Raw genomic sequence first — 144,179 nt, 5'->3', positions numbered from 1 at the left:
CGAAGATGAGTCATGTGAGATAAGATTGCAAAGGCGGGCTGGGGACAAGTTATGGGGGGCCTGGAATGACAGAATATGGTGTTCAGAAGCTAACCTACGTGTAAGTAGCTAGCTTGATCCTCTACCAGAGATTAGTGGTTAAGACCCCAGTCTCAGTTTCTCAGCCTTTAAAATGGGATACCAACAATCCCTACCTCATAGTATTGGGCCAAGAAGATACATATACATATAGCTTAGCACAGGGGATCTGGCAAATCATAAGTTCTAGGTGTATGTAAGTTATTATTGTATTACTTTTAGTAATATTCCATCTTTCCTGCTGAAGTTTCATGCCTTTTGGACATGACTAGACAGACATATTTAATTCATTCTCTGGATTTTACAGACCAAAAGTAAGAATGACTTGCTTTGCCCAATACAGCTAGAAACCCATTTCCTAACTGTACCCCAGACAGAAAGAAGGCTCTGGGGAGAGTAAAAGGTCTGGAATCCGAGGCCCTGTGAGCACCTCTCCCAGAGCAGAGCCTTGCTTCTCCGTGGCCTTGCCCTGGCATCCGGGGACTGAGATTGCCCATTTGAGTGCCAGAAACAGTGATTCAGACAGACATCCTCTGAGACAAATCGGAAACTTTTTTTAAAGGGGGAAAAAGGCTGAAGTTCCACAGTATAAATATTACTAGATGGCCTCAGGCTCAGATGCCATTCACAAAGTCCTCAAGCTGCGCCTTAGCAGTTGATGACATTTAACAGAGCCCCTGGAGAGCGCTTCAGCCCTGCCTTCGCTCCAGAGCCAAATATTAGCCTCCTTGTGTTAATGAGGCCGAGTCAGGGAAGAGTAAGAGGAGAGATCATTTGAGTGATTTTGCTTGTTAACTTTCAGGCCTCTGCTCCCTCCCGTGCTCCAGAGAGAAAGCTGGAAGCTTCCAGGACAAGGACTCGGTGCCTTTTCCAGGCACCAAAGCTGAAGCTGTAATGTGGCTCCGCATCCCAAGTGTCCTGGGCTACTCAGCCCCACACCCCCCGGGGCGCAGCAGGGAAGGACGGACAGGGAGCTACCCGGGGACGTGACGGGTGTGGTGGACGCCAGCAGGGCCCCTGGCCTGCCCCCACTAGCCTCCCTCACTCCAGCCCCTAACGAGACGTGGCTCTGCTGAAAACATTTAGACCCCCCGCAAGGGAAGATCTCTACTTTCATACAATATAGTCCAGCCAAGGTCCACTTCTGGAACCAGCCGCACCCACATAGGCCTCATCAACCCTGACCTCTTGGGCAGGGCAAGTAGGCTCCCTAGGCCCAGGGTGGTCAGATTCAGTGAAAAAAAAAAATGTAATATTGAATCTATGCATGTCCCATGCAACATTTGAGACATACTCATACTAAAAAATTATTCTTTGTCCATTTAAAATGCAAATTTGATCGGGTATCCTATATGTCATCAGGACACCCTATCAAAGCCTCAGTTTCCTCATCTCTAAATAGAATATGAAACTAGATCAGTGATTTTCAAATGTTTTAAAGGACAAACATCTTCCGTCAGAAGAAACTGTACCCAGAAGCACAACACATGACCCAGGGGAGGTCAGAGCTGCTGTGATTGACGCAGAGGTGGGCAGCCAGAACCTTCCTCCGGCTGTTTCCCCAGCCCAGGTCTGTACTGGTTCTACGTCAAAACCAAGGAAGTATGCCATCGGCCTCACCTTCTCATCCCTTCTGACTCAATAGCTGGGGCTTTCAGAGGCTTTTGAAAATGCAGATCCTATCAAATTTCAGGCCACTGGGGTCCACGTACTCTGCCACTAGAATTCTTCATAGGTACATGTCATGGGAGGTCAGGGGCTAATTTCAGATTCTCCAAGTCTTGATTCCAACCTCCAACCCCTGAGATGTGTGCATGATGCCTCCTCTCAGACATGCTACGAGCTGAAGCACCTCAGAGACCATGTGCACGGTGAGGGTACCTCACCAGGCTGCAGGGGGCAGTGAGCAAAGCAGGGCTCCCAGACCATGCTTACCTGGGGGGACCTCAGGACTTCACCTCTCCCTGTGTCAGTTTCTTGATAATAGGGTTATTGCTGTAATAATTAGATAAAATAATGCACGTAAATATCACAAGGAAAAGAAGCCAGACCTCCCCCACCAAAAAAGAGTATATAATTGCATGATTCCACTTACATAAAACTCTAAAAAATGCAAGCTGACCTGTAGTAACAAAAAGTAGATCAGTGGTTGCCCCAGGGTGGGGTGGCAGGGAGGGGCTACCAGGGGCACGAAGAGACAGGTGGTGACGGACATGTTCACTGCCTTGACTGTGTGTGGTGGTGTCATGGTTATATACGTATGTCAAAACGTATCAAATTGTAATCTTTAAATACATGCAGTTCACTTAATGCTACTTATATCTTAATAAAGCCATTTAGAAATAAACTTTAAATACTGAAAAAGTAATACACAAAATACTATTATCATTGTTATGCTTATTTTTATCCTGGTTTGGAAGATGCCTCCTGTGTTTAAGGATTGTCATTTTTCTCCCTAGAGCCAACTACATTTCTTTACAAAAAAAAGTTCAAAGTTGTATGACCCTGTGTATGTCCAAGACTCATGGAGTGTTATCACATCAGAAGTGCAAAGGACTCTGAATGTTATCTAGACCAACTCTGTCAAATGCACCCTTCATTCTTCTTCCACCGCTGCATCCAAGTCCTACTGGTTGTCTCCCAGACCCCTTTCCCATCTCTCTCCTATTTCTCTACCTCCATCATCCTCACCTAGTTCAGGCACTATCCTGTCTTGCTGGACCACTGCAACAGCCTCCTGGTGAACTTTACACACTCTAGTCTTGCTCAGTTTCAATCCATTATCCACACTTCAGCTTGAGTGATTTTTTTAACATAAATATTATCATGTAACTTTGCTGCTTAAAACCTTAAGATGGTTCCCCATTGCCCTTAGAAAAAGATCCGAACTCTCCACCGTGGCCTACGAGACCCGCGTGATCCAGCCCTTGCCCACCTCTCCAGCCACAGCCTGTCACACTCTGGTTGTCTCTGCTCCAGCCCATGTGGACTCCTTTAAGTGGACAGCTCCTTTGCCACTTCAGCCTTTTCCATGTTTCCCACAAGCTATCTCCTCTGCCTGGAATCCTTTCTGCCCTTGCTCATAGGGCCAACTCATCCTTCTGGTTTCAGTAGAAATACCACTTTCTTAGAGAATCTTAAGTAATTCTCTAGACAAGGGCTGGTCTCCCTGTTTTAAATCCCCAATGCATCCTTTTTCCCTTTTTGCTATCAACTGCACAATACCATAATATGGGTAACTGTTGAGCTACTCTGTTGTATACTTGAGACTGATACAAGATTGTATATCAACGATACTTCCATTAAAAAATATATGAGTATTTTAAAAAAAGGAAAAGTAAAAAAAAATTGTGCAATACTCAATGTCCTTCCTTAAGGAAGAAGCCAGGAATAATATCTATCTGAATCACTTCTATATATTCCCTACCAATTTTAATAATTTACATATAGTAGATGCTCAGTAAATTGTTGCTGAATGAATTCATGATTGCAGAAATTTCTGTTGTGACCCATATGCAACCCTTCAAAATCCTTAAAATTCTACTGTATTGACCCAAATGTATATGAAATTGTACACATGATCATTGACTATATAAGGCAGGATCACTTTATGGCAAGCCTAGAAAATAGATTGAAGAACTTGCTCGATGGTAATTGTAATTAGAACATGAAAATATATTTTATCTGTTGGATTGGCAGAGATTAAGAAAGCAGATACTGCTTTATGTCGATGAAATTACAGTGAAGCAAGCCCTCTGAATCACTGTCAGTGGGACTATAAATTCATATAACATTTTGGTGAATTACTTGACGTCGTACATATATAGTGCTTTTAAATGCACACACTATTTGTCATGGAGTGAATGTTCGTGTCCTCCCAAAATTCATATGTTGAAATCCCAGCCCCCAGTGTGATGGTATCAATAGGTGAGGCCTTTGGGAGGTGACTATATTTGATCATGGTCATGAGTGTGGAGCCTTGAAGAAAGGGATTAATGCTTTTTATATAAAAGAGGCTCCAAAGAATTCCCTAAATCCTTTCTGCTCAGTGAGGATATGAGAAATCTGCAAACTGGAAGAATGTGACCAGGCTGACACCCTGGTCTCGGACTCCCAGACCCCAGAACTGTGAGCAATAGATTTCTGTTGCTTATAAGCCACCCATTCTGTGGTATTTTGTTATTGCAGCCCAATAGCAGATAAAATTCTTAAGATAAGTCTTCATAATGCATGTAGGAAAAAAAAACTAGAAAACATACTAAATTAGAGATTAGGAGGGGGTTTTCCTCTTCAACATTATAAATTTTTATATGGTTTTAATTTTTATATCAACATTATCTTAGTTGGAGAATCTGGTAAGTCAGTAAAGTTTTTTAAAAAGAACTTTAGAGATGATACCATCCCATTCCTTCATCTTACTATTGAAGAAACTGGAGACCAAAAAATTTACACAGAGAATGATTTCTGTCTTCCACATTTACTTTTTTGTCTGTCCAATGTTTTCTTCGGGTGCACTTCCCCTCTCTATCTGATGGGACTTTCAGGCACAGAAATGGGCACGTGGTTCTGGCTGATCAGAATAGACATCCCCGGGACACAGGGCTTGGTTCAGGATGGATACGTGATGCAGAGTCCATTAGAATCATTTCAGGAAGTGGTATGATGGTGGGTGAGGACCACTTCATGTCTTTTTCCCTGATTTGTAATTCAGAAGGAATATCTAAATTTAAAGATTTTACCACAAAGGGGAAAAATTCACCAGAATATGAGCCCAGAGACAAAAGAAGATCTGGGAAAAGGGACAATGTCCTACTGACATGCTTGACCCCCTGGGTCCAGCTGGGCGTGTGGCCTGGTCGCCTTCTTGGAATCCTGTCTTTTGCTAACTTGGGTGTTTTGGAGAAATCAGCAACCACACATGAGTACCCGTGTCATAAAGCTCAGAAGTGACAGAAATACGATGAAGTCCCTGTTGGGGCAGCTCTGATTTAGATGGCTCTTGCATGTCCCAGAAGTCCTGCAGGGGCAGTCAGGGTTCAAATGCCACTCCTTTGGCACAAATGCACACTGAATGAACTTTCTGGAAAGCAACTGTACAACATGCATCACGAACCTTTGAAATATCTGTACTTTTCCATGACAAGAAGAGAAGGTGTTGAGGAATGGTCTTTTTGATAATTATATTTTTCATTGTAAATGAATATATTACTTTCCTAGTTCTAATGTTCATACACTCTAGCTCACATACCTTAGGGGATACATCCTAAGGAAATTATCTTAATTATGAACAAAAATTATGAACTAAATTATAGAGAAAGATGTTTCGATAAAGTAGAAAAAAGTGAGATGGTCAAAGCAGATGATGGGGAAGTAAATGATGATACACCCATAGACCGGAATATTAAATAGTAATTTCTAAAAGCAATTGCATGTTTATGGTGTTTAATGACAGGGAAAATATTTACAATTAAGTGAAAAGGTAGGGTTTATTTTGCCTATACCATTTTATTATAATGCACGTATCTTAAAAATGTGCTGTTAAAACCATCTCTAATTTTGGAAGGTAATTGACACACTTGCCAAGAGTTGGATTTGTGGAAGAGAACTACAGTGGAAGACCAGTATTATTATTATTATTTAGTTGAAATACTGTCAACACACACAACATGTATCAGAGAGCACATTTTCAATCATATCAAATATCCCTCACATCCTAGCTGCTAGAGTCCACGTGAACTGTTTACACAAAATCTTGGAACAAGTAGCCCTAGAATGATGCCTTTGAGGCAAACGACGGAGCGAGATGACAGGAATGTATGTCACATTGCATGAAGCTACCCCACAGGCAATTTAGGCTCTTCTAGACCCGTTACCCAAAGTCAGGCACACTAGAGCCCCCACATCACTAACTGAGGATATGTCCTCTTCAAAACGAATATTCAGTGTGTCCTCGGGGACTCGTGCATAACCAAAGGGGGACATTTTTGTCCTGCCTCTTGCTTTCTACATCAGTGATTGACAAATGACTCTTCCCAATAATGTTTCTCTGCCAGAAACTACATGTTTCACCAGGCAGTCTTACCTTAAATTGTGTTCTTGATAAACAGATTAAAGAAGTTAATAATAGGGTAAAGATTTTGGAAGTATCGTGTACTTGGTTTACTGTAGAAAATGTCTAGGAGCTATGCCTAGAAGAAGCTTCGTGTTGAGGAAAGAGCTTTTGTGTTAGAGCAACAGAGACCAGGGTTCAAATCCTGGATGAGTCTTTTTTGAGATATTTAGCCTACCCATACCTCAATTTCTTCATGACATAATGCCCAAATACCTCTTTGCTGGGTAGTGGTGAATTTAACCCTGTGTACTGCCCAATACACGGTGGAAGCAAAATAAATGGTTTGTGAATCAGTGGCCTTAAAATGTTTAGCAGCATGCCCTTCCATGTCCTTCAGTGCCTCCCAATTTTTAAAGGGCACCTGGAAGCATCTTGGGATCCTGATAACGTGTGGATGGGGCTGGAGAGTTCCGACAAGCTCCCAGGTGGTCCTGACATGCTGACGCCCGGACAGAAGTTTGAAAAGCAAAGTTTTATGTCACTCATCTCAGTCCTGACTTTGAAACCTTGCCAAGAACTTTAAAAAATACTGATGAGTGGCTCCAACTCTCAGAGATTCTCAGTTAATTGTTCTGGAGGTGTGGCCTGAGCATTGGGATTTTGAAAAGCCCTCTTGGTGATTCTGAGGTGCGTGCAAGTTCACCCAAACACACTATTCCATATAGTGTGTGTTTCATAAGTAGGGCCTATCATGATTATAAATTTGAGGGTACAGATTATTGTGATCATGCTTAAGTATCATATAATGTACTATAACACTACCTATAACAAATAATATACCATGTTATAACGAAGAGCAGAAAGAACCACGTAACTTAGCTAAACAATTTGCAAAAAACAGAAGAGAATGAACCAGTCTCAGAGTCTAAGCAAACTTTGGAGTCTTCTAAACTTGTTTACTACTTCGAATGAATTATATGCCATGCTTGAAAGAAAGAAGAGGGTTTTTGTTTGTTTTTAAAGGCATCTCTTTAGATCATCTCCAGGGCATGGCATAAATAGGAAGGTTTCTGATCTATCTTGTTAACTGCAATGCTTGAGTTTCTGTGAACTGTGCTTTCTCATTTCCAGTAGAGAGTGGGGGCACAGGACACATGATACAATAGGGAAAATGTCGAGGCAGCATTTGGAAACGTAACCATCCAAATGTGAATGGACACGCAGTTCAGAAGAAGCAGAGCAAGACGACACAGCACAGAGAGAAGGAGCAGTAAGAAGTGACGCAATGTGATGGGACGCTGACAAGCCAGATCAAAGACTCTGACGCGGAGGACGTTTCGTCTGGGTATCAAGTGAATTGTTATAAAGTTAAGAGAGAGAAGGAGGACTGTGGAGATAATAGGACTGGCTTTCAGCCACCACATCTAAGAACTGTGCCCAGAGGAACTATTCAAGGGTCTGTTCCAAATGCACCACCTGGAAGCTAAAATGAAAGTGTCCAGGATTCCATCCGGGGCTGCTTGTCTGTAAACGTCTCCACCCTAAACCCAGGACCTCTGACCTTCCCGAGAATGTCCCCCATACTCCAACAATCTTTCTCAAAAAGTATCGATTTCCTCTCCCTGAGATGTTTATGTATTTTACCGGTTCGCTGAGTTTAGCACTTAATTTGCATTTTAGCACTTGCTCTTGATCTAATTTATTGCAAGTGCCACTAATTTTTTTATGTTAAATAAAATTGCCTTTGCCCTATTTTCAGATTATTATATGTCTTTTCATACTTCTGTAAACCAAATAATTTTATCAGGTCGTCTTAACATTTTAACTCTTTTCTACTATTTTACTGTTTTGCAGAATGAATCTACCACTCCAAAGCAAATAATTTCAAACAATACATTTGCAAAGCTGAACAGTGATTACCTACTTGAGTAATCTGAAGAGAAAGCACGAAATGGCTTTTTCTCAGCCTTGTTGCTCTCTGATGTTGCCTGAGTTGGGCAAGATATTTACTCTTTTTTACCTTATTTTTTCCATATTTTCCACAAATGTTCCCATAAGTGTCTTTAAAATATGAGCAGTTTTGACAAAATGGTACAAAGTTTCTCAGAAGGACACAACATTAGAATTTATCAAGACAAAACAAGGAGTGGAATTAATATGAGCCAATTGTACAACTTGGAAGGGGTTTGAACATGTCTGAAACAACAGATTCATATTTACATCGACCAGATCCTGAGTCTTCATAATCAAAGTTCAAGGAATACCATGGAGTTAACAATACTTGAATTTTAAATGTTAAATGAAATATTTTCATAATGATCATCAGAATCATAAAAGAAAGAATGAAAAAACTGAAGACTGTGTCATATGCGCAAATGAGAAATCTCATCAAGTACAACCAGAGAGAGCGACCCGAGGGTCTGACACTGGGGAAGAACAGAGCTGAAGGATAGACCTAGTTGTAGGTCCAGAAGGAAACAAAGCCTGACAGGTGCAACATGGTCTCTAAAGAGTATAGGCACAGAAGATGACGCCTGGCATACAGTAAGTACTCAGTAACTCCTGGATGGGTAGATGAATGGGTGGGTGGATAGGTGAATGATTGGTGGATGGAAGGATGAATGAGAGGGTGGATGGATGGGTGGATGGGTGGGTAGAAAGATGGCTGGATGGGTAGGTGGAAAAATGGTGGATGGGTGGGTGGACGGCTGGATGGATTGCTGGATGGGTAGGTAGATGAATGAAAGATGGACAGATGGATGGCTGGATGAGTGGATGGGTAGATGGATGAATAAATAGGTGAGTGGGTGAGTGTGTGGATGGATGAATGAATGGGTGAGTAGGTGAGTGGGTGGATGGATGGATGAATGAGTGAGCGGGTGGGTGGGTGGATAGAATGGCTGGATAAGTGAGTTGATGAATGAGCATTCAGAGTCAGAGTCCATAAAGAAATAGTGTGTTACCTGTAAAGGCAACAGTCAGGGGACACGAGGGACACAGGAGAAGCTCCATAGCCCTGACAGGCAGGCAGCATGAGAGAGAGTCCATCAGCAGGTGGAAGGTATTCGGGCAGAGGGAATGGGAGGAATCTAACAAGAGCAGAATGCCCATCCTGGAGAAACCAAAATAAATGGAAGATTGTTGAAACAATAATTTATAACAGGCAAGTAACAGAAAAACTAAATTCTCCAATAAGAAACAATGACAATTGGGTTTTGAGTAGTAGACAAAAGCTCAGTTCTCAGACCCAAAGCACAGAGCAGGATGTTGTCTCGGGCAGGCACACAACCTCGGTCATCAGACTCGGGGCATGAGATCAAGGCTGCACTCACCCCACCGGCAGCTCGATGCTGATGCCGGAAACTCCTTGAGCCTGTCCCACCTGGAAATGGAATTAGGCCTCCAGCCCAGGGCAGAGCTGAGACGACAGGTACTTCAAGAAGATCCATCCTTGTGGAGAGGGGACAACACAGGCTTGAAACCAGACAACCTGGGAAGCGAACAGGACCCTAGTGACTCTAGTAAAGAGAAAGGAAAGCTGAGATGGGGTTCCAGAAAAATGTAGACATCAGATCCCATGGACCATTCCAACAGCCATCTGAAAACATCTGCCCCTGTGACAAACACCGGAGGGACTCGAGTCCTTATGCAGTCCCATTTCTATGGTTAGAACTTAGTGTTACTAATTAGATTAGTGACCTAGTACTATTAGTAACCCAATAACACAAGTGCCACCAGCCCTCAACAAGCCCTGACTCCCCTTCCATGCAGAGCCCTGTCCCAGGCTCCCAGCAGGAAAGGGGCTTCCTGTGATTTACATAAAGTGCTGTTAGGAATGCTAAGACCGAGCAAGGATTATGTGAAAAATGTCTGGGGCTTTTCTTTTCCAAAATGGAAACAGACCAGTCACTCGAGTGGCAGGGACTTCTACCATCCACCGAAAGAGATGGGAGACAGTCCACCAGACACAAGGAGCGCTGCTTGCTGAAATCAAAGAGCCAGATCAGAAATGCAGAAGGCCTTTCCCTCTCCACTATTTTACCCTCATCCAGGTTGGTCTCGGTGACTGAGCCTCTTGCCAGACAGAAAGGCAGAGCTGAAGTCACTGACTCAGCACCCCAGGGTGCGAGCGGGCGGCTTACAGGGAATGGAGCCCCTTCTCCCACCCGATCAGCGGTCTGAAGGCACCTTCCCCACATCAGTATTCTGATGCGGTCCTCAGAAGCAGCCGCACTGAGGCTGAGTGGTTGTTTTGGTTGTAGTCCATCCGCCTTTTTAGCCCCCAGGATTGCCTCCAGCCACTTGCACTTGCTTAAGAGGATCATTTGCTACTGATGTTTGCTCCGAGCATCAGCAAGATGTGATGGAGCCGCCTTTGCTTAGCAAATAATCCCAGTTTCAAAGAAGGGAGACAAGCTGCCTTGCAAACCCAGAGCCTCTATGGAGGATTTTAGAAGAAAAAAAAAAAAGAAGCAGCAGCAATCAGCATTCCAGAACCACCGGTTCCGGGAACAGGTCTGGGAAGCACCTCCAGCAGCACCTTTCCTCAGAGCAGATGTCCTGAAAAAGGGTGAGAGAACGGTGCAAGCTCCGAGTGTGAGCAAGCTAGGAGCGGTGGGCCTGTCCCCAGGCAGCAGAACACCTGCCACACCAGCGGAGGGCGCTGTACCTTCCACCCCACGCCCAGGAGCGTCGCCCCGGGGAGCCCTCCTCCACCCTCCACGCTGCTCAGCCAGTCAAAGAAGAATCTGGCCAGACCACTCGGTCTCCTTCCCATGAAAAAATGCTCATGTGTGGTCAGGGCCCAGGGCATGGAGAGGCAGCAAGCTCGGTCCATTCACCTCCACGTTCAGGGTCTGCAAAGCCCTTTTGCTAGGTTGAACCCCCAGCATCATTCTCCCGTTCTGCTCCTCCTCCCTGCCCCCTCTCTCCCTTCCTGGACTCTCCAGGGAGAAAAGGTGAGTGGAGCCCGGAGAACCAAGAAGCCAGAGGGATGGGCGAGGCTGGAGGTGGAGACCAACCCCACTAACTTTTCTCCAGTTAAAGCTATAGCTGCACTGACAGGTGCTGACTGAAAAGTGAGACCTCGCCTCTCCCAGCTGTGGCGTCTCCCCCCTGGAAATGCAGAGGACAAGGCCTATCGGCAGTGCCACTGAGGGAATTCAGGGGTGAAATGGGTACACAGAGCCCAGCATGCAGGAGGGAGACAGTAAATGGTAGCCCAGGTCACTGTTTGCGCCCCTGACAAGTCCTGCCCGTTGGCAACCTGTACCACTTCCTACTCTCTCAGTAAGTGGCTGCCGCGGGCATCACACACAGCTCACCGCTACCACACAAGGCAGGCGCAGCATTGCCCCCATCCAGCTGCCTGCACCCGGGGCCCCTAAAGCCTCTCTTAGCAAAGCTACATGAGCCCCAGAGGACAAACTAGGCTTACCTATCACAGAGGACTGACCTTTGAACTGAAATGGAAGTGAAACAGAAGTTCTTTTGAGTTCAGAACATCTCCTTTCCATTTCATAATGCGGCCCAGTATTTGCAATTACAGGCTGGCTACGAGAAGGGATGCGGTGATTGCAGAGAGACGGCAGCAATATTCCTGATCACCTGAAACCACGTAAGTAAGGGCCCAGGAGAATCCTGGCCCTTAGAAGATTTACAGGCCCTTCTTCAAAACCAGAACAGTTTGCCTAGGCTCTGGATAAGAATCTGAAATCATGTTTCCTTATCTAAACCGGAGCACTTGAAAAGAAAAAGAAAATACAATATTAGCTTGCTAGGGAGTGGTTTGTGGGGATACAAGACCGAGGAAAACGATTATCTAGAAAGTGAGTATTACAAATCAACAGTTCCTGTACAGGAAACTGTGAGAGCGCACCTCACAGAACGTGGGCAGATACACCTGAAATAACTACTGAGGTGCAAAAGGCACCAATTGTACTCAAATGCTGTAATTTGTTTGAACCCCGACCGCCATCTCTCAAGTTATGACAGAAGGGCTGCGAGAAGAGGAGATACTGTGGATGTGAAGAGGTGCTGGAGGTGGTTGGGGGACATAAATCTGCAGGTGTCAGCCTCCCATTACAGCCTCTAACGGCTCTCACCATGGAAGTCCTGCTGGTCCCGGGCCCATCTGTCTCACTGAGGTGGAGTATCAGATGCCCCTAAGATGACCAGGACTCCACTGGGAGTCTAGAAGCATGTTCTTAGAGGTAGAAGTAACCCCACACCACTTAGAATGGTCCGCATCTTTAACTGGGAATATTAGTCAGGCTTTGCATTTCATCAGGACCTCCATGCGATTTCCTTAATATATAATTTAAGAAGCCTGCACTACATTACATCTCCCCCATTCCTAAGCCCACTTGGCCCTCCTGAGTCCTCCCTCTCTTTATTCACATCCTGGAAGTTTTTCTTAGCAAACCTGTCCTGTATCTCGGGTCTCAAGTCCCCTATGGCTGTTGGGCCCTATGCCGCAGGATACGAATCTGTGTGCAGACAGCTACTACTTTGATTTAGTCTCTTGCGCTTTTAGTGTTCCGGTTACAGAGGGAGTGGAGGCGCAGCCCTGTCCCCCAGGAGACACCGTCTCAGTGAGAAGCCCTGGGCTCTCTCCTGTCATTCCTCCCACTGCAGGCCCTGCTGTGAGCTCTCCAAGCCCGACAACAGGCGAGTGAAGAGCTTCCCCAGCCAAAACAACTCTACCAACCGGACAACAAACACATTCTAGCTATTATAGGTAAAATTCATTGTTAGTTAAGAAAAGTGCCTAACTCTCCTTTCTGTAGGAAGCCCAAAGCAAAAAGACACCAAACAGCCTCTACTGTCCACTACACGGCCCTGTTTCTCCCTCATAAAACCAATGCACGTAAGACCCATTTGGCGTCTTTATCGAGCAACAGTAGGGGAGCAGTTGCACACCCTCAAGTCCTCGGGGTCAATCTATCTCCTCGCCTGCCTTCCTCAATAAGATGATGGGAAGTGTGAACAAATGTGGTGGACTAAAGGTGGCACACATTATTTGTCACTCCTCCATTAAAATATCGCTTAGTAACCCTCGCCTTGCATCTAGACGGGCCCTGTGACTCCCTAATGAGTAGAAGTGAACCATGCCAGTCCTCAGCCTAAGCCTTGAGAAAGCCTGGGAACTCCTCTCTTTGCTCTTGAGGACCCCTGCCACTATGTAGGTGATCTGACCATCCTGGAGGAGAGACCCCATGGCTAGGTGAGGCCCGGAGACCATGTGTAGAGGAAAGTAGGCTCAGTCCTACCAGCATCCCAGCCCAGCTTTTCGATGACTCCGTTCCACTCGCCATCCGACCACAGTCTGCTGAGAGACGGCAAGGGACACAAGCAGAACTGCTCAGCTGAGCCCAGTCAGCCTGCAGGACCACGTGGAAGCTAATAAGGTGATTTGTTGCTTTAAGCCTCTAGGGAAGTTTATTACACAATAATAAACGACAAAAAGTCAGGAATGGTCTGTGGATATCAAGAAGCTGGCCCTCCCTATCAGAAAGCTGCATCAGTGTGAAGGAAAATAACCCACACTTCCACGTGACCGGCCAGCAGTCAACCGAAGTATCAGCCGCAGTCCTAGGGTGTGTGCGATCAACACGACAGCAACTGGCTGAAAGAGGAGGACAGAGAAAGGACAGGTGAGTCAGGGTGCAGCCACGCTTCCTCCAGAGGGAGACAGTGACTGCCTTCAGGAGTCTCTCAGCCCGCTGAGACAACCTCCACCTTCCCCAGAAACCGTCACTGTGTCGCTTTCATCAGTGTCTGAAACCCAGGGGCGTCATGCTGCTGAAAAGAAGGGAAGACTCCACAGCAACTAGTCAGGCTTCTGGGCAAAGTGCCCATAGCCAACCAGGGATCATGCGTGAGGAATGTCTGCAGGGGTGTGCAGTGAAGCGAGCTGGCTCGCCCACAGTTATGGAGAGCCCGCACCTTTCCCCTGATGAAGTGGGCTCGGCCCTCCGGTCACAGTTACCCACTCACTTTCCGATGCTGAAGGGAAAGCAACGCACCAAGACCCGGTTCACGATGCACTATACAACCACTGGTGATCGGGCCCCGCGGAGCAGCGGGCTGCGTGCCGAGGGAGGCCCGATCCCAGGCTGACGGGCCAGGGCTGCTGGGTCGTGAAGCCAGCCATGTGCAGCCAGTCAGCACCCCACCATCACAGAGCTCAACGTGCAGCATCGCAGAAGAGCACGCCCTGCAAGGGGACTCCCAGCATCCATCTCACACAAGGCCCGGGCAGAATCAGTGGGGACGATTTAACTGAGTTATTGGCTGTAAAATCATCAGCGCCTAATGTATGGTTGGCTATGCCCTGGGAGAAGACACATATAAAAACCTGCATCAAGATATAATCAACTAAAATTAGGGGAGTAATTAAAATAATTAGGGCATATTTATATGAAACTTAATGTTGCCATTAAAAATTACGTTTAGGAAGAATATTGATGGCATCGTACATGCTCATAACGCTTGCTAGCTGAGTGATCTTGGACGCATTACTTAAGCTTTCTTTGCCTCTGTTTCCTCACCTGTAAGTGGAAACACCACCCCCACATTTCATAAATTTTAAGATGCAAGTTTTCTCACATTTTAACATCCCCAAAAAATCCAAATTGTACTGTACAGTGACTTAAAATTCATTGATAGTGTTTTTGCTTTATTTCTTCATGTACACAAGATGGTGATGCACCTTCGAGTCCATGGGTCTTAGACTTGATGGAATGGCAGGGCCGACTGCCTTGGGTTGTCGTGAGGGTTAACAGCGTTCATGTTGGTGAAAGTTTTAAACTGCCTCACAGGGGCAAGCAGTCACAAAACTATTAGTTATTATAGCTGATGTCAAATGGGGGCCTCTTTTGCACATGGGTACCCACTGACGGGAGGCACAAACGGCTCTATAGAGGGGTAAGCAGCGCTGACCAGAAATCCCACCCACAACACTAGTCTCCTCTCTTCATATTGGTGCCTGGACTTCACATTGCGCAGCCCCTCCCCTCCACAAGGGCAGGGCTTCTCAGCTCTGGTGGCACAGAGCAATCACCTGGGGGACACTGCCCCTCCAAACACCCCCCCCCCCCCGCCCAACACACACACACACATGCAAACTGCTTTCACCAGCCTGGGATAAGACCCTGGCATTGGGATTTTTTAAAGCTCCCTAAGTGATTCCGATGTGCAAGCAAGTTATAAAACCAGTGCATTAAATTACAGGAGCCTCACAGCCGATCTAGGAAGAAAACCAGCATGACACCACAATTAGGATCCTGGAGTCAGCCAGGGGTTCAGATTTCTACTGCTCCCTTGCCTAGGTAAGTGAGAAATCGCTTAACTTCTCACAGCTTCAATTTCTTCATCTGTAAGTTGGGAATAGTGTCTACCTCATAGGGTTGTGCAGGGGATTGATGGAATGTCTTGAACTGAGCTGGGCACACACATTCAGTAAACAAGTTATCCTTACGTCATTTGGTGGCTGATGCCACATCTACCCAGAGACTAGCCAGTGGTGGTGTTTCCTAAATATGTGCCAATTTGAATGTGAAGGCTATAGAAAGAAGGCCTCTCCCACGGCAGAGACGGGCACAGGGAAGGTCATCAGAGAGGGCACGTTAGTCCGCCCTCACCACGCAGCCAGGCCCGTCCACGCCTCGCACAGCAGAGGCTCCAGAGCAGTCATGCTCCCCCAGCAGGGCAGTCTTCCTGGCGATGGCCCCCGAGGAAAGGCCTCTGCCCGGGAGATGGCCCTGCCCTCAACCTTCTGTGCAGGTAAACTGGCAATGGAGCGGCAGCTGATAATTTCATCAGAGGCAAAATCTGAGTTTCAGAACAAGGGAAGTTGAAACAAGAAAATATTTATTAAACACAGGCCTATGATGCTCCTTTTCCCAGCAATAACCCCGACCTTCAAAGCTGCATGGAAAGGCAGGCCCCGGGCCCCACAGGCCTCCCCGTCCTGCCTCGCTGGCCCCGGGCACCCCAGCCAGGACTTGCCACACTCCAGCAATAAGCTGTACTAACAAGGATGCACGGGAAAAGTGCGTGAGGAAATGACACCCAGGTCCCATTCCTCCCACCGGCTCTGCAGAAGAGAAACCGTGGAATGAAGTCAGTTGCTGCCCTCCAGTGGGTGACTTGGTACCTGCGCCTTCCGTCTCAGCCTGGAGCCTTTCAGAGGGGAAGAAGGCGTGTGTCCCCGAAGCCCTGCTCACCCTTGCAAAGAGCCTGGGAAAATGCCCCTCCACCCAACCATCCCTTGTGTGCCTGGAAATGAGGCCAGCTGTGGCCCAGGCTTGGGGTATTCAAAGGCAGTCTGGGCATATCCTCAGCCTTGGAGGAAAAGGTAAAGGAGGAGAAACGACTGCAGGTCTGGCCTGTCGGCATGCTTACAATTCAGCTACAGCACAAGTGTGGACTTGACCCCTGGGTCAGCCGAGGTTGGTAGAGGGTGAGGAACAGCTATAGGACGAGGCACTTCAGGGCTGGTTCTGAGGGTTACGGCTACCCTGGAGTAACTGAGGTCAGGGGCTTAGGCCACCGTGGAATCCTGGACCAGGTCAAGCGTGGGCCAGACCCACCTCTGGGGAGCAGGAGAGGAGGTGAAGCCCGCTGAGCAGCCCGGGCAGGGAGCGACGCTGTGCCCCAGCCGAGTCCCGACCCCGGTGGGCCAACCAAGACATTAGGCCTCCGGGAGCTCAAAGGATTTTTTTGTTTTGTTTTCAGAAATGTTGAAAGATAGCCTCCCTGCCTTGGGATATATCCAGAATGCGCATTGAAGTCACAATCTCTCTGGAGACTGCCGGGTGCTAATGAAAGATTGAAGATGGCCCTGCGAGCCACCACATAATTTGCAACTTAACTGGTGACAGACAAATGAGCCAGAATGGATTTTTTTAAATTATTACATTCTTAATATATACATGACATTTCAGAAATCTTACAGAAGTATAGCAGTATACTCTAAGAATCTACGGGAAAAGGAAGCTTTAATAAAACAGTATTTTACTTGCTATTTTTTATTGATACAACACAATACAAAGGCTACTAATACTATTCCTGAAACAGTGTCTTTAAAGCAGCATTCATTCTGATCCCACCAGTGTTCACACTGGAAAAGTGTGTTCAATGAGCGTCCGTCATCCCAAAATCACTGTTGTTTTCATTCTAAGGCTGATCCATGCAAAAATCGACCAATGAATTTATTTTTTCTTACTTGACTGTCCTAGCATTGCATAAATACAGCTTCACGTTAATGAACATATATCTAATGGCATCACTCACCTACTCAGAATCTCTGACGGCCTCACATATTCTGAAACTGCACTGTTCGATATAGCCACTAGCCCTGTGTGTCTATTTAAATTCACATTTTAATTCATTAAAATGAAAGTCCCTCCACAGCACTAGCCACATTTCAAGTGCTCAGTGCTTGAAATTATTAGTGCAAATATCAAACATGTCCAAAATCACAGGAAGTGCTCTCAAAAGGCCCTTTTCTATAAGGATATTGTTGCAAATCTTTGGCAAGTTACACAAGGCTCTTTACAGGCTGGTCCCAGCTACCTTCTTACCTCCCCTGTGGCCTCTGCCTCCAAGCATGCCCACTACATGGCACCCTGGCCCACCACTTCACTGCTTGGTCAATTACTACTCATCCCGTAAGACTCAGGTTAAATACTGCGTCTCCCTGCAGCTCCCCAGGATCACTTTCCCCCACCCCATAATTATAAGGTTCATTCGCCTCTTGTGAGTAACTCCATAGCTGTTTATAATTGTTTATAAAAGAATTTGGTCATTATTCTTCATAATACATTTTACTAATATTTTTATTATAAAATATTTTCTTAATGATTTTGTCTTTAGACATTTTGTGAAATAATTATTTTAAAAAATTAAAATTGACCCCACCCTAGTTTGAAATACAGTTACCAAAAAACACCTCCTCGATCTTCAGGGTCAGGGTGATCTGGGAGAAAGAGAACAGAACTGGGGAACAGGAAACCTGGGGTCAAATCCTGGCTCTGCCCTAACTAGTCGTGCGACCTTAGGCAAGACACTAAACCTCTCAGTTTTTCTCATTCATCAAGTGAAGATTTGCACCCGTCTTCTCCTTCATCCAAGCAGGGAGCCAATGGGAGAATGGCAGACAGCCCGGGGCAGTGAAATTGGGGGATCAGAACTTGCTGCCCTTCATTATGAAGCCTCAGGAAGTTAAATCTAAGTTTCTGCTATTCTTCCCCCATTCATTCCAAGCGGGAGAACTGCCAGAACTAGTGTCTCATTCAAGCCCCCAGAGAGAGCCACCAGATTCCTACAGCCACGTCAGGAGTCCCTCTGCCTGAGGGCGATCCAACGACAGCTGGGCTCTCAGACGCGCTGTTTGTGATGAACTTCCAGATACTAGAATTACTGGGGATATTTAAAGGTGCTAAAGGACTCAAAACAATACTAAGCAAGTAAGATGTCCTCAGTCTCCTGAGATGCCCAGGGCTCAGCTTGAAGACCTTCTCAGAAAGCCTTTCCCTGACTGCACCAGGCCCACTCATTCTCCTTCACTCTACTCCATTTTGTGTTCTTCATACCAGTTCATCATTATTTGAAGCTATCATTCGTGTTTGTTTCCTCATCTACTGTGCACCCACGCACACTAAAACCTCAGCCCCACTGGAGCAAGAGACTGCATCTGTCTCATTCGCTATGGCGTCCCTAGCCTCTCTGACAAGCACGTGGACAAGGTAAGCACGTCAGTATTTTGTGGCTATTTCATGAGCAAACCAGGTTGGCCACATGATGGTAGGATCATTCCCTTAGTAGGACTGCATTTTGCATGGTCTTTAAACCTCTCACATTCCCCCAGTTACCTTCAGCATCATATGGTTGTTTGAGAAAACATGTCTTGCTGCCTCGACCTAGTCCCTTACATACAAATGAAGCCACATTCTCCGATGTTGCAGCAAACACTCGCTTTCTTTGGCCCTCTCGTTATACTCTGTGCCCTCAACAGGCATCCTTGGGGCTCGATAGATTATAATAGTCCCCCTTTTCTAGGAAGTCCAAGGCGCAGGAGACAGATTCACGCAGCTCCATGTATGGGTAACGAAGCTCCGCACCTCACCTCTGCTGTACGACCGAGAGTAGGGTGACACAGAACAGTGGGAAGGCCAGGAACCAAGACAGTCCCAGCGACCTCAGTTTCACCCATCTTAGCACCCAGATTTTTTTCCACCAGGAATTTTGAAAGGTAAAATGGAAAGACCTAGAAAGTGGGAGTGACCCATCTCTAGAAAACATCATGAACACGTAACACAGAATTTCCCATTCTGAGGTTGGGTTGCCCTATTCTAGCTTCAGCTCTGTAAGATACAAAGAGTTCTTTCAACTGATTTCCATGGTTTTTAATCAAATGAAACATAACTGATAGGAGTCAAGGTGTATGAACCATTCCACTCCACTCACGGGACCATCACATAATATTCTGTCTGGTAAATATCAATGAAGCAGTGTGGATACTTAGCTACAGTTAACATAAATGTACACATTGATCAGAGTTGGCTGTTCCCTGGAGGAAGCTGCCCGTGCACCCCGTGCACTGAAAAATGCAGGAATGTGGCTGAAAGCAACCAACCTAGAAAGAGCCAGGGAAATGGTACAAAGCCAAAATGATCAAACTTTGTAAGAATAGTAATTAGACCTCAGTTAATGTTATAATCCTCTACAAAATCAGGTAAGAGATGCTAGAAACACCTAGTTTCTTGGCAGTGTTAAGCGGAAGAGACAGGGTTTCGGCTGAATCTAATCTCAGGATGAGCTGACCCTACGTAAGCACAACACGATGAACACTGACAAACTGACATTTCTAGATGGCGACAGGTAATAATGACCACAGTTGGTGTGGACTGACTATTACATGAAGTGTTGTGCCTAAATCTGTGGCCATCCTGTGAGGATGACAGTGACTAGAGATCACCAAGGTGAAGGGCCTTCAGTGATGTGCAAGCCGAGCGCCATGACCCGTTAACGGAATCAGGGATGTTTGGTTTGGGGAAGGAAAGACTTAAGAAAGTCCAGTCACTTCATCATGTATTTAAAGAGCAAGTACACGAAAGAAAGCCTTCACTGAAACCCAAGTAGATGGAAATAGAATAGTGGATCAAAATTGCAGAAAGGCAGAATTTAATCTATCAGATAATCTATTTGACAGAAATACAGCTTTCTATCAGAATTTTCCAACAATGTAACAGTGCACCTAACCAAGAAGCAGACCACCCTCCCTGGAAATATTGTCCAGCATGGTGAATATTTCCAGGTATTTTAGAAAGTGCTTCTTTGTTGGATGGATGGATGGCAGAGACACCGTCCCAGCCCTTCGATACCAAGATGTGGCGCTTCTCGTGCAGATCCTGTCACTCAGCGACTGACGTGAACAAGTAAGTCCCCGTCTCGTGGGCTTTTCAGCCTATTAGAAGAAGAGGCAAAATTAGGTGGTCTCGAGTTCCCTCACATGGCAAAACTCTAACCTTACTGTGGAGAGAGAATGGGCCATCTGAGGGAGACGGGAGTGGAGGCTGCAGCTAGAGCAAAGAGGGGAGGCTGATGAAAGACCTGGGAAGTATAAGTTTTCTGCAGGGAAGAAAAAGCGAAAACAGAGTCATGTAACAGGAGAGAAAAGAAGGAATCAAGTAAGAGGAAAGCAAGATAAAAAGAAAACGGAGAAGTTCTCTTTCTCTAGCCCATTGTGGGGTCTATTTAATAGCTCCATCTCCACCTTTTTTACTGTCTAGCTGTCTTGATAAATGTAATCGATGGTTAATACCGTAGTTTTAACTCCCAATTCAATTTTATTACAAAAGCTGTCTTTTTCTTCCAAACAAGGACTTTTTTGAGATTCACTGCATTTTCCCTTTATATTTATCACACATTAAAGGTTTCCAGGGGCCCCTAAACTTCCCATTTATGCTGATGCTCTCCCGTTTGGTATGCTGAAGGTACTCATCGCCGCTTGTTATGAATGAGCTGCAACAGTATCGCAACAGTGCTCAGCAAACAGCTCCTGACTTTTAGGTGTCATTACACGCAAGTTAAACTAAATGGATGAATTTTTAGTAGGAATAATGTAGTTCATGTTGACATTATTCACAGCTTTCCCAAGAAGACAGGTATTAATCAGACAACACTCGTGTAGGTCTCAGTATATAAATATTTGGGTGTCTGGCTAAACAGTGCCCTAACCTTTAAAAGTCATATAGACCTTATGCTTTAAATAGGATCATCAGTATAAAGGGCGATTTAGGACAAATAAAAGGAAGAATTTCTTTGCACAGGATTATGGATGTATATGGAACCCATTATCTCAAAAGTTTGAATAGCATACAAATAAAAATAAGTCCCCAAGGAGGGTTTAGATAAGTCAGGAATCACAAAGTTCTGTGAATTCTTCCTTCAAAATCATTCATGCACCTGTCTCCTTCCTCTCAATTTCCACTGTTCCCACCTTGGACAACATTTATTTGTTGAAGCCTCAAAGGAAGTTTTAAAGATATTGGAACTCAGGTGTCGTTTCTGGAAGGTTTTTTTTTTATTAAGATATCATTGATATACAATCTTATGAAGATTTCACGAGAAAAACAATGTGGTTACTATATTCACCCTTATTATCAAGTCCCCCCCATACCCCATTGCAGTCACTGTCCATCAGTGTAGTAAGATGCCACAGAGTCCCTATTTGTCTTCTCTGTGCTACACTGTCTTCCCCATGACCCCCCACACACCATGTGCACTAATCGTGATACCCCTCAATCCCCTTCTCCCTTCCTCCCCACCCGCCCTCCCCAACCCCTCCCCTTTGGTAACTGCTAGTCCCTTCTTGGAGTCTGTGAGTCTGCTGCTATTTTCTTCCTTCAGTTTTGCTTCACTGTTATACTCCACAAATGAGGGAAATCATTTGGTATTTGTCTTTATCTGCCTAACTTATTTCACTGAGCCTAATGTCCTCTAGCTCCATCCATGTTATTGCAAACGGTAGGATTTGTTTCTTTCTTATGGCTAAGTAATATTCTATTATTCATCTACAGATGAATCTTCTTTATTCATCTACAGATGGACACTTAGGTTGTTCCCATATCTTGGCTATTGTAAATAGTGCTGCAATAAACATAGGGGTGCATATGTCTTTTTGAATCTGAGAACTTGCTTTCTTTGGGTAAATTCCTAGGAGTGTGATTCCCGGGTCAAATGGTATTTCTATTTTTAGTTTTTTGAGGAATCTCTATATTGCTTTCCACAATGATTGAACTAGTTTACATTCCCACCAGCAGTATAGGAGGGTTCCCCTTTCTCATTTCTGGAAGTTTTAACCTAGAAAGTAGGAAATGAAATACAACAAGAGATGAATAGGAAAGTATGTAGGCACCTGTGCTAGATGCTCAATGAACAGAAGAAACATGATTACTTCAGAAATTAAGAAGGGACTGTCTTTCAGAGCAGGAAGACTTCCCAGAGGAAGATGAATCTGATGTGGCCATAATGCATGGGATAGGTGCAGATAATCTAGCAAGATAGAAATCCATAAACCAAGACATGAGGGTAGCCAAGGGTATGACACAATTTTGAGTGAATCAGCTATCTGGGTGAAGAACAAAGTTCACGTGAGGAAGCTTCACACAGGAGAACAGAAAATGAGACCCTTAGGAACCAAATAGTGGAAGTCCTTGACAAGCTGACTAAAGAGTTGAGACTATTCTGTAGAAGGTGAGGAGCCATCAAAGCTGTCTGAGCAACAAGTTCTGGACCTGCTTGCAATAAGAAGCAATAAGGACCCAAGTTCAGAGTGACAATGTGGACAGAAAGGACGGGACACAATTATAGGAGGCTCTGCTCTTCCCTTCTAATGCACATGGTTGTTGGGTGAACCTCCCTTTATCATCTTGCAAATCTCTCTCAAAAGTCCTCACTGTATCCCACACAAAGTCCAAACTCCTCTCGGCATCCACCACTCTACAGTCTTGCCCAGATCTAGTTACAGATTTGTTTGCCACTTGCTCAAAACAGGTCCCCTCTACTGCATTCAACCAGTTGGTTCTCTACTTCTGGCATACATACAGTTCATTATTAACAAATATTTATGGTTTACACATTCTGTGCTCAGCTGTGTGCTGGATGTGAAAATGAAGGAATGGTAAAATAGAGGACTACTCTTGAAGACCCACAATCTAATGGAATGCCCTTTCTACTCTTTTGTTTATTTGTGGGGTTTTTTGCCTAAATCCTACGAATTCATCCAGAAACTTGTGTCGACATCTTCCCAGGGGCCATCAATGATCACTCTAACCCACAGTGGCCTCACTGGAATTCATCTGCACCTACAATCTTCTCCACTCATTTTGTCATTGTAACATTTATCATTTTAATATGTCAAAAGTTGCCACATATTTTTTAAACAAATTCAGCCCTTAAGATTGGTTTTTGCTCATTACTGCCCCTGTAGTTTGTATACACTGTCACCAGGAGACAGTAGCATGCCATGAGGCACAACAGTTTGCAGCACCCAGACTTGAAAGTATGGGTTTCTACCATCTTTTGTTGTCTTGGATTAACCCTAATCTTATACACAGCCATAATTAAAACACAAACCATAAAAGCTTTCCTGAATCATAATTTGGAAATGAACCTCTGTGAACAAATTACTTTTCATTTTTGGTTTTAGATGAAAAATCTTAATAACAAATCTTTCCCATCAAATTCTGCTAGCTTTCCATAAGGCCAAGGGCTCCCCTCCTAGTCCAATCCAGGCCTCTTGACGGTCCCCTTGCCCACTTATCCAATATATTTTCCCATAGGCACAGTTTTATATTCCCTTATAAAAAAAAATAGTCTTATTTAGTCTACCACAGACCAGACCACAGAACAGAACATGAGGTGAGCAATAAATACCCACTGATTGATTGATTATGTGATTGGTTATTAATATAGGGGTGGTAGTTTCATTCGAGGTGACTAAAGGAAAAGGACATTTGGAAATAGCCAAGGGGACAACTTCAGAGAACCTCAGAATGTCACTGGAGAGATGAAATGGAGGGCACGATTAATCAGTTCACTGGACTAATGAGAACTTTCTGTTCTCTTGTTTTGCATTGATAAAGGAAGGAATAAGAGCCAATGAGGAGGGACAGAAGAGGCTTGGGACAGAAGAGGCTTGGGACAGAGCCCTTCTGAGGAGAAATTCCCACATCCACCCTGAAGGCACCGAGTCCTGCCTGTCTGGATGAGGACATCTTCACAGACTCACGACCATCAATCCCACCTAAAAAAGTACTTGGTTCTCTTTTACATGTATATGCTACAGGATATAAACTTGGGACTGTGCCCTCACCTTCTCCTGAGACCCTGAGAAACTAGGCACCAACTAGCCCCATTCTGCAGGGGGTCTCAGACCACATAAGCAGGTCTAGCAGAGATGGGGAAGGACAGGGGAAATTTCCAGTCACCTCAAGCTTAGTGAGTGAGGCTTGGTGGGGAGCTCAACATTTTGGTGGAGTGGTCAGCATTTTAGCCTAAAGAGAGACAGGGATAATGGCACCATCTTAAAGAGATGTCACCCCTGGGGACTTGTGGAAGAGTGCCAGAAGGCCAACCAAAGGCAATGGCAGAGTCATACAGGGTCGGCCAGAGGAGATGCAGAGAACTGTCGGGTAGAAGACCTCCAGCACTTGGAGGTTTCCAAAGGATCGGTGACAGTGCCCCTAGGAGACTCATGTTTAAACATCTGCAAATTGCAACCATTCTGGTGGCAGTCAGGCTAACCACGCCCTCTAAACTCCTTCCTCTGCTCTAACCCTAGAAGGGGCCAGAGTCAAGGATTGCCAAGGCATGTCGGAGAGGACACGAGATGGGAGATGGGAGATGGGAGATGAGTTGATGGAAAAAAGACAATGACAGTTACCACGCCTTCCTTCTGGTGGAGACCCAGGCAGAGCAGGGCAGCAGCTTCAGTGCTGAATACAACTCAAGAGTTTTGATTATTACCCTTGACTGCACACGTTAATACAAGAACCACCTGTTTTGAGGGACTAAAGAGATCCCCAGCCTGTCTAAGAGTAAGCAGATAAGCAATGAATGTTGCCAAAAATTTCATCCAACATCAGGGGGAAAACTAGCCCCAGTGAGTGACTTTATAAAGGGGGCAGTTATAAAAATACTAGTATTTTATAATTGTACCTGACATACCTGCTTTTAAGGTATTAGTTACATATATATAAAACAATATAGAAAAAATAACTAAAACTATGAATTCAAATTCCTAATATCAAGAAAGAGCTAAAGCAGGAGAAGAAAAAAGTAAAAGGAGAAGACCCATTTCCTACCTACCAAGAATGTTTCCCTCTATTTTTTGTGTGCAAGGATCGGGCTAGATCCATATGTGCCGCTGCTAACCTCATTCTGCTGCCTAGAAGATGCAGAAACTCACAGCTAAAATGAATCAGCTTCCAAGCCCCCAGATGAAAACTATACACAGAATTTTAATGTCTGTAGTCTCATGAGTTAAGTATCCTGTAATATATAGAAATGACATAATGCAAAGAGTGGGTGAATGTGCCTAACATTAGAGGCTCCAAGGAAAGAATTTATTGGACAGCGTAAGAGTGCAGGTGTTGAGAAAAATGCAGCACCAAACATGAGCAGAACTTGGGATTCAGATCCGTGGTATATGCGTGTCAAGGAAACAGGAGCTATTTGAATTATGGGGCTGTAATTCCATCGAGGGATCCTGAGGACTGCATAAACCACTGGAGCCTACAAAAATTACCACCCCATATTTCAGTCACCAGCAGTTGTTCTGTGAGTAATTTACTGGCTGCCTTCACACAGTATGTCACGTCAAACTTCAGACTCTGCTTAGTTCTTTGCAAATCGATTTGCCTCACCTGAGAATCTGTCCCTTCGGGTAACCCATCTTTATTGAGCATTTACTACATGTACCATGCTGTGGGAAGAAGTACGTTGTGTGGTGCCCTCTGAGCCCCCAGCCGCTGCAGACTTTGAACCCTTGGAGTTACCCAAGACCAGAAATCAGACATCCTATGGCCAGCCAGCTCGGCAGCCCCGCCTGGGGAGCAGACACCCACCATAACAACCAAAGGACACACATGTCCAGTGAGGATATGACCATGAGAGCGCTGGGGTGGGGCTCCCAGACTGCACCCTCCTCAGGTCTCAACGGTTCCCCAAGGCTCCCCTCATAGGAAAAGCTGCTGCTTGGTGACTCAGGGAAGCCTTAAGGGGAAGGAGTCAGCTGATGCCACACATCAAGCGCACGCACGCATCAGCCCCCAGCGCCTGCCTCGGAGCAGTTGCTGTGATACCCTGTCCTTCCCAATCATTTTCACTCCACGTCCATTTGCACCCCTTTAAGACACCTCTTTGCCGCCTTTCTCCCTTCAGTGCTACAGTTACTTACCTGTGTAAGATGCTGACAGGGGAGAGAGGGTCCTTGACAGCAGGAGACGTGTCAGGAAGATAAGGACAGCGCAGAACCTTACACTTGTTAGACTTCAGAGCACATGGTCTACGGACCACCATGCCTTTGACACTCAGGCTTCAGAAAGTCTTTTTAACCAGAGAAAGACATGTTTCCTCTTTTCTGTGCCAGAGAGAGGGCACATCTGGAGGTGTCATGACCTGGAAATGTAAGTGAATCCTTGGTACTGCAGGAGCCGGAGACCAGTGGAGAGACGCACAGGGCGCGGGAGGCCCCCCGCGTTGCTGGGCTGGAAGGACTCCCCCAGCTATGGGGTCCAAGCCACCTTATTTGTCTCTGTCTTGTATTTGTCAGCAGCTATCTTTTATCAGAATTCTGTGTGTTCATGTCTTACTTTCCACTGAGTATGGTTGGTGTCTGATTTATTGGCATATCACCCACCGTATCAAAGAAATGAAAGAGAACATCTTTCTCTTCAGCTCTCTCTCCTCGGGGAAACTGTGGTGAAATGAAGGCACTCAGCAGAGAATCCAGGAAAAACCAACTACCATCTACTATTTGTTATCTATGTAAATGCAAGAGGCAAAGAGGCCAATACAAGTTTTTTGAAAAACAGCATCATTCCTGCAGGGTGGACGGACTGGTGAAACAATGTAACAAAATCATAGTTTGGTAACTCCGGAGTTTGGTGGGTAGATGGAGATGGTGGTGGAGGAAACAGGGCGGGCGAGGGAGGCAGGTTCCAGGCCCTGGAACGCCTTTGGGGCCGCGCTTTACCCTGAAAGCTTTAGAAGCAGCACGGACGGGCTTTCCCTTTTTGAATGGCTTGGCAGCAAGGTGGAGATGGTGGTGGTGGTCGTGGTGGTCTTGGTGGTGGTAATGATGGTGGTCTTGGTGATGGTGTGGGGGTGATGGTGGGGGTGATGTTGGTGGTGGTAATCATGATGAAGGCAGTTGTGATGAAGATGATGGTGACAATGACAGGACCTACCTCAGGGTTGTTGTGAGGGTCACATAAGTTATATGCAGGTTGCTAAGAACACAGTGCCCAGCCCTGTGACTTACCTAGTTGATTTTGTTGATAAACTCTTTTCAAGACTATGAGAATCCATAAGGCAGGAGGTGGAGTCGGCTTATAGAGAAGTGGCATCTGTCACAGGGAGGGATGAAAGGAGGTTTCAGTTGGAAGGCGTCCTAAAGACCAGCCTGCAAGAGCCCTCAGTCTGTATATGAGGATATTAAGCGGCTCGGTCAGGGAGTCACTGGCTCCGACGACACCTTAGAGACCATGAAACGCACAAATGCCGGGCACCACTCATCTCCATTCTCTCCTCAGCCCACTTACATGCACAGCCCCTTTGGGAGTCGTGTCCTCGCTTATTCCCCTTTCACAACTTGCAGTCCTGCCTTCCCCCTGGGATCCCAGACTAGTGTGGCTAGAACCAGACACGGCTTTCCCCCCCAACCAGTTCCCCTTCTTGCACCGCCTGCCTCTGACAGCAGCTCCACCATGTCCCCAGTCTCCCAGGGTCACGTCCGCCATTTCCCCCACCAGGGCTCCCCCATCCAGGAGTCTCGGCATCTCCTTGTGCCCTGTGGCTGCCATCTCCCCGCCCCAGTTCCCACTACACCCCTGCCCTGCTGACTTCACGCTGCGCCACTGGGATCAGGGCCGCCCTGCCACAACTAGTCCTGCATCCAGGCTGCCATGACATAAATCTTACATAAACTCTTTCCTCACGTTAGTCCCCTGCTCAAAAACCCTGCTCGCTCCCGAAGGGCTGCCTTCCCTCAGTCTGGCCTTTCTCCCCACTTATCCCCCTCTTATGCCGTGCCACCAGGGAATCTGGACTATTTGACACCCCAGAGCAGTCCTTGAAATTCGCGTGCTTTGCCTTTGAACACACCAGGCTAGTGGGAGGGAGGTGCATGAGGGCAGAGGAGGAAGCAGCAGGGCTTCCACGCAACAGGCACGTGGACACAACAGGGCAGGGAGGCGCCCGGGGCTGCTCACAGCCACACACAGCCCTTCCTGCCCCTTCCAGTTGCCTATGATGTGGTTTTAATCCAGGGTTTACCCGGATGCAGGTTGAGCATGAGTTACCCGGTGTACTGGCCCAGGCCAAACACACCCCGGGTAGGTACACCTCCAGTCCTGCTGGCCCCTCGCCTGGAGATGACCCCTCAGCCTTCACAAGAAGAACACTGTCACTCGGAGAGACAGGACTCTGAGGCCCACAGGGCAGCCCAGTAATCACTGTGACCAAGGAGCTGGGCCTCTTTCCTCTGTGCTAAGTTCTCTTTCATCCAAAGGGAAAGCGTTTCTAACCTTGGCAGGCTTTGTTTTGTTTTTAAGTCTGTGGCTAATGGGAACCCACCCAGCTGGGAAGCGTTTCATGGTGACACTGGCACCATCTACAAACAAAATGGTCCCTGAAAGAGTGAGACCAACTGGTCTGTCTCTCCTCCAAAAGGAAAAGAAAAGAGGGACAAAAATAGGAAAAATCGGGTCATGGAATATGTGTTACAACTGACAGCAGAATATTTCTCTTAGCACCTCTGAGAGCATAATTCATGGAGAAGGTGAGCAAGCCCCTTCCTTCTGATGTCTCCTAAAAGGGGAGCAAAGCTTCCCTCAGGAACAGAAATTAAACTTGAGTCCAGGAGCCACACACACGTTCTAGAAGGGTCTGGAACCAGCTTAAGTTGAATTAGGTACAGATTTGCCCCAAAGTATTTCCAATTAGGGTCTATGTTAATAAGCATGGCTGAATAGTTAGGATTTAAAGTGGAGAGAAAAGGGGATCTAAAAAGGGTAAAAACTGAACTATTATCTCTAGAACGTGGGATTAGGAGGTTCTCTCATTTGCCACTTAACAGATGTTCCCATGTATTGGGGAGTTTGGGATTTTGTGTGTTACCTTATCATAATTTGCTCTAAATGGTTCAGAAGCTAATATATGAATAACAGTTGGTCAAATCTGTACATAGGATTTCAAACATCCTGATTACCTCTAGCAGACCTAATATGCTCTTAGGCCCAGCTATCCTTACAGGTTCATTGCCACATACATATGTGGGAAACACATTGTATTTCAAAACCTCCCTTTGAATCTCTGGCCCCAAGACATGACTTGAGCCTTACTTGGCCACCTTACCCTAAGTTACTTCCCCAAGCCTCTTTCCTCATCTGTAAAATGGGAATAGTGATAACTTCACTGAAGATGCACAAAAACCAACTGAAACAGTATGTACAGGAGGGGAAACTTGTCTGTCACCAGGCCTGGTAGGCAGAGTGAAGGTCTTAACTCGTGTTCTGCTCCCACCCTCTCCTTCTCTTCTTTGGTGCCTATTGCTCCTGGCAAGAAGCAGTCAGGACAGGGTTAGATGGCATATTCAAAGACTTGTTTTTCTACCTAAAAAACATTCATTTGAAATTCTATCAGAAAGTCATATGCCTACAAAATTCATTACTTCTGTTCTAATTATACAAGAGCTTTACAACTAAAATATCCTCCCAGTCAGCTAAGAGACCACCACTTATCAGTATATTAGATGCAAAAAATTCAGATTTTCCCCATGGGTGTAAAGTTTAAACATTCATATTTGCAAAAGAGAGCAAACTGGAATAAAGACATTCACAGCAAGCTATTTCATATCCATTAGTTATCATTTACACATCAAACACTTACACCATTAAGAATTACAGAATTTCCACATTTATATACAGTAATCAACATAATGCACAATTCAAGTCTATGTTACAATCAAGTGTACAAGTTTAAATATGGCTTTATAAACTACTAACAACTGTGCTAAAGTAACTCATAGGTCCAGAAATAAACACTGGAATGCCACCTCCACATTGAGGCCCTCGTTCAGCAAGATGCTATTCATTGTGTTTGCAAAACATATGGTGCAGGTAAATGGTTCCAAGCAGTGTCCATCCATCACTCACAAGCAGCTGAAATGTGGGTTCGAATTATACAAACATTGGTCCTTCCTATCTCAGATATCTGAAAATAAATCTGCATATCTTCCACACATTTAGAGACATAAGGTTATAAACAAATAGAAGAAAAGATATAATTGTGACGATGACACAGTCATTGTCAGGAATTAGCAAGACATGCTTTTCAGTTTGGGACTGAAATTCTCCAGTAATACATCCTGCCTTGGCATTTTTTTTTTCTCCTTTCATCATGTTTTGCTTCAATCAGTGTACTGTGAAATCTTTCAGGAATTTTCCAAACATTCAAGATCAAGTGGTCCCCAAAACAGAATTAAAATGAGTTCTTGTAAAGGTGGCATCTAATTATCCACCCTTCTCTTCCCCTAACCCAAGATGCTTGTTTTAAGTAAAGATGAATGAACACCTTGACCTGAAAGCATGCATGTGTGCCTACTGTACAACCACTTCACCACAAATGTCACATACGCATTGTCTCATCAGCTGCCACCTTTGAGGTGCCACCCCTAAATATCCCCGGCCCCATTCTCTAAACTCTATTGAGCACAGAAGAATATTCTTTGTAAATTCCTGTGTTTGCCACGTTTTTAACATACATACTATATCAGTAAGGCAGTTTGTGTGTGTGTGTGTGTGTTTAAAAATAAATACGCTGAAGGGTGTTTATGCTCAGGAAGTTTTACCAACGTGGTGAAGAGTACCTTCAAAGGTTTAGAGACCACAGCCTAAACAGGGGTGATCTGGGGTGTCTCCAAACATTCGAAGGACTTCTAGAAAACAAATACACAGTACTCTGTACATGCTTTGTTTATAAAATGGACACTAAATGCCACACATTTGAGAGACAAGAAGGAAGTTGAGTATCAAAGGCGGAACACGGTGGGGCTGACCACTCTCAGCGGCTCCCCAGGCCCAGCTTCATGTGAGACGATCCAGGACCCAGCACACCCATTATGACAAAGCTCAGTGTTACTTCAATGCCTTCTGCACTGACCACTTGTCTATCCACAGGCAACCCTCCTGCACAGACTACACTTGCTTGATTTATAAACCTGTACTATGCATTATTTTACCAAGATGCCACCACCTAGAAAATGTTCGGTGTGCTTAACACATCTCCAGCACAGCCACACCACACAGTGGCTTGAAGCCCCAGTATCTGTTATTCTTCCCTTTTCTCCTCCAACTCAGTGAAATTCTAATATCATCAAATGAAGGATGAGGGCCCTCATCTTCCCAACTGCCACCATCAAGAAACCATCACCCTCATCAGCGTTTGAACTGTCAGACACGCTGCATGATGCAGATCCCTGGGGAAAACACATGTTTGCAATCAGCATGATCCCATGTGGCTGGTGACTGGAGGTAATCATTTTGACAGGAGCAACACAGTCGCCTCTACGAAAGCAAAATCCCTCCAAAGTTTCAGCATTATCTCTTGTCTTATTGCTGCAAAGAAGTTCAGATATAATTTGTTTCAGGTAAAAATACAACCATTTGGCCAGATTTATGTTTTAGTAACTGAAATGTGATCCATTGCTGTGGCATAGAATCAAATGAGAAAACACTTCGAATTCTGAATTGTTAAAGGGAAGAAGTCCATAGGGTTTTTTTTAAAAGGAGAAAGATAATAAATATCTGAAGCATTTCTCTTTTCTAGCCCTCGAATGAACAATATATTCCCTCTGCTATCTGTTTAGCCATCACTAATTAACATGGCAATTCAGGAGCTGAATCTTACTGTTTTTAAAGCCATGGGGTTAACTTTCAAAAAAATACTGAAGAAGGAAAAAAATACTGAAAAAAACACCTTACTGATAAATGAAAGTTGCTCTATACAGATCACACAGTAAAAAAAAAAAAAAAAAGATGTTTGTCATGGAGGTGGGAGGTCAATCAGTCACATTTAGTAACATTACCTTTCATACAATTAACCATGATCATAAATACATATTGCCTTACAGTTAGTGGATTGTTTCAAAATATTTAAAGCTGTAATTAGGAACAACAGCAATTTTTAATAATTCAAGAAGACTGTCAAGTTCTTTGCTGAAATTAACTGTGTGCAGAATGCCAGAGTGCTGGGTCAGTCTTTGCTCTAGAACTTGTTTCTGCCACTAAAATGATCAGGGTGAAGTGGGTGGCTGAGGAGCTCCTATGCTCAGGCCCAAGACAGCTCAGGTGCTTTCCTTTAAGCCATTTTTCAATCTCCTCTGTAACTATTTCCAAGGGCAAAACCAAAATGTTTCTGGTTCCAGTTATCTTAAAGGTTAAGGAACCTTAAATATCTTTAAGACATTCTTTAAAGTCAAGGACTAAAACCCTAAATTTCTGGTAAGGAATTCAAATGGGGAAAACACGCCTTGTACATTTGCACTGACTCTGGACACGAGCCCAAGCACTGCAGGCAGGAGGTGCCGCCCGCTCCCACCAGCAGGATCATTTTGAACCTGGCATTTCACCCAGACCAAGGGAAGCAACTGAATGAAGGTCGAGCCCTCTACAATCACCCACAACTGATCCCTAAAGATAGTTGCTAGAGTTCAGCATTTAGACTCAGAAGTTCTTGTCAGGGAATGTCCTTTTACCCATTCCTGCTCAACCGAAACAGCACCACCTACAAAGGAGAACAAAGGATTCTGGGTCACCGCCAGGAATAATAAAAGTAACTTCACCCTGTAAAAAAGAAAAGCCAGAGAAGACCTGAGTAGTTTACCTATCAACAAAAGGCACCATCCTTTTATGGAAAATATACTCAACAATTGGTCTATAAATGAATAATGAATGAGTGAATGAACACAGGAAACCTGGTGCACACGTTTTTCCTGTGAGGAAATTCCAGCCTCTTCTCTCCCTCCTAAAGGCCCAGGCCAGCCAGCCCATCCGGGCAGAGGTGGTGGTGGGTTTCAGGGCTGCAGGGAAGTTCACCTGGCCCTGAACTAATTTTGATAGATCAACTTTTGGGATGGTTAAAAGATAACCAGTAACAACAGCAAAGACAAAAGCACCTTGTCAGTTTCAAAATGCCAAACCTGTCGAAACAAAGGCGTTTTCTCACTGTCAGACAGCTCGTCTTCCTTCCTTCCCTGCCCCTCGACTCATTCTCAGCACAGATAACATATTACGTCTGCGTGCACATTCCCACACCAATTTTGCTCCTGTCTGGGTCGGTAAAGGCAGCAAAGACTGAACACTAATGGGAACAGTGAGTTTCAGACTCCGGAAGGCTTCTTCAGCTGGGGTCCATGAGCCCCCTCAGGAATCCACGGGGAATTCCAGGTCTCCAAATCTCCTGAACTTATATGTAAAATGTTGTAGACTTGCATATATGTATTTTTCTGGGAATAGGATATAAGACTTTCATTAGATTGTCCATGGAGTCCCTGACACACAAAAAAAATCTCAGGCCACTACTTCCTAGCACTTTCTGAACATACCTTCCCATGCAGCCTTGAGGGAAGGAAATGAGTGTCGTGGTCTGGAGGAAGGGAGAGAGAAGCAAGCCGAGGTGTCTTCTTGCAGAATTGACAAAGTTGGCTCTTTAAAGGAGGGCAGGAGCTGCTGGGCCAGTGGAGATTCAGGAGAGGGGCTGGCACGGGCAGAGGCCGAGAGGGGGCACATGAGGCATGTTTCGGCAGTGGCGAATGGACCAACCAGGATGTACCGATGGCTCATGTGGAGGAGCCCCAGGAGGCAAGGAGAATAAAGAGGTGAGAAGGCCAGGCCATAAGGAGTGACCTGCACCCAGGGGCAACACGGCTCCCCATCAGGGCCAGAGCTCTTCAGAAAGATTAATCTAGTGGTGATGGGTGGACTGGGTCAGGGAGGTGGCCAAGCGTATAAAAGAAGCCACCAAAGAAGTCTAGGCAAAAGAGTATGCTCTGAAATTAGAGTGCCACGTCTGTTCTGTTCACCACTCTCTACCCAGTGTGGATCCCAAGGCCAGGCACAGGGTAGGTGCTTAGTTAGTATCCAGTGAGCACATGGGCATGGATTCCTGCAAAGATCCATAAGCAAGAATAGGGTGTGTTGGTGACTTGGATATCCACCTTGGTATCATTCGCAGAGGCTAGCAGTGTCTTGAAAAGAGTAAGTACTGACCAAAGATCTCTTGGATTGGGCTGGACTGGCCTGAACGGACACGGGGAGCAAGAGTGGGGGATCCCAAGCACTGCGAGAGGCTGGGGATGTGCTAGTCCTATGGCATGGAGTGATTTCTCAGGGAGAATAGGTTTTAAAAGGAAACCAAGCCAAAACGGTGTAAAGGCAAGACCCATCTAAGGCAAGGTGAGAGACTTGGGTTCGGGGTCCTGCCCTTCGAATGAATGTGTATGTGACACTGAGCCAGTAACCTCAAAGGCGCTCTTATAAGAGGCTTTCTAGAGCTAATCCATGGCCCAGCCATACATTCCTGTGGCTCTATACCTTCTTTTAAATAATTTAGGCAAGACCCATGAAGCCAGGATGCCTCACTCTTCCTTTCCTTGAACCCTAGCTGTTTCACAAAAACATACCCTAACACAGGGCGCACACAGACAGGGCACACGTGCGAAGAGGCTGCAGTTGTGATTCAAGTTCAAATTGTTCTAAGCCTGCGATCAGCCAGCTGGGTAGCTCATGGCCTTGGTTAGTGTCCATGTTCACAGTTCATTGTTACAACAAAGCGGTGAACCCTGACAACATAGTTTGCTTCTTGATAAGTTAATATTGTCCTTCTATCTACTGACTTATGCAAAGTAAAGCACACGGCTGTTGCTCACTAATCCTAATGAGTGGGGACGGGGGCAAAGGGCAGTGAAGAGAGGGGCAGCATTTATTTTGACAATTAGAAGTTTAAAGAAAGAATAGGTGGTCAGTGGGTCCTCTGTCCAATCAAAGCACCTGTTAGCATTAAAGATCACACTTCCTTATGTGACTTTCCAGTAAAAAAGAAATACGCTTGAACAAGTGAGCCAGATCGCCAAAATATCCTCTAATTTCTCATTTTTCTTGTAAGTAGCACCTGTTCATCAAATTGGAGAACAGTTCAAGTCTGGATAGCTTAAGAATGAACCGATAAAAAAAAAGCCTTCCCAATAAGACTGAATAAGTCATCCACACCACAGTGATTTTTGTCTCGGTCATTTTGTCTCTGTAACCCATGTTGGGTATGTCCTAGGGTTTTAGTCAAGTTACACCTACGAAATGTTGCTGTCAGGCCAGTACCCAAGATGCCTAGCGGCAACGTCCATTCAAACTCCAGCGGCAGGCACCTGGATAGAAAGAATCCCTTTCCAACTTCACTTTGATCACTGGTTCTCCATGTACTTGCCTTCCAAGTAATGCACAGTAAAAAATAGATGAGAATCTACATGCTCGTAACTTAACCATTCTTGAAGTAAAGATACAACACCCTTGGTGCTACACAGTAAGAATGAAACTGCAGGCAAAATTTCAAACACAACTCTTTCCAGGTGAGGGTGGGAGAAAAGGGCAACTCAGTCTTTGTGGGGCCATGTCCACAATCCACCGATTTATTACATTCTCATTATCAGGCCAGGAGTGTCCCTCAGTCACACAGAACGACCACCGGCTGGTCTTGGGACACCCTTGCTGGAGAGAAAAGAGGTGAGCCTTCCTCCCAGGTGACACTGGAAACCAAACAGGCTTCTCCACTCAGATCTTCTTCACATTCCCCTGAGGCACCAAACAGTCCTCACAAAGACAAATGGTTTTAGTAAGACACAACTGAGTTTTCTGTGGAATAAAAATGTCTTAATTTCAGCATTTCTTCCCAGGTACATGTGACCTACACAGTTGCTTAAACGGTAAACTGCCTCAAAAATTCTTCCCCATTGCCTCTTTGTGAACCCACAGCATTTTAGGATTGTTTTGCAAAAGCCATATTCAAAGAGTCCTTTTCAAGTGAAGTAAATGAACTTGGCAGAAGATGCTGCTGTCTTTTAAGAAGCGCCTCTTCCGTTGCATCAAGAATAACCCAGTCAGTGCAAAGCAGATGTGTTCGTAGTTGTAAATCTCAACACTGACACCCCCTAGCCCAACTGCACGGCCATCACCACAGGATCTTCACCGCATATTTCACTGGAAAATGTTCTATGTCAACAAAAACTGTCTACCGGGATAGAGTGCCTTAGTAAATACAGTAAGCCCCAGAGTCCATGAGCTCCCTGGGGAGGGCACACAGGGAAGGACGGTGGGGTCCTTAAGAAACGGGAAGATTGGTCCACAGGGTTGCCTTCCTCTCCCTGGTCAATGGCTGAGAACACCGGAAAAGTTGTATTCATCAAACTGCATGGAGTCTACACTGCACAACGTGCATTAATACTACTAGCATGACCCTCTTCCTACTTCTCCTTCACAATACATCTTGCAAGGTTTGTTTTCGAAAAGACATTACAAGCAGGCCAGCTTCTGCTTACAAAATCAATCCATCACTTTCCCCTTCACCTCTATTAAACCCATCGTATTCCTGAGCTTTGCTCCCTCCAAATAAATCAAATCTGGGCAACTTAACAACTGGGAGTCCACAAGGACAGCAATGCAGTGTTTGTTCAGGCCATGGAAGAAAGACTTCTCTGCAAATACACAGAATTGAACACCGTTTGTAGCTGTTGATGATTCGTAAAAATATTTTCCAGGTTCTTTCAACAACAGGTTTCAATGCAAGCAAGATGACAAAGAGGGACGGTGACAGAGCCCTGACTGTGCCTTTTGTAAGTCAGACTCCGTGTCATCCATCAGCTTGTCTTGAGAGTGGCTGCTGCTGCTGTCGGCTGGATATGGGATTCCGTGGCCCACACATCTCCACGTGTAGGAAGCACAATAGAGAATAAAATGTGTGGTTATGTCATACTTCTTCTAAGAGGTTTAATGCGCCGAATTTACCATATGAATCCTCACAACACCCCTGTGAGGTAGGTAGGTGGACAGTATTGTCACCCCACTCTACAGGTGGGGGAAATGAGGCACACAAGAATTAAGGGGCTTGCCCGGAATCGCACAGCTAGTTGCTGACTGGGCTTAGAATAAAACTTACACTGATTAGCACCCAGCACAGCGCTTTGCACATAGTAGGTGTTCACTGAATAACTATGGGTTTTATTTGACTTCTATTTCAACATACAATATACACACATAAAATACAAGCAGCCACCACAGAACATTTATCTCCTACATCTCCTCTGATGACGCCCTATCTCGTTACTTCAAACCTTGGCGGACGAAGATGTTCAAGAATCCATGTCGCAACTAAGCCCTTGGGTTGAAGAGGATCAATGTAAGAGTGGTCAGTGTACAATCTGTTCTTGCACCTGCTCTTCTGCATAATCTTAGTTTTCTAATGAAAACAAAAATGGATTTCAGAAACCATGCTGACATTACTTTTTTTTTTTTTTTTTGCCTGTTTGTTTTAAATGGAGCCCCCTAAATGGTTCTGTGTTTTGTTTGTACAAAAAGGAATAAGGCTGTTGTAGTCCAGTTAGCTCGCCAGGACTGCCAGGCATGAAGGTCTCCTCCCAGCTTGGATGGATCTCTATCTGGGAACAGGACTGACTCCAGGAAGCGGCAGGGCCGGCATCAGAGGGTCAGCGAGACCGAACATCACTTGCACTGTTCGTGATCTGTATAGTCATCCATGTCCACGTCAGAATCAAAGAGCGAGTGCCCAGTGAAATCCGTGTCCGGGGTTCTGGAAAAACTGTTCTCTGCTCCCTCATCTTCAAAGGTCTCTGTCCTTGAGTAAAAACTGAAGTCAAGCAGGGGCGTGTGCGTTTTACTGCCTTCGCTGCTCTCCTCGGACTCATAGATGGTGTTGTCATCGTCATGGTGCCACTCGGGCCAGAATTTCCTCCTTATCCTCTCACAGTACATGGCAAGGTTGATCAGCTCACCTGCAGGGTGGTAAGCAAAGAGAGGGTTGGTCCTCAAAGGCAGCAATCTACCACCTACTGGCTTTCTGGGAGATTTGGAAGAATGAGGGGAGGTGGACATTCACTGTGTTTTTCCACAGAGGTACCATCGAGTTATTTAGGTTCGTATACACATCATAAGACAAGTGAGGGGGAGAAGTCAGATTCTGTGGGTAGACTGAATGATATTTAGCAGTGAGTCCCAAGGTGCTGAGCAGGGGGATGGTCTGTCTGAAATGGCAGCTACGCCACCACCATTTGGCTTTGTGAAGCATTTTATTATTTTATGCTCGCACATCAAGGGAACTAGTGCTTCAACTGGTTCATATTTAAATTAATTTATAACCCATGAAACTACACCAACTGTTAGCTAGTTTAAGTCAGCCAGGAGTCATCATTTATTCCACAAATATTTGTAGGGTTATCATGGGCTGGGTACTATGCCAAGTAGTTGAAAAGTTATGTTAGAATGGAAATTTTGCCCTAAATAATCCATAAAATGGATAACTCAGAATTGTCTTCATGGAGGAGTATGCCTGCAAGCACATTTAATGAAACGGGTATTTTTAATTTTTTTTAATGAAATTCAACAGCTGCACCCTCGATGGGGCTCTACTTATTTTTCATGTGAATCAAAGGACCACTCTGGTTACGTCGCTAAAATTGTGCGGGCATTTGCTGGAGACACTGTCCAGTATTTGGCTTCCATTTCCTAACTCCAAATGGAAAATGGAGAGAGAAGGTGAAGCGTTGACTTTGATCCACCAGATGGCAACATTGCTTATAAATATTAATCTGTCACCATCTCTTACGGGTCTTTATCGCCTTAACAATACTCTTTGGACGTGTATTTTTTAAAGTCATACAAACATTCACTTATTATGTAGGCTGTCCATGTTTTATTGCAGAAAATTAGAAAATACAATAAGCAAAAAATAAAAGAATTACTGATAATCCCATTTACCATATTCTCACGTTCTTCCAGAAATTTCTGTTTATATATACATTTACATATATTTACATTTGCTATATAGCACTTACTATATATTCTGCTTCCAATACTATTTTTTCCACTTAACAACATAAAATGAAAGACTCCCAATTTCAACTATGACCACCTTGATAACTGCGTAGTATATATCCTTATGCAGATGTACCAGGTTTAATTCTGTTCTTACCAATCCCCTATCACAGCCATGTAGTTTGTTTCTATATTAATAGCTCTACTGATTATAGTCTGTAACTATTCCATTTTATTTTCTATTAGAGAAAATAGCATACTCCCATTTTGGAAAATTCAAAGTCATATAAATACATAAAGAAGAAACCAAAACCACCTACAATTTTACCAGTCCAAGGTAATCATAATTAACATTTTGGTATAATTTTTTTCAGTATTTTTTTCTCCTTATTTCTCATCATTACCTATGACTTCCTGTAACATTCTGGTAAACACTTTCCCATTAAATAAACACAACTCCTACAAAACATAAAATCACACCACACCCCCCACGTTTCGTGCCCTGTAAACCAGTGGGCATGAGTTGCCTCCAGGTCACCATTTTCAGTCTTCTCAGATCATAAAAGTTCACCTCACGTTATGGAAGAGTCCATTCTGATCGCCCCCTCCTCAGACATGGCACGCATACGTTCAGGAGCCATTGCTGAGAAGCCAACATCATAGTCCTTTTGAGAAGATGCGTGCCAAGCCTCTACTTATGTCATCCTTGGGAAAGCCGCCAGGAGACACCTCGCCAGATGCTGCCGGCCACAGGTCACCAAGCCATGGATGCAGATGTGGTGGAACCAACAGGGTGGGAGGAGGCGGGGCGTCAAGGATGCACTGTGGCCACTTCACAGCAGGGCCTGGGGACAGCCCTGGGTGCCTCAGTCACGTCCACGCCCTATGAGCCGCTCCCTAGGAACAGCCAGGGTCAGAACCTACTCACACACCCGCCGCTCCTACGTGATGTAGGACTCTATCCACTTCCTTGTAATTTTTTCTACAGCCTGTTTATTCACCTTTCTTCCAGGAAAGTCGCCCCCTTCATGACCGTGTGACATTAATACCGCCTCAGTGTGCAATAATAAAAATGAATAATAACAACAGCAAACACAGATATAGTCCTAACTGTGTGCCAGACACTGTTTTGAAGTGCTTTATGCATCTATTGGATTGATGTCAACTCCCATAGTCCCTACAACAAACCTAGGAAGCAGGAACACTATTAACCCCATTTATCATGGGAAAACTAAAGCAACAGAGAGGTTAATTACCCTGCCTGCGGTCACACAGCTAGAGAGTGGGAGAGCCACGATTGAAACTCAAGCAGTTGCCAGACCCTATGCCCTTCACCCTAACTACTGTGCTTGCCTACTGAGGAGGTGACAGCCTGGCCTGGGAATTCATAGCTGCACACTGCCTATCACAAAATATCTTTCTGTAATTCTTCTGGGGTCTCAAGAACTAGCAGGAGGTAAGTGCTGCCTCGCAAAGATAATGAGTTGTCATGAAGGAAGCCATCATTCTATCGTGCAGTCAAGACAGGGTTTGCTTTGATTAGCACGGCTGGGAGTTCACATACCCATCCTCATACCCTGCCCCTGATAAAGAGAGTGAAGCAAAGAATCAAAATTTATACCTGAGTTTTACCTTTCTCTGACCTCGCCGATCCCCTCCTGTTCCCAGACGCTCCATCAGCTGACACACTACATGCTACCAGCCCAAAGAACTGGAACAAGTTGGCAGTAGAAACAGGCTGTGCGTAACGTGTGTTTGTGTGCGTGTGGGTGATATGCCTGTGTTAACATTCATAAATGCTTATACTGAAGGTGCCAACTTTGGGAAACAATAGCAAAACTTCATTTTTTCTAAATGTACTCAAGAATTGGGTAACAATTTCACCTGTCAGACTGGTAAAAATTAAAGTTTGATAACGTCCAATGTGGAGGGTCAGGCATGGTACTTCCAGTGACTAGTGGAAGCATAAATTACCAAGACCTCTTTTGAAAAGTAATCTCATGTTAGCCATTAAAATTTTAAATGCATATATCTGTTGGCCCCCTACTTACAGTACTCTACGTTTACTACTCTATTCCACTAAAATAAGCACCTTGGTATGTAAAGATATATGTATCTGGATGTCAAATGCAGCATTATGTGTTAATAAAAAAAAAAAAGAAGATGGAAAAACAGTCTGAATTTCTATCAACAGGGACTGATGAGATAAGTTATGGTGTATCAGCTGTATGAAATATTGTGCGGCTGTTCAAAAGACATACTTTATTAAGTGATTTTATTAAGTTATAAAACAATGTGTATAATCCTATTGTTTAGTTTAAAAATAGTAAAAACAAACCAAAACAGTCATATACATGTGTGTAAATTTGTACATGACAAAGAAAGGCACAGAAGGATTTACTCCATATCCTTAATTCATTACTCCATGGGGGTGATATTAGACACGGATGAGGGGGAAGTCATAAATCTTTAAAAATGTACCTGTGTGGATGTGGTTGAGACTTAATAATAGGGGGGAATGTAGTAACCATAATGTTGCTCATGTGAAACCTGAGCATAAGATTGTATATCAATGATACCTTAATTCAAAAAAATGAAAAAAGTACCTGTATAATTCAACTTCTTGTGATAATCATGTATTACCTCTTTAACTTAAAAATCTAAGAAAATATATTAGTAAAATACTGAGTAATTAGTGATATTCTCAGACAACTTGAGAGGATATTTATCAGAAAGCTGAAGGGCCCTCTACTCAGAGAACACCCCCAGACAGAAAACAGAGCTTTTGTCTTGGAGTTTCTCAAACGCAAAAACCCCCACGGCACTTTGAAAAAAGAAGTTCATTTTCTTTTCCCATATCACTGCCATTTCTCTAATTCTCAAACACATTCTGGACAATTTGACACTGAAAACACTGTCAACCAGACCCAGAATCCGGAAGCCGGTTTCTCCCAGCTGCCAACGGTGTATGGTGGGAATGAGGGAGTGGGGGTGCTGCCAGCGTCCCCCAGCACAACCTGCCCGCAGCTCGGGCATTGCCAGGTATTCGGACCACATGGGGCTGGGACCCACACACCACATCCGGGCTACAGGAACTCACCCAGCACCATCTTGTCCCACTCTTGTGCCGGCCCTGGCCCCGTTCCTGGCCGTTTCCCTCAGGATTCTACCACAGGGGCAGGGAGGGATTGAGCATTTCCTCTTCAGCAAAGTTCTTAACAGACTGGAGAGCTGCTTCTTCCCCTCCTCTCCTCGACGCTGAAGGACACTCCTTCCTCGATTCCAGAATACCCAGACCCTCAAAGGGGATCTGGGCCAGCCCTTTCTTGAGACCCAAATGCTCCCCGCAGCAACCTCTCCCTGAACGCTCCTGGATACACACCAGTAAGAGTGTGGGGATGCAGACATACTTACATGTTTTCCAAAATATTCAGCACTTTTTCCACATTTTAATCTATCAAATAATTTTAAAAAATGCAAGTGCGATAAATAACTCTCAGTAATTAAAGAGCAGCTAGTAAGGTTTTTCTTAGAACACAAAATGCTCTGTTACAAATTCAGGAAAACAGTGTTAGGTTCTGTGGTTTTGAGAGGGCTCTAAAGGGGGTCAGATGGGCGGCAGCTCTCTTTCCCTTCTGTTGCGTCAATTCCACATTTCTAGGTTCTCCAAGTCTCCATGTCTGTTTCCAAGAGTGCTCAAATCCACATGCAATTCTTCAATAAGGATAATCTAATCAAAATATCAAATGTATTGCTGATAAGGATACAAAATCAATATACAGAAATCTGTTGCATTCCTATATACTAACAACAAACTAGCAGAAAGAGAAATCAAGAAAATAATTCCATTTACAACTGCATCAAAAATAATAAAATACCTAAGAATTCATCTAACCAAGGAGATGAAAGAAATTGAAGAAGATGAAAATAAATGGATATTTAGCCCATGCTCATGGATAGGAAGGATTAATATTGTCAAAATGGCCATCCTGCCCAAAGCAGTTTTCAGATTCAATGCAATTTCTATCAAAATACCAATTGCATTTTTGGATGAACTGAAGCAAATAATCCTAAAATTTATATGTAACCACAGAAGACCCCAAGTATCCAAAGCAATCCTGAGAAAGAAGAACATGGCTGGCCGTATCAAGCTCCCTGACTTCAAGCTTTACTACAAAGGTATAGTAATCAAAGAATATGGTACTGGCACAAGAACAGGCCCATAGATCAATGGAACAGAATAGAGAGTCCAGATATAAACCCACACATGTATGGCATCAGTTAATATATGGCAAAGGAGCCATGAATATACAATGGGGAAAAGATAGTCTCTTCAGTGAGTGGTTTTGGGAAAACTGGAAAACTACTTCAAGAGAATGAAACTGGATTACTCCCTAACCCCATACATAAAAGTAAACTTCAAATGGATTAAAGACCTAAATATAAAACATGAAACCATAAAACTCTTAGAAGAAAACATAGGCAAAAATCTCATGAATATAAGCATGAGTAATATTTCTCTGGACACATATCCCTGGGATAGGAAAACAAAGGCAAAAATAAAGAAATGGGACTACACAAACTAAAAGGCTTCTGTACAGCAACGGACACCATCAACAAAACAAAAAAGCAACCTACAGTATGGGAGAAGATATTCATAAATTATGTAGCCAATAAGGGGTTAACATCCAAAAATACATGAAGAACTCATATACCTCAACACCAAAAAGACAACCTAATAAAAACATGGGGCAAGGACCTGAACAGATAATTCTCCAAAGAAAAAATACAAAAGCCAACAGACAAATGAAAAGATGCTCCACATCGTAATCATCAGGGAAATGCAAATCAAAACCACAATGAGACATCACCTCACGCCAGTTAGAATGGCCACCATCCAAAAGACAAGAACTAACAAGTGTTGGTGGGGATGTGGAGAAAAGGGAACCCTCCCACACTGTTGGTGGGAATGTAAATTGGTGCAGCCACTGTGGAAAGCAGTATGGAGGTTGCTCAAAAAACTAAAAATGGAAATACCATTTGACCCAGTAATTCATTTCTAGTAATTTACCTGAAGAAAACAAAATTCCTAATTCAAAAAGACACAGGCACCCCTGTGTTTATTGCCACATTATTTACAATAGCCAAGATATGGAAGCAACCAAAGTGTTCATCAGCAGATGAATGGATAAAACAGATGTGGTACATATACACAATGGAATGTTATTCAGCCATAAAAAAGAAAGAAATCCTGCCATTTGCAACAACATGGATGGACCTAGAGAGTACTATGCCAAGTGAAATAAAAGCAGGTGGAGAAAGACAAACACCATATGATTTCATGTATTTGTGGAATCTAAAAACAAAGCAAAACAAAATGAACAAAACAGCAGTAGATTCACAGACACTGAGAAGTGACTGGTTTTACCATGGTTGGGGGGGGCAGGAGAGCGGGGGTTGGGGTGAGTGGGTAAAACAGACAAAGGGGATAAAGAGGCACAAAATTCCAATCCCAATATAAATTAGTCACATGAATGAAAGTACAGCATAGAGAATAGAGTCAGTGGCTCTATAACATCCTTCTATGTTGATTGATAGAAACTATAAAAGTTGGGGAGAGGATTTAATAATGTACACTATTGCTGGATCACTGTGTATACTTGAAACCAAAATAATATTATATATCAACTATACGTCAATTTTTAAAAATAAACAAAAGTGTTGCTGATAATAAAACTGAGATTCTCTTTCACTGTAAAAATGGCAAAGAAAAGATTCAAAAGAAATTATACTCAACCATAACTGAGGAACAAAATTCAAGGTGCTTTCTGAATTTTGCTCATTCCGAATCCAGCTCAGGAGAATATAAACTGCTTTGGTTTTTCTAGAAAGCAATTTGGCCATATAGACCAAGAGATTATACCCTTTGAGACAGTAGTTCCCCAACTAGAAATTTAGCTTAAGGAAATAAGCAGAGATAAGCAGGAATATATATATATATATTTATACAATATTCATTATAGAATATTAATACAAATTATTTGAAAGAACTCCCAAGTCCAACAAGCAGACTAGTCACATAAATTATCGGGCAGCCACAGGACAGGACATTCTGCAGCTACTAAATATATTGTTTTAAAAAATATTTAGTAACAAGGGAAATGGCAATAATACACAGTTAATTTTAAAAACTGCAGGTTATAGCTGTATCAACACCATGATCCCAGTTTGTGAAAATACACACATGCATGTACTTGATAAAAGATGAGGATACACACCACCATAGTACAGTAGTTCTCTGTGGGTGTACTTTTTTAGACTTTTCTATCTTTTTGGAATTTTCTCCAGAAAGGAAATAACACTTTATGTATCTTTACCTAGATATAGGTATATAGACAAATACACACACATATATATATTTTTTTTAAGTCTGTCTTCCTACTCATCTAAATTAAGGAAAACTTCTCACTGTTCTAGATGGTTCCAGAAGTAGCTTGGGTGGCTACATATTATAAATAATATCTAAAACCAAAAAGCTTGTATTTACACACACACACTCACGCCTGTGGCATGGCCAACAGGGCCCTGCTATTCCGAAGCTAATGCAGAAACCTGCCCAATCCAGGCCACTCAGCTCCTGGGTTTGAGCCAGTTCTAACTGATCCAGGCTCTTGGCTGTTTCTACTTCTCCTTCCTCCTGTGACTTCTTGCAGAAGTCTGCATGCATCACAGAAAGGCGGAAGAAACCGGTATCGAATTAGTAGTTTGCCCAAACACTAGCAGCTCCAATCTAAAGGTTTGGAAGGGCCACAGAACTAATGAATGAAAGGAGATGTAGAGACTCTCTCTAGATGCCGCGCCAGTCCCCTGGGAAAGCTGGAGGCTACTAGCTTGTTTAAAGAATCAAAGTGTAAGCGACCATGTGCCAGAAGTCCCCCACAGATGAGAGCGCTAGACTCCCCCACGTGCGTGTGTCTCAGCGTGGGACTCAAAACTAATCCTCCAGAAAGGGTGATCACCCTTTCAAAAGGCACGAAGCCCTTCCAGGAAGTAAAAGAGGAAGAGGCCAGTAAATCAACAAAAATGCTTCATTTCTGCAAGAAGGGATTTGGTAGAATCTGAGAGTTCTACTGATAATAGGTTGTCAAAATGCTTCTGACTAAAATAACAGATGGCCTCAGCAGTGTGTGTGTGTGTGTGTGTGTGTGTGTGTGTGTGTGAATGAGTGTGTGCATGTGCGTGTACACCAGCAGGTAGAAGTATATGTATACAAGTGAGTGTGTAGGGGGGTATGCACAGAAGTGTGTGAGTAGGTGTGGGCTTGTGTGTACTCATAGGTGTGTAAAGGTGGTTTGGTAGGGAAATGGAGGGAGGGAGTGAGGAGTAACAGAAAAGAGATAGTAAATATAAAACATACCCTTCAATGAACTAAAAGGAATCAGTATCTTTTAGACAACCATGGAAAATCTGATTAAAATAAAGGGAAACAATTTTAAATGCTATGAACATCACCAATACAATAACACATTCAATTTAGGTAAGTTCCAACACATGGCATAAGCCAAAAAACATCTCCATTCTGATCACTTACTAAATTAAATATCAGCACATACTGTCCCCAGGGCCACTCAGCTGAAGTTCCAGAAAACCTTCCATCACTACCAGATCCACTCCTGCTGAGTCTGATAATGTACCTGGGGTCCCACTACCACCAACAGGAGATCTGGAGAATTACACCGGCTGCCTTTTGCCTGGTCTGACCTTCTGGACATGCATATGAGTACACACACGCACACACACACGCACACACACACAGCCATGGCCTTTACCAGCCAACCTCCCACTCATCCACCCTTGACCACCACACATGACTGCTCACCTCCCTCAGTTTCTTGCATCATTCTTCCCGGCTTGGCCATCCATCCATCCATCCATCCATCCATCCATCCATCCATCCATCCATCCATCCATCCATCCATTCATCCAATATTAATTAAGAGCATTGTATATGTTATTCACTGGTGATCTGATCGACACCCCAGCCTGCTCAGCTGGTGCAGAAACACCTTGACTAACTCTTGTCAGTCCCCTTCCCCAAACCTAAATATTGAACCTTGTTCCCCACATCCCCAGCCCACAGGCACTTACTCAGGTACTGCCTCCAACTGGAATGACTCAAAACAATTACAATTCTGACAGGCCTTACAGCAAATATCACACAACAAAGCTCCAAGACTGTATTCCTTTGGTCAAAATGTACAAACAATAATATTAATACTTTGCATAGCCGTGGGCATTTGTGGACAATTTCCTCCTTTTCCCACAATCTTGGACTTCCCAGCCCTTCTCCTCTCAGTGTATGATCTATAGCCACCCAACTAGAATAGGAAAAAGAAGTACTTTGAACCCAGAAGGCACAGAACCATTTATGTCCCATACTTACCTATGGAATATCTAAGACCAGTTCAGGCTCAAACAAGGCATCTGAGATGAGCAGCGAGCCCCTCAGCCCCACCCAAGCCTGGCCGCTGCAGGGCCACTGGCCAAAGAAAATCAAGGAAGAGAAACAAAACACGGGCACTAGCTGGAGCAGAAGCCCTGTTTCAGCAACAAGTATTAAGTCCACTGTGTAAGGAGCTGGAAGAAAGGCCCTGGTGTAGAGCACATCAGGGTTTGTGTCAGCTTTGCTAAGGACATAATCTGGACCAGAGGGCAGGTGACACCCAGTCTCTCCTCCAGCCCTTCTGGCTCTGGCCGCAGGAACCCAGCCAAGCTTATAGGCATTGGGCTAGAATTCTCCACTGTGCTGCCCGTACCTCCACCCCCCCAGCAACTCCCAAAACCTCAAGAGGTACGTAGGGCTTGCCTTTGATCAGCCGCTCAGGTCTCGTCCCGGGTAAGGTCCACATGGCCTGTGCCAAGTGTCCAAAGACGGTGGCATCAAGAGTGGACAGCTTGGGTCCCATGATGTACTTCTTGTCACCTGCAGCAGACAGAGCAAAAAGGTCACTGGGCTGGCCCGGGCTGCGCCCCAAGGGCTCTCAGCACACTCGCGTTATATGCTCATCTGACTGTGCATCACAAGTATTGCAGTCAAAATGCACACACCCTCTTTTTCTTGAAAAAATAGAAACAAAACAAACTTCTGTGACATATCAACCTATACAACAGCAAGGCAGGGAAGCAACTGGGAACTTATCAAGATAAGCAGATGAGGGAAGAGGGTCCTGGAAAAAAGGAAGAACTGATCCCCCACAGACCTCTCTGGAGGCACCTCCATGTCCCAAACTCAAGTAGTTACGGTTGAGATGCCTGAGAACAGATGAAGTCAGCTTAGACCATCTCTAAAGCCAGTCTGACCGAGCACATGCACACTCAGCACTTACTTTATCAAATTAATACATTTCTCAGGAAAAAACAGAGACCTCAGGTCCTTAAGAAGTTTGGAGACAAGGTTTTCTGTGCTGTCAGCATAGTCTGGCAAGGTTCTGACCACCCAGTACCAGCTCCACGGGAAACAAGCATAAAGAGAAGCCAGAGAGTGACAGGCCCAGCCCTGGGGTCAGGCTTCCAGCCCAGGATGCTTCCCATTGCTGCTCCATCCCCCGACCTACCTCAGGCCTTGTCGCCTGGACCACCGCATCTGACCTAAAACCTCCCCAGGTTGCTTCCCGGGGTACTGTCAGGCACGGTCACACACACAGGCAGGGTGGGGGGTACTGGATATACCTAGTTCATATCCTGACACCACTGCCTGGTCACCACTTAAGCCCTCAAAGCCTCCACTTACCCAGCTGGAAAATGGGGACGATATGAACAGTGCCCATTTCTTAGAGCTATTGTAAAGACAAATGACATAACGCACGTGACGCACTTAGCCCTCTATCTGCGTCACTCAGCGAACGCTGAGTCATTAATAACCAACATGAGCTCTCCTGACAGCCCCCCTTGTCTCTGCAGTCCACTCCATATCCCACCTGAGCTTCCATCTCTAAGATACTTTTCTCATCACGTCCCACCCTTCCACAAATCCTCCAGTGGTTTACGAAATAAAGTCCAAACTCAACTCGGAATTCAAGGCTCATTATACTCTGCCTCCTCCCCACGTTCCAGCTTTACCCCTCATTCCTCCCTTACTCTAGCAAACCTGGGGAACACCCCCCATTCCCCCACACCCTCTCTGCTTCCCACTGGTACACATTGCTCGTACTGTGCCCACTTCTTTCCCTGCCCTGCAAAACCTGTACGTCCTCCCACTTCACTCCATCTGATAAATTCCATCTGTCCTTCGAGGGCCGGCACAAGCTTCATTTTAAAGCTTGCTGTGTGTACAGTATCCGACGGCAGGGGCAGTTTTCAGCTCAGACAGCCCTGTGTTCAAATCTCACTCTTACACAAACAACCTTACAGGACTTCAAGGCTTTTAAATTTCTTGGAGCACAAAATTGGAGAATCACTAGTTGTTGAGAAGAATAACTGACGCGACATGCGGAGGACACACGGCCAGGGGGTCTTGCCTCTTCTTGCCCCGCCTCTGCGGTGATGCTTTTTCCATATTGCTCTGTACATTGGTTGTTTTTCACTTGTACATTTCAGCTTTGCAACTAAAGGTAAGCCGTTTGAAAGGAAGGGTCATTTTTTATTTTTAATAAAAACTCTAATACAGTGTTTACTTCATGCCGGGCTCAGTCCTAAATGCTGGGCTCTGCAAATACCGCCATTTCTCTCTTCTTGAGCAGCAAGCTGAGAAAACTGGGTAAGTAACGACAAGGCCCAGGCAAGCTGTGGGTGGGATGGAGGAACGGCTGCCCTGGGAATGGGAGTTAACAGACCAACGCACAAATGACGCTGGAGGTGACGGAGATGTTAGGTGTTTGCCAATGCTAATCATACTGCAATATATAAATGGCTCAAATCAACATGCTGAACACCTTAAACTTATGAAATGTTATATGATTATATCTCGATTAAAAAATAAATTTAAAAAAATGACAACAAAAACACAACAAGTGGGGCTGGAGGTGATTCTTAAGAATCCTTTCTCCTCTATATCCCACAGACAACAAGAAAGCGCCTAGGCCGGGGGAAAGGGCTGACGCTCACCACGCTGTCCTCTCGAGGAGGCCAGCAGGCTGCCTGCTACAGCTTTCAGGTGGTTCCCAGGGTCAACCAACTCTATCCATCCTTTGAGTCTTACCCTGGGATCTAAGCCCACCACTCAAGCGCTGGGAATACAAGGGGCCAATACTGCTTGGGGAAAATAATGAAGGAAAACTGGGGTGTATCATTTGTTCCCAAGAGTGTCAGTTACGTCTTGCTGGCATTGGTGCTTTAGGTAGGTGGACGGACCCCGGCCCAGAGTCCTCAGGCCACTGGGCAAGGGCAGGGGGAACGACGGCCAGGGTTCCCTATGGGGCTGGGGGCGGGGGGCCAGGGCTCAGCCCACTCAAGGCCTGAACAGGGGCAGGACCACAAAGTGGGGGCCACCACAGGGATGTGGGGGCTTAGAAGAGCTACACACCATTTCAGAGAGAAGACGAGAAGATAGAAAAGGACTATAATGGCTTCCTGAGGAAAAGGAAAAGAAAGAACATGTTGATCTCCTTAAACTGCTACAAAGAAAGAGTCTGAGGGAAATGCCAGAATCAAGTCCATGCAGTGCTGAGTCTGTTGTATAATCCACAGACTTGGGGAGCAGGAGGAAAAACTGGGGGAAAGCTAAATATAAGGCACATAGGACTTTCATAAAAAGAAAAAAATACTGAAAAATATAACCATTTCAATCTATACATCAACTAGTGCAAAGAGTATTCAGTCCACATTTGCCATGTGGCTCCAAATGCCAAAACTGGAAGGACACTGAGTTAGTGACAGAGGTAGACTAAGAATGCTGGCACCCGGTCCCCTGACTCCCCACCTGACGCTCTTCACTCTGCACAACATCCCACATGGGCGTCACCTCAGAGATAAAGGGACAGCAGGAGGGTTGAGCTCTGAATGTTTATGAAAAGTTGCTTTAATCCCTGATTCAAAAAAGACAGATGCACCCCTATGTTTATCGCAGCACTATTTACAATAGGCAAGATATGGAAGCAACCTAAGTGTCCATCAGTAGATGAATGGATGAAGAAGGTGTGGTACATATACATGATGGAATATTATTCAGCCAAAAAAAGAAAAGAAGTCCTCCCATTTGCAACACCATGGATGGAGCTAGAGGGTATTACGCTCAGTGAAATAAGCCAGGTGGAGAAAGACAAGTACCAGATGGTTTCACTCATCTGTGGAGCATAAGAACAAAGAAAAAACTGAAGGAGCAAAACAGCAGCAGCCTCACAGACTCCAAGAAGGAACCAGTGGTTACCAAAGGGGAGGGGTTGAGGAAGGTGGGTGGGGAGGGAGGGAGAAGGGGATTAAAGGGGCACTATAATTAACACACACAATATAGGTTAGTCACAGGGAAGGCAGTACAGAACGGAGGAGACAACTAATGACTCTATCTGACTGCGCTGATAGACAGTGACTGCAATGGGGCAGGGTGGGGGGCTAGTGAGGACTTGATAATACAGGTGAATATTGAAGCTACAATGTTGTTCATCTGAAACCCTCTTTAATTTAAAAAAAAAGCTGCTTTAGTCAGGAGGGAATACAGAACATAGAAAGGAAAAAGGAAAAGAAACCCATGGGTTTTTTAAAGGTGCCTGCAAAAAAGAACTGGTAGAATTTAGCATTTATGGAAAATGCTGGATGGTAGTTACAAAATTATATATGCATAGACAGGTGACAGTTACAAATTTAAAGAATATAAAAATATCCTCTAGTAAAAATCCTCGAACTACCCAATAAAGTTTAAAAAACTTTATTGTAAAATAGTTTTTTACCTATAGAAAAGTAACAAAAATAGAGTTCCTCTATATACCCTTCAACCAGCTCCTAATTTAATATCTTATATAACCACATTACATTTACCAAAGCCAATAAATTAACATTAATACAATACTATTAACTGCCCCAAAGACATTATTCAAACTTTACTAATTTTTCAACTAACGTCCTTTTCTGTTCCAGGATCCTGTCCAGGAAACCCCACTGCATTTACCTGTCATGTCACCTCATTCTCCTCCAGTCTGTGAAGATTCCTCAGTCTTTCTTTGTCTTTCATAAACTTGACACTGTTAAAGAATACTGGCCAGCTATTCTGTAAAATGTTCACCAATTTGGGTTTGTCTAAGGTTTTTATAATTAGATTACGGCATGCATTTTTTGGCCAGAATACCCCAGAAGTAATAAAGTGTCCTTCTGTGATGGTTCATGTTACATGTCAACTTGACTAGGACATGGAGTGCTAAATTATTTGGTCCAACATTATTCTGGGTGTTCCGGTGACGGTGCTATTAGATGAGATTTACATTGAAGGGGTGGACTGGATAAGGGAAGTCACACGCTCTAGTGTAGGTAGGCTTCATCCAATTAATTGAAGGCCTTAATAGAAAACAAGGCTGGCTCTCCCCCAAGTAGGAGAGGATTTCTACTGCCTTGCTGCCTTTGACCTGGGGCAGGGGCTTTTTCCTGCCTTCAGACTAAAGCTGAGACATGGGCTCTCCCTGGGTGTCAGGCCTGCAGGCCTTTGGGCTGGAGCCACACCATCGGCTTTCCTGGGTCCCCAGTTGGCCAGCTCACCCTGAAGATCTTGGGACTTGTCAGCCTCCATAAGGGCCTGAGCCAATCCCTTACACTAAATCTTCATACTAAACAGACATATATTTCCTTTTCCATACACCCTACTGGTCTGTTTCTCTGGAGAACCTAATACATCTCAAGGTGTCACATTAAAGGGTCTATAACGTCCATGTCTTAACATTGGTCATGTTGACCTTGACCATCAAAGCAAAGGTAGTGTTAGTGAGGTTTCTTCACTGTAATGATACTATTTTTCCTTTTGCAATTTATAACCTTGGGAGAGATATTTTAAGACTGTATGAATATCCTATTTCTCTGAAAACTTGGGGCCGCTGATTTTAGCATCTGAAACAATCATTACTGTGCCGTTTGCCTAATAAGGATGTTCTACTTCTCCCATTCCTTCTACGTTTATTGATTAGAATTCTACCATTTGCTTCATCCCCATGTACTGAGTCAATTATTTATTTATGTAAGTATGCACTCAAGTATGCATTCCTTATTTTGTTTCATGGCTTACAATCCAGTACTCCCATTTTTTATCTTGTTGCTCAAACTGTCCCAGCTTTGGCCTTCTGGACATTGGCAAGAAGTAGTTTTAAGAGGGAAACTGAATTTAGATTTGACTCTGCTTAGAGACGAAGAGGCCAAGCTAGAGTTTCAAGTCTGCAGCATTCCCAGAATTCACCAAATGGTCCCAGATCTCCTGACCAGAGGGTTTTAGCAAAAACGAAACGCTGAGGGACTTTTGAAGGGCACTGAAGGACCAAACTTTGGTGAAAAGGCAACCCAAGCTTCATTTTCAGTTGGGGAACTACCCCCCAGGCTTTTGTAGGAATGGACAGAAGCAGCTTAGGGGTATTGGGGCACCTATAACTCCCTAGCAGCCTCCAGGTTGGGAGTGTGGACTGGAACCCTTGGTGAGGTCAAAGAAAGGCTGAAAATATCAAAAAACCTGGAAGGTGAGGGATCCAGGCCACATGAGAAGCCTTGAGGGATGCTCTGCCAAACACCAGCCTTCAAGCACCTGGAAATAAGAAACACTGAACACTAGGAAATAAAGAGTAATTTTGTGTTTCACCTACACTAAGTTCCATAAACTTGAGCACCAATAGGATTTATATGCAGATCATTCCAATGAAGGAAATGTGGACACCATTCATATTTCTAATAGCCCCTTTCTCCCCTTTAATACACTGAGCATGGGGGGGAAAGGGGATGCTACCTTATATGTGAGGTTATAAAAGGGACTTATAGGTAAATGTCAGAATTAAAATCACCGCCTTTGACAATTTTCTGACATTTACTACTTGCACCAATCGGCTCACAGTCTGGGAAAAGATAAAGATGGGGGGACACACCAGAAGAGCCCCTCAATTTAATCCCTCCTCAGATGTCATCCTGGTTTGCAACTACACACTCCTGCAATTGCCTTTCACATTCTTGGAAAGAACACACAAGAAAGAATATTTTTCATCTTGCATGAACTATCTGAACCCTTTCCCCATGGACCACCAATACAGTCACCTGCCCCTTCCTCCCAATCATCTCTATCCGAGGCAGTACATCCCCCCCACAAGGAACACGCTGCGCTCACCTTTCCCTACTTCAGTTCTCCTAGTAATGTCTGAGCACCTTTGACCTCCATAAACTCAAAGCTTCCATGGGCATATACTGTAATTTAAAAAAAAAAAAACTTGGATGGAAGGTTCGCGCCTGCTGCGAAAAACTTCGTATAATCTAATGCATACACGGAAAAACATTCCTCAGGAGGAGGTAAATGCCTGCTCAGTCTCACTTATTTTTATAATTTGGTATCATTAAACAGCTGCTCCTGGAAGTCTTAAAGAACCTCAGCTAACAACCCTAAGGATGACTCAGCGCTGACTCGCTGATGATGCGCCCGCTGGTTTCTCTCTCTCCTTGAAGTTGCTACAGTATTGCTGCTTCTGAGTCTGACTGCACATGGGACTGAAGTGCTGAGATTTGAGGGGCATAAATGACAGGGGCCTCGCCAGGGTCACTTTCCCAAGTCAAGAATACAAAGCACTTACTCAACTCACACGACCTCCCGGGAGTGGTTTTGCCCTTCCTTCCATTTCTGTCTTGGCCTCCCTGTCTCTGGCCAATCCCAAGAACCAGCCATTCCATCTCTTTTTATTCAATGAAGACCATCTGGTAGCCCCCAAATTCTGGTTTGGTTAATGAAACAACATATCAGAAAGAACTCATGTTGAAATTTAAATTCAAACCCTTGTATAACAGACTTACCCTTCCTTTAAGAAAGCCGACTAGTAACAGATTCTAATGGGAGGTTCTGTATTTGGCCATCAGGGCTGTGCAGGCAGATCCCATATTCCTAAAAGATTTTCTTCACTTTATGGACCCCAAGTTTCACCTTGACTGGAATCCAGGATCCTCAACCACTTTTCAGCATGTGGGCAAGCACAAAACCTGGTCATCGTTAATCACCAGAACTATTTAGGGACTGCCCGCAGTGGGGGGCCTTACTCAGCTTGACTCAGCAGGCACAGGTTCCTGGGATGAAATCAAATTGCTATTGATGTCATCTTAAACTAAGAACCCCATAGCTTCTCAGACGATAGGCCCGTGAGTAAGCTGGACAGCGCATCAAAATTCTGTGTGAGGCTTCTTTGCAAGTGCAGGACTGAGTCTTTACACGACGCTGTGGGAGGTATATTACTACTCCCACACTGAGTGCACTTGTCCATACATCCTGACCAGTAAATGGTTCAAAATGTCCCACACAACTCTCCCCACAGGCAGAGTCCTTTCTGAAAGAGCACTGAATCCAGAGACAGAAACCTCCTGTCAGTCAAATTGGAATCAAACCAGGTTTCTTTACAGACAAGATGGGAATACGCCTGCTGGAATCAGAAAGGGTAAAAATATGTCCCTGGAGAAACTGAATGGTAAGATTATACTTTGCAAAAATATAAAACCTTTTATCTAAATCACCTGAGGCAACTGAGATCCACGCCTGCCGCCCACCCCAGCAGGGTGAGTATTCTCTCCCCCGCTGACAGCCTGGCTTTCCTCCTCACAGATCACAGCAGCTGGTCCCCTCCTTGAAACAAGAGAATCAGAGCTACATAGGTGTATTCGTTATTGCTAGCCGAATGACAAACTACCCCAAAACCCAACAGCTTAAAACAACAAACACCCATCATCTCACAGTTTCTATGGGTCAAGACTTCCAGCAGCCTTACCTGGGCGCCTCTGGCTCAGGGCCCCTCACAGGCTACAACCAGATGCTGGCTAGGATCACAGTTATCTAAAGGCTTGACTGGGGGAGGCTCTGTTTCCAAAGCCACTCACATGGATGTTCACAGGCCTCAGATGCTCACTGGCTCTTGGCTAGAGATACTAGGCCCTTGCCACATGGACCTCCCCAGAGAGCAGCTCACAACAGCGCTGGCTTCCCTCGAAGCGAGGGCAGGAGACGGAGTTTGCCCCAGGAGGAAGAGACAGGACTCTTGTGACCTGATCGTGGAACGGAGGTCCCGCTGCTTCTGCCATGTTCTATTTGTTAGAAGCAAACCGATAAACCCAGTGACCCAAGGGGAGGGGATCACACGAGAGGATGAACACCAGATGGCAGGGGCCGAGCGGGGTCCTCCCGGAGGCGGCCTGCCACAGGAGGAAAACGTTGAGCTACATTCGAAAGTGTTTGGAGGTCGAATGCCATGATATACCTGCCTTACTTTAAAATACTGCCACACCGAAAAGATTTTTTAAATTCTTGAAGCAGTCTCAGCAGAATGGTTCCATCTGATTTTATCTAGATTGCGAAATAAGTGAAGAAAGAAATCACAATAAATGATGAGCAATACTTCTGAGCACTGAGACTATATACCCCAGTACCCAGCCCAGTGCCTGGCACACAGCAGGTACTCATGTGATTCTCACCAAAACCATGAAAGAATAGGTATTATTACATTTGAAACCAACATAAGATTGTACATCAACAATACTTCAATGAAAAGCAATGGGTATTATTATATTATCATGACACATACATACACAGATATGCATATATGTACATATTATATAAACACATTCTATATAGTGGGTATTTTATATTACATACTTACATATCATATATAATATACATTATATTATACAATCAATGTATAATATACACTGTGTATATTATTACGAAGGTAGGTATTACCACATGAGTTTAAGTATTATGTATCATATTATTATTTGCTCAAGCATACTGGAATGCTCCATAAATGTCAACTCTCATCAATATTCTTTTGATTATACGCAAGACCCCGCTCTGGGAGGCAGGGGGGAACAGAACAGACAAGGCCACCAGTCTCACAGGGTTTGTATCACATGGAAAGTGATCAATCAATCAGAAAGCATTAGCTAGTGACAAGCGCTAGGCAGAGAATGAGAGTAAGGCAGTGTGACAGAGGGCGACTACCAGCTACAGTGGCTGCCTTAGTCAGGGAGGCCCCCGCCCTGGAGGTGATATTTACACAGAGAGATGAATGTCAGGAGGGAATCTGGCACTACAAAGATCTTGAGGAAGAGAATTTTAGGTAAGACAAATGCCCTAAGGTGGGAATAAGCTTGGACGGTTTGTGAAACAGAGAGAGGACCGGTGTGGCTGGCATACAGTGGCAAAGGGGAGAGGAGGGTAAGAGGGTTGGTGACGGTGGGATTGGAAAGAAGGCAGGTCCAGGCAGTACAGGTTTGAAAGCCAGGTGAAAACCAATGGAGAGGGAGCAATACGGAGAGACGTTCTGGCACCCAGCTTGGGTGACTGACTGGATGATGACATCATTCACAGAGAGAGGTCACAGACGGGATGCTGGTTTGGTAGGGGGCTGAGAGGTTCTGCGTGGGGATGTGCTGAACTCGAGGAGGCTGTGAGCTGGATTCACATCTAAGTGAAGATACAGAAAACAGCGAGATTCAGACCAACAAAAGGTGGTGGATGGACTCCTAGGAACCATCAGTGTTTCAGGAAACCGTAAAGACGAAGCAGGGAGAGCCAGAAAGAGAAGGGCTAAGGGGTGTCAGCACAGACCTCTGGCCCCCTGCACTGCTTATGCTCGAACCCAAGCCCCACCACCTGCTAGCGGGGCGGCCCAGGGCAAGGAACCTCTTTGTGCCGAAATTGCCCATGAAAAGGATTACCGTGAGCACTTGGAGTTGACCCATGAACAGAAAGGGCCTGCAAGAGTTAAGAGGGTACCCCCAAACAGCGGGGTTTTACCCAAAACAGCAAGAGACTGAGGCCCCTCAGGGGGGGCCTGGGAATGTACGGAGCTGAAAAAATGGAGGGTGTAGCTTCCTGGGGAAGAGAAGGGCTGCATCCTTTGTACTTCAACCCACCCAAGAAACCTCTGATCCGTTAGCCCTGCCGCAGAAGTGAGGGGTGCCTCAAAGCCTCTCAGGGTCCACCTTCCAAAAGGTCAAAATAAACAAGTGAAATAAGGTAAACAAAAGGCTGAGATTTAAAACTAAAATAAAAATAACGCTTTTAAGTAGATCTGGCCGGAAGACCAGGGTGTCATTTACCCTTTCAAGAGCAACTTGGGGGCAAGGTGGGGGTGGGGGCCAGGAGTCCGGCTGCAGGGGCTCGCGGGGCAGCCAGCGGCCAAGCGGGGCATGACTGCTGGGACATTTTAAAGAAGCTTGTGGGCAAGAGGTAAGACAGAACTGGAATGGCATTTTTGAAGATGGGAGAGACTTATATGCTAAGTAGGAGGAGCCTGTAAAGAAATAAGGGTTGAAGACAGGAGAGAATCTGAACGCCAAGCCCTGAGGAGGGAAGGGCGGAGGAGTGGGGCTCAGCAGAGGGCGGAGAGGGCTGACCAGGCTCACAGAGCTGAGCTCTGCTGGGTGAGAAGAGCAACGGGCACGGGGGTCCGGAGGGGAAGACGCTTCCATGATGGACCCCGGGCTAGGCTCAGTGAGAGGGAGGTAAACAGGAAAGGGGCTCACAAGATGACGGGGTGCGGGGAGGTGAAGGAGAAAACGGCTGAGGTCCGGAGGTGGTCAGCCGTCCCATGTGGGGGCGAGGTGGGCTGAGCACGGGTTGCGCTGCCAGCTGTGAGGGCCTGGGCAGAGGTCGGCCGGCTGCGTGTCCTGTCTGCCACCTTGGGAATTTTTCTTCTATTTACTCTATTCATTCAGGAGTTGGAACCCTGAAAATTTAATGTCAAAGTCACGTTTCGCAAAGGAAGAAACAGCTGGAATGCCCCAAGATAGAGACTGGATCACTTCTGTCAGAATTATACCAACGAATTTGTGTTAAATAAGCCTCAAAGAGTTCTAAGAATCAATACTGATTAGCATGTAATTTTATTCTGCAAAAGTAATTTTTTTGTTTTCATGAATAATCAACATATTTTTACCAACTGAGAGAACTTCAGTGAAAATAGGAAAGAAACCAACTGAGAGAACTACAATGAAAATAGGAAAGAAACAAGCCACATCATCTCTGAGCGGAAACTGCCTAGTTCCCATAAGGACGCAAATACGTTAATGTGAGCAATCCCTGGCTGCTTAGGGACACGACATCTGGGTCCCCAGGCCATCCTTCCTCCCTCTTCCCACTGGAAGTCCGGAATGGAGAGGATGCATGCAAAGAAGGGTCAATGCTTTCTGAGTATAAGACCCATCGGTCCTCTCCATTAGTGAGCTGGGAGCCATCGAGAGTTACTGAATAATATGCAAAGACCTTTCATTTCACAGTTAACCAGTTCCACTTCAATCGCTGAGCACAGGACGCCAGTATGGACTTGTGAGAAGCTAAGGGTCTCACTGGCACCCAGTCAATACAGGTAAAAATAGAGTTTATGGGTCCTAAGTTGAATTATTACCATCCCTGCATGTGATTTTAACAAACCATCATTAAAACACGAATAGATTGTACCAGAGCAAAAGAAAAGTACTGTCATTAGGTGAGAGGCCTGACACCCATTCCCTAGTGTCTCTGACCCTCACTTGGTTTTCTCATCTGTAAAATAACTAGCTCTCAAGGGTACTGAAAGATGCAACATCTTTAAGATGGTGTTAAAGAGTCTAAAATGTGTCTTCACAAAATGCCTGCAGTTTACATAGTAGGTTCCTGACGTGGACAGAAGGGTTACACTAAGTACCGCGTAAGACAGACCCAGCCAGGGTCACCCTCGCCACAAAACTGAAGTAGGGCTGGTTTGTTCTGAATTTTACCACCTCCCTTATAAAAAACAACTTTCTCCCCTTCTGTACCTGCCCAAATCCTGCAGCCCTCCATGCCTCTTTACCCGCCCCATCCTGCCCCCGGTGTCCAGGCCAGCCAGCCCTCGTGTCCTCCCCAGCCTGCCCTTAGTTAGTTTGCAGACATACTCCCATAGCCTGCTGGGTTTAAAAAAATACCTCTTCCCAAGCCCCTGTGGTGATCCTAATGACTAATCAGGGCTGAGAACCACTGTGCTAGACAGGCCCAGGTAACTTGGAAAAGGCTTAGAACCTGCATTAGGAAACACCGCTCTAGGTTCCAGAACATTCATTTTAGTGTCCTTTATTTTCATCTTTCATCTGGGGATTTCATCTCTTATTTAGATCGACAGGCATAATTACTTCTATGTCTTTATTCTCCTCCTCTGCGCTCAGTTCAGTTACTCAGCATATGCAAAATGTGCTAATATGTGCATAGATATAACCAGAGTTTCTCATCCTTTCCTACTGCCTCGTCCTGAAGTCCTTCCCCTGTCACTTTCACTGGGAGGCACGGCAGGTGGCTGCTGTGTCCCAGGTGGCTTTCAGCCTAGGACTGAGCACCTCATGTGAATGCAGTGCTGTTTGTATGATATAATTGAACAGGGTAGGAAAAGCAGCTCTTCAAATAGCCTATTCCCAAGCTTGCTTAAAAACAATTTTGCTACTGTTCAAATGCCTTTGAGTAAAAATCACTTTAAAAGAAGTAGAAGATGAGAAGAGAGGTTCATTGAAAATCAACTACTGTTTTTACTTTAAAAATAAGAGCTAAGCTCAATAAGCGAGCTAAGTTAGGCAGTAAGATACTAAAGAAGCTAACCTTGAACCTTTGGTAACCACGAATCTAAAGCCTGCAATGGCAATAAGTACATATCTTTCAATAGTCACCCTAAATGTAAATGGACTTAATGCACCAATCAAAAGACATAGAGTAATAGAATGGATAAAAAAGCAAGACCCATCTATATGCTGCTTACAAGAAACTCACCTTAAACCCAAAGATAAGCATAGACTAAAAGTCAAGGGATGGAAAAACATATTTCAGGCAAACAACAGTGAGAAGAAAGCAGGGGTTGCAGTACTAATATCAGACAAAATAGACTTCAAAACAAAGAAAGTAACAAGAGATAAAGAAGGCCACTACATAATGATAAAGGGCTTAGTCCAACAAGAGGATATAACCATTCTAAATATATATGCACCCAATACAGGAGCACCAGCATATGTGAAGCAAATACTAACAGAACTAAAGAGGGAAATAGACTGCAATGCATTCATTGTAGGAGACTTCAACACACCACTCACCCCAAAGGATAGATCCACCGGGCAGAAAATAAGTAAAGACACACAGGCACTGAACAACACACTAGAACAGATGGACCTAATAGACATCTATAGAACTTTACATCCAAAAGCAACAGGATATACATTCTTCTCAAGTGCACATGGAACATTCTCCAGAATAGACCACATACTAGCTCACAAAAAGAGCCTCAGTAAATTCCACAATATTGAAATTCTACCAACCAATTTTTCAGACCACAAAGGTATGAAAGTAGAAATAAATTCTACAAAGAAAACAAAAAGGCTCACAAACACATGGAGGCTTAACAACATGCTACTAAATAATCAATGGATCAATGAACAAATCAAAATAGAGATCAAGGAATATATAGAAACAAATGACAACAACAACACTAAGCCCCAACTTCTGTGGGATGCAGCGAAAGCAGTCTTAAGAGGAAAGTATATAGCAATCCAGGCACACTTGAAGAAGGAAGAACAATCCCAAATGAATAGTCTAACATCACAATTATTAAAACTGGAAAAAGAAGAACAAATGAGGCCTAAAGTCAGCAGAAGGAGGGACATAATAAAGATCAGAGAAGAAATAAACAAAATTGAGAAGAATAAAACAATAGCAAAAATCAACGAAACCAAGAGCTGGTTCTTTGAGAAAATAAACAAAATAGATAAGCCTCTAGCCCAACTTATTAAGAGAAAAAGAGAGTCAACACAAATCAACATAATCAGAAATGAGAATGGAAAAATCACGACAGACTCCACAGAAATACAAAGAATTATTAAAGACTACTATGAAAACCTATATGCCAACAAGCTGGAAAACCTAGAAGAAATGGACAACTTCCTAGAAAAATACAACCTTCCAAGACTGACCAAGGAAGAAACACAAAAGTTAAACAAACCAATTACAAGCAAAGAAATTGAAACAGTAATCAAAAAACTACCCAAGAACAAAACCCCAGGGCCGGACGGATTTACCTCGGAATTTTATCAGACACACAGAGAAGACATAATACCCATTCTCCTTAAAGTGTTCCACAAAATAGAAGAAGAGGGAATACTCCCAAACTCATTCTATGAAGCCAACATCACCCTAATACCAAAACCAGGAAAAGACCCCACCAAAAAAGAAAATTACAGACCAATATCCCTGATGAATGTAGATGCAAAAATACTCAATAAAATATTAGCAAACAGAATTCAACAGTATATCAAAAGGATCATACACCATGACCAAGTGGGGTTCATCCCAGGGATGCAAGGATGGTACAACATTCGAAAATCCATCAACATCATCCACCACATCAACAAAAAGAAAGACAAAAACCACATGATCATCTCCATAGATGCTGAAAAAGCATTTGACAAAATTCAACATCCATTCATGATAAAAACTCTCAGCAAAATGGGAATAGAGGGCAAGTACCTCAACATAATAAAGGCCATATATGATAAACCCACAGCCAGCATTATACTGAACAGCGAGAAGCTGAAAGCATTTCCACTGAGATCGGGAACCAGACAGGGATGCCCACTCTCCCCACTGTTATTTAACATAGTACTGGAGGTCCTAGCCACGGCAATCAGACAAAACAAAGAAATACAAGGAATCCAGATTGGTAAAGAAGAAGTTAAACTGTCACTATTTGCAGATGATATGATACTGTACATAAAAAACCCTAAAGACTCCACTCCAAAACTACTAGAACTGATATCGGAATACAGCAAAGTTGCAGGATACAAAATCAACACACAGAAATCTGTAGCTTTCCTATACACTAACAACGAATCAATAGAAAGAGAAATCAGGAAAACAATTCCATTCACCATTGCATCAAAAAGAATAAAATACCTAGGAATAAACCTAACCAAGGAAGTGAAAGACTTATACTCTGAAAACTACAAGTCACTCTTAAGAGAAATTAAAGGGGACACTAATAAATGGAAACTCATCCCATGCTCATGGCTAGGAAGAATTAATATCATCAAAATGGCCATCCTGCCGAAAGCAATATACAAATTTGATGTAATCCCTCTCAAATTACCAGCAACATTCTTCAATGAATTGGAACAAATAATTCAAAAATTCATATGGAAACACCAAAGACCCCGAATAGCCAAAGCAATCCTGAAAAAGAAGAATAAAGTAGGGGGGATCTCACTCCCCAACTTCAAGCTCTACTACAAAGCCATAGTAATCAAGACAATTTGGTACTGGCACAAGAACAGAGCCACAGACCAGTGGAACAGATTAGAGACCCCAGAAATTAACCCAAACATATATGGTCAATTAATATTTGATAAAGGAGCCATGGACATACAATGGCAAAATGACAGTCTCTTCAACAGATGGTGCTGGCAAAACTGGACAGCTACATGTAGGAGAATGAAACTGGACCATTGTCTAACCCCATATACAAAGGTAAACTCAAAATGGATCAAAGACCTGAATGTAAGTCACGAAACCATTAAACTCTTGGAAAAAAACATAGGCAAAAACCTCTTAGACATAAACATGAGTGATCTCTTCTTGAACATATCTCCCCGGGCAAGGAAAACAACAGCAAAAATGAGCAAGTGGGACTACATTAAGCTGAAAAGCTTCTGTACAGCGAAAGACACCATCAATAGAACAAAAAGGAACCCTACAGTATGGGAGAATATATTTGAAAATGACAGATCTGATAAAGGCTTGACGTCCAGAATATATAAAGAGCTCACACGCCTCAACAAACAAAAAACAAATAACCCAATTAAAAAATGGGCAGAGGAACTGAACAGACAGTTCTCCAAAAAAGAAATACAGATGGCCAAGAGACACATGAAAAGATGCTCCACATCGCTAATTATCAGAGAAATGCAAATTAAAACTACAATGAGGTATCACCTCACACCAGTAAGGATAGCTGCCATCCAAAAGACAAACAACGACAAATGTTGGCGAGGCTGTGGAGAAAGGGGAACCCTCCTACACTGCTGGTGGGAATGTAAATTAGTTCAACCATTGTGGAAAGCAGTATGGAGGTGCATCAAAATGCTCAAAACAGACCTACCATTTGACCCAGGAATTCCACTCCTAGGAATTTACCCTAAGAACGCAGCAATCAAGTTTGAGAAAGACAGATGCACTCCTATGTTTATCGCAGCACTATTTACAATAGCCAAGAATTGGAAGCAACCTAAATGTCCATCTGTAGATGAATGGATAAAGAAGATGTGGTACATATACACAATGGAATACTACTCAGCCATAAGAAGTGGAAAAATCCAACCATTTGCAGCAACATGGATGGAGCTGGAGAGTATTATGCTCAGTGAAATAAGCCAAGCGGAGACAGAGAAATACCAAATGATTTCACTCATCTGAGGAGTATAGGAACAAAGGAAAAACTGAAGGAACAAAACAGCAGCAGAATTACAGAACCCAAAAATGGACTAACAGGTACCAAAGGGAAAGGAACTGGGGAGGATGGGTGGGCAGGGAGGGATAAGGGGGGGGAAGAAGAAGGGGGGTATTAAGATTAGCATGCATGGGGGGGAGGGAGAAAGGGGAGGGTGGGCTGCACAACACAGAGAGGACAAGTAGTGACTCTACCACATTTTGCTAAGCTGATGGACAGTAACCGTAATGTGGTTGTTAGGGGGGACCTGATATAGGGGAGAGCATAGTAAACATAGTATTCTTCAGGTAAGTGTAGATTAAAAATTTAAAAAAAAAAAAGAAAGAAAGAAAGAAAAGGGGGATTACTCCTCAACAGGATAAAACTATTGGTAAATCAAAGATCAACGCATGCTTTAAATATCCTTAATGTTGATCACTTAAAGGGTGTCAGATGATCAGCTATGGAGGTACTCTTTTCTGATAATATTCCTTTCTCTTAATTAAAAAAAAAAAAAAAAAAAAAGCAGTTACTGTGTGCTGACCTCCAATGAGTTCTGCACAGTGGTATAGAGGGCATGTCAAAGTGTGGGCAAAGGGTCTGTTTGTTTCTAGGCAGAAGATCAAGGCCTAGCTTGGATACCCAGAAAATGAACTAAGATACGATATGAGGAGGAGCTTCCGGCATCAGCACTCTCTGGAGGACTCGTGCCGGGGGATGATCATCAAAAAGCCTCCACAGGGATCCGGACGATGCTGTGGTTGTGGCTGCATCCAGCCCACCGTCTCCTGGACTTGCCATAAGAAGGAGGAGGGAGATGTCTAGGCTGGCATGTGCATACAGTGAGACAACGAATTTGACTGGATCTGTACTGTTGGAACTCAACCAGGAGTTGGGAGGGGTGCAAGTTGTAGCACCCAAAAATCTCATGACTATAGACTATCTATGGTTAAAAGAACATATGGGATGTGAACAGATCCCAGAAATGGGCTGCTTTAATTTGTCTGATGGTTCAAGTACAGTTCGAAAATATCCATCATATCATAGATAAATTTTCACAAATGCCTAGGGTGCCTAAATGGTTTTCTTGGCTTCACTGGAGATGGCTGGTAATTATAGATTTGCTTTGTTTATGTCACCGTATTCCTATTATGTTAATATGTGTGTGCAAATTAGTTAGTAGTTTAAAACCTGTACATACTTAAGGTACTATACAAGAAGATATGTCAAAGAAATAATCAATCCTCCCAAGTTTCCTTCATATGCTACATCTATAGCTTTTCTTCTTCCTTCCTAATTACAAACCTTAAATAGAATTCGTGCCTCATATCGAATTTACCGAGTATCATAATTCCTCCAGGTGGTAAAGATACCTCGAGACAAGTGCTGGGCATAGAAGCCACAGGGCATAAATCTGCAAAGAAGTTAAAAGCTAACCTTTGCAAACAATATGGCTTCTCTCTCACTTACCAACTTTACATTTCCCTGTATGGCCCCGGAAGATGACTGGTTAGCCAGAGACGGGTAAGATTCCTCAAGGGAGGAACAACCTAAGACAGGCACAGTCGCAGGGGGGCCATCAGGTGAGAATTTGGGGGTCAACAGAGGTGAGGCTCAGAACCTCACCCCCCCTGCTTTGAGAGAAATCTTCTACATCCGTGGATGTCTTGCTGCCCTTGTCTAGCCTGGATTAATACTTAGTTCATAGGCACACACCTGATCATCTGATCATCTACATTTGCCTTCTTACAGCACTAAACTATGTTTTCTACCTTTATCTTGCATCTACCTACCACTTCAGCATTTTATTAAAAATAAAAATAATAATAATAATAGGAGAAATGTGGGATCAACATATAAATCAAGTACAAAAATCAAATGAATATTCATATTTGACCTGATGGTTTATAGGTCATATTGCATGATCAAAACCGAAAGTTTCTGTGATGAATGCCCTTGTACTGTTCACCATGTAAGAATTTATTCACTCTGTAAGAATTCGTTCACCATGTAAGAACTTGTTCGTTATGCTTCAGAAGATTGGAGACTGACGAGAATTAGGCTTGAGATGGATTAATGATTGTACATTGAGCATTGACCCCCTGAATTTTATTGTTGTTAACAACCATTTGATCAATAAATATGAGAGATGCCCTCTCAAAAAAAAAAAAAAAAAAAAAAAAAAATAAGAGCTATAACCACAGATTAGTTAAAGAACTGTGACTTCAGAGGGCATGAGTGGCAGCCGAAACATAAATCATAATCCAAGTAATCAAACAGAACACAAGTGAATGAATCCTCACTTTGGTGTCTGCCTTGTTTTACAATGTGGAAAACCATCTCTGCTCTCCTCTCTGGAGAATGAATGTAAAATCATGAAACTATCAGAGCTGGAAGGGCCCCCCAGAGATTTCTCTAGTTAAACTTCTCACTGACTGTAAAAAGCGTCTTCCGCTACCCTGACAGTGGTCACCAACCTCACCTTGGGGTGCTTCCAAGCAAGCCCTTCTGGCTTGGGACAGGTCTCTTTTAAAGGGCTGCCTTACCCTGCTGTCATTTCCCCACCTTGCTTCCCATCTTCTCCTCTCCACAAATATATCAACATCTGCAGCAACAGCTAAGTCACCAATCTACTTCCAGTGTTTGAAAAAAGCTAGTCTGTGACCCCATCCATCTTCACTTCTCCAGACTCGTCATCCCAGGATCCCCCACGTCCCCACAGGAAATTACTTTGAGACTAACTACCTTCCTAGCCATCCTTCTCTGGACACACCCTAGTTTGGCCAAGTTCCACTTAAAAGATGAATCTCAGAACTGAACGTCACATGCCTTTATTCAACCAGCATTTGCTGAATGCTTGATGTGTGCCAGGCACTCACTCGGTCAGGCCCTGCAGACAGAAAAGGAAACACCAGGCTTGTGCAAAATCCAGCTGAGGAGACAGTCAAACCAAGTCACTGACAGATGTGGGGAAGAAATCTCTGAGGAAGAAGGTGCCCAGTGCCAGGGAGCATGGGACAGGTCTGCCTGACACACTCTGAGAGAAAGTGCCCAAAAGGTTTCCTTGAAACAAAGTTTAAGCAGAGACACTGTGCTGTTTAAACAGGATAGGTTTTTACTAGCTGCTTGGGCAGCCCATCCCACTAGTGACATACTGAGATTGACATCCGTGAAAATCCTTAAAGTTTTTTTCCACCTTTCTCCCCACCCTGTGTCTGTGCAATTCAATTTGGGTACCTAAGTACAGAACTTGATATTTATCCCTTTTAGGTTTCTTCTTGTTAAGGCTGAAAGCTTTGATTTCTGATTTTCCTAATTTTTCTAGCTGTCATTCCACCCAGTCACTCAAAAACCATTGCATGCCTTCGAAGCTGTCAACAGGTCATGGAGAAAAGTCAAAAGCAGGGTCTCCTAGAGAGCTCTCTTCAGGGGTATCAGTCCATTAATCAGTACAGTGAGGCTATAGTTACCCCAACAGCCGAATTCACCGCAGTTAATGCAGGGCCTTCAAACGTGTTTCTCTGGTTGGGGAAGTTCTCTATCAGACAAAATGCAACCGATTTCCAATATGTAAACAGATAAAAAGAGCAGCTGCTCTAGGTGACACAGGGTGCTGCTCCGGCCGCCCACTGGAGCACTCAGGAAGCCTTGCTGGCACCACAGGCATTCGGGAAGCCCCCTTTGAAAACCAGCCCCCTTGCCCACAGGGGTATCATGAGGGATGGTGCCCCCTGGGGAAGACAGCAAAAAATAGTCTATCCAATTAGTAAGTCCAGCCAAGTCAAGAAGACACAGTAGTCACTTTCTGCTATGATATATTCACAATAAACCAATGAGAGTCCTTCGTGAAAATGAACCACCTACTTAGTAATTCATCCTAGTATTTTATTTCACTATGAGAATCTCCTTCTCCCTCCACTTGAGGAAATAGGGACCATTTCCTATGTCCATGTTCTGAAATCTTTCTTCTTTCCCCCATTTCCAAAGATTACAATCGCAGTTCCAAGACATGGAAATCTTTCACATCCTAAGACTGTTTGAGCCTAGAAACTTGAGCAATTCTAGATTACAAGCTTCTTGAAAGTAGAGGCAATCTTACTCATCTTTGTTTCCCAAGAGCCTAGCATAGCACCTGGTGCATAACTAATACAAAAATAATGTTCAAATAATTAGTTTGCTCATTAGTCTGTTAGTCATTTAAAAATACTGAAGCGCTCTCTTGCGACCTCCCCTAGCATGGACTTCAACTCACCCACACTGAAGCACACTGTGAGTTGAGTTTTGACTTTCTCCTTGATATCACTTAACTTGGTACCTTCAGCTAAAACTGAAGGGGCAAAACAGGAGCAGATTCACAGAACCCAAGAGCGGACTAACAGTTACCAAAGGGAAAGGGACTGGGGAGGATGGGTGGGAAGGGAGGGATAAGGGTGTCGGGGAGAAAGGGGGCATTATGATTAGCATGTATAATGTGGGGGGAGGTATGGGGAGGGCTGTGCAACACAGAGAAGACAAGTAGTGATTCTACAGCATCTTACTATGCTGATGGACAGTGACTGTGCTGGGGTATATGGGGGGGACTGGGTGAAGGGGGGAGTCTAGTAAACATAATGTTCCTCATGTAATTGTAGATTAATGATACCAAAAAAAAAACCTTCGGCTGTCCTATAAACCACAAACCTCAGTCCCCTGGATTCCAGTCTCCCTTACACCACAGCTCACTGCTTAACCCTTTAGAACATACTTTGCAGTCATAGTAATTTCTTTAGGTCTGTCTGTGACCAGTGAGAGGTGACGAAGTGATATCATTCATTCTAGAGGGAAATGCAAGCAATTCACAAATGATCCACTACTGGGCACCTAAAGAAATACCAAATTATATGGTTCTGCCCTGGTTAAACCTTCAGCCCCCACCTCCACTAAAAGAAGCAAAAGTGGACAATATGGGGGGTGGGAGCCTGCGAGTGCCTAAAGTACCCTAAGTATCCTGTTAACACCTCCAACAATAACCGGGGACTTCGGACAAAAAAAATCCACACGGTTACTAACCATAAGATGTCAATGCTTCAGCATTATAATTCTCTTCATAGATAAATCTTTGTCATATTTTTCTTAGGAAAAAAGTGCTAGTGTTAAATCTTGAATAAATAAATATGTATGATTTTATGACTTTTGAAACTGTGGAAATCAACTTCAGAAAGTATGTACCAGCAGCGAAGGTCAGTGCCTCCCCCACACCCCTGCCAATGCTTCACACTCTTTCAAAAGAAAAACTTTGCCAACTTGATTGACAGATTGCCTCATTTTTTAATTTTCGAATTGTTCTGATTACTAAAGCGACTAAACATTTTCCATGTAGTTATTCATCATTGGTACTGTTTTTGCAAATTGTCTTTTTATGTCTTTTGCCCAATTTTCCCCATCAGTCATTCACTTTTATTACTGATTTGTAGATGCTCTTCACATATTTAGTAGTATCAATTCTTTTGGCACATGTTGCACATATTTTGCCATCTTACCATTTCAATGTTAACTTTATTTATGTTGATTTTTTATATGCAGAAGGTTTGTTTTATTTTTCTCATGTAATCTAGCAATTCAACTTTCCTTTTATACTTTCTCCATTTTGGTGCTGTGTATAGAAATACTTTCCCAAGTTCAAGATTATATAAAAGTTTCCCATAGTTTATCCAGACACCTTTATGGACTTATTTTTTACATTTAAATGCTTAATCCATTAGGAATTTATTCAAGTGTATGACATAAAGTCAGGATTGTACTTATTTTGGTCCAAATGGTTAGCCAGCTGTCCCAACACCATTTACTCAATCAGTTCATCTTTTCTGCACTGATTTGAAAGGCTGCCTTTATCACTTCTTTCATCTCCACTCAACTTCCGGTCTCAGAGGGACCTGGAGCTCAGCACATGCACAGCCGGAATGCATGGTCTCCCCTCCTCCCTGGGGTTCTCCAGCTCTGCGAACGTTCACTATGTTTGCATGTCGAGCCCCTGGTTATCCCTTGCCCTCTTCATCACCAGCTCCTTTCCCTCAACACACACAGACCACATCACTCTATTTTAGTTAATTCTGTCTCTAAAATACAGCTCTCACCCATCGTCTTTTGCCCAACTCTCTCACCATGGCTGTAGTTCCAAAAGCCACCCTATCTTTTCCTGGACTGCAACAGCCTCCTCCCTGGGCCCCTGAATCCACTCTTGGCCCCTCCAGCACATGAAATACAAATAAGGTCAGGCCACCTTCCTACTTGCAACCTCTGATGACCTCCATTGCTCTTAGAACAAAGCCCAAAATTATTGAGGTGACATATAAGGCTGGTGTGATCTAGCCCCTGCCCGCCTCTACGCCATGCTGTGCCACACTTCTGCTCTTACACAATTTTCAGACACACCCCAGTCATCTCTTCATTCCTCAAAGTCCCCAGCTGCTTCTCTTGCAGAGCCCACATGATGTTCCTTCTACGTTCAGTCTTCTCCCTGTCCCATCCCTGTTCTTCCCCACAGACACGCCTGCCTAACACCAGCTTATGCTTCAGAGTCCAGCTTAAATGTCACCTCCTCAAAGAGGCCTTACCTAACCGATCATGGCAATTTCCCCTGCAAAAATGCCCTCATTGCACCTAGTCCTTCACGTGGCACCTCTCAAAGTGTTGCTATTTTATAAATATTTACGACAATATCTCCCTCAGGCTCAGCTCTAGTAGCTCACAGCTGTACCCAGCTTGTAAATCACCATCTCTTCAACCCAACATGAAGCGCCCAGCACATTGTTGTATGTTGGGCGCTGCAATCAGACTCATACCATCCTAAGTGAAAGGCATTATTACCCTTCTGTCTGAACTCCCGTTATTACAAATAAACTCTTCCTCTTAAGGTCCCTACCCAGGGCTGAAAAGAACATTCTTTGATAGTACATTTCAGGTCCTACCTGGAGTACCCATTACTCTTTCTGATTTTCCCCCTTCAATGCATTCACAAACTTAAATTTCTTGCTCAAAAAGTACTCCCAGATGCCCAGATCCTGGAGTGCACGGTTGGCTGTCTATTAAATGTGTCCTGACATTCATTCAGTGTTTCCTTCATTCATCCAACAGATAGTTACTGCTCATCAATGGTGTATAGCCGAGCCTCATAACTGAAAGCATATTTTTATTATTCTCCCCCTGCGTGATTCTCTCTCCCAAGCCAGCTCTATTTACTAGTAATTAATTCATTTGCTTTTCCCCTGAGATAACTTGTCACCATGCAAGGTCTATAAAAGCTCACTTAAAAGCAAAGAAACATTACATTTTACTAATCTGTGCTGCCTCTCATGATCAGATAAATGCACAACTTCCTTAAGATTCCTTTCTAACAGGTTACACCCCCATCCTGTAGCCTGTTACCCAGCCTGAGCCCTAGGGGTCAATAGAGAAGAAAATCAGGCCCAGCATCAAGCCACGCCAAGCCCATACACAAAGGGATGCGGCCTCAACTGTCCTTTAAACTCAGCACCAGCCAACTTTATGATACCTTTCCAAAAGGCATCACCATGCAATCTTGTGACTGGGAGAGGTCTGAGAACCACGAGGTGAGTATCAAACCACCGAAAGGGACTGGCAACAACTTCAGGCACACCCCCAAGGAGGGTGCTGCAGCTCCAGCTCTCGCCTCACATCCCCTCCTACAGCCCAGCTTCCTTTCGGCGTCCCAGCTCACTGAGAGCACCTCTCTCAGCAGAGGTGTAAGGGGAACTGCAAAGTGGCTCCCTGCCTTTCAAAGATTTCTGCCCTGACTTCCAGGCATCTTGCGGCCATGTTCTTTTTACCTCTTCCCTGATACCAGCCCTCTCGCCTTGACCCTGACTCTGCCTTAGCCCGTCTGCTTCCTGAACCACATCACCTCTTCTGCGCCATAGCGAGACTTTCCAGTCTGGAGGGACGGCACCCCAAAAGCACTTCTGGTCAAGAGTGTGCTAGAGACTTTTCAGCACTAATCACAAAAGCTTATTTGAATCTTCTATATACTACTTAACAAAGAACTAAGTGGTCAGTCAAATATCTATGTAGTTGAGAAACAAAATTATTTTTTAATTCGACGGCAGAATACAATCATTCTGAAAACTATACCCCATTGTAACGACATGCTGAAAAGGATGACATGAACACCCAGAGCAAGGGACACACTTGTGCTGCCTTTGAAAGGAAGCACTACTTTGCTTCTCTTCACTCTTAATTTAAGTCAAGATCACACACTGAAGTTCATTAAAATAACCAATAGATTTGGCTCTTTGACATCTCCCAAGCCAGTGTCAACAAGGACTCTGAAAAATAAAGATTCCCCAAATCATTTTTATGACTTAATAGTAGGCTTCAGACAGGGAGAAAGAAAGTGCATTACATTTTTTATTAATCAAGTATAGTTGGCTGGAAATCAGCTTGTTTTTCTCACTTCCATTTACAAATTCCACTTTATTACTTGGCCCTTTTAGTAGCAGCTCCTAAAAGAGAGATCTGCAAGTATTTATGCACTTCAGCCTGGAGCTTTAACATACCTGTTTGTTGGGAAGCAAGCCTCTAAGGACAGGTATAACTTCAACTCACAAAGCCCAGGAAATCTAAATCACTCCATATTTAGTTCTATACTCAACCTCCGAGAGCAACATAAAAATACTTATTTTTAAATTACCTTTGAGACTACATTTTAACTTGCCAGTTAAACTGCTGGCAACTTTAGAAACATTCTTAAAGGAGTCATCCTGACATAACCCAACTCCACGTTAAGGCACAGTTTGAAAGGAACTTTGGGTAGTTGTTGGGCCAGAAAAGAGCAGCGCTTTGGAGTCAGACCGCCTGGATTTGATTCCTGGCTCCACTTTTTACTGCTTGTTCAGTGACAGTGGGCAAGTCACCCAACCTTTCCATGTCTCAGTTTCTGCGTCTGCCACGTAGGTGGTATTACTTTGACTTTGTGTGAGATTTCATCTTCTATTTTTAATTTCATATCTAATGACCAAGCTAGGGATCTCTCTGCTAACATAGGGTGCATCTGTATGTTTCTTATTTTCATCCGGTTTTATTTCCCTTCCACTTCAAGTTCATACCTATAGACTCAGGATTAATAATAGAAGAGAAACATAAAAGTGGCAGATGGCAAAGAGGTGTTTTGGCTGGCGAGTCTTATGTCAGTTTTTAGGGCACCAAGTGTGGTACCAGGCACATGGGACTGCACGGAATAGAATACTTAATAATAGAAAAAAACAGTTGCAATATAGTACGTGAGAAAAAGGATGAAAATTACATGTGTGTGTGTTTACACAAATATATATATATATATACACATCTATATATAATTCAAAATTATGCATAAAAATATTGGAAACATATGCATCAAAATGGTAACTGTGGTTAGCAATAGCTTATGAGATTATGGTGATTTATCTGCCTTCTCTGTGTCCTTCGGAGCTTTCCCAAATTTCTACAGTTAACTAATAAATTTAAAAATCAGAAAAAATGGTTTCTCATCAAGACACATTTTTTCCCATAAAACAAAGCCCCTGCTGGAGCTGGTGTTAGATACAAAATCTGTGTAAGTGACAATGGAAATACTAATACCTATTTAACATACATTAGGTGCCAGACACTGCAGTAAGTACACTACATAAACTCTCATTTAGTCCCCGCCCTCTGTGATGCAGCTATTGTTCTGAGCCCCATTCTGCAAATGAGGAAGCTCAAGCTATTCCCGGAAATGACACAGCTGGGAAGAGGTGCAGACCAAAGTATGAGTCCAGGGCCTCCGACTGCAGAATACCCTCTCTCCTGTGCCGGCCGCTAGGATTCCTGCCTCCATGCATGCTCCTTCCCCAAAACCTAACTTTTTGTTCCCGATTTTTATGTCTGCCATGCTTTTTTTAACTCTCTCCCTTTGGGAGGGGGATGGAAATAGACTATGTATGCACTTCTTGCATGTGGTGGAAATCAGACATCTGCTACCCATACAGTATCTCTGCTTTATACACATGCACCTTCTCAAGGTGGACTTGGGAACATGCAGAACTAAGGAGACACTAGCAACAACCCCTAGGCAAGCCAACCCCCATATCAGCGCTAACAGCAACACAAACCTCCCCTTCTGGACCCTGTCACAGGTGTAGTTTACCTCTGATTGTTAGCTGATTGCTTCCTATGTGCCTGACAGTCTTCTGAGCACTTTATATGGATTGCTATTCTTCTTACCATTATTGTCCCCATCTTATACATAAGGAAACTGAGGCCCAGAGAAGTTAAGAAACTTTCCCAAGGCCACACAGCTAAGCTAGTAAGTGACAGAGCTGGGTTTGACTCTGACTCTAGAGTCATCACTCTCAAATGAATGAATGAATGAAGGAAGGAAGGAAGGAAGGAAGGTATACTCTCCATTTCCTAAAAAATGCCTTCTATCTCTTATTAGGACTGTTTAGTTTTTATTTCTATAGGTCCTGAATATTTCTCCTAAGGCATATTTCTAATATTTTTTATTTTGTTGCCATTCTGAATGGAATTTTTTTAAGTGTATCTTCTAACTGGTTATTTGAGAAAGCAAGAAAATTGTAGATTGAGTTTCCAGGTCTGTAACCTTTGTAAACTTAACTGAACTCTCCCATTAACTGAAATAACTTGAGTTAGAGCTCCATTACATTAGCTATATAATCTCTTAATTTCTGTAAGAAATTTTTTCTCCTCCTTTCCAACAAGGAGTTACCCTTTTTTTCATGTTGTCCAACTACCCTGTCAGGCTCTCCCAAGACAACATGAAAGAACAGTGGGAGCAGGCATCCACGTCTGGTGTTTTATTTTATTGGAGATGCTTCTAGTGACTCAACCTTAAGAATGACATTGGCTGTTGGCTCAACACCCCTTCATCATAGTAAGTAACATGTATTCGAGTCTTTAAATCTCTTTGACTAAGAGTTTTTATCAGGGATGGATACTAAAGTGATCATCAAATGCATTTCAGTGCTGAGATAATTATGATTTTTTTCCTTCTAGCTATTCCTAATAAATACTGTTAATGTGTTTTATCTCTTTATATCATCAGCTCTTAATTTCTACTCTTTCTACTTGGTCTAGCTGTAGAGGTTTTTAGTATGACGAAATTTAAATTTTGTTTAATTTTGTTTAACAGATTTTTATGTGGATTAAAATGTTTGATTTTAATTTTTATTTGGTTTAAATTTAATTATTTTAATTTGAAATTAATTAGGATTTTTAAAACTACCTCCACTGAGATTCACTGCCCATCTTCAGTGTCTCTTTACTACCTACACTAAGGCCCAATCCACCCTCTCTGACACCAGCAGAGACATTTTCCTAAATCACAAGCATGGCTTTTTCTCCTCTTACACCCAGAAATCTGTACCACCTCTATGCTTTCTGTGTGATAAAGTACACATCTCTCAGCATAATTGTTACCCTGCATAAGATGGCCCCAAGCTACCTTTTAACCTTCATTTTAACCATGATTTCAAAGTGCCCCTCACTCATGACTCCTTTCCCAGGATTTGCCTGGAAGATCCTTCCAATTTTCTTCACTGGGACACTGTTTACTTCTTGGGTCAACACAACGGCCTCTTCCAGGCGCTCCCGAGTTCTCCCCACCATCTCGCCCCTGCTTCAGCTTTGTCTCAGGAGCACCAAGCGTACACCTCTGCCCTGGGACCTGCCACAGCCTGACTTGTACAAGGTTACTCATTTCAGGTAGGGGTCGGCAAGCTTCTTCTGTGGAGGGTCAGATGGTAAATATTTTAGGCTTGCTGGGCCATATTTGATCTCTGTTGCATTTCTTGTCCTTACACTTTGATAATGTAAAAACCATTCTTAGCTCACTGCCCACAAAAAAAACTGTTTGATTTTAATTTTTATTTAGTTTAAATTTAATTCTTTATTTTAATTTGAAATTAACTGGGATTTTTAAAACTATCTCCACTGAGATTACTGCCCATCTTCAGTGTCTCTTTACTACTTACACTAAGGCCCAATCCACCCTCTCTGACACCAGCAGAGTCCCCAGCTATGGGCTGTAATTTGCCTACTCCGGGTTTAGAGGTTCATCTCTCCCACTGGGCTGCAAGCTACCTGAGAGGGCACAATCTCCAATTAACCTTTTTTTCCCCAGCTCCTGCCACATAAAAGATGGTCAACCATTGAAGTCAACTGAACTGAAACATCAATAATGAATTATTCTAATGAGTCAAATACATCCCTAGATAATTTCCCCAAATCTTGAACCATTTCAACAAAAACCCATTTTGTATTTTGAGACTCTTAGGCATCTGGGCATTAAAAGTAAGCCATATCCCCAAGTGACAGAAGAGATAGATGCTTTCTGCCTCATTTAGTAAGAACGACGCTGTTCAGCCAAAGAGCCTCTCCCTCCCCAAATGCAGAAAGAGTGCTTCTCCTAGGAGAGACCCCGCTGCTCCCTGGGACTCCCGACAGGAGGTAATGCCAGTGAGCTCCAGCTCTTCAAGTAACCCACTCGGAGGCTCATCGCAGAAATCCATCAGACTTCTGATGCTATTCTGAATACTTGCCAGGTATCCAGACTTGCTCTCAATCATCTGTTTATCTCCCCTCTCACTGTAACTGGGAGAAAGCACTGTTCTGTCGTTAAACATTAGCTGCTATTGGTTATTGGGAGTTGTTATTGCTGTTGCCCCCGCGCCCTGGCTTTCCCAGCCCAGGCGATCCGCCCCTCCCTGCTTAGGGAACCAGCACTGTCAAGGTGTTGGAGGCGGGCCGCGCTCTACTGGGCTCATCGCTGTCTTCTCGGAGGGCTCGACACCTGGCTTGCTGGGCCTCCCACGGTGTGAGCTGGACAGGAAGGAGAGAGCCAGGAGCAGACAGAGCTGTTGCAAGGAGAAATGGCCTCCTGCACGCCTGTGCAGACAGGCCGAGTCCAGCACTAAGTTTCCAAGGGAATCAAGGCTAATTCCACTCATGCCTCCAACAGGCAGGCTTTCCTGGGCGCAGGGAGACAAAGCATCAGTGGTCCAGATGGCATCAGGCTTCGACCAGGCCTAACACCCCAAAAACAAAGCTGGCAGAGGGAAAGCTGGACGTGCTATTGGGCGCCCGGGGCTCGGGGAGGGGAGGGAAGTGGGGGGGACACTCCAGGCCCAGGGATTGTCTGGAGAATGAAGCAGGAAGGAGCCACTGGGCACGACACCCTGCAGAGGGCAGGTTAGACCCAGCACAGCCCCCAGTGCCTGGAGCACCTGGTGGGTTTCAGCAAAACAAATTCCAAGCCCCGCTTTCTAGAGGAGTGAGGGCCTCGTGTGCTCCAGAATGGAGATGAGGGCTCCGGCAGACGGCCGTGAAAACCCACCTGCCCCAGACGATGCCCACAGGTCTGCATGGGACTAGCCACGTGGAGGGCTTGGCCGCCTGCGTGCCAGTCATCCCCGGGAAAGCCACCCTCTCACACATAAAAGCTCCAACTCCAAATGATCTGTTCACACAGTCACAGCTAAGCTGCAGGCTCTGCCCAGGACAGGATCAGTGGCCCCGCCAGCTCCAGGCACCCAAGGGAGCAAGGCCAGGCCCTCCCCCGGGCATCCGCACCCACCTGTGCTGTGCTGCCCGTGCCAGGGCTGCCCAGGCACAGGTACACCCACTGTGTGCAGTAAGGGCAAAATCAAAGGTGGTAAAACATGCTACCAAGAAGAGGACCAACACTGCAAATGGAAAGAGAAGGAGTGAGAAAATGACACGCTGCCCGTGCACACCCAGTGGGTCACAGCCAGCCCTGCCCGCATGGCGCTTAACCTGAGGCCGCCGGGTACTCGGTGGGCTCCTCCTAAGGGGGCTTTCCATCTGGCCTGCTTGGAAATACAAGTGTTCCTTGCTCAGAATCACCCTCGGCTCACAACCCGCTCAGACTGCCAGCGACACTGGCAGCTGGGTAGTAATGCCACGGTGCACACTCTTCACACGGGGCCTGGCACACTAAGCACAGTCACATGCCAGTAATCCAGAGGAGAAACACTTGCTCTTGAAAGTCAGGCAATTCGATTAAATGGTGGGACTACTATCTGCACGTGGGGGTGAAGAAATCAACCAAAATAAAACTTGTCCATTAGTAAACTCACAGTGCTTTAGTAATCATGCAAAAGGTTCAGAATATAAAACAGACAACAGAAGGTATGGTGCCTTACCCAAGAGCCCCGCCAGAGACCGCATGTCCTTCTCCATCAGCGTGTAAATCTCTTCCTCCGAGAAGCGGCCAATGCCGTGGCCGTGCATCTCGCGCTTCACGATTCCTTTCGTTATGTGGCACACGACCCACCGCAGCAGGTTACCAAAGGGACCACCGCCATTAAGGGACAGCATCTTCCGGGTCTCATGGAGATTGTCCACCCACTGGCAGTAAGCCAACGTCCTGGAATGGTGTGGAAACAAGTCACAACTACGCATTAGACACGCATTGGCTCCCCAGAGTCCATTTCCAATAAGTGGTTCAGAATTTAGCACACCCTGGAGGGCCCGAATCATTGCAGCTTTTACTAAAAACAGCCTGCATGGCAGATATTACCACAGGCTCTAGTCAATGCTCCGATGGAGGGGCCGTGAGAGAAACTTTAACAGTCCAATAAGGATGCTAATGCTACATTTCCGCCAAACCTCACCTGGCACCTGCCCTCAGGCCCACCCCCTCCCCACCTCCCGACACTGTGCTTCTGCTTTCTCTCAGGCAACCCCGCAGAAAACAGGTAGAAACCCACTTTAAGAGGCTCTTAGGCGGGACAGTGCATACCCGTGAGGGCCCAGAACGGGGACAGCAGTGACCCGGGAGCTGCTTTTATTCTCTTTCATGATCTAAGTAATGGCTACACAGGTATAGGCTCTGTGTTAATTAGTGAAACTGCATGTTTTTGTTTTGTATATTTTGTGTGTGCACTTACTTTCCATTTCACAGTATAAGTTTTTTTTTTAAACTTTCTACCTCTTTGACAGAGGATTAGGAAGTAGATATACCTTTCCATGTTTATTATAAACTACATAAATAATAAATATCACATAGATGATTTGCTCTCCAGAGAGTCAACTCTCTGCTCTGTTCTCCAGGACTCTAAAGTGAATACAAATACCAAAGGAACTTGGTTGAATCCCTTCCGCCATTTGGGTGGTGCCTGTGGCAGACCCAGCCATCCAGGAGTTCCTACAAAATTCCTAAGGACCACTACGCAGCTACTCGGCATCTGTGTGTTGTGCTGACTGTTAATACCCTGGTCTCTGCTGGTTTTGTTCCCTGGACCTGTGTAATTGCAGGAATGTTTTCATGGCTAATAGTGTTGGTAGATAGAAATTAAAGGGGTTTCCTAATGAAGCCTGAGAAAAATGGGGCTGTGGAAGTACAGACAGAAGATATTTCAGTTTTCTCCCCAGAATGTGCAATCAAAGATGAATTGGCAATCATCTCTACCCCTAGTGTTGACTGATAATAGCAGTAATGGCCACTTGGAAAAAAATCAGAAGAATGTTAACTATTTTTATAGAGAGAATATAAGAGGTAAATTGTACCTAATTTCCACCTCAAGAAAAACAAGGGTGGGGGGGGCCTGAAATTTTGATCATTTTATACAGTTCTGCTCTTTGCAGTGCTTTTCATCTAAAACATGAAAATAAGAAACAGAAGGTTCCTCTACAATTTTTTAATCATTCCTGACTTTTACTGAAAATTTCCACAGCCAATTTCAACATACTTTCTATATTGAAGCCATAACTCTTCTTTATTATCTTTTTAAGAGAATGGCTACAAATCTTGTTAGAAAGCTTTATGTCCTTCTTTATTTAAATCTCTTACAATAAGGTAAAAGATCTCACATTTATTCTAGTAAATTCTTTATAAACATGCAAACTAAACGCTCTTCTATTTGCTCTTCTACACCTGTAGTAGTTAAGGTGTCAATTTTCACATTCCATTAGAGTAATTCAGCACTTTGATTCTAATTGTACTGGATCAAAATGCACAATAAAAGGGCTATCCCATCCCTCATTATTTTGGCAGTCACTGATGGGAGAATAAAGCTGAGTTATTCTAAGTTAAGCATGACCAGTTAATAACAGCATCCAGGAAGCATCCAAAGCATAAAAATGAGGAATCCGGTGGCTCTAAACTAACAGGGTGATGTGGAAAAAAAAAATACATTCTTTGCAGACAAATTACACAGGTTTTACCATAAGCATAACTGACCCTGAGGGATGAGCAGAAGCTCAGCAGGCAGAGGAGAGGGAGAAGGCGTGTGCAAGAAAGCCCTGGCCAGCCGACGGGCTCCAAGAACTCGAGGACCACGGCGGGGAACAGGAAGCCTGGGGATGCAAGGAAGAGTGGGGGCTGGAAGGCTGGGCCAGGATCCGGCCCACGCGGGCCTGGTGCAAAGGGCACCACACTTCATTTTGAAAGCAAAGATTAACCACTAAAAGGTTCTGAGAAGACAAGAACTGTAAGCAGATCTGTGGCGACGTGAGGGGCTGGAAGTTGGAAGCCCTGGAAGGCTGGTTACAAGGTCACAGTGGAACAGGTAGGAGTGGAAGCGCTGAGCTGAGGTGAAGGCAGACAGGATGGTGTTCAGGGAATGCAGAGGGAAACACCGAGATACGAGAAAAAGAGTCTACCAGCCAATGGATATGCAAGATTAGGGATGAGGAAAAATGAGGTATTTTCTCCCAGGCTGATGGTTTGAGTGGATGCAAATGCCATAAACCAAGACCAGCAAATACCAGGTGTAGCAGCTTTAGGTTAACCTTCCCCGACTAAAGGTCTCATGGACCACCCGTCCCACCCTCCCCCCGCCATGTGAGGATGTCCAGAAGGTTGAGAACTCAGGAGAAAGATTAAGCCTCAAGATAGAGAACTTGTGGGCAGGGGCAAGTCAGTGGCCCTGAGAGAAGAGAGGTCACCTAAGGACGTTTCTAGGGTGAGGAGCAGTATTGGGGAAACCACAGTTCAGGAGCAACTTAGAAGCTAAGGAGGCCACGTGTGAGGGGCCAACCTGGAGAGAAGCAGGGACACAGCCTTCTCAGAGACTGAGGGAAGGAAGGTGCTGGAAGAGGTGAGGGCTGCCGCGAGGTTCACAGTTCCTGCTTGATGATTTCCCTGGCCCAGCAGGAAATGTGGACCGGTGCAGAAGAGGAGGGCGTAGCAACGGGGCAAGGGTTTTCAGAGACTAATGTGTGAGGACGGAAGAGGCAGCTGTTCCGGGCCACACAGAGATGTCACCAACGCAGCGGTGCAAGGTTCTCTCCCTGCGCCGTCAGAGACAGAAGGAGCCCTGGGTCGATCAAGAATTTTGCAGCTAGAGGTGACCTGCCCTGTTCTTGATTTCTCTCCTCGTTCACCCCCTGTGCCCGGTCTGCAGACCAGTGGTGGGGAACAGAAGGAAGTGAGGGCCAGGCAGGCTCTGCAAGGTTCAAGCCCTGTCAAGTGGGTATAAACCTTCAATACCAAAAACTGGTGCCTTATAGATTCCTAAAGCAACTACTACAGGCAGAGGACATCATCTATGCATGTTTCCATGTGATTGCAACCCAGAGTTCACCTCCTCCCATGACCAAGCTTCCTGACAACTCTACCCCACACGTCACCAACACCACCCAGCCTCATCCAGGTCAACAATCCCTCTTGATTGCAAAATCCGAAAAAAAACTTTCTATGTTCATCTTTCTTTAATTCTTTGCCACAAAATATCTGACACCATTAGTGTCTTTCTTAGAACTCTCCCTTGACTTACATCTCTACTGCTTTTCCTGTCACCTCTTTCACATGCCCAAGATTTTTCACCTTTATTCCTCCTATCTTCATACTCCACTTGCATGGGGAGATTTAATTCACACCTATGATTTCAAACCGATGACTCCCAAATCCATACCCCGCCCAGTTCTCCATCCCGAGATCCAGGGACCCATGCAAGGGACCCCCAGGGACTGCAAACCAACATTTCTAAAATCGGACTCATCACCTTCCTTCCCTTCAAGTCTGCTCCTGCTTCCCCAGCCAGAATCCCCGGAACTATTCCTCGAGCTACTCCTCGCCCCTCCCCACCCTCCCTCCTGACAGCTGGTCGCCCTGGGAATGTGCCCTTTTCTCCAACTCAGTTAACACTGCACTTCAGCCCTTCAGTATTTCTCGACCCTGAGGACAGTGGCTTCCTAGAAGTTCTCCTGACATCCCCGGAGGCCCTTCAGAAACCCATTTGCCTCAAGGCAGCCACAAAGAACCTCCAAACACAGACGTAAGCGCATCACACCGCTTCTCAGAGCCGTTCATGAACTCCCCAGAGCTCCCTAGCTTGGCCCTCCCCATGGTCTGGCCCAGCTGTGCCCAGCCCTTCTCTAGCCCCATCACCTGGCACTGCCTCCCACCCCTGGGCGCCCGCCATACAGAATTACATGCACCTCCCCAAACTCCTCTCTCTCGCCTCTAAATGGACCTAAAGGGAGAAGCGGCTCCCCTGCCTGGCTATCCTGATCTTCCCCTACCGCCCACCTGCACCCAGCACTCCCATCATCCTTAGATGCTGCTGGGACCCCATCTCCTCTGAGAAGCCCTCCCCTCTCATCTCTCCAGCAGGGGCTAGCTGCCTTTCCTCAGCTCTTCAGACCCCACCCTCAGCACTGACCATTATGAAGGCTCACGTCTCCTCTAGCCTGCGAGTCACGTAAGGACAGAGACCGCTTCTTAGTGCTTTGTTTCCACCGTCCCCATCCAACATGGTGCCTGGCCACTAGCAGTCATTTGTTGAGTTTACTGAAATTATGAATTATTGATTGAGTGCAAAAAGGCTTCACTTCTGAGCCAGCTACTGCTAAGCAGTGTTTCTAGGGGCCCTATTTAAATAGAAAAATGGAGAGAAAGGGTACCTATGAAAAGGAAGAAGGGGTGCACTGTTCTCTTCTGAGATCTGTGTTGCCCCCCGACCGGGACGAGGCCCTCTGGACAAGCAGTCATGAATCATAAACTGGAGAGGACAGGGCGGGCCAATTTGGAAACTAGATGAGGCTGAGCAATTCAACTCATTTATTCTGAGAGCCTCTTCCAAGAAGTCGATGCTCACTTTATCGCAACTGATGTATCCGATCTCTCCTGCAAAATGGGGTCAGAGGATGTTTTTAAACATTGATTCTCTTAGAACAGAATAAATCCTGCTCAAACATTTTGAAAGGAGATCAAGAAGACAGGAAAAGCCAGCCCCTGATGTGTGAATGAAGATCCCTCTCCCTATAATGGAACAGGAGGCCTGGCCCACAGCAGAAAGGAAAATTATTATGTGGGAAATGGCAAACTACATAGCAGACTACAGTTTTATGAGTGAGTCTTCGCATGCGGCCTTCCCGGCTGCAAGAATGTCTTTCTCCATTTCATGCTGCCTGCTTGCCATCTTTTGCTTGTCCTCTAAATGCTTAGGGGGCAGCAATATATGGTAAACATGTATCATTTCACGTTTCAAGGGCACTAAGTAGCCCTTCCAAATAGGAGCCTTCGTTACATCTAAAACTGGGCCTGTGGGAGCCAGGAAAGAGGCCACCCGGTCAATCCACTTGTAATCAGAGAAAGAGATTCTCCTGGCTTTTAGAGATCTTGGGAAAGTCATTGTATTAAAGATTCCACTTCCCCCATTCACTGAAGCTATACCAAAAGCCAAGCTCAAAATTTTTTAATTATGGCCCACCTAGAAGCAAACTTGAATTCCCTAGTCTAACAAATATATTTATACATATACATTTCACCCTATGTAAATATATATTTATACATATATAGGGTGAAAATGTGAGACTAGGAAGCTTGACACTGGTGCCCTGAATGCTTCCTGTTGGGTTGGAAGACTTTTAAGATCCTCTTTGGTGCCCCAGGAAGCAGAACGTCATACAGAAGGAAGAATAGGGTCCGTTACCCAAACTCAATTTCATTCCGGTACTTGGACCTTGTAGCTGTCAGGCTTCCCTTGATACTAACTTCCTTAGAGCGGCTCTAATGTAAGCTTTCAGTGGAACAAAGAAGATTTAAAAAAACAATCTGTCCTCTTCATCTTCAGAAATACCTTTATAATGCAAGTGGGATAGAACTGTATGGATTTCAAGTGCAAGGAAAACCAATTCATGGCTGAGCGTGCTTCCTTGAACAGACCTAAAACAGAGCCTCAGAAAGACACGATGTTACATAATAATGCCAGCTTTCCATTGTCACTGTTTGTCAGAAAAGTATACCTGACGTGGGGTATTTTTAAAGCTTTCAGACAAAAATAGCACTATCTGAGAACCAGATAAATGAGTCAATTGAATCAAACATTCGATTTCACCTTTTCCACCACTGTCAGTATAGACACAATTTTCAACACACTCCCTCGGAAGCTTATGCTCGTAGTATTTACCTACATATCGCGGTCAGTTCCTTTGGCTGGCCCGGTTTCCACGGGTGCCCTTCTCTGCGTGGTCTTTGGGACAAGAACCGGGGATGGAGGAGAGGAGCCTATGGGTGGAGTGTCCTCCGATTCCGGGCCGCAGGCATTTTCTTACCTTGAGGGGACAGAGGGGGGTCTCTCACTGGGACTTAGAACTCTTAGAAAGCCTACTCAGGGTCTCCCCAAAGCTAGGATTTGGCTCCTGCTTCGGCGAACTTGTGAAACAGAGAGGGGTTGGTTTCTCCTTCTGGGACTAGGGACTAAAGGGAACTGGAGGAATTAGGAATGTTTTTCGGAAGTTCACTGGGTATTTGCCTCTCAATCAAGACCTGACCCCCCAACGTCACTATTTCTTCTGCAAATTAACCCTTGAGGAGACACAAATGAGAAATAGTAGCTAAGCCCCAGTAAAAGCATTTTTGTCATTAAACGGTGAATTAGAGAAATAAAAGTATCCTTAGAAGAGCGTATGTATGACTTAGGCACTTGGGGGTTTGCAGTGTGTAAAATTAGGATTCTTCCCCAGCACGGCACCCCCTCCCCGACTCTCCCTCTCGCCCCCCCCACCACCGCCCTTCCAGCTGACCCAGGCGGGGACTGGCTGCGGCTGGTGTCGGGACAGAAGGGGAGGCAAGAGCAGAGGATGGACTTAACTGGTAGGAAGCGTGTAACACGTCCACCCGCCCAGAGCAAGGAGCCGTAACAGGTGGTTCTTGGCAATCTTGCTGGCTCAGTCTTCCTGACCGGAACATAAATTTTATGAACACTACAGAAGTCAAAAAGTTGTACTAAAATGTACGGTGCTCAGCTTCTTTCCAGCCAACTAACAAAGTGACACTCTCCACATTAACAGGCCCATCGGTCAATGAGGTCTTGGAGAGTTACAGCAAGAAAAGGCGCAGAGGGTCAGGGTGGCCCCATGCTGGTCCTTCATTTCCCTCCATGGCTTCAAAGTGGGACTGGAACCTGGCAGCCCGGTGAGATGGCGCCACCCCACAAGGCTTTGCCCCTAGGCTAAGCTCACCACAAGCAGTCGTGCATTTCGGTCCACACTGCAACCCCCACACTCTTTGTGATGGGAGGTCCAACAGCTCTCCTTGGTCATATAAGGAAAAGGCCTGGGTTCCTTCCACAAACAGTCTGGGATCACTCCACACTGACCTGCACCCTGCCTCCCCTCTCTGCCTGGGTCCCTCCTTGCTCCCACCCCCTGCACCTCTGGAGTGAGGGGGCAAGAGAAGTGGGGCTTCCAGTCACCCCTGGAATAGCCTGGGTGAGAAATGCAAGTAGAAAGAGGAAAATAAAAATAGAGGGTCACTTAAAATCCCAGAGGGGGAACAGCCAATTTTCCATTTGTAAAGAATAAGCAAGTTTTCCACTCAGAGAGCCGAAAGGATGAAACAGGAAGGGATGGGGAGGAACCTTATACTGGCCCCACACTGAGTACCTCTCTCAGCATGGGAGGTGAAAGCTAGTGGGTGAACAACTGACCCAGGGGTGACAGTTAATGCCGAAAAAGTGGGCTGAACAGTTCTCAATCAAATCTTTGGAATAGGAGAAGTTTGCAGAAATCAGAGAGAAAACTTTTCATATCTCCTGGGATGTAGAGAAAGGTGTGAGCACTCCAGGAGATGGATGAAAGAAAAAGGGGAAAAAAAACCATGACAATGAGTTTGTAAAGCAGTAAGAACCATGTGTGTCTGACTGACAGGCTGTGACAGGCTGTGACAGCATGTGCAATGCCTGAGACGTGGGGGATGCAGGCTAGGGGTCAGCCCATCAGGGCAAAGACCCTCAGGAAGCAGGAGCACGCTTTCATCCGGGAACACAGAGACACTCTTATCATCTTGGGAAAACCGACAACAATCTTACAGAGCCGTGACCTGTACTCCGCCAGCCTCTTGTCCTGACCGCGTCTTCCATTCCCTGCTCTGCATACCTGATGTAAGCCTCTTGCAGTTCAGCTGCATGTGTGGGTAAGGAGCCCAGCCAGCTGAAATGCCCCCCCTCCCCTTAGTGAGCTCCAGTCTAGAATAGGGGTCCGCCAACTACAGCCCATGGGCTAAGAAACTTTTACATTTTTAAATGAGGGAAAAACATCCGATAATATTTTGTATCAAGTGAAATCCAAATGTGAGCGTTCTTATCACGTTACTGAAAGACGGTTACACTCCCTCATTGCCTGTCGTCTGTGTCTGCTTTTGCTTCTGTCTGTGACAGACACGTGGCCTGCAAAGCCTAAGGTCTATGGAGACACCCGGAACCTGACAGCCAGAACTTTGACCCCTTTACTGCTCAGAACGTAGAAGGGGACTTGAGGACGTTGGGGAAATGTCTGAAATGTGAAACTGCATCTGGGGCTCACTCTCCAGGACGGGGGTGCACCCGGGAGGCTCACCAGTAGAAGTGCTCCTCCACCATCTTGGTCACCGCCCTGCAGACGGCTCTTTCGTGAGGACCAAGGGTTTTGTTCAAGTTCACGCCAAGTTTCTCCTCCAGAAAGTCAATGATGAATTCTGTGCCAGAGACCTTTTCATGATTGTATTCGATCCAAGGCATTTTCCCTTGAGCAGAGAGTTTTCCACCAAAATAGTTCTAAGCAGAGTAAATGTGAAAAAGAGAGAAGCAACGTTTTATTTAAATTTCACTGTGTAATTAATGGAGACACACAACTCAGCTGTATCTTTGATAGTGACTGTGCTATCCACACAGATGAACTCAGCACTCTTGAGAGGATAAGTGGTCACTCTTGGGGGAAGAAAAGATTTACCTCCCAGAAAGATAATACTTTATTCCCAATAGATTTTATCATGGGCTCTGGCATATTGTTAGATGAAAAAAAAAAAAAAAGGCGGCCAGGGAAGAAAGTGGGTGTTGAAATCACCCTGGTAACTGTCAAACCACCTGTAATGTGTGAACATCCTCAAGCGCACAAAGGAAACAACCCAAGGAGGCTCAGACTGACCAGGCTGCCAATCAAAGACCTCGCTTGAGACCCAGCAGCTGACCCGTGACCCATGCTTCACAGGGCAAACGCGGGCTGGCAGAAGTCATAACACTTAGGGGGCGGAGCAAAGCGCTGCATCCAGCCAACACCTCCAGTGCCTGTCAGAATGCAGGTCCACGGGCCTCAGCCCAGCCCACCGGCTCAGAACCCTGGGAATGGCGCTCAGAAACTCTGTGTTTTTGCCAAGCTCCCCTTTGCTTTATACCCATGTGAGAAGTTCCCAGGGTCTCAGAGGACTTGGTCCCAGACGGGATGGGATGAGGCGCGAGTATCACACACTTCATGAGCGCTGAGAATTACAGTGACATTCTGCTCACTATAGTATAAAAAGTCAAGATCTTAGCCCCACTGATGGATTCTGTGGCAATGATGGCATTTATTCAACCACTTTTCTCAGTAAATCTGACTCAGAGCCCAAGGTTAATTTTTAAATCTGAATCAATTTTTTGGTGGTCTACACAGCCTAAATTAATCAGATTATGGCAAACTCAAGACCTCCTACTTCAAGCAAGTCAACAGTTCAGACACCGTTGGCTAATAGTAAGCATTGGCTCCTGTGCAGGAACTGCAGATCTCAGTCAAACTGGTGGGAAAGTAAAGTGGGACAACCCGTTCGAAACTGACAGCTTCTTAAAAAGTTAAATATGTACCTGCCATATGCTCCAGCCATTTCCTTCCTAGGTATTTACCCAAGAGAAAAGAAAGCACATGCCCACAAAGACTTGTACACAGACGTTCATAGAACTTTTATCGGCATTAGTCAAAGACAGTGAAAAAAAAAATGAATGCCCTCAAGAAAGAAATGAATAAACAAATTTCGGCATATTCTTACAATGGAATACATACCACTCAGGAACGAAAAGGAATGAACTACTGATACACACAACAGCGTAGAAGAATCTCAAAATAACATTGCTAAGTGAAATAAGCCAGACAAAAAAAGGATACTTCCTGTAGAATTCCATGTATATAAAACTCTAGATTAAACTAACTACTCTACAGAGACAGAAAGCGAATTGAGTGTTTGCTACAGGGATGACAGAGGACAGGAAGGGACAGGATTATAAAGGGGCACAAGGAACTTCAGGGGATAACAGGTCACTGCCCATTGTGGTAACGTATCGTGAGTATTTACTTACGTAAAAATACAGCAAATTATACAGTTTAAATGTGTGCTCCTTGTAGTACACCAATTATATTCCAATAAAGTTGCTTTTTTCGTGAAAAGGTAACATAAGATAAATTTTAAGTACCTAAGTCCTCTACATCTTTAAGTCTCTCAGGAGTAGAGGTCAGCAAACTTTCTATAAAAGGCCAGAGAGTAAATTTTAGGCAGGGCATATAGTCTCTGTCATAAGACTCAACTTTTTAATTGCAGCAATGAAAACAGTCATAGACAATACATAAGTGAAAGAGCCTCACAATAAAAACTTGTTTATGGACACTGAAATGTGAATTTAACATAATATAAAAGAATATTCCTTTTTTTTTTACTTTTTTCAATCATTTGAAAATGTAAAAATCCTTGTTAGCTCACAAGCCTGCTGACTTCCACTCTAAGCATGTCCGTTGGCCCTCATCCCCTCTTAGAGAAACAAAATTAACCTTAAATAACCATTAGCATCAAACCCTGGCCAACAAGACACCTACTTGATTAGGTGTATGGTGGCAGGAAACCGTGAGGGACCCATTTTAGGAGACGCCTGGTCAACTCCTCTCTTTAGGAGGTCTTTGTTTTAGCTGAAAACCAAAATTTGCAGAGAAATGAAAAAACTACTGTTTTTTTGGTGGGAAACCACTGGGATTAACAAAGCTAACTATTATCCCAGGTGTTCTGACCTAAATCACACCAAGATTTATGTATGTCTTTCCCCAAAACAAAAAGTGCATCTCACCATAAGAGATAAAACATGGAATGCTGCAAAACGTCTGAGTTGAATCTCTCTGGGCCTAGGGATTGTGCGTGCATGTTGTATGTGTGATGCTAGGCATCTCTGGCCACTGAACTGGTCTCCAGCGAGATATCAGGATTATAGCTGGAGGTCATAGCCCTTAAAGACAGCTGCTCATCTATCTGCGCTCCCAGGACTGGGCTGGACTATGCTTGAGAGTCCCAGGCTTCTCAGAGCCTTGAGGTAATATCACCTTTTTCAAGGCTGAAAAGCAGAGCAGGCATTAGCTAAATGTTGCTCACTACTGTCTTTAATAGAGAATAATAGGGACTTTAACCGGTCTGTGTTTCCTGGTGTCTAGATATTTTATCCTGGGCCTAGCCTAGAAAACAGAGTTAGTGGAGCTAAAACCATATTGCTTTTGTGCAACTTAGTAAATGGAACCTCCTCTGGGTGGATACAGTCCACACCAGCATTCACAGTTTATATGTAGATTTTGCCTCTACTCCCTGGCCAGGAATTGTTGTGCAGTGAACAACCTACACAACCACACATAACCTCTGATGTTAAACTAAAAGAAATGCCATGTACCTCTAAAAGTTGCTAGTTCATCTGACATTCTTGCAATGTGTACACTAAAGATGTAAATTTACCATGTAACATAGCACCTGTTTCAGATTTCTCTTGATACCACTCATACGTCCTAACACATCTCCTTCTGGACTCTTATCTGTTGCAGATAGATTCTATCCTGCACACCAACATCAGAAGGAACTGTTCACAACACAAATGAGGTGCAAGACCTCTACTGCTCAAAATTATCCAATGGCTTTAACTGATCTACTCTAACCCCGATCACACAGCAATCTAGGCTCAAACCTGCCCAGCCTCCTCGCTACCAGTCCCTCTGGTCTCCTGAATTCCAAATGCCCACGCCTAACCAAGTCGAGATCTTTTCCATCTCTCTGACTCTGTACACTCTTCACCTTTTACAAGAAGCCCTTTTCTCACCTTCTACAAAGTCATATCCATCCTAAAACAGTCAGGTCAAAGTTCACCTTGTTGGTGAACCACTTCCCCTCCCCAGGATGCATCTATTACCTGCCTTTCCTCCGTGCTTCCAGTATACAATGCATATTCCCCTCCCCTTATAGAATGACTGTTTATACATCTGTCTTTCCCTCTAGACCACCCTCTCCCTGAGCACTTGGTATATATTTATCTAGTCCACTTTTTAAAATTGGAGTAATAGAAATTAGTAATCTACTCTTAAGGAAATCAAAGCTCTTATAGGGTTTTCATCACCAAAAATTTTATTTTGCTTACTGGATAAAAAAGCAGAGGATAACATTTTAGAGACACAATGACTATATCTAATTAAATATTAGATGAATTCAAAAAAATTTATAGAGAAAAAGAAAAAAATATCCCAAGTAATTGGCAAGACTGTGAGGTGAGATGCAGGTGATCTTTTCCTTGAATTTCAATTTTTCTGAATGTGGTTATAGTATTTTTGAAATACAAATACACATTTTAAGATAATACATAATTTTCCTTAAATTCCTTAAATATATCAAAGAACTCCTGGTCTATTATTATTTAAGCAATTGTAGTCTTAGCGGCCCACTGAGGGTAGTTTCTGAAAGTCATTTTGAGAAGAATGATGGGAGGTAAATGCTCTATATTTTTTCTAAGCTGATGTTTCCCGCTGCAAGTCTGTCCTAAGTGATTAATACACTTCCATGTATATCACATTATTAGCACAGAAGCGAAAGCCATAGGCTTTGGGTTTAAAAATCTGGCCCCATCAGTTATTCAGTTTGACCTTGGACCTGCCTGGGTCTCCCTTAATCCTCCCTGGACCTCAATTTCCTCATCTACAGAATGGGGATAATAACAGTTGTGGGGGTTAAATGTGAAAACACCCATGAAGTGTTTGACTGAATGCCTTCATCAGAAGTATTAAAATCACTGTCACCTTTTTGAGATGGAGAACTTTGGATTTTAAGAGAGATCCCAGTGTCTTGGGCCTCTGACCTGTAATACTGGCCATGGTGCCCCAACTTCTCGGTTAAACTTACAGCCACTTTGGCCACTGCTCCTCTGCAGCCACCCTGAAAGGCCTCCCAAGGGCTGACTCTGAGATAATTTGAGCAACTTTGTGGACTATAACACACTAAAGAAACCCCATGCATCCCCTATTGCAAAATAAGAAGAAATGTATATACTGGTCTCTGCCCCCAGTTTCTGGCACACAGCTCCTAATACCCTTATAAATTCGTAAGTGGTAAGAGAACAAGGAGCATCTTTTATTCTATTGAGGCAACTCAGGCTGCGCTCCTGGATGAGGGCTGGTCACCCAAAAGACTGAGCCGTGATTAGATGTTTAAAGTTTTTAGACCATCCCCATTCCCCATAGAGGGGAGAGGGGCTGGGACAGAGTTAACAACCAATGCAAAAATCCCAGTGGTGTGGGATTCCGAGAGCTTCCGGGTGGACGAGGGCATGCAGATCAGGAGAGTGACACACCCCAACTCCACAGGAACAGAAGCTCTTGAGCTGGGGATGCTGCCAGACCTCACTCTATGTATCTCTTCATCTGGCTGTCATCCGTATGGTTTATTATATCCGTTAATAAACAAGTAAATGGAATTAATGTTTCCCTGAGTTCTATGAGCTGTTCCAGCAAATTAATCAAACCCGAGGAGAGGTGTTGGAACCTCCGATCTATGGCTACTTGGTCAGAGCACAGGCGAAAACCTAGGCTTGCAACTGGCATCAGACGTGTGTGGAGGGGGAGATGCGGACACAGTCTGTGGGACTGAGCCCCTAACCTGTGGGATCTGACACTATCTCCAGGTTAAATTGTAAGACACCCAACTGGTGTCACAGAGAACCGCTTGGTGTGAGGGAAAACTTCCATGCATCTGGTGATCAGAAATATCAGAAAAGACGTGTTTTATGTGAGCAGTAAAGGAGAACACAGGGGAGAAACGTACAGAAGGGAAGAACTGGGTTTTCCCCGACATAGGAAGGAAACCAAGTACTTCCCTTCACGACTATGTTCTGCAGGTTTGTAAAAGACTGCCTTGTTTGAGATGCACACTGAAGATCGGAGGGGCGCCACAATTTCTGCAGCTCACTGTCAAATGGTTCACCAAGAAATTGTTGATAAAGGTATAAAGAGTAATAAAGCAAAGAAGGCAACATGTCAACAACAAGTGCCTCTAAGTGAAGGGCACACAAGTGCTCACTCTACTATTCTTTGAACTTGTCTGGAGCTTAGAAAAAGATCAAAACAAAACATAGAGGGAAAACAGACAAGATCAGCAAATAAACAGAATACCCCAAGTTAGGGCTGACTACCGAAGCAGAGTCCCCTTTGCTTTCTTTTTTCTTTCTCATATTTAGAAGAACTATTGTGTGAAATACACACTCCTCACATAACCAGTTTTGGCAAATGTTGTGGGTGTCTTTACGGATGTCTAGTGACATGTATGAAAAGATGGTCAGAAAGAAGTATTAGAGATGGTAATTGCTAGCTAGTAGGATGTCAGGTGATTTTCATTTTCCATTTACACTTTTTTATATGGTTTGAAATTCTTATTGGGACCAAGTCATTTATATGTAATCAGAAAAAAAAAATAGTGAAGCAACTTTCATCTTGAAAAAAAAATCAAGCCTATCTGAGGCACTTTCCGGTACGTCATTTTGCTGTTTCCTTTCTATCTCTAATTATTACAAAATGAGAAGTTTCAAAAATTGCCCTACCAATATTTACATCCTGATTTTTAAAAAGATAATAACTGGGCCCAATACATCAGGCTTTTTTTTTTAAAGACTTATGAGTTCCTACAAATGGTCATCAAATATTTATTCCAGTTGCAGGTTAAAAAATAAAAGAGCTTCAAATATAAAGTCATGCTCCCAGGAACATGGCATTTTAATTGTTTTTTTGTTTGTTTGTTTTTTAAGGCACAGGGCAGGGAAAGGGCAGCAGGTGGGGGGGGCTCCCTGGATCTGCGACAAAGCCCCTCTCCGCGGTCAAGCACTGAGGCCGCCAGCACGTCCAGGCACCACTTGCATCAGTGCAAATCCTCAAGGCTGCCCCGGCAGGCACAGCACATCCCTTTCTAAGCCACAGAACCGGTTATCTTTTACCTAACTCCCTGCCCCCCACTGAACACCCATTCCATTTACTTTCCATAGAGACCTCACAGAAGAAAAAGCACTCCTACACCATCCCTTTTTAAAAACCCTACTTAAGGAAGAATGATTTTGGAAGGCCCCTTCTGGAAGGCGTCTGCAATAGCTTCAGGCTTCGCGGCGAGGTCCGCAGCTCCAGGGTCACTAACTAGAAGCTCCCGCTCTGGTGCGTGAACAAAGGTAGTCAGGCTGCTGGGGAAGACGGGGCGGCGGCGATCAGGGGCAAGGGAGGAAAGGGCAGGACAGGCTGGCAGCCCCCCACACACAGCACGGCTGCTTCACCAAGGCTGGGTGCACAGCAGCCCCGGGAAGCCGCCAGGGACGGCACGGCCCGGAACTCAGGCGTGGAGCCCCGACGCCCCAAAGCTGCCACGGCTAAATGAGGCGGTCTGGCCGGGGACGCCAGGAGAAACGGGAGGCTGCTGGGCGGCCATCTCTGCCTTGATACCCATCTTCCAGCACCGAGGGCCAGCGCCGCGCTGAGCCGTTACCTTTCACATCCGATCTCTGCGTTTAGACGATCCAAGCCTTGTGGGCTTTACTGCTACTTTCTTTCTATTGCATGGCTGGCTTAGAAAGTCCTGAATAATTTGCCCCCTGCTCCTCCCTCCGGTCGCTCTCAGCCCTTGCGTTCCAGTTCCCAGTCAGCAAGACCCTCTTTCTGTCCCCCAAACACTCCACGCGCCCCCAGAGGGCCCACCACAAGTCTAGGTTTGGTGCCACGCCAGCACGTTCCCAGAGGCCCCCCATAACCGGAGCTGACAGCGTGGCCCTCTTCCGGCCCAGCACTGCCTGGGGGGATCCCTGCCGCCCCGTCCCCTCTTCTGCAGAGAAAGTAGCTCAAAGCCCAGGCCGTGCACGGCGAGGCGGGAGCTGAAGGAGTAACCCCATGGTCTGGGCATCCGAGGGCTTGACTAGGGGAGGAGCCCTCCCCTTCACCTCCCAGCCAAGAACACCCACGCTGTGCAGTGTAAGAGCTTAAAGGTGCCCCTGACCGCTGGGAGCCATTTGGAGGACTGGCAGCAAACCAGAGGGATCACAGGGGCTCGGGGACCCTACTTCCCTTAAACTCCCTCACTGGCAAACATCTGTGGCCTCAGCTTGAGTCTTGCCCCATACAGATTCCCAGGCAGGGAAACCGGGGTAAAGCAGATCCCAAGCCATGATAGCCAGACACCTGAGGGTCACAACTACTGTGCCAGAGGGTGACAGAGAACACTAAGCAGAATTACTGGGACAAATCAAAACACTTAACTACTGTAACAGATATCCTCCCAGGGATAAAGGAAGAGACTGTAATATAAACCAAGGGGAACTATTAAGAAGAAAAACATAAAAGTTGAACACAATAGATGCAATAAATATACTGTGATGAAAACAGAGGGCTGCTATGGAGGCTCAGAGAGATGACTTCTCCCAGAAAAAAGGAGAGAATGGGGGAGGGCGTTCAGATTTCAGTGTCCAGACTGTAGGGAACAGGAAAGAATGCAAAATCAAACAAGTAAAATGAAGAGGAAATATTTGGACAAAAATGGTAATTTCCCAGAATTAAAAAGAGATTGAAGACTTCAGGTTAAAAGAGTTTATGAAGGATCAAACAAGATCCATAACAACCCAAATTAAGGCACATTGTAGTGAAATTTAAGAATGTTAAGATTAATGCAAAATCTAAAAGCTGCCAGAGAAAAAAATGAAAAAGAATCAGATTAACATCAAATTTTTCAGTAGCAACACAAGTGCCAAAAAAGACAACAGAGTAACTGTAGGATGGTCACTGGGGTGGTAGTACAGCCTGGAGCATATAGTCAGTGATTCTGTAACATCTTCTGATGTTGACAGATAGTAGCTGTACTAGTGGGGGTGAGCATTTAATAATGGGGGTAACTGTTGAATCACTCTTGTATACTTGCAATCAATATAAGATTGCCCATCAACTATTTTTCAAAAAATAAATACAAATGAATAAATTTAAAAAACCACATTAGACAACAAGTCAGACCAGGGCTGAGAAGATGCCAAAGGTTCACGTGAATCTGCTAACATATTAGAGGCCAAATACAGAATTCGATACCTTTAAGAAAGGAATAGGGATAAATAAATCCAATTTGGGATCATAAGAGCAACTCCCATAACAAGAAAAACAGAATTTGTTTTAAATGAATAGAAAACAATTTTTATCTATCCATTAGAAAGGAGGAAATTGGAAAAAATAAAAACAAAGTATAGTAAAGAGAAAAACATTAAATAAGATGCAATGAGTAAGTCCTAATAAATACTAATTTTAAGTGTAAATGGATTAAACTCACCAATTAAGGACTCTTAGATTGGCTACAAATAACACATTGCCTATGAAAGACAAATACACTCAAAAATAGAGGAGAAGGAGGATAAAGAAAAATATCCCAAACATATGAGCCAAAGGAAAGTTGGAGAATCAATTTCAGGATCTGGTATTATAGAATCCAAGTTGATTTTGTTGTTGTTACTGTTTTTTTTTAAAGAGTCAGAAGGGACAGAGGTGGGTGCTATATACTAGAAAAAGAAATAAAAGAGTAAAAGATAGGATCTTTCATATTATATGCACCTAACCATATAACCTCGAATATATACATAAAGCAAGAACTGAGAGAAGGGCAGGGAAAAGACAAATCAACAAGTCCTCTTGGATATTTTAACCGGCTCCTCTCAGAAACTGCTAGAGCAGAGGGACAAAAAATAAGCAGAGATATAGAACGTCTAAATAATACACTGAACGTGCTCAAGGAAAGAGAAAGAGTCTACACCCAGAGGATACATAATTATTTTCAACATTTATAAGAAGTGGCCAGACACTAGGCTGAAGCCTTAGAAATCACTATCTCAGAGACTGTCTGCTCTGATCATAAAATTAAACACAATGACAAAAATCGAAACTTTCAAACAAATGCATATGGTTAAAACTTAGGTGAAAAAGAAGAAGGTAGGGGAATTTCTTGAAAAATACATAGAATTGAAGGACAATGAACACAACTTGTCAGATTTATGAGACACAGCCCAAACAGTACTCAGAAAAATACATACCTTTAAATACATTCCTGTTTGCTCTCAAATGCTGAAATGAGCACAGGGTTCCCTGAAAATCACTCAACAGAACATGGCACATGGTGGAAAAGCTGTCACAAAATCAACAACTATCCCCTGGTGGCCTGCTGGGTGCTCTGCCCCCAGGACTCATGAGAGACAAAATGTAAGGCTGTCAATAAACCGACACCTAAAGGAACACACCACGTCGGGCAACAGGACACCCACCTTCTTGAACAGCTACCCAGGTGGCCCACCCGAACGTAACCAAGTCAACCGTCAGGAAAGCATGGCAGGGCCCTGAATCCTACCAAAGTCCTCACCCTCTGATCCCTTTTTAAATTGGATGTAAACATCAACAGCCCCGGAAGTATCTGCTGAGGCCTGGGCACCGCGGCCGGTGCATCTGCCCCATCTGCCCCGTCTGCCCCTCCAGTGCCAGGAATAAGCCCTTCCCGCCCTGTGAAATCAAGAACAACAACCCCACCAGCTGCTATTGCTGTCAGGAGAAGTAAAACGCGTTTGCCCGCCAGTACCTGATAGGGTAAGTCAGCCATCCTTAAATAAGTTTCCATTTTCAAACAGAAAGGAGACAGACTGGGGACGCCATTGTTAGGTCTTGCAAACTGATGCAAAATAATAGCATCTTTGGAGTCAATCTCTTGCTGTTTCCTGTCAAAACCAAAACAGAAATAAAGAACAAGCCACGTGTTACACATTCAGGTGCCTGGGATCCTCAGAGACCCCCAGCCGGCTGCAGCTCCCCCGTGAACAGGCAGATCCGTCTGGCACAGGGCTCAGCTCACCCAGAAGCACTTAGAGCGGAAGCTTAGCCAAAACACAAGAGGCCCTTCAACACTCTGCTGTCCCCATGACCCCAGGGGCTCAGAAAAGTGACTGCCTGTCAACCTCCTTCTAGTCCCCATAGCCCACGGGGTGGAAGGGCGCTTTCTGGTACCGGCCCAGCTCTCCTCCAGCGGGCTGTTTACCTGCCAGGGACAGGCTGGACGGATAAAATGACATCCTGTGCTTCTGAGGTGTCAGGCATTGTTCTAAGGGCTGCACAAGACTATCTCATTTCATCTTCACAATGACCCGATGATGGAGATACTCTTGTTACCCGTGTTTTACAGAAGAGGAAACAGATGCAGAGGATTAACGTGCCCGATGTCACATTCCTAGTACCCAGCAGCCCCTGGACTGAACCGGGGGGGGGGGGGGGGGGGTCAGTGCCCACGTGCTTGGCCCACTAGACTGTTCCGTGAAACAGCTCGTGCAGCCACAGGACCTGGGGATAACAGTGCAGATTAACTCGGCCCTGAACCAAGTCGGCAGGTCATCTGAGACTCGGAATATTCTGGTCCCTCTTGCAAACTATGGGGCCCTCACCCAGGCTTTCACCTGTGGTTCCCAGGAGCCCGGCTTCTGGACTTTCCTTGGCCTCTTTGCCTTCACAGGGCCCCACTCTCACCGCACAGCATATATCCTGGTGCCCCGGCCTTCGCCTTCTCCCTTCCTTCTCTCTCAGTCGCACATCCATCTTCCCCCAAATCTACTTTTCTGGGTGGCGAGGACTTCCCTGGTGGTTTTCCAATAGACACCGTGTAATCAAATGAATGCTAGATCCCAAGTGTGGACCCCTGGGGTCAAGTCCAAGCCCTGCTTCCTACTGGCCACGTTAGCCTAGACCTCCCTCCTCTCACACAGGAGGTGAGGGCAATACCGACTCTGCATCAACTATCCTGAAGATTAAGTAATCTCTCTAAACATTTGGCAAGCTACTGAGCATTCTTTAAGAGTGGTGGGATTTATTCTCATACAGACATAGTCTTTACGCCTTAAACTACAAAACCTCATCATTCCACCCCCTGCCCGTCCCCCAGGAATGTTGTGCAATTTCTCTCTTCCACTCTACCCAACTGTTTCCCAGTCAGACAAAACTCATTCTTCCCTTTGGCCTTCCTGCGCCTCTGGCTCCCTCACATCCTCGTTAATGCCACACCTACTTCCTCTCCGCCAAGGGCAAGCCCTTTGCACCCCCATCCCACAGGTGCTCACTTGCTGCAGCACCTCCACTCAGTAAAACAGTCTTTTGGAGAAGTTTACCACCAGAGTGCCTACTACCCTTAAAGAGATAAGAATGACTCATTTTGAAAATACCGGTCAAGTCAAAATAATAATAATAATCTGCTGCTTTCTAGCAATATTCATTATAAAACAAAGGTTTTCATTTAGATGAAATGTTTGGGAGGTCAGATTCTAAAATGAGACTTCACTTAGACTATGTTGCTAGAGATTGCAAACTATGCATTTGACAATTAACTAAGTTTGTTCAGTCACATAGTTCAAGCTGCAGTGGCCTCTTCATGTAAATGCACCAGGCAAAACTGCAAGAACGGAAAGGAGAGGAACCAAATATAAAATCCCCTGCTCCACGGGCCCGAAGGATCTAATTCCAGTGGTTAACTTGGGCCATGTCTTAATAAGAATGGAGGTGACAAGCACATGCCAATGAGTTTGTCTACATCATACATATTATCTCATTCCAACAGTAACACTACGAAGTGGATATTGTTTAAATTTAGTGTATTATACTATACTTATATTTTATAGCAGATAAGGAAACCAAAGCTCAGAAAGGCTAAATAACTTGCCCAAAGAGTATCATGTTAAGATCAAGTCATTCTTAGCTCTAGTGTCCGAGCTTTTAAGCACTTCAGCTACACTGAAATGGGAAATTTTCTCAGTTGACTTTATTAAAACAGCCAATTCGACTCAGGCCACTCTAGACTGTAACTTCCTGATGAAAGTTTATAACAGCTAATGATGGCCAACTTTTATTGACTGTTCGCTCACATGCCAAACTCTGTTCTAAACATTTCATACGTGTTTACCTCAATCACCTGTACGAGCAAGGCTACTCTCATCCCCATTTCACAGATGACAACACTGAGTAGCCAAAAAACTCACTCATATGTCCAAGGTCACATGGTTGGTTAAAAGCGGAGTGAATCTAAACCCAATCTGGCTCTGCACCTCTCTCCCCCCACACCTCAGGCACCTCTAACTGACAATCAGAGGAGAGGGCAAGCTGTTTCCAGAGCAGCTATATTTTATAAAGTGGTCTTATAATGACGGTTGTATAAGAGAAAGTCTATAGGGTAGCAGGACGGGTGACCATGCCTCTGTGCATGGCTGATGAGGTCAGACACTGCCCCCCATGGGCTGCTCTGCTTGTTTTCCAGGACACCCGGTGTGCCTAAGTGCAAATGAGCTCCCAGGAAGAAAGTCATTACTTAGTCATTCAACTTAACAAAAACAACACATTTCCAAATGCCAGAGTGAATTTAAGAGAGCTGCTTGGCTATCTCCACTCAGGGAAAATAAAGCAGAGGGTTGACAAAATACTTAATGTAAAATACTCTGGTGGAAAAAGCATGCATAAAATCCAAAATACCTACTTTGGTGATACTCATTAATTAAACTTCCTAAAAAATTATCCCCTGTCCAGTTTGCATTCCACTCTGGAGACACACATAGACATAGACTAAGGGTAAATTAATGCAGAAGAAAATCCAAATAGGGTGGAAAAGACTTGAAGATGGCCAGTGAACTCAGTATAGCCATTTCAAGGACTATTTTCCATCCTGCATATTTAGGACTGTTTTGCGTTTTACCTAAACTACACAGACCACTGAAACTTGGCTTTTAATGTTAAGTGGAGGTGTCTACACGTAACCTCTAAATCTCAGTCCCCTTTCTCCAGTCTATTCCCCATCCCTCTGGGCCCCTAGAGGCTGTCAAAACTCAGGCCCTTGCCCCAGGGATGTATTTCCTGAGGAATGCCCCAATTCTCTACCTTTCTCTTCTTCTCCCCCCACCAAACTTCCTTCAGAACTGGACTTTGTAGGAAGTGACTGTAAAAAGTTCACACTCTGCCGACACACATTCTCAGATTTGAATCTGGACCCTACTACCCTTACTGTGTGATCTTGGGCAAGTTGCTCAACATCCCTCAGTGGAAATTTTCTTATCTGTGAAATGGGATCAAACATGCAATGACAGTGAGGGATAAGTGCATGCACCCAAGTAAAGCACTTCTATGCAAAGCGCCTACTAAGGGCTCAAAAATGGGCAGCCGTTTTTATTTGAATAATAACAGAGTTTTCCAATGCAACTTAAACATGTGTCAAGAACAGAAGTGAAGAGAGCAAAGATTTAAAATGTCTTAATCTAAATAAGTATCCAAGTAGTCTTCTGAGTGGGCAGGACAGTCAGGGGAGAGAGGGTCCTGTGTTCAGCGACCACACCTACCAGGGTGTGGCCCCGCTTCCAGGAAGAGCTTCCCCAGCCACCCCGCTGCCTTCCTGCAAGGTCATTTAAGCAAGGTTTGGACTCAGTTCCGTGCAGAAGGCACAGCTTTGCTGTCTCCTTACAGTGGAAAACTGGTGAAAAGCCATATGGTTCGGGACCCTGAAAAGGCTTCAGACTGGACTGTGATTGAGAAACAACTGGGTTACTATTTAAATTACTAACAAATTTCCCTTTTTTCATATAGCTTGAAACCTAACTTCTAGAAATAGTTTTAAAACTAGCAAAAACATAATCTAGAGAGAGAATTTACTTTAAAAATGTTTATTTGGTTCACCAGATTCAAGGCACTGTGCTAAGTGAGAGAATCCTATGTATAATAAAGCTTAAAATAGAACTTCTCAATTATGGCTTAATAATATGAAAGCCAAAACGTTTCTCCAGACCTAAATGATTTCCCACCCTCTCAGAGACCAGAAATATTCAAAATACCTAAGTTAGCTTGTCACAATGTCCTCCTAGAATCCCTTCAGGCCCGTTAAAGGTCACCTATCACTGTCTTTGTTTATAACCAATTAGAGGGGATTCCCCCACTGGAAAAAGGCAGCGCGGACACATTTCCCACTCTTCAAAAAATACTGGCCAAGAGGCACATTCTGAGCTGTTCAAAACTCCTCACTTCTGCTCATCTCCCCGTGACAGAGGGCTCAAGAGCCAAGAAATTTTAACCATAAATTGATGTGTCAATTAGCCAAACGACCATGCCGGCAGTCCACGGCACTACTCGACTCGGACAAAGATCTCCTGTCCTTCCGGATGCACCAAGAGCAGGAGCCTCCATTTTCTGGTGTCGGCAGTTCCCTCCTGTAAGCTCTCTGCGGCAGGCAGCAGATGCAAGTGTTTACAGCCCTGGGCGACTCCCGTGTTCCCGTCCACTCGCCCCTGTGCTAGTCTTGCCCTCCCAGCCCTACAGCTCAAAGGCATTTAAACTTGAAAATGGTGCTAAACTTTAAATACCAGATTAGCAGATAACCCGGCTGAGGCTGCATCAAAACTCACACCCCTACACTTGGCCGTGCCTCTTAGCAGGCACCCAGGGGGTCTCGGAGCTTCTGCAGTTTCAGCCTCTTGTTGACATTTAGGGAGGGAGGAGAGGGGAGAACTAACCTTGAAGTACAAAATAAGGTTAGTGGCTAATATTCCAGGAGTATTACCTAGAAACAAACAAGGCATTTCATAAAAGTGTAACTTAGTATTTTCTACAAGGCCTAATTCCACTGTTGCAAAAACAGTGCACTTAGGTTCTCCGTAAGGGCATCTCGTTACAGTCTGTTTTACGCTGCAACAAACGAGAGAATTTTTGCGTTTAGCAGTGGAAGATTGGCAGACAGATGTTTCCCCCTCCCAGCACCGGTTTTATTCTCCCAGCATCTCTGAACTGCCCCTCACGGCCAGGTGACCACGGACTGCCTCTGGGGAAAGGTAAGGACAGGTGTCCTGGGCATCCGGAAGGCGTGGCCGAGGGGCTGGCAGGGGTCCCCCTCGCGCCGGCCCTGCCCGGCCAGGTGCCCCTCTCGGCGCCCCTGCGCGGGGCCCTCTCTCCGGCTCACCTAATGACCAGGAGTTCGTGGAGCAGATACGCAGCTGCGGCCAGCAAAGCTCCCCCGGTCAAGTAAAGTGTTTTCTTCCACCAGGGATCGGAGCCCAGCCCTGCCATGATCCCACCGTAATCCTGCAAAGGGAAAGCGATGATGTCCCCATAAAAGGAGAAGGGCTCCTCGGAGCCGGCCCACCAGCCGAAGAAGGCGACGCTCTGGTTCCAGCTCAGATCCGCCACGCAGGGCCTGGACGCGGCGAAGCCAACCCCCCAGTGCATGCTGCGCGGCGGGCTGCGGGCGCCCCTCCCCGGGCTCAGCGGCGCGCTGCGGGCGCCCCGGGCGGCGGGCCTGGCCGGCGGGGCCCCGGGGCCCTGGGCGGCGGCGGCCGCCGGCTCCGCCCGCAGCGGCCTGTCCGCGCCGCTCTTTGTGCCGACGCCTGGAGAAGGCCGCGTGATGTCATTGCTCCCCGGGGCCGGGGACGGGCGGGATACAATCACCTACCCCGCGCCCTGCCCCCGCCCCGCATCTCCGCGGGCCGCCGGCCTCCGCCCCGGCCCGAGCTGCAGGGCCGGCCGCGCCCGCGGGCTCCGCGCCTGCAGGCGGCGCGGCCCGGAACGGCGGGCGCGCCGGGGCCGGGGCTGCGGGGCGGGGGCAGGGCGGCCCCGCGCGTCGGGAGCTGCGGCCGGGCCCGCCGTCGGGCGCCCTCCCCCGCCGCGGCCCGCCTCCGGCCCGCCCCGCGCCCCGCCGCCTCGCCCCGGCCCCGCCCGCGGCCCCGCGGGGCGCGCGGGACTCACCTGCGGCGGCGCCGGGCGGCGGGCCGGGCTTAGGCTGTCCGGGCCTCCGGGAGGGCGCTGCGGGTTTGCATCGCTGATTCCAAACAGGCCTGCCGCGTTACGCCCCGACCTAGGTGCGGGGATGTCTGGGTTGACGACAACAACGCACCCCGGAGAGGTTTCCCCCACCCCCGGCAGAGCCAGCTCGCCTTTCACCTTTGAAATCGCTACCAGGGAATCGGTGATGGTGTTTTCTTTTGTTTTCCTTTTCGGTGCAGAAAACCTGTCAAAACGTGTGCGTGATCAATTTATTTTCCTTTAACTTCATTTTTGAAAAGTTCCTAAGTACAAACATCAGAACCGTGTTTCCTAGAAGTTGGTGATGTACACACACACTTTAGCAAGAGCATAGATAGTCTAAAATTGTTTGGAGGTAGTAAGATGGGTAACTGTTGAATCGCTGTTGTATACTTGATAACATAAGACTGTGTATCAATTTTAGTTAGTTAATTGGAGGAGCTGAAAAAAAATTCAGGTGGGGTTTACAACTCCTAAGGTCAAGGATGGATACAGGGAGCCTCCAGGCTTTTGCGGGACGGAGCAGAGGGCGAAGGGGACTCTCCCATCCTTTCTACGTGCCCTACCACACTAGTCCCTCACAACCGGCAGTGATTCCCTCGTATCATTGAATCGTGGGCTAGTGGCCAATTTGGGAGACAAGCGGAGGGGCCGACCAGGCAGATGCCGGAAGCCCCAGAAGGCGAGGGGGTCCCAACCACTGCCGTATATGTGCACATGACATTTCAGGAGGCAGTCTGTGTGTGTTGGGAAGTGAACCTCCTGTGAGTAGGTTGCAGAGGGTGAAGATGTTCCTGGACAGTCCCTTCTGCGGAGGGCTCCCTGCGCTGCAGGTGAGACCTCAACCCAGGAGAGGGTCCTTGACTCGGATCAAGAAAGAATTCACGAAGAACAAGTGCAGGTAAGAAGGAATTTATTAGAAAGTAAAAGCACATATCAAAGTTGAGCAGTGCCAGGAAGGGTAGCCCATATTTGTGCAGACATGTATGCGGTGGAAAGCAAGACAGAACATGGGAGAAAGGAAAGGTCTCTGAACTGCTCGGCATAGGGCAAAGCCCTTGCCAAATCCTTAAGCCAGGGTCACCCTGAGTCCAGTGTCCACTCAGATCTCCAATGGTGTGGGAATTACATCCCTACCACCCCAGAACTGGGGTAGCCCTGGGACACTGGATGGAGTGAGTTTATGTTCTTATAACTTTCCAAAACAAAGAAAAGGAGACATTGGGCCAGGCTGCCAAAGAACATATTATGGCCGCAGTCCCATCTGGGCCACCCCAGTGACAGGAACTTGCAAGCCCCAAAATCAGAGGTCCCCACAGCTGCTTTTCTATTCAGGGATAAAGAAAAAATTTGCACTTAGGACTAGAAAAGTGAATGAAATAGGAAAGTAACAGACACAGTCATTGTTGGAAAGGGGTCTCTTATTAACCTCCCAAGAAGCTTAGAAGGATTCAGACAAAACACAGTAAGCTAAGCAGCAAGGTTTTAGTTAAAGCCAAATGCACATGTGAAGAAAGGGAAGTGTGGGCAACCTCTGAGGAGAGGTGGGCTTAAAAGTTTAGAGTTTGGGTTTTTATAAAACCTTTTGGGTAAGGGTCAGTAAAGGCATGATGTATACAGGCGGTTAATAATTCCTTCAAAGGACACACTTTGAAGTCCTTAATAGGACTGTCGTGTTGATTTAGATCTCAGCACTTTTTTAAAGTATCATCAGTATACAATCTTTTGATGATTTCAAATACATAACAGAGGTTTAACTTTCACCCCTCACCCCCATTCTTTAAATTTATAACTGTCATGTGTATATGCATATATAATTTTGTAACTACCATCCAACATTTTCCATAAATGCTAAACTCCATCAGTTCTTTTTTGCAAGCACCTTTTAAAAACCCATGGATTTATTTTCCTTTTTTCTTCTTGTGTTCTGTATTCCCTTCTGATCAAAGCAGCTTTTTTAAATTAATCATTGATATACAATCTTACAAGGGTTTCCCATGAACAACATTGTGGTTTCAACATTCACCCATATCATCACGTCCTCACCACCACCCCCCCACAGCAGTCAGTCTATCAGCGCAGTAAGAAGTCATTACTTGTCTTCTCCATGCTGTACTGCCTTCCCTGTGACCAACCTATACTGTGTGTGCTAATTATAGTGCCCCTTAAGCCCCTTCTCCCTCCCTCCCCACCCACCCTTCTCAAACCCTCCCCTTTGGTAACCACTAGTCCCTTCTTGGAATCTGTCAGTCTGCTGTTGTTTTGTTCCTTAAGTCTTGCTTTGTTTTTATACTTCAGATGAGTGAAGTCATCTGGTACTTGTCTTTCTCTGCCTGGCTTATTTCACTGAGCATAATACCCTCTAGCTCCATCCATGTGGTTGTAAATGGGAGGATTTTCTTTTTATGACTGAATAATATTCCATTGTGCATATGTACCACCTCTTCTTCATCCATTCATCTACTGTTGGACACTTAGGTTGCTTCCATATCTTGGCTATTGTAAATAGTGCTGCAATAAACTTAGTGCTGCATATGTCTGTTTGAATCGGGGACCTTGTTTTGGTCCCTCTTTCAGGAGGGTTTCTGGAACCTCAGAAACCTGTTTGTGGTTGCTGGACACGCAGCCTGTTTTAAGAGTCAGGAAAGATGAGTGGAGATCTTACGTGATTTCAGTGAGCTCTACGTCCATTCAACAAGAAACAAGACTCCAGATCTACAGAAGTGGAAACATCTGGTGTCTGTATTTACCTTGTTAACTCCCCACCCACATGCTCAGCCCTGCTCACATCATCTTGAGAACTTATTTATCTTGGGTGAAACTGGTGCCTTTTAGCTCCTAGACAGTAGCTCATTTATATACGCTGTATCCTTTTCTCACTGGGATACAAGAGGTTTATTGATCTCACAATAAATTCTTTTGCTTGATTTGCGAGCAAGCGGTCAGTGTCAGGATGTTTTTTGAATGTTATTTGCATCTCATGAGTAATTGTCAAGACTCTCCCTTGTAATAGTCACATTTTAAGTAAACAAAGGCAATTATGTGTTGGCTGTACTCAAACTTTCTTACATTTGATCTTGTTTCCATCTTCATTTCTGTATTAACATTTTTTTTTAGGATCTTAGATTTTTGGACCTACTTTTATAAGCCTATAAAGATGTAAATATGAATATGTTTTATGGAATTGGAGGGACCTCAACAGTCCAGGTTTAAAAATACCTGTATTTTTTACTTGCCTGGCTGGCCCCTGTGCCTGGTTACGAAGCAGTCTCTCTACTTTGATGCACCTCAATATTATGTGTGCAAAGTCAATGGTGGCACAGAAGCCCTCATGAGGGTCTCTACCAACCATCAACATTTTTGGCATTTTGGCTTCCTGCCTGGGATAATTTTTTATGCGTAGTATTTTAAACTCAATACTTCTCTTCAATTGATCATTAATCCTAGAGCAAAACCTGAAGCTATAATAAAGTAACGATATAATTTTATTTAGGGTCTTTGAAGCATTTTATTAAGTTGCAATTAGTAGCATGTGGTTGTTTTAGTCCTTGAAGGGCAATGAAGCTCTAAGAGAATGAAGGCAAAGAGCTCCAATGCTAGGCTTCTTCGAGCTCTGCTGTAAATACTTCTGGAGATGCTACCGTGCATACAGACAATTCAAACATGCGCTGATGATCCAGTTGTACATGGCGATGCTGCTACTATGGCCATACAATGGCCCAGACTTGGGTACAAATATGAAAGTGGCCAAGTGCACAGGATCAGGAATTGGACTGCCTGCATGCAGATCCTGGCTGCATCCTACTAGCTGTGTGCTGTTCAACATACGGAACGTCTCTGTGCAATGGAGTGTTCAGTGGTGCCTGCCTCGCAGGCTGCTGTGAGGGGTAAATGAGCTAATGCATGCACAGCACTTAGCACTGCACCTGGCACCTCATAAATGCAAAGGATAGTTAGTGGCCATAATTATTTATGAATTCTTTTTAAAAAGCAATATGAGAATTTTATATTTCCCGATATAGAATTTCTGTTCTAGGCTAATGCAATATCACGATTTCACTAACGTTTGCTCCTTTTTATTTGAAAAATGTTCAAACTTACAGAAAAGGAATAGGAAAATGAGCGCCTGTGTGTGCCCCTCATCCAAATTCACCAGGTATTTAAGTAAATGTTGCCACAGTGACTTTGTTTATACACAAGTATACACACTCCCAGGAACCTAAATAAATACAGCTTTCCTTGAAGTTCCGAGAAGTACTTAATCTATCTTTATCTAGCCTCACTTTCCCCTTATCCTTTTCTAACAATATGGCCTGTTTTCATTTTTGAGTCTTCTGAATATAAGGCATAGACATCTTACTCTTCAGTCCCTAAGTTCTGAACTACATGCAGTTCCTAAGACTAAGGACATTTTCTTTCATAAACATCATGTTATCACACGTAAGAAAACTCGTAATTCCATAGTTGTCTCATATCCAGTCCTATTCAAATTTATGCAATTGTCTAAAAAACATTGTATGGCTGTTTTGCTGTTGCTGTTATTTTTGATGTTCTGTCCAGAACCTAGTCTAGCTTCTTGCATTTCACCAGCCACCTTCAGCCTACATCCCAGTTCAGGTCAGTTACCGTGTAGAACATCTCACTTTGGGATTTGTCTGGCTTTTCCCTAGTGGTAAGTTTCTTTTAGCTTGTTCCCCTTTTCCCTGTAGCTCCGGCTCCCTAGATCTAAAGTGGGCCCCTCTTACCAGGATCCCTAAATCCTTGCTCTCTTTTGGGATCCTCGGTTCAACAAATGTTCGCTCAGGTTACTTCTCCCCCTACTCACCAGGCGGTGATGCTGGCTCTGGGCTTGGATGTTCTGAGGAAGCAAAACATAATAAATCAAGATCTGATTTGGCTGTAAGTGTTAGAGAACCCAGCCAGAAGTTCAAACAAGCTGATATTCTCTCCTTCTCTTCACAGCCCCTCCCTCCTCCCTCCCTCTCTCTCACGTGCCTGCGCTACAGTCAGGAGGAGAGGGAAAGAAAAGGGCACTCTGTTTAATGACACCTCCTGGAAGTGACACATACCATTTGCATTCACATCTCCTTGGCCATAACGAAGTCGCAAGGCCGCAGCTAGCTACAAGGAAGCTTCAGAAATGCAGCCAAAGTGAGGCGCTGTATGGCTGGAGAAGGGAGGAAGGGATTTAGGGGACATCCGCCAGCCTTGGCCCGTCTACAGAGGCAGGTGGTCAGCGGGGCCGGTGAGAAGCCTTTCGTGGGGAACAAAACAGGAAGCTCTCCAGGCACTGGAAGTGGCCACGGGGGAATGTTCAGAAAGATGAAAACAGACCGCAGACTGAGAAAAAGATAAGGGAAATGGTCTGCTGTGTATCCAGATTGCTTGAGTGTATTGCAATTTTATTCAAATATATTAGCAGCACTTCTTTCATTCATTCATTTTCATATTCAAAAAACACCTGTCAAGCACCAGGCACCAAACTGGGTCTGGGTGAAATAGAACAACGGTCCCAGCCCACATGGTGTGAATATGAGAGATTCTAGTCAAAGAGTCACACAAGTGAATCTAAACCTGTGACTGTGTTCAGTGCTACAAACAACAGAAACATGACATGAAGTTCAGCAGCAGTATTTGCCCAGTCAGGGGGTCAGAGAAAGCTTCCCAGAGGAGGTGAGGCTGAGGCTGAGGTCTGAAGGCGGAGTGAACTGCGCAGGGGTGGGGAGGGGATCTGGCCAGGGCTTCCAGGGCAGGGCTGGGCTGGACGGGGGACAGAGCAGGGCCTCCAGCAGCAGAAGGTACCAGCATGAGACTCCAAAAGTAAATAATTTATGTCAGCCAGGTTGTGGGGGAGGAGCCCCAAAAGGAGCAAACCACATGAACCTAACTGCATCACAAAGAAAAAAACATAACCACAGTGGATGGGGCAGAAAAGAACTAACCAAACATAACTTCAGAAAACAGTACTTTAACTGTATCTGCTGAAGCTAAATTAAATTTTCCTCTCATAGGGTGTGGGTTAGCAATGGTGAAACTGCTTTATGCTAGGTTTGAGCAAATAGCAAACGCAAGAATGCTGGAAATAAGCCCTGTGGTGCTGGATTGCAATCAGAGGTGTCAGTATGAACAATCCATGGTTACCCACCCGGGGGCTGAGAGAGCAGAGAACAAGAGATAAGCAGGCACAGATGTGTGGATGTATACGCGTTCATCTATCTCCTAGCTGTCCACCCAGGGGGCCTAGGGCAGTGGTTATGCGGACACTTAGTGTTCCGATCTTGGTTTCTAAGTACCACTCTCCGAATAAAAGGAACTGGGGCTCCTTGAATTCCAGGGCTGGTCAGGACAAACACAAGTTGAGGCTGGAGTACCTCATGATGTCAGAAACTTAGGAAATGCTCAAAAAATTATAGGGACATGAAAACACAGGAGGGGTTCAAAGGCCAAATGTGGGACAATTTGAGTAATGAAAATGATAGCAATGGATTATAACCCATAGAGTATCATGTCTGTAAGTCCATACTGATATAAACAAGCAAATGAGTAAATGGGTGAGGAAGGGCAGCTCTTTTCAGGAGAATTCTATTAAGTGTAGAAAGAAATATGAAAATCACCACTAAACAAACACCACAGTCATAATGGTTTCAAGCAAGAATCATCAACGGATGCTAAAACTAGTGGGCAAAAATATGTTGACGGAGGATTTACATATTCTCAACATATCTCACCACAAGAGACTCATTCACTTTGAAGCAGAAAAAAGATAGGAACTTACAGTGAAGAAACAGGGCAGACACCACCTTAGCTAAGTGATCAAACTTAACATCCCCACTAACAGATACACTGACCACTCTTCTCCTGACAGGATGCAGACAGGCACATCGCTTCTGTGGTATTCTTGCCAGAAATGCATTACCTGGATTTATTTTTGAAGAAAAATCAGAGAAGAAGAAAAAAAGTTGAGGTACAGTCTAAACAAATACCCAGTGTTCTTCCAGTGTCAAAGTCATGAATGACAAAGACAGACTGAGGAACTGTCCCAAATTAAGGGAGACTAAGACGTGACAATTTAATGCAATGAGGGATCTGGTTTCCAAAAACCACACAAGTGAGACCATTAACAAAATGTTAAATAAGGTTTATAGATTAGATGATAGTATATCAAAGTTAATTTTCTGGTTTTTATTACTGTTCTGCAGAGACAGATGTTAACATTTGGGGAAGCTGAGTGAAAGGCTGTATGGGAACCTTTAGATTACTTGTGGAACTTTTATTTTGTAAGTCTGAAATTATTTTAAAGAACTATGAGGTTTGAAAAGTAGGCAGGGCCAGAGGGTGTCAGACTTGGCAGCTGACAGGGGATTTTGCCCTTCAGTCTTAGAACCAAAAAGAAACCAACAAGAGGTTTTAAGAAGAAGTTGGGAGTGGGTCAGTTTATCAGTGAGGGTCCCAACAGGAAACGGATGGCACATTTAAAAGAAGACAATTTGATGAACGTTCATGTACAGGAGACTATCAAACTATGGGCAGAGGAAACCATCCAACTAAAGCCAGCAGGTGGGTGGGCAGGGCAGGAAAAGGGGGCCTTAGGCTGACCAAGAGTGGCTAGTCAAAGAGGGCGGTCATGGAAACAAGGAATGTTTAAAGGAAGGGGGTAATTAACAATGTCAAATGAGTAAGATAAGGGCTGAAAACAGTCTTTGGGTATCTTCTCTTGGTCACTTTGTGACTTGGATGAGAACTATTTCAATTAAACAATGACAGTGGAAGGCAGACCAGAGTGAGTAGAGAAGAGAGAAAATTGGGACAAGTCTTTGATATGTTTGGCTTCACTGGGGAGGGAAAAGATAGGGCAAACTCCATTCGGTTCGCTTTCCTGTTATCTACTGTGGAATCAAATGGACAAATGGGAACACCTTTAACAAATCCTCCAAAGCAACAATTACAGAAAATGACTTTGTGGAGTCTAAGCTTATCTACAGAATGCCTCTTAACAAATCATAATCAGCCAAACAAGATGCTCAACTTTAGTGTCTATCCACAGGGTACCTGTTTTCCAAATCCAAACGTGATCATCAAAAATCAGGAAGTTTCCTAATATCACAGCTGCAATGATACTGAAATTTTCATTTGAGAGCAGAGCACTTCAGGGGGTAAACAATGTAATGACATTTCTAACACCACAAAATCAAAAATTTTCATCTGGGCAATCCTCACTCTGCAAATAGACATTAAAATATCTGTAGTGTCCTCTTAAGTCTATTTCCCCTGGAATTAGGTTGAAATTGCCTGAAAGATCAAATTAGATTATACACAGAGGCATGACATTTTCATCTCTTCATTCCATAGGAAGAAAAGTGAAACATGGATGTAACCATTATTGAATCATCCTGAATTCCCAGCATTTAACAATGTATATTTAATAGCTAAAAGTCAGAGCTTTCCTTCCAAAACAAATGCACTTGGTTTGGGGGACTGCTTTTTAATCAATTCTATTACATGGTTCTTAGATTAATATCAACACTTTTTTTTACAAAAGAGAATGAGAAAGCTTTGTTTTGATAATAAAACTATTAGAATTCAGACTGAGAGTCAGACTTTTAAATGGAGGTCAATGAGAGCTCCTAATTTTTAGCGCTCTAATTAGATGTTACCGATGGAAGTTAAAACCTCTCTATGCTAATTCTTTAGATTTGTTTTAATTTTATCCCCTGAAATGCCAGTGAGAATAAGCAAATGATAAGCTAAGATGGTTGGGAAGTGTCTGCCTGAGGAACCAAATCCCACAGATACTGCCAAAGGAACACAGAAAACATGAGCTTAAAAGTGAAAAAGGCTGGCAAGTAAAAGCTAAACTTCTGCATAGGTCACGTGCATTAAATCCACATTTGTCACATTTGGTCTAAATTCTATGAATGTCCTCATACAGCATCTGGACTTTCAGAAAAAGCCAGAGACTCATATACTTCATGAGGCATAAAAATATATTTCAAGTCAGTCCCTTTAATTATAAAAAAACAGCTGAAAAAGGAAATTTCTAAAACTGAATTTTTAAATTGAATTATGAAAAAACCCTTACTACTTGAAAAAAAAAAATACCACAAAACCTTTATGGAACTAAGCTTACTGATTTTAATGTTTGAATCCAAATCCAGCATATATTTAACAATCCATATGCTTTCATCCAAACTAAAATTTAAAGGAAAAAATACATTGTATCTTCCCAAATATAAGCATTATATACTGCCTTTAAAACCAAATAAAGAACACAGATGATACATATTGCTTTAAATTAAAACACACATCATATATGTATATGCATACATATTGGAAATATAAATAACTTGCAAAATGAAGTGAAATATGCAAACCCTATTTATATAATAAAGGCTGAGGAACTTAAACTCGTAGATTACACAATAACCTGCAGAACTTTTTTTTTCATTGACATTCTTTTCTTCATGATCCTATCTCAAAAGATAAATTGTATATTTTTTTGTATCTGTAAACATCAGACTTTCAAGCCACATTACTACAGTAGTTAGAAACAATTTATTTCTTCAGCTCTTCCCGCACACCTGGGTTCATGGAGGCTTCAGCTCCCAGTTCTTCTGTTTCCCCTTTTAAAGCAAACTCAGCAGGCACTGGGTGGTCCAGTTCCCTGGATTTCACAGCATGAGCTGCATAGTTAAGGCTAGTATTTTCACTCCAGTGCCAGTAACCTGAGAAGGGATTGTAGAGCATCCCTGCCACGGTTTGAACAGACAGACCATCTGAAAAAAAATCAGAAAGAATAAATGTAATAAATATTTACTTCCAAGTGCCAAGAGTCCCATGCAACTCTCCATATTACAAAAGAACTCCTAACTAACTCAATGGGCAAAAATATTTCGTTATCATGTAAATATCACTTTGTACTGCAGGGCAGAACAAAATCTCTAAAGGCAGCTGGTTGGGTTCAAATCCCAGTTCTGGCTCCTCTTAGATGGAGCCGTGGGCTAGTCACTTAACTTTTCTGAATCTGAGTTTTCTCACAGAAACATGTACAGAACATATATCGTAGAATTGTTAGACTCAGATATGCGTGTAAAATAGCACAGTGCTTAGAATTCATTAAGTACTCAAGAACATTAGCTGTTATTAGAAAATACCTGCCAACCAAGTGACTGTGCCTATAAAATATCATTAACATATTTTCTACTCTATTTTCAACAAGATTACTTGCAGAAATCCTTATTACTACATTGCACTGAACTGATAATATTCCAAGAAAGATCAAGTTATCAAATAGGAACAAAAAGCAAGAAATATTACATGAGTCTATGTACTCAACAGGAATACCAAATGCCAAATAAATGACCTGACAAATGTTGTTGCTTGAAGGAATTCAACACATACATCAAGAGCTCCTGATGTGTAAACCAGAGCTAGGCATTGTAGGGAATACAAAAACGAGACAGTTCTCCCTTCAAGGAGCTGATAGCTGAGAAAGAGGCTTAAAAATACCAGAATAACCATAATATCAGGTATGCTGTAAGTGCCATAAAATACAAAAAGTGCAAAGAATTTAAAAATAAATGAGTATGCAGAAATCAAGAAAAATAATATGCACAGCAGCTGATATAGGCAGAGCCTCAATGGGACAAACTGAGGCTGTAAGGCAGACGTCTGTACCTCATTCTCAAGCCTGCACGGAACGGGCAGAGGTGTCCACTGAGCATCCACCATCCGCCCGGCCCTGGGCTAGGGGAACAGCGTCTAGGTCTCCATCCCAACTTCAAGGAGTTTATGATCTAGTTGAAGAGGGGGAACCAAGAGCCAAAGAAGAGTGGCCTATTTAATTAAGTGCTAGGTTGTGTGATTAATAATTATAGCTGTATTTCAAGTTAAGTTAGGCCTTGAAAACTGGAAAAATTCTTAATACTCACTTGATTCCAGAATACTCTCTAGCTTTTCAGGTGAAACAAACTTCTCCCACGTGTGAGTACCTTTCGGTACAATACCTGCAATTTGCTCTGCAAAAACGATCCCCAAGGCATAGGACAGCTGTGTTTTGTTGATTGTAGTAATGAATAAAGAACCACCGGGCTACAAAAATATATGTGTAGAAGTAAAATTTCAAATGTCAGCAATGTCAGTTAGGTAAAGGCTTGGCTTCTGTCACCCTCCTCCTCTCTTCCAAAGAATGTCAGTGCAGTTAAGATACGTAAGTACGAATAAAATATAAATTACCAAAATAGGATTTGTTCTCTGGGAAATCATTATTAAAGGCAATATACTACACACCTACTGAGTTTATACAACAGTGCTTACAACTCTTAAAATCACACATTATAATGACATATTTCTATTATATATTACATTCTTTTGTACATATCAAACACTTTATAATATAGAAATGATATTAGGCTGCTTTTCCTTGTTACATGTCCACACTTAGATTCTAACATATGTCAACACTGTTCTCTCCTTGAGTTCAGAGCCTGTCTAACCTGTTTGCTATACCATACGGCTCCACAGCTTGTGCAGGAAAACGATGCCGATAAATGTGTTCTCTGGCAAAAAACATTAATGATTAAAGTTGGAAAGCTTTCTTTTCATTTTATTACTATGAAGATATGAAGAGATCAAGATAAGCACTTAGATGAATGCAAACCATTTATGGGACTGTTAGTCCATTTTGTAGTGACTGCATTAATGGTGTTTCCTACATTCATTCTCACAAATGATTAAGGATATTAATGTCTCCTCCCTCTTTTATACATTTGCATTTGCCTGAGGGGGATGAAATGCCAAAGATTCCCTCCCAAAAAGTCACATTGTTATGTATAGTTGACCCTTGAACAACATGGGTTTGACCTGCATGGTCCACTTACATACAGACTTTTTTCAATGAAATATATTGGAGAAAATTTTAGAGATTTGCAACAACTTGAAAAAAACTGCAGACAAACCATATAGCCTGGAAATATCAAAAAAGGCGTAAGAAAAAGTTAAGTGTATCACGAAGGCATAGAATATATGCAGGTACTAATCTACTTCAACATTTACTACCATCAAATATATACAAGTCTATTATAAAAGGTTAAAATTTACCAAAACTTAAACACGTACAGACTGTACATGGTACCACCTGCAGTTAACAAATGTCAAAATGCAATATTAAATCACAACTGCACAAAATTAGCTGTAGTAATACTATTCTACTGTAACAATTTCATAGCCACTTCCTGTTGGTACTGCGGTGAGCTTAAGTGTCACAAATAACCGCTTAAAATGCCATGTGATGTTAATCTCTACTTGAGTAGTTCATCTCTCCACTAAACTGCATATCCCAGTAAAAAGTGATCTCTCTTGGTTCTCCCATATTTTTCATTGTATTTAGTGCAATACCATAAACCCTAAAAACACATGGGACCCATACCAAGTGGCACTAGTGATGCTGGAAGTGCTCCCAAGAAGCATTTCAAGACATTGTAAGAAAAAGTTGAATTACTTAAAAGGTACTACAGTTGACCTCCATTTAAATATAAATGAATCCAGGATAAGGACCCTTGTAAAAGGAAAAGAAATTCATGAAACTGTTGCTGTAGCTATACCTGCAGGCACAAAAACTATGCACTTTTTCCATCATTTACTCACCTACCAAAAGTGCAGCTTTTATGTGGGTGTGGTAGTACAGTGCGGACTACTTACAGCTTTTCTAAGTCTACCTGTAGACTTCAATATAATTCAAGAAGAAGCCAAGTCATTACATCATAATTTAAAAAGAAAGTGAAGGATCTAAAGCTGGAGACTTTAATGCCAGCAAAGGATGGTTTGATCACTTTAGACAAATGTTTGGCTTAAAAATGTCAAGAGAACAAGAGAAGCAACTTCTGCCAACCAAGAAGCAGCAGACAAGCTCTCAGACAGAATTAAGAAAATCACTGAGGAGAAAGGATATCTGCCTGAACAGGTTTTTAATGCAGATGAAAGGTTTGTTTCCTATTCTGAAAAAAAATGCCACAAAGGACATTTATTAGTAAGAATGAGAGGTGCGTGCCAGGATTTAAGGCAGGAAGGAATAGGCTAAGTTTACGGTTTCATGCAAATGCAGTCGGGTATACGATCAGGACTGCCCCTGTTAATGAAGGAGCCAACCCTGAGCCTTGAAGAGAAAGGACAAACACCAGCTGCCAATCTTGTGGTTATACAAGAAGAAGGCCTGAACAAAGAACAATTTTTCTGGACTGGTTCCATCGATGCCTTGTCCCTGAAGTCAGTAAGTACCTTGCCAGTATGGGCCTGCCTTTTAAAGTTATTTTGATATTGGACAATGCCCCTGGCCATCCAGAACCCCATGAGTTTTAACACCAAAGATGCTGAAGTGGTCTACTTGGCCCCAAACACAACATCTCTAATTCAGCCTCTACATCAGAGGGTCATAAGGACATTTAGGGCTCATTACGCACAGTTCTCTAAGGAAAGGATTGTTAAAGCTATAGAAAAGAACCCTGATAGAATGTCATTAAAGTCTGGAAGGATTATACCACTGAGATGCCATCATTGCTATAAAAAAAGCCATGAAAGCCATGAATCCCAGAATAACAAATTTGTGCTGGGGAATGCTGTGTCCAGATGTTGTGTAAGACTTCACAAGATTTATAACAGAGCCAGTTAAGGAAATCATAAAAGAGACTGTGGATATGGCAAAAAAGGTGGAGAGTGAAGGTTTTCAAAATATGCATCTTGAGGAAATCCAATACTAATAAAAAGATAAAAGACACCACAACCAAAAAAATTAACAGAAGACAACTTGACGGGGATGAATACTTCCGAACCGGTGCTGGATGAAGAGCGGGAAGACACAGAAGGAGCAGGGCTAGAAAAAAATTGACATTAGACAATCTGGCAGAAGGGTTCCAATGATTCAAGACTGCTTTTGACTTCTTTTATGATATGGACCCTTCCATGACACAGGCACTGAAATTAAAGCAAATGGTAGGAGGACTGATCCCATAGAGGAATGAACATTTTTAAAGAAATGAAAAAGCAAAAAAGACAGAAATCACATACTGCCATTAAGTTACACCCAGTGTGCCCACCTCCCGTCTTCCCTTCTTTCTCCTCCACATCTTCTGCCTCTGCCACCCAAGACAGCAAGACCAACCCCTCCTTACCTACTCAACATGAAGACAAGGGGGATGAAGACCTTCATGAGGATCCACTTCCACTAATGAACAGTAAATCATCATCATGCTGTATAGTTAATAACCTTTTCTGTTGTGTATGTGTCGTCATGTGGAAATCTAATAACTCTACTGCAAGAACTGTGTGAGACTTTTTAGGTCATCATTATCATTGCACAAGTATCCATTGTGTAGAACATTGTGTGCAACACTTCATTGGAAGTGGATAGCCTAGCCTTACATAGGCATGAGGCGAGTGATATTTAATATAAAGTTAATAATGTATTAATTTCCTTACTGTTTTAAAGCTTTGTTTTGTATTACTTATTACTACATAATGTGCCTCTCTTTCTCATAATTGGAGAAACTGCCTATTAGCCTATCATCACAGGTAAGTGATTTAAAAAAATGTAACAATGTTTCCAATACTGTGTTGGAATTATAAATATGACCGTAATACTATATGCCATAATAACTTTATGACAATTCATTCATCAGTGTGTGGGCTAGGATACCATGAAGTAATTGTATCGCGTACACTAGGCTACCAAAGAGCAATCATTATTTCTGTTTCTTCATTATCAGTGCATGAATTCTTATACCTGTAAATAAGTATGAATTTCATTTTCACTATCTTTTCATTTTTATGTCTAGTGCTAGTAATACATGTAACATCTATAGTGTTTTGTATCATATAAAATAATATTGATATAGGTACTGACAATCTTGTAAACATACAACATAAACTTATACTATCAGTAAATACAGAACAGTATTTAAACATGTTTTCTCTTCGTTATGATTTTCTTAACATTTTATTTTCTCTAGCTTACATTATTGTAAGAATACAGTATATAGTACATTTAACATACAAAATAGATGTTAATCAGCTGTTTGCATTTTGGTAAGGCTTCTAGTCAACAGTAGGCTATTACGTTTTTGAGGAGTCAAGAGTTATACATAGATTTTTGACTGTGCAGAGAGGACACTGATGCCTCTAAACCCCACATTGTTCAAGGGTCAACTGTATATATATATATATATACATATATATTTGGAGAGAGGGAGAATGAGAGAATAACATGGAGATCGCATATCTCAAATATCACCCCAAAATAAATAATAAAAAAATAAGAGGTCCTGAAATACTGAAATGTGCCCTTAAATTAAAACTGAAATATCAGACACTATTTCATCACACACTGTAATTTTATCCATAAAACTCTACTACCCTAAAGTATCTTAAGAATCACTTATATGTCAATTATCTCTCAAAAGAGGTAGGGAAAAAAAAACACTTAATGAATATGCAATCTGTGTTCTCTAAAATCTTATTGTAAGGAAATAGTTGTGAGCAATGGTCATTTTTTTTTTAATAGGCTATAAAACAAAAATTAGTTTTAAATTCCTTAATGCCAGCATTCTTCATAAATGTGAAAGAACCCTCATTTATACACACAACATAAAAGTAATCATTGAGGAGCTTTGCTTAGAAAACGGGAGATAAGCCTAATAAAATCTATTTAAAAAGAAACACCAAGAAACTATTACACACCAAAGGAGATTAAGGCAACATGGCACCTAAATGCAATGTAGGATCCTAGACTGGATCCTGCAACAGAAAAATGACGTTAGTAGAAAAACTAATGAAATTTAACAGGTCTGTAGTATAGTCAATAGAATAATGTCAATGAATTTCTTAGTTTTGACTATGGGTTATACACAGGGGTAGGACTACAGTGAGGCCAATGAGGCACAACACCGAAGGAAGCTTCACTCTGTGGAATGTGCAAATGCAGGGCTGGCCCCAAGGAGTGAGGGCCTCCTTCAACTTTGTGACACTGGTGCTCACCCTTATTATGTAAAATGTTAGCAAACAGAGGAAATGGAATGAAGGGTAAATGGGAACACTGTACTATCTTTGCAAATTTTCTATAGGTCTACAATTTTTTTTTTTAAGTATTTTTAAAAAGCTCTATTTAGGTAAGGGCTAACCATTTCATTCTTTTAGCTCTTGACCTTAGGGTCTTATCTCTTGAATAATAACAGAGCCAATATAGTAATAATAATAATAATAATAATAATAATAATAATAATAATAATAATAAATACTTTAGGGATATTTATTAAAAGAAAACTTGGAACCACCCTCAGACATGGAGAATTATATAACCATAATAATGTAATGGGAAGTAGCAGACTTGAAATCAAAAGATGCAGTCTTAAGTCCTACATAAGTGCCTAGGGACCTCTGTGTTAAAAACCTTTGACATCTAGCTCAGTGAAATAAGCCAAGCAGAGAAAGACAAATACCAAATGATTTCAATCATCTGTGGAGTATAAGAACAAAAGAAAAACTGAAGGAACAAAATAGCAGCAGAATCACAGAACCCAAGAATGGCCTAACAGGTACCAAAGGGAAAGGGACTGAGGAGGATGGGTGGGAAGGGAGGGATAAAGGTGGGGAAGAAGAAAGGGGCTATTATGATTAGCATGTATAATGTGGCGGGTGGGGGAAAGGGGAGGGCTGTGCAACACAAAGAAGACAAGTAGTGATTCTACAACATCTTACTATGCTGATGGACAGTAACTGTAATGGGGTTTGTGGGGGGGGGACCTGGGGTAGGGGAGAGCCTAGTAAACATAATGTTCTTCATGTAATTGTAGATTAATGATAACAAAAAAAAAAAACCTTTAACATCTAGTCTTCATTGGTCCAAGGAGATCATAACAATGCCTGCCTTACCCTCCTCACCTGGTTGTAGGTAATAGCAAGTGAGACCATATGTATGAAGTATTCTTTTATAAGCTAAAAACTGTTATACATATCACATAATTACTTAATAAATGCTAGGTTAATTTATGCTAATAATGGCTTTTATTTGATTTTTAAAGTAGTAATCCAAATCAAATTTCTTAGTAATTGTCATTCAATATCTATTAGGTATTTAATCCAGACTACACCAATGGAAAAACACTGCTACAAATCCGTTGTTTGTAATACAGTAGTGTTCAGCACCAACATTTTTCAAGATCCCTATACATCAAGACACCATATCTGGAAAACCCCCATATTGAGGACAAGCTGAGAGGCAAACATAATCTCCAGCAGAGATGCTGTCCCCTACTCCTCACTTCCTGGTTTCAAGGATTATGAAACATTTATTGCTATGGATATACCCACACGGAAAGAAAATAAAAACCAAACAAGTAAACGCTGTAGTCTTACTTTTAACACGTGACAGCAGCACTGTATAAATGTTTCCAGGTCAATCACATGCTCAACAACTTCAGAAGCTACAACAGCATCGAATGTTTCTGCAGTCTCTTCCATAATCTCTTCCAGGGAACATGCTCTGTACTCTATTCTCTTCTCCAAGACAGGATCAAATGATTTATGGCACTGTGCTGTCTTAATGTTCTCATCCACAGGATCGATTCCAGTAACTGAAGCCCCAAGCCGCCCTAGAGGCTAATGATATAAAAAACAGTTACCCTCAGGAAGAAAACAGAACACATATTAGCAATAAAAAGCTTATCAGAAAGGAAACAAGATTAACCAAGAGGAAGTAATTATTGGAGATCATTTATGGGCACATGGAAGTTCATTACACCATTTTTTTTAGTTTGTACCTGTTTGAACATTTCCATGATAAAAAGCTTAAAAGAAAACAATAATCACAATAACAAAAACAGTACCAAGAACTGCTTGAGAATAGAAAAAATTCTGTCTATATTCACTTGGCACATTTACATACACATAGTACAGTAATGTAACATATTGTAAAAACAGCAAAAATCTCTGATACCCTGATTTTCTAAATAACAATTTTTTTCCTCAATTATTTTTTTCTGTGATTGACTAGAAATGATTCTTCATAGCTAATTCTTCTTTCAACTTTTAATTCAATCACTTCCTGTGACATGTTCAAGTTTTTAAAGTCTTAATTTTGAACAAAGGTTGCATAGTGTTTATTTTGTAACTAGTCAATAAATTAAAAGTATAAATCAAATTATTTTAATTTCAGAAACATAAGACTTGTAACAACACACTGAGAAGATATAGAATATGTACAGCAAAATCTTAATTAATCATCTGTAATTTGATGTACCACATATTCTTGATTCTAAGGGATGTATAAACACATTATTTTACATTTCCTGGAATTTTAAAATGATGTCCAAAGAAACCAACCCACTGCTATATGAAGAACACATCTTCTGTGCTTGTGGAAACTTAGCTATGCATCAAAGGCCTCTGTCAGCCTCACTGTCAACTCGGCTGTTATGGACCTGACAGCACCACATTCCATGAGACTTCCTTACATCTGTGTCCTATACTACCACTTAATATTCCTTCAAAGATCAAATTAGGATGCAGCACTGGAACAAAATTACTGTGTTGATAGAAGAATATAAAATAAAACTGCAGGGCACAAATTTACTGTAAGCCAAAGCCAATACTTTGCACAGAGAGAATGAACATTCTTCCATGTGCTCTGTAGCACCAAGGGGAGAGCCACACTGCAGCCAGAACTCTGTTAGATTTGCAGATTGATGGGCAAGTACAAAGGACAGCTTCTCATGGCATTTCAACCAGTGGAGACTACCTCACCTTCAGAAGAGATAACGAAATTTTCAAAGCTATTTGAATGCCCAGTGCCCCAGCTCTGTGTAAAAAAACAAATCGTTCACTATTACTTTCTAAATTTTAATGAATTTTTTAAAAAAATAAAGTGCATGCATTAGTTTTAAAATCATAACAGTATTATGCTAATATGAAGCAGGGATTAAACAATTTCCATATAAACAAAGGCTCAAAGAATTTATAACAACAAAACTAGCATTACAGGATATGTTAAAGGGACTGCCATAGAAAGAAATATTCCTAAGGCCAAATAGCTTTGATAATGACATCTAATACATAAAGTGTGGGAGGAAGAAGAAAAAAAAGAATTTTTAGACTGTGTTCCAAATAGAGCAATTAGCAACTTAACATAGACTGTTATATAGTCAGGAAGCTATCCTTGAATCTTTGGTAACCACAAACCTAAAGCCTGTAGTAGATACACAAAAAATTAAAAGGAGAAATCCAACCGTAACATTAAACAAAACCATCAAATAATAACAGAAGAGTAAAAAAGAGGAAGAAACAGAAAGGAGCTACAAAAACAAACAGAAAACAATAAATAAAATGGCAGTAAATACATAGCTATCAATAATTACCTTTAATGTAAATGGACTGAATGCACCAATCAAAAGACAGAGTGGTAGAATGGAAAAAGAAACAAGACTCATCTATGTGCTGCCTAGAAGAGATTGATTTCAGACCCAAAGACTTACATACACAGGAACAAAGTGAAGGGATGGAAGAAGATATTTCATGCAAACAACAGGGAGAAAAAAGCATCAGTGACAGTACTTATATCAGACAAAACGTATTTCAAAATAAAGAAAATAACAAGAGACAAAGAAGGACATTACATAATGATTAAGGAGTCAGTCCAACAAGAGGATATAAGCATTATAAATACCTCTGCACCCAATATAGGAGCACCTAATATGTAAAACTAATACTAACAGAATTAAAGGGGGAAACAGATTACAACACATTCATTTTAGGAAACTTTTAACACACCACTCACATCAATACACAGATCAACCAGAAAGGAAATAAATAAGGAAACAGAGGCATTGAACAACACATCAGATCAGATGGACTTAACAGACATCTGCAGAATACTCTATTCAAGGTAGCATGATACACATTTTTCTCAAATGTACATAGAGTGTTCTCCAGAACAGATCCCATACTAGGCCACAAAAAGAGCCTTAATAAATTCAAAAAGATTGCAATTGTATCAAGCAACTTCTCAGACTACAATGGTATGAAACTAGAAATAAATTATACACAAAAAATAAAAAGGCCCACAAACACATGGAGGCTTAACAACATGCTTCTAAATAATCAGTGGATCAATGGCCAAATTAAAACAGAAATAAAGCAATACAGGGAGACAAATGAAAACAAAAATACAACAGTCCAATATTTGTGGGACACTGCAAAGGCTGTTCTAAAAGGGAAGTACACAGCATACACGCCTACCTCAAGAAAAAAGAACAATCCCAAATAAACAGTCTAAACTCACAATTAAAGAAACTAGAAAAAGAACAAATGAAAACCAAAATTAGTAGAAAGAGGGACATAATAAAGATCAGACCAGACATAAATAATATAGAGAAGAATAAAAAAACCAAAAATTAATAAAACTAAGAGCTGGTTCTTTGAGAAAATAGATAAACCCCTAGCCAAACTTATCCAGAAAAAAAGAGAATACAAAAATACATAAAATCAGAAATGACGAGTAGCCCCAACAAACACCACAGAAATACAAAGAATTATTAGAGAATACTATGAAAAAGTATATGCTAATTAACTAGACAACCTATAAGAAGCAGACAACTTCCTAGAAAAATACAACCTCCCAAGACTCACCCAAGAAGAAACAGAAAATCTGAACAGACCAATTACCATCAATGAAATTGAACTGGTAATCAAAAAACTCCAAAAACAAAAACCCAGTACCTGATGGTTTCACAGCCAAATTCTACCAAACATTCAAAGAAGAGTTAATACCCATACTTCTTAAAGTATTCCGAAAAGTAAAACAAGAAGGACTACTTCCAAACTCATTCTATGAGGTCAGCATCACTCTAACACCAAAATCAGGCCAAGACACTACAGAAAAAATAAATTATAGACCAATATCCCTGATTAACACAGATGCAAAAATCCTCAACAAAATATCAGAAAACCAAATTCAAGAATACATCAAAAGGCTCATCCATCATGACCAAGTGGGATTCATTCAGGGATGCAAGGGGATGGTATAATATTTGTAAATTAATCAATATCATACACTACATTAACAAAAAAGGATAAAAATCACATGATCATCTCAATAGATCCTGAGAAAGGTTTTAACAAAATTCAAAATCAATTCATGATAAAAACTCTCAACAAAATGGGCACAGAAGGTATGTACCTCAACATAATAAAGGCTATGTATGACAAGCCCACAGTTAACATCATACTTAATGGTGAAATACTAAAGCTCTTCTTCTAAGATCAGGAACAAGACAAGGATTTCCACTCTCACCACTTTTGTTCGTCATAGTACTGGAGGTTCTAGCCATGAAAATCAAACACAGAGATAAAAGTATCCAAATTGGCAAGGAAGAAGCTGAACTGTCACTTTACAAATGACATGATTTTATACATAGAAAACCCTACAGATTCCACCAAAAAACTACTAGAACAATAACTAATAGGTTATTAATACACAAAATTAATACACAGAAATTTGTTGCATTCCTATATATTAACAATGAAAGAGAAATCAGAAAAACAAATCCATTTACAATTGCATCAAGAAGAATAAAATACCTAGGAATAAACCTAACAAAGAAAGTGAAAAACCTATACTCTGAAAACTATAAGACACTCATGAAATAAATTAAAGAAAACACAAATAAGTGGAAATCTATCCCATGCTCATGGATAGGAAAAATTAATATTGTCAAAATGACCATCCTGCCAAAAACAGCTTATAGATTCAATGCAATCCCTAAAATTCAAATAGCATTTTTCAATGAACTAGAATAGTTCTAAAATTCACATGGAACCACAAAGACCCCCAGATAGCCAAAGCAAACAAAGTTGGGGGGATTATGCTTCCTGACTTCAAGCTATACTACAAAACTACAGTAATCAAAACAATATGGTACTGGCACAAGAACAGACCCATAAATCAATGGAACAGAATAGAGAGCCCAGATATAAACCCACACATATATGGTCAATTAATATATGATAAAGGAGCCATGAATATACAATAGGGAAAAGACTGCCTCTTCAATAACTGGTGCTGGAAAAACTGGACAGCTACATGCAAAAGAATGAAACTGATTACTGCCTCACCCTATATACAAAAGTAAACTTGAAATGGATCAAAGAGCTGAATGTAAGACATGACACCATAAAACTCTGAGAAGAAAACATAGGCAAAAATCTCTTGAACATAAATATCAATAATAAATAGCAGTTTTTTCCTGGACACATCTCCTTGGGCAAGGCAAACAAAATAAAAAATGAACAAGTGGGACCACATCAAACTAAAAAGCTTCTGTACAGCAAAGCACACCATCAGCAGAACAAAAAGGCAACCTAGAGTATGGGGGAAAATACCCATAAATGATTAATCCAATAAGGGATTAACATCAAAAATATATAAAGAACTCATACACCTCAACACCAAAAAAACAAATAATCCAATTAAAAAATGGGCAGAGGACCTGAACAGACACTTCTCCAAAGAAGACATACAGATGGCCACATCACTAATCAGGGAACTGCAAATCAAAACGACAATGAGATATCACCTCACACCAGTTAGAACGGCCACTATCCAAAAGACAAGAACAAGTATTGCCAAGGACGTGGAGAAAGGGGAATCTCCTACACTGTCGGTGGGAATGTAAATTGGTGCAGCCCCTGTGGAAAGCAGTATGGAAATTCCTCAAAAAACTAAAACTAAAAATACCATTCAACCCAGCAATTCCACTTCTAGGAATTTACCTGAAGAAAATAAAATCCCTGATCCAAAAAGACATATGCACCCCTATGTTTACTGCTGCATTATTTACAATAGCCAAGACATGGAAACAATCTAAGTGTCCATCAATAGATGAATGGATAAAGAAAATGTGGTACATATACACAATGGAATATTATTCAGCAATAAAAAGAAATCCTGCCATTTGTAACAACATGGATGGATCTAGAGGGTATTATGCTCAGTGAAATAAGCCAGACAAAGACAAATACCATATGATTTCATTTATTTGTGGAATATAACAACAAAGCAAAACAGAAAAAACAAAACAGCAGTAGACTCATAAACACTGAGGAGGGACTGGTCCAGGTTACCATGAGGGAGGAACCAGGGTGAGTGGAAATGGAGGGGGAGGGGAATAAAGGGGCATAAAAATCCTCAATCATGATAAAGGTTGGTCACAGGTATAGTAGTAGAGCATGGAGAATACTGCCAATAATTCTGTAATATCTTTCTATGTTGACAGATAATAGCTATACTAATGGGGGTGAGGATTTAATAATATGAGTAATTGTTGAACCACTCGGTTGTATACTTGAAACTAAAGTAAGACCGCATATCAATAAAAATAAACAGTATTATGCTTTTAATGAACAATACTATTTGTGAAAAGGATAAATGAGGCATAAGCCCAGTTCTTCTCAATTTTTTTTTCACTTACTTCAGCTAACAGTCCGCCACCACAGCCGACATCAAGAATCTTCATCCCAGACAAAGGTGTTCCTGGCTGGTGATTAGCAACTATTTTTAAAAGATTGTCTCTTTTTTTTTACAAAACCAAAACATAAAAACAAATTATTAATTTTATCAATAAAGTCCTAAAAGTACACAATTTTCAAGAAAATATTATACTCTAATTTTAAATGGGTTATTGATTTTTTTTGGTAAACATTTTCAGCATGAAATGACTTATGTTTATAAGATATTTTTAATAATCAAAAGCAGTAAGTTTAAAAGTAAAGCTCTTGAAATGATCTAGTAATAATTCAGACATTACTTTAGTAAATATCTAAAGGAAAACTTTATAATCTAATTTAGATTAACCTAATTTTATTTGCTTAAGATACATCACCAAAGACATCTATTAGCTACATTATCAGTACTTGCTAAACCCATTTCATGCCAGCAACAAATAGATTACTTTACAGGGCTTAGAAAAAGCAGTTGGAGATCTGTATTTTCAAAATTTGCTCACATTTCCTTCTAAACTGAGTCCTTACTAGTCATCTAAGTTAGTGGTGTTTTCATGGTCATGTAAACAGGCACCCAAATCAAATAAACTTAATTCTAAGATAATCATAGTAACACTTTACCACATACACAAACGTAAGCACACACATATGAATATACACACACACACACACACACACACACACACAGATCTATGTAGCTCTACTGTAAATTAAACTTATAAGTTGGGCTATATATAAATTTTAATTATATTAAAGTAGATTATATATATATATAATAAGGATATCTTAGGATATCTTTTATTGCTATTAAATTAATTTCTAAGAACAACCTAAATAGTGGTTAAGTAGGTAACTTCAGAATGTCATAAGTGAAGGACCCATTGCAAACAAATTCCAATCCATTCTTCATACAGAGGCCAAAACAACTCCTTTATATCATAATTTAGATATTACTCCCCTTTGATAGCTTCCAATTATGCTCACAATAAAATCTAACCTTCTAACGAACATGTACTTCCCTGAGTGATCGGTTTTAGTGTGATGTCTAACACTGTCATGGTAGTTTGAATAGAGAGAGCAGTTCTCAAGTTCAGTGTAAATCCGAATCACCTGGGAAGTTTGCTCAAACACAGACTGCTGAACCCCCAGAATGGGAGGTCCAGGGTGAGCCTGAGAATTCTGCATTGATGCTGAGGTTGCTAGCCCAGGGCCTTAGGACTTGAGAAACACTGATCAAGCCTAACAGAATGACAGAATGACATTTCTGCTTTTCTCAGCCTTAGTGTTTCAGTGATCCACTAATTTAGTGGTAATAAAAGGGTGCCCATATTCCTGTCTGCTGCCCTGATTTGGGAAGAATAAGCAAAAACCAACCAGGAAGTTCCATGAGGACAGTCTGAGTCTGATGTCCTATGTCCATTACAATGCCTTCCCCATATCAGCTGCTCAAAAATGTTTAATGAATAAATAAATGAATGGACAGAAGAACACATGATCAATTTGCTGATAAATGGAAGGTCTGATGAATCCTTGCTTTTATCTCCCACAGCAAACTAAATTCTTGAAGTACCTGGGCTATGTTTCAAATGATGAACATATTAGTAACTTCAGCACAGTCTGGCTCCCAAGCTCTGTTCAAGGTAAGTTTTCAGGAAATTTTTGTTGAACTGTCTCAGTAATACTTGCCCTTTATCAGGAGGGCCTGAAGGTCAGTCACTGTAAAATGCCCCTGATGCCACTGGATTCTAGTTACTTTTCTATTCTAATTAACCTGATAATGTTTAAAAATGCTTCAAATGAATTTATGAAAGCAGCCTAGAATTTGGGTGCTTTGAAAAATCAACAGCTTCAAATAATGCATGTTGAAGAGAATCTCCCTAATTTTAAGTCAAACTTCAAATGCAGCATTTTGAACCTACGTATAAACCACGAAAAAAAATGAACTCAAAAGAAGATGAACTGCTGAAAAGAGTTACATTTTAAAAGACCTCGAACATCTAGAACCTTACCTAATAAATGGCACCCTCAGGTCATTCATGGAATGGAGAGGCGCATACACCCCTTGTTCATCCCACCACCTGTGGGCTAGGGCCAGGAACGTTTTTACCTCACTGCTGTCCACGGTGGCTCGAGAAGCACTGTACAGTCTCATCCAAGGGTACCTGAGAGGTCTAAATGAAAAGCCAGGCAGAAACTTATTTTTAAAAATGTAACTTACGGACTCTTCTGTCCCATCCTGGCATGAGCCAGGAGCTCTACCCTTTCACTGTATCTCTAAATAAAAGCCTGTACCTTGCTCTCCTAAAAAAAACAAAAAAACAAACAAAAAAAACGAAACCGAAATGAGATGACTGTAAGGATCGGACTCTTTGCAGTATGATCCGTACTGACATGGAAAATCATCTCAACAGAGACCAGAGCAAAGCAAAAATGGACGAAAACGCTTCTGGTGACTTGTCCAAACAACCAAGTTTTACTTCTGTTAAGAGGCCGATAGGAGATGACTGTAAGGACCGGACTCTTTGCAGTATGATCATTAGTGGAATGGAAACTCATATCAACAAATACCCAAGAAAAAGAAAAATGGGAGAAAACACTTCTGGTAACTTGTCAAAAAAAACAAGTTTTTCTTCTGTTAAGTAACCAAAACGAGATGACTATAAGGACTGGACTCTTTGCAGTATGAACCGTACTGACGTGGAAACTCATGTCAGCAAAGACCCAAGTTAAGTAAAAATGGAGGAAAATGCTTCTCGTGACTTGTCCACACATCCAAGTTTTACTTCTGTTAAGAATCCGAAACGAGATGACTCTGAGGACCTGAAGCTGTCTCTTTGCAGTCCCATCTGTACTGACATGGAAACTCATCTCAGCAAAGACCCGAGCTAAATAAAAATGGGGAAAACGCTTCCAGTGACTTGTCCAAACAACCAAGTTTTACCTCTGTTAAGAATCCAAAATGCAATGACTCTGAGGACCTGAACCTGACTCTTTGCAGTATGATCCATACTGACGTGGAAACTCATCTCAGCAGAGACCAGAGAGAGGGAAAAATGGAGAAAAACGCTTCTCGTGACTTGTCCAAACAACAAAGTATTACTTCTGTTAAGTAACCTAAATGAGATGACTGTAAGGACCGGACTCTTCGCAGTCCCATCCGTACTGATGTGGAAACTCATCTCAGCAGAGACCTGAGCTAAGTAAAAATGGAGGAAAACGCTTCCGGTGACTTGTAGAAACAATGAAGTTTTACTTCTCTTAAGAAACCGAAATGAAATGACTGTAAGGACCAGACTCTTTGCAGTCCCATCCGTACTGACTTGGAAACTCATCTCAGCAGATACTACAGAGAAGGAAAAATGGAGAAAAACGCTTCTGGTGACTTGTCCAAACAACCAAGTTTTACTTCTGTTAAGAATCCGAAATGAGATGACTCTGAGGACCTGAACTTGACTCTTTGCAGTATGATCCGTACTGACGTGGAAACTCATCTCAGCAGACAAGAGAGAGGGGAAAAATGGAGAAAAACGCTTCTGGTGACTTGTCCAAAGAACCAAGCTTTACTTCTGTTAAGAATCCGAAACAAGATAACTGTAAGGATCGGACTCTATGCAGTATGATCCGTACTGACGTGGAAACTCATCTCAGCAAAGAAGAGAGAGAAGTAAAAATGGATGAAAACGCTTCTCGTGACTTGTCCAAACAACCAAGTTTTACTTCTCTTAAGAAACCGAAATGAGATGACTGTAAGGACCGGACTCTTTGCAGTATGATCATTAGTGGAATGGAAACTTGTATCAGCAAATACCCGAGAAAAAGAAAAATGGAAGAAATCACTTCTGGTAACTTGTCAAAAAAAACAAGTTTTTCTTCTGTTAAGTAACCGAAACGAGATGACTGTAAGGACCAGACTCTTTGCAGTATGAACCGTACTGAGTTGGAAACTCATCTCAGCAAAGACCCAAGTTAAGTAAAAATGGAGGAAAACGCATCTGGTGACTTGTCCACACAACCAAGTTTTACTTCTGTTAAGAATCCGAAACGAGATGACTCTGAGGACCTGAAACTGACTCTTTGCAGTCCCATCTGTACTGACATGGAAACTCATCTCAGCAGACCCGAGCTAAGTAAAAATGGGGAAAATGCTTACAGTGACTTGTCTAAACAACCAAGTTTTACTTCTGTTAAGAATCTGAAACGAGATGACTATGAGGTCCTGAACCTGACTCTTTGCAGTATGATCCGTACTGGCGTGGTAACTCATCTCAGCAAAGACCAAAGGGAAAAATGGAGAAAAATGCTTCTCATGACTTGTCCAAACAACCAAGTTTTACTTCTGTTAAGTAACCTAAACGAGATTACTGTAAGGATCGGACTCTTTGCAGTCCCATCTGTACTAACATGGAAACTCATCTCAGCAGAGACCAGAGAGAAGGAAAAATGGAGAAAAATGCTTCTCGTGACTTGTCCAAACAACCAAGTTTTACTTCTGTTAAGAATCGGAAACCAGATGACCCTGAGGACCTGAACCTGATTCTTTACAGTATGCTCCGTACTGACATGGAAACTCATCTCAGCAGAGACCAGAGAGGGGGAAAAATGGAGAAAAACGCTTCTTGTGACTTGTCCACAGAACCAAGCTTTACTTCTGTTAAGAATCCAAAACGAGATGACTGTAAGGATCGGACTATTTGCAGTATGATCATGAGTGGAATGGAAACTCGTATCAGCAAAAAGCCGAGAAAAAGAAAAATGGAAGAAAACACTTCTGGTAACTTGTCAAAACAACCAAGTTTTTCTTCTGTTAAGTAACCGAAACGAGATGACTGTAAGGACCGGACTCTTTGCAGTATGAACCGTACTGACTTGGAAACTCATCTCAGCAAAGACCGAATCTAAGTAAAAATGGAGGAAAACGCTTCTGGTGACTTGTCCACACAACCAAGTTTTACTTCTGTTAAGAATCCAAAATGAGATGACTCTGAGGACCTGAACCTGACTCTTTGGAGTCCCATCCGTACTGACATGGAAACTCATCTAAGCAAAGACCCGAGCTAAGTAAAAATGGAGGAAAATGCTTACGGTAACTTTTCCAAACAACCAACTTTTACTTCTCTTCTTCTCTTAAGGATCCGAAATGCGATGACTCTGAGGACCTGAACCTGACTCTTTGCAGTATGATCCGCACTGACGTGGAAACTCATCTCAGAAGAGACCAGAGAGAGGGAAAAATGGAGAAAAATGCTTCTTGTGACTTGTCCAAACAACAAAGTTTTACTTCTGTTAAGTAACCAAAATGAGACGACTGTAAGGACTGGACTCTTTGCAGTCCCAGCTGTACTGACATGGAAACTCATCTCAGCAAAGACCCAAGCTAAGTAAAAATGGAGGAAAACGCTTCCGGTGACTTGTCCAAACAACCAAGTTTTACTTCTGTTAAGAAACTGAAACGAGATGACTGTAAGGACCAGACTCTTTGCAGTCCCATCCGTACTGACATGGAAACTCATCTCAGCAGAGACCAGAGAGGGGGAAAAATGGAGAAAAACGCTTCTCGTGTCTTGTCCAAACAACCTTTTACTTCTGTTAAGAATCCGAAATGAGAAGACTCTGAGGACCTGAACCTGACTCTGCAGTATGATCCATACTGACGTGGAAACTCATCTCAGCAGAGACCAGAGAGGGGGAAAAATGGAGAAAAACGCTTCTGGTGACTTGTCCAAAGAACCAAGCTTTACTTCTGTTAAGAATCCGAAATGAGATGACTGTAAGGATCGGACTCTATGCAGTATGATCCGTACTGACGTGGAAAATCATCTCAGCAAAGAAGAGAGAGAAGTAAAAATGGCTGAAAACGCATCTCGTGACTTGTCCAAACAACCAAGTTTTACTTCTCTTAAGAAACCGAAATGAGATGACTGTAAGGACCGGACTCTTTGCAGTATGATCATTAGTGGAATGGAAACTTGTATCAGCAAATACCCGCGAAAAAGAAAAATGGAAGAAAACACTTCTGGTAACTTGTCAAAACAACCAAGTTTTTCTTCTGTTAAGTAACCGAAACGAGATGACTGTAAGGACTGGACTATTTGCAGTATGAACCGTACTGACTTGGAAACTCATCTCAGCAAAGACCTGAGCTAAGTAAAAATGGAGGAAAATGCTTCTGGTGACTTGTCCACACAACCAAGTTTTACTTCTGTTAAGAATCCGAAATGAGATGACTCTGAGGACCTGAACCTGACTCTCTGCAGTATGATCCGCACTGACATGGAAACTCATCTCAGCAGAGACCAGAGAGAGGGAAAAATGGAGAAAAACGCTTCTTGTGACTTGTCCAAACAAGAAAGTTTTACTTCTGTTAAGTAACCGAAACGAGATGACTGTAAGGACTGGACTCTTTGCAGTCCCATCCATACTGACATGGGAACTCATCTCAGCAAAGACCCAAGCTAAGTAAAAATGGAGGAAACGCTTCTGGTGACTTGTCCAAACAACCAAGTTTTACTTCTCTTAAGAAACTGAAATGAGATGACTGTAAGGACTGGACTCTTTGCAGTATGATCATTAGTGGGACGGAAACTCATCTCAGCAAATACCCGAGAAAAAGAAAAATGGAAGAAAACACTTCTGGTAACTTGTCAAAACAACCAAGTTTTTCTTCTGTTAAGTAACCGAAACGAGATGACTGTAAGGACCGGACTCTTTGCAGTATGAACCGTACTGATGTGGAAACTCATCTCAGCAAAGACCCGAGCTAAGTAAAAATGGAGGAAAATGCTTCCGGTGACTTGTCCAAACAACCAAGTTATACTTCTGTTAAGAATCCGAAATGCGATGACTCTGAGGACCTGAACCTGACTCTTTGCAGTATGATCCGTACTGACGTGGAAACTCATCTCAGCAGAGACCAGAGAGGGGGAAAAATGGAGAAAAACGCTTCTCGTGACTTGTCCAAACAACAGTTTTACTTCTGTTAAGTAACCTAAACGAGATGACTGTAAGGACTGGACTCTTTGCAGTCCCATCCGTACTGACGTGGAAACTCATCTCAGCAAAGACCCAAGCTAAGTAAAAATGGAGGAAAACGCTTCTGGAGACTCGTCCAAACAACCAAGTTTTACTTCTGTTAAGAAACTGAAACGAAATGACTGTAAGGACCAGACTCTTTGCAGTCCCATCCGTACTGACGTGGAAACTCATCTCAGCAGAGACCAGAGAGAAGGAAAAATGGAGAAAAACGCTTCTCGTGACTTGTCCAAACAACCAAGTTTTACTTCTGTTAAGAATCCGAAATGAGATGACTCTGAGGACCTGAACCTGACTCTTTGCAGTATGATCCATACTGACATGGAAACTCATCTCAGCAGAGACCAGAGAGGGGGAAAAATGGAGAAAAATGCTTCTGGTGACTTGTCCAAACAACCAAGTTTTACTTCTGTTAAAAATCCGAAACGAGATGACTGTAAGGATCGGACTCTTTGCAGTATGATCCGTACTGACGTGGAAACTCATCTCAGCAGAGACCAGAGAGAGGGGAAAAATGGAGAAAAATGCTTCTCGTGACTTGTCCAAACAGCAAAGTTTTACTTCTGTTAAGAAACCGAGGGACTCTGTTGTCCCCTACTGGCGTGAGCCGGGAGCTCTATCCTTTCACTGTATCTCTAAATAAAAGACTGTACCTTGCTCTCCTAAAAAAAAAAAAAAAAATGTAACTTAGGCTATATGATACAGAAAGACATTCTACTTTATATTTCTGATGCCAAATACATGCATCACTCATTTTTGATTCTTCAAAAAATTTGATTTTTCAAAAAAATGTTTTCTTATAAATATATATTCTTATAAATATATATTTATGTAAATTTTTTTCATAAGTGAAACAAAATTAATTTCCTTTTGAAGTAAGTTACAACAAAAACAGAACTTGGTCTTCTGGGTCATATCTAATAACAGTATTACTACTAGTGGTATGAGTGGGAGTAGTAACCATTTACTGAGCACTTACTAAATGCCTGGTACTGTTTAAGAATTCCAGTGTGTCATATGTCACCTCACCTAATCGTCCCATCAACTCTAGAGGGCAGGTCCTGTTATTATCCCTAATACACAGATGAAACAAGGGAGGCTCAGAGATTAAGGGGTGGAGCTGGGACTTGAACCCAGGTGTCTCCATCTTCTCTCCATTTCCACTGCTAGCATCTTCATCCAAGCTCCATCATCTTTTGCTTGAACTACTGTACTAGCCCTCTAATTAGACTGCCTGCTTCCTGTCTCATCCCCTTTCCAATCTGTTCTCCTCAGTGCAGCCAGAGTGATTGTGCGGAATATGACCATGCTATTTTCCCACTTGAAATGCTTCCATGGCTTCCCAGTGACATTAGGAAAAAGACCAAAATCCTTCGCCTGGCCTCCAATGCTCTGAATTTGTGGTTCCCAGTTTCTTCCCTCTGCTACTCTCCTCATCCTCCCTTTTGCTCTCTGAGCTGACCACGCCTGCTCCTTCCTCAGGTACTCTGTGTATGCGGTTCCCTGTGCCTCACCTCTTCTTCTCACGTGCTCCCTCCCTTCTACACACCTAATTGGTCCCTTCTCATCCTTTACATCTTAATTTAAATGGAATGCTACCTAAGAAGTCTTCCCTGCCTCTCAGTGGATCATATTTCCCCATGTGAACTCGTATCCTACTTTGTTCTTCTTCCTGGGACCATGTGATTATTTGACCATGTCCCCCACTAGAACATAAGCACTACGAGAGCAAGGCACGGACTGTCTTGCTTACCGTTTTATGCCTGGTGACTAGCATAGTTCCTGGAACACAGTTAGTGCTCCAGAAACATTTATCAAATGAATAATCTGAAGGAGAAGGACCAGAAAAGTATGTAATTCACCTAAAAAAATTTTTTAATCAAATGCAATCAATTAGGAATAAACAGAGATCAGACAGATGTTCCATTTCAAGTACATGATAGGAAAATCCCCCAAACCTTCTTGGGTAAAAGCGAATAAGGTTGTTATGTTAGAATACATAATGCCATTCAACATTTTACAATATTTTTTCTTAGCTACATAAAGTACACTCTATACTGATGACTTATTATCCTTTTAAGGGTTAAATGTCACTCTTTTGAAGTATTATCTTACAAATATTACCCGCCTTTTCCATGCTTCATGCAAAGCCTTGATAATCAAGTATTGCCTTACAATAGGTAACAGTAGGTGGTTGCCCAGTTGACCAAGAATGATTTCACATACACCAAACCTTAAAGGAGCTAGCTCATTTACAAGTAGAAGCATATACCTGAAAAACAGCTCACACCCTTAACTTATGCACTACTTTTCACAAGGTTAGAAATTGGTTTATAAAATATGAATACAGAAAGATGTTACTATGTTTCAATCTTACTACCTAGAACATATACTTATCCACCTTATCATATTTATGTTGCATCCAAATCATTTATGATTTTAAGCACTAAATTATAAGGAAGTAAAAAGTACTTTTCCAAGGAATACAGTCTTTCAAAAATAAAAGTGATCTCTGAATATGGATGAATGGTATGCACAGGATGTACATGCTAATACAACTTTTCTTTAGGTTTGAAGCTTTCCAAATTTAAAAGTTGTTGGAAAAATGAGATTATTTAAATAAACAAAAGCTACCTTAATCAAACCATATGAGCTACTGACATACTGACGGGGTTTGTTAAACACAATCACTACTAAACTATTATTGCACATAATTATAGTAAATATATGTCATAGTAATGAATAAACTTACTTGTGACTTTTCATTCTATTCAAGCCAGCAAAAGTCATTCTATAGGACTTGAACCACATGATGCATTCATTGAAAACCCATGGTTTAATTTGTAGAGCACAACTGAGTTGATTCTTTGTATAAACTGAAAAAAAAAGTTAACAGTTTGGAGAAAACATTGCACAGTCTGAATCCCTGATATGCATGTAATTGCCAGAATTACCTGGCAATCTTATAATTGATAAGCAAAAGGGCTTTTTTTTCTTGATTTTGAATTTTTCTTAATTCCTTGCAAAGATCAATAAAATTGATAAAATTCTAGCAAGGCTGACAAAAAAAGAAGACCTAAGTGACCAATAACAGGAATTAAAGAGAGGATATATCACTACAGGTCCAATAGACATTAAAATGATAAATTTTACAATTTAGACAAAATGGACTAATTCCATGAAAATCACACACTACCAAAGCCCATGCAAGATGAAATAGGCAGCCTGAATAGTCCTATAACTGTTAAAGAAATTACATTCATAGTTAAAACCTCTGAAAACTAAACTTCTAAGCTCAGCTGATAGCTTCCCTGGTGAATTCGACTAACACTTAAAAAAGAAACAAGAAGTCCTCTTCGCAATCTCTTCCAAAAAAAAAACAGAAGACTGAGGAACACTTCCCAACCCACTTTATGGAGCTGGCATTACTCTGATAAAAACTGAGGATGATACAGCAATGAAAACCCTAGACCAAGGTCTCTCATGAGACCAAAAAGTCTTAACAATTAGAAAACAGAATTCAATAACGTATAAAAACAATAATACGGCACAACCAAGTGGGGTTTATTCTAGCCATGTACAGGAGTTCAATATTAGACAATCAATGAACCTACCATATTAACAATTTAAAGGAGAAATCTTATTGGTTGATGTGGACAAAACATTTGACAAAATCCACATCCATTTATGATTTAAAATGCTCAGTAAACAGAATAGAAGGGAAATTCTTTGATCTGACTGAGCAACCATAAAATCCTATAGCGCACATAGTACTTAATGGTGAAAGATTAAATGTGTTACCCCTAAAACTATACCCAGGAACAAGGAGAGAATGCCCATTCTCATAACTCCTATTCAACATAGTACTAAAAATCTGAGCCAGTGCAAAAGTCAAGAAAAGGAAATAAAAGAGTGGAAAGGAAGAAATTAAAATGTTCCTAGTTCCAGATGACATGACTGTGTAGAAAGTCCCAGGGAATCTTTAAAAAAAAAAAAAAGCTTCCAGAAGTAATAAGTGGGTTCAGCAAGGTCACAGATTTATAAAGTCAACCCACAAAGACGTCAGTTGTTTCTATAGATTAACAATGAACAATTGGAAGGCAAAATTCAAAATGTGTATCATTTAAAATCATTCCAAAAAAAGAATTAAATACTTCCACTGTTGTATAAATCTAACATGTACAGGGTCTGTATCCTGCACATTTATCTAAAACATTGCTGACAGAAATCAAAGACAACCTAATAAATGGTTCATGGATTGGAAGACTCAACATCAATTTTCCCCAAACTGATCTATATATTTAACACAATTTCTATCAAAAACTTAACATCCTTTTTTTACACATAAGACAAGCTAATTCTAAAACTTTCATGAAAAGGAAGAAGAAATAGAAGAGTTAAAACAATAATGAAAAAGAATAAAATTGCATGACTCATAATACTCAATTTTAAGACTCGCCATAGTGCTATAATAATCAGGAAGTGTTAGGGACTGAGACAGATGCAAATACCAATGGAACAGATGAAAAACCAGAGATAAACCAAAAAATGTTCACCCAACTTTTTTTTTTAACAATGGTACAAAACCAATTCAGTGGATTAAACAGTCTTTTCAATAAATGGTGTTGAAACAATCGGACCTCATAGACAAAAAGGAAAACTTTGACCTAAAGTTCACATCTTTTACAAAAATGAACTCAAAATGGATCACTGATCTAAATGCAAAACTATACAACTCTTAGAATAAAATATAGGAGAAGAATTTCATGATTTAGGGTTAGGGAGAGAATTCCTACATCTAACTACAAAACAATAATCAATAATAGAGAATATTGATTAAATTGGACTTAATAAAAATTAAAACCTTTTGCTCTGTTAAGAAAAAGAAAACAAGTCACAGAGTGGGAGGCAATATTTGCAAAACACATATCCCACAGAGGACTTATATCTGGAATATAGAAAGACACTCTTTAAACTCAACAGTAAAAAAACAACTCCCATTAAAAAAAAAAGCAATCCAATTATAAAATTGGTGTGGGAATTATAAAAAGGATATAAAGAAACATTAACAGACATTTCATCAAAGAGAATATACAGGTGCAAATAAGTACAGGAAAATTGAATAAGCACATGAGAATATCAAAAGCTGTTAAAGGAATGCAAATAAAAGCCACTATATACCTATCAAACTGGCTAAAATTATCCTGGTATTACCAAGTGTGGCTCAGAATATGAAGCAGCTAGACCTCATACAGTGCAAGTGGGAATGTAAAATGGTACAGCCACTATGAAAAGCAGTTTCTAATAAAGTTAAACATACAGTCATCATAGAACCTAGCAACTGCATTCCTGGGCATATATCCCAGAGAAGTGAAAACTTACATCCACACAAAATCCTGCACACAAATGTACACAGCAGCTTTTTCATAACAGTTCCAAACTGAAACAACCAAAACATCCTACAAGAGGAAATGGTTAAACAAACCACAGTATATCCACATCATGACAGACTACTCAAATCAAAAGGAATGACTATTAATACACAAAACTTCAATAAATTTCAAGGGTATTTATGAGTGGGGGGGGGGAATGTCAGAAGTCACATATTGCATGATTCCATGTATATATCACTCTTCAAATGGTAAAATTATGGAAACAGGTAACAGATTGGTGATTGCCAAGGGTTAAGGTGAGGTCTGACATACAAAGAATTTCTTTGTAATTATGGAATAATTCCATATCCTGATTGTGGTGGTAATCACAAAAATCTCTGTATGTGGTAAAACACACATACACAGAATGAGTGATATAAAGGTGATGAAATTCAAGTAAGGCCTATAGTTCAGTCTCCTAGCTTTGACATGTATTATGGTTAGGTAAGATGCTATCACTCAGGAATTGGGTGAAGAGTATATGGAAATTCTCTGTACTATTTTGCTGACTTATTATTTCAAAATAAAAAGCTTTTTAAAAAGTAAGAAATACAAAATGGTACACCACAAAGTACCTCTCCCACCACGGACTCTAGTTATCCAGTTTCCCTCTGCAGGCAGCCAATGTTACTAGATTCATATGTAAGCTCCCAGAGATATTTTATACATGTCATTTTTGTGTACCAGTTTCTCTTATTTTCTACAAAATACAGCATATTATATGCATTCTTTTGCACCTTGCTTTTTCCACCGATCAGTGTATCTGGGAGATTTTTTCACAACAGAGCATGAAGAACTTCCTTTTCTTTTTTTAGGACTGCATGGTAATTCGTTATACGGCTATCCCATAACTTACTTAAGCAGTCCCCTATTAATAGACATTTATTTAGGTTATTTCTAAATTTTTGCTATTCCAAAAACTTGAGATTGAATTACACTGGTAGGTTCACTTATTTTTGAGAGTAGGTAAAAATCTTGCAAGTTTTTGTGTCAAATGGCAGGTGCATTTGACAAGACCTCTCTCCTGCCAATACCTTACTTTCCTGCAGTCATTATTATCTGGATTACTCGAGGGCCTCCCTAAACCTACTGCTGCCTGACTCCATCTCCCTTTCTACACAGCTGCCAAGTGTTATTTTTTAAACACACGTTCTGATTACACTGCTCCTTCAGTAATTTCCCACTGTCGTCAAGATAAAATCAATCTCAGATGTACATAGCCTTTCATGGATCTGCACAGCCTAAAGTGTCCCGTCTCGTTTGCAGGTCTCCTCCTGAATCTCGGGCCTCCATCCACACTCTGCTCTTCAAGCAACACTGCAGTTTCTCAGAAATCACGCACATACGGCTCGCTGGTCCTTTGGCTCTTTTCACTGCTTCTAAAACCTGTCAACTCTTCACAGCTCCAAAATACCTTGTTTTAAAGTCTTCCTGATCCCAAATATGATCAGCTCCTTTTATGTTCACTCCCCAAATTTGTGAATACTTATATTATATTTCTTCTAAATTTCTGATTATAAAAGACATATGCTTATTGAAGAATAAAGCTCCTAAAGTGTATAAAGAATGACAAAACGATAGAGCACCAACTTCACCGCAGGTAACCCCTACTAAAATTTTTATGTACCTCCATTCTCTCCAGATATCTTCGTCTGCGTCCTAAGGTCATAATTCAGATTTGTAATTTACTTTCTTAACACTATATCCCAATCATCTTTCCATGTGGATATACATGAAAGCATTCTTATTGGCTGCACGGTTTTTCACTGTACTGAGAGTACCAATTTACAAACTCTGTAAGTGGGCCTTCAAGTTCCCCATTTTTTTGCTCATGATATCCTGAATCTTAGATCTATCCTAACATTTTAAAAAGAGATTCTTGAGGTACCAGTCATTTAAAAATTCCCAGTGCTTGGCACACAGTATTTGGTTAGATGAGTTTACGGTAAAGGATGAACTTAATTTTCTGGCTAATACTGGGAATTATATAATCAAACTCATGTACAAGCGTCAGGTTCGTGCGTTATTTTCTTGATCGTACTCGCCAAAACAATCTGTTGACTTAACCTATTAATCAGAAAGTAGTATACTTGCCTTAAATTCTTTCTGGAAGAAAAAGGCAAATTTTTGAAAACGAAACCCAAATACGACGCCATCGGGCACTAGGAGGCGGCGCCGGCGCAAGCGCGCGACCGGGGGCCTCCGGCAGGCAGGTGGCCGGCCGGCAGCAGCTCAGCCCCAGCGGGACAGCGCGCTCTCCGCGGCCGGCGTCACGGGCCCCAGCGGGGTGTCCCAGCCTCTGGGGACGTTGGAGCGGAAGCCCGGGCGGGTCGGCCGCCGCCGGCGAGGGGCAGGACAGCAACGGCAGGCCTGGCACCGCCCGCCCCCTCCCGCGCCTGCGCACGGCAGCTGGTCAGCCGCGGGAGCTGCTTGCAACGGACACACACACACTCACCCGCCGACGTGGAGAGGCGAGGACAGTCGGCTTGTGTAACCCGGCACCCAAACCTGAGCACTGCTAAGAAACGACTCCCGGAGGAGCTCAGCTTGCGGCCTCCCCACATCGCGACTAAGGACCCTCCTCTTTTCCGGTCCCTCCCGGAAAATACCCTCTACAGAAAGGTTCCGAGATCTCTCGCACCCACTGGATCCAACCGAATCACGGTTGCCTTGCTAATGGGTGTTCTGTACGTGTGGCTGTACTCACTCTTGATGCTATGCCAAATTCTGCATGTAACTCAACTATAGAGTTTCTGTAATCATATGCAAACTACAATAGCCTCTGTCTATTCCTTCACTACCACCTCAAGTCTCATGGGCAAAGTAGCTATCAGTCATGCTACGTAGTGCTACTATTTTTATTCCCATGCATCTCTATTTCATATTTAATAGATGTCTCCCAAGGACATTTATACTCCTGTAAGCCACTGACCCTTAGAATCACGAAAAGTACTGAAGCACTTCTTCCCTGAAGGTAGAAATGTTTTTCCTTTCCAGGTACTTAGGTCACAGAGCGCCCGGAGTCTTAAGTGAAAACGTAAATTCTCCAAGTGACCCGGTATTCCGGAAGGCATATATTTCACAGCAAGTGGCTAATAATCTCTCAGGCTAGGCAAACTTAAAGTTAGTGCAGTGGTAACCTTTTACTTCTAAATTTATGGAAACCTTTCTTTGGTTAAGAATAATAAATTTCCAACATTAAAAGCAAAAATAATTGTGATTTTTCAACAGGTAGTGTCCAATCTGTGAAGGGTTCTTCATTAGTGAAATTTACTCCTCAGTAGCAGTCACTTATGGCTTCTTGGTAAACTACTGACCTCCTGCTAAGAGTGGCAGCAGATTTTTCACTTGCAGACTGTCCTCTTCAGAGTTCTCTCAAGATACAACCATCTTTTCAACTGAAGGCAGAAGGCTCTGCACAAACAAACATTTGGCATGTTGTACATGCCTGCTGGAATGACAGATCCAAGGAAAAAGCAAAGGGCAGGTATGATTAAATAAAGCTTTAAGAGCTTTATTTAAATAAACGTACTTTCTTCCTTTGTACCACCTCACTGGGCTTCAGGGACTTCCCACTCCATTTTCAGTTCAATGATTTGCCTTAATACCAACAAAAGCCACTTGTTCGGTCCAGATAAACAAAACTAGCTTATAGCATTTTTCTCTACAAACTATCCATTTTTGTTCC

General features: G+C 43.0%; 2 protein-coding genes across 7 annotated transcripts; both read right to left on the bottom strand.

Moving 5' to 3' along the window:
- Window positions 1-30,264: 30,264 nt before the first annotated feature.
- Window positions 30,265-104,454, bottom strand: FAXC (failed axon connections homolog, metaxin like GST domain containing). 4 transcript variants are annotated; one of them, XM_073220930.1, is made up of 7 exons: window positions 104,436-104,454; window positions 103,654-103,775; window positions 98,269-98,404; window positions 87,966-88,162; window positions 79,325-79,548; window positions 48,386-48,502; window positions 30,265-38,480 (listed from the first exon to the last, which is right to left on the bottom strand). In XM_073220930.1, the coding sequence occupies exons 2-7, from the start codon at window positions 103,758-103,760 to the stop codon at window positions 38,191-38,193; spliced, it is 1,071 nt and encodes a 356-aa protein (XP_073077031.1). In that variant the 5' UTR covers window positions 103,761-103,775; window positions 104,436-104,454; the 3' UTR covers window positions 30,265-38,190. The 4 variants fall into 4 exon arrangements, with proteins under 4 accessions (XP_073077031.1, XP_073077030.1, XP_073077028.1 ...); XM_073220929.1 differs by lacking the exon at window positions 104,436-104,454 and adding an exon at window positions 104,143-104,258; XM_073220927.1 differs by lacking the exon at window positions 104,436-104,454 and having other exon boundaries at window positions 103,654-104,129.
- Window positions 104,455-113,600: 9,146 nt separating this feature from the next.
- Window positions 113,601-143,105, bottom strand: COQ3 (coenzyme Q3, methyltransferase). 3 transcript variants are annotated; one of them, XM_037001101.2, is made up of 7 exons: window positions 142,947-143,103; window positions 137,812-137,935; window positions 130,040-130,201; window positions 128,000-128,099; window positions 121,893-122,135; window positions 115,421-115,580; window positions 113,601-114,265 (listed from the first exon to the last, which is right to left on the bottom strand). In XM_037001101.2, the coding sequence occupies exons 1-7, from the start codon at window positions 143,053-143,055 to the stop codon at window positions 114,045-114,047; spliced, it is 1,119 nt and encodes a 372-aa protein (XP_036856996.2). In that variant the 5' UTR covers window positions 143,056-143,103; the 3' UTR covers window positions 113,601-114,044. The 3 variants fall into 3 exon arrangements, with proteins under 3 accessions (XP_036856996.2, XP_017509960.3, XP_036856997.2); XM_017654471.3 differs by lacking the exon at window positions 142,947-143,103 and adding an exon at window positions 142,586-142,872; XM_037001102.2 differs by lacking the exon at window positions 130,040-130,201 and having other exon boundaries at window positions 142,947-143,105.
- Between the last annotated feature and the right edge of the window lie 1,074 nt (window positions 143,106-144,179).

The sequence above is a fragment of the Manis javanica genome, chromosome 13 (genome assembly GCF_040802235.1).
Source record: "Manis javanica isolate MJ-LG chromosome 13, MJ_LKY, whole genome shotgun sequence".
Taxonomy (NCBI): domain Eukaryota; kingdom Metazoa; phylum Chordata; class Mammalia; order Pholidota; family Manidae; genus Manis; species Manis javanica.
The sequence above is the reverse complement of the archived record's forward strand: the minus strand, read 5'-3'. Positions and strand labels throughout refer to the sequence as shown.

What these genes read in the sequence shown, in the direction of transcription:
- COQ3 (XM_037001101.2), bottom strand. Translation starts at nt 143,055, where the DNA reads ATGTGGGGAGGCCGCAAGCTGAGCTCCTCCGGGAGTCGTTTCTTAGCA. An exon ending in AATAGAATGAAAAGTCACAA is followed by an intron (nt 130,202 to 137,811) that starts GTAAGTTTATTC and finishes CTTTTCATTTAG; the next exon opens with ACCTCTCAGGTACCCTTGGA. An exon ending in CTGAGGGTGCCATTTATTAG is followed by an intron (nt 128,100 to 130,039) that starts GTAAGGTTCTAG and finishes GTAAAAAAAAAG; the next exon opens with AGACAATCTTTTAAAAATAG.
- FAXC (XM_073220927.1), bottom strand. Translation starts at nt 103,919, where the DNA reads ATGCACTGGGGGGTTGGCTTCGCCGCGTCCAGGCCCTGCGTGGCGGAT. An exon ending in TGGCTGACTTACCCTATCAG is followed by an intron (nt 88,163 to 98,268) that starts GTACTGGCGGGC and finishes TACTCTGCTTAG; the next exon opens with AACTATTTTGGTGGAAAACT. An exon ending in GTGGAGGAGCACTTCTACTG is followed by an intron (nt 79,549 to 87,965) that starts GTGAGCCTCCCG and finishes ACACCATTCCAG; the next exon opens with GACGTTGGCTTACTGCCAGT.